This window comes from Lactuca saligna, chromosome 1 (genome assembly GCF_052625555.1).
Source record: "Lactuca saligna cultivar CGN05327 chromosome 1, ASM5262555v1, whole genome shotgun sequence".
NCBI lineage: Eukaryota > Viridiplantae > Streptophyta > Magnoliopsida > Asterales > Asteraceae > Lactuca > Lactuca saligna.
In genome coordinates, this window is record NC_136417.1 from 172,125,657 (window position 1) to 172,269,835 (window position 144,179).

Below are 144,179 nucleotides of genomic sequence, written 5' to 3' on the forward strand. Positions count from 1 at the left end.
ATGGCCATACCAAATTCTCCCTCGATTTATAATTGAAAACGTGATTATAAAGCCTTCTAATGGTCATGAGAATGATCTTGAATGGATAAAAATTACTATGCTCTCCCGTGACAAAATGATATAAACGATGAAGTATTAAATCCGAAAAGTTGTGAAAATTTGACGTTATCACGAAAAACAACTTTTCGAACCGCCAAGACTTGATGGAACGTTTATTTTTATGTTCACGAAAAAATATGTGCGTGAAAGAATTCAAAACTGTTCACCGTCCCCCAAAGTTGAAAACTTTTCTGAATAATGAGCCGAAACTGTCACTTGCTGAAAGATAGGGCTGGAATGGTAATTCAGCATCAATATACCCCTTTATTTGAAGCAAAAAATGGAAATGATCAAAAGATACCCATCTGTGAAAACAACAGGGACCAAAAATACCAATTTTCTGAAGTTGCATGGACCTTGATGTAACATTAGTCATCTTCATCATTTAGATGCGATTGAACAAACACTGCATCATACTCCAGTTGATCTTTCAGCGATGACTCAAACTAGACACGAAACCTTGAAATTGGCACATATAAACATCGACTCCAATAGGTTCGCTCTGAATACAAGCAACCGAAACCAAGTTCGGTACAGGTTCATTGAACTGAAACCATGTTCGGTCCAAGCACAGGTTCGCTTTCGGTTCATCCTCCGTTCACTCCAACCATTAACAAGCGAACCCAAGTTCGTTGTTCTAGGTTCGGTCCAAGTGCATCGGCTTTATCCCATGGCGAATCTCCATTCTTTCGTTCCAAGAGCTACCAACCAAACTCAAGTTCATTCCAGGTACATTCCAAATCCATTGATATAAAAGCGAACTCAAGTTTCAATAGCTTAATTTTGACTTTCGTTTTACTTAAGTTCTTCCCGATTGAGTCCCGATTTCATTCACAGGTTGTTGAGATGAATCCGAACACAAGTTTGCTGCGAATCACTGTCAATGAATGACCATGGAAAAAGGAAAGCGAGCCCAGATAAGACTTTCGTTCACAGTACACCCCAAATCTCAATCAATTTTGATTTTTTTTGTTTGACAAATGTTCATCCCAATTAAGTTCCAACTCCAATTTCGTTGTTTGCAGGTAATGTTTTTCACACCGAATTTGAGTTTGAGGTATGACCTGCAACTGGCGAGCACCCCTTAATAATTCCAATTAAGTGGAAAATCCAATTGCGAAACTGATCATCACACATCATTCTTTCATCGAGTAGGTGGACAATAGATAGAGTATGTGTACCAAAGAAGGATAGATAATGAATATTAGTGAATGGGGACTGTAGGGTTTCAAAGCACTCCATGGATGATTGCCATGGGCCTCTTGAAAAACCCGATGTTTTCCGATCAGACGATATAATTGTTTCAAAATTGTTAAACCGTCACAACGAATGATTATGATTTTTCCCTGATTACTCGGATAGTATTAGATTTGTTTATGTGAGTCGTTATAACCATGCATGATAATGACTAGTTCTTCTGTCTTGGCATTCTAACAAACACCAGAATTGATCTTAAGAATTTCTCACCCTAGACTGGCCGAGTCTAACTGTAGCGAACAGATGAGGTGTGGGGGAGTCACTCCCGTATAGATCTATACACAAACTCTCGCTCTCCCTCCAGAAGACTTTGATTATAACTACAGACTACAGATGACCTATAGAGGTACCGCCCGCTATTACTCACTATATCTAACATGAATTTGATTACCATTGATTAACGACCTGTATATGTTTACTCAATTGAAGGTATGCCTAATAAATGCGGAGAAGAGGATTACAAAGTCCTACTAATCCCACATATTATTTATGGCTATTGGGTATACGAAGGGCACGTTGGCTCATTTCACATTTGATTTACTTGGACCTTACTAGCAATGCTAATGGGCCAGTAAGGCCCAATAACACTTAAAAGCCATTGGGGGTCCCTTAAATATAAAATTAGGTCATAGAAGACCCAATAACATTTTTTATTATCCTTTGGGCCCAAAAGTCATGTTAATTGGTCACAAAGGCCCAACAAGCATGATTGGAAATTTCAAGCCCAAAGATTTGAATATTTAATTGTTTTAGGTATGGCATGATTGTCGGAAAGACTGATTTTTAGATTCGTAACGACACAAGACCGGTCAGTTACTTATAACGATATTTAGAATTTCATGTATATTCGTGTTTCTATTTTTTGTATGTTGTAGTTTGGCGTTTTTGACTCAATATCTTAAAAATAAAATCATTGACTAAAAAATATTGGTTTGAACCCTTTCAGCCCTTCTTAAGTAAAAAAAATGACAATTTTAGTCCTTTATAAAAAAATGACATTTTAAGCCCTTAAACCATTTTCTTGACACTTTTGACCCATAGACTTGTTCAATTGATATTTTTAGCTCAAAACTTATTCTTTGGCAATTTCAGCCCTTCCAGAAAAGTGTTTTTTCGGTTAAAGCCTAAACTTGTGCAACTTTTACAATTTTGGCCCAAAATCCAAAAACTATACATTTTGATCCTTCTTTGGAAAAAAATATCATTTAATCCGCTGAATTAATTTTATTTACTCTTTTTCTAATGTTTTGAGAATTTTACCATTTCAACCCCTTGAAAAACACCTTTTTCGAAAATTTGGTCCTAAAGGCCGAAAAGCCCAAGGTTTAGCCCATTAGGCTAAAATTTACACTTTTAGTCATTGTTATAATAACTCATATTTTAACTGATTTGACCTTTTTGACCCTTATAAAACCGTAAATGAAATTTATTTCCCATCTTTTACTTATTTATCAAAAATGGTTCATAATTAGGATTTGTGTTTTGTTTTGCTTATTTTGAACTTGTATAATACTTTGATCTTGAAAATAACATGTTTTAAGATGTTATTCAAACATATACTTCCTAGTCATGGTTAAGGATCTCGTCTAGATCATGATTTTTCACACATATTTATCAAATAAATTCATGAAATCACACATATCATACAAAAACACATAGATCTACACATCTTACTTGTATTCTCCCCCATAAATCTTGTAAAAACTGAAAATAGAGGGGTATGAATTCACCTTTGCATGTCGATTTCGATTTGAAGAAGAGATGGAAGAGTTTGATACTATTTTCGGCCCTAGCAAGCTTTCTTTGGTTGATTTCGATCTTAGAGGTTTCTAGGATGATGATCATGAGTTTATATGAGTTAAGAATAGATTTTTGATAAAACAAAGAGTCTAGATTATGGATCCAGGCATCAACTTACCTATGATGATGATTTTTGTGGAATAACCCCCTTGAAAAGCTCTTAATCTCGAAATTTTTGAAGGAGAAGTGAAAGTGTTCTTGAGAGAATTTGGAAAGAGCTGGATTGAGTTATGTGTGTGTGTCTGTGTCTACTCTTGGCCGAAGGTAAGAAGAAGAAGAGGGAAGAGAGAGATATGGATGTGATGGATGCATGGAAACATGAGAATGCTGCATGGAAGTATGGAATTTATTGCATGGATGCCCATTATGTAATAAGGAGGTGGCTAACCCTCCTTATTTCACTAGTTTCTTTTTTTTGTCCTCTTGGGTTGAGAAAGGGAGAAGAAAGAATAGAATTTGGGCCTTTTGTGCTTAAGTCCATATTATTGGCCTATTTTGATGATTTTCGGCCCAATTGGTCATTGGAGATGGTTCATGGCCCAATATAAATCAAAGTATGAGTTTTATGGCCCATTAGGGCTAATTAGATTTGTTATGGCCCAATAAGGCCCAGTAAACATAAACTAGTCCATTCTAGTCTTATGAGGCCCAAAATGTTAAGTTTCTTGTAAATGGATCCAATTAGGGTCCATTTAAGAGTTCTAAGCCCAAAATAGTCAATTTGGAAGCTTATTGGCCCATTAGGCCCAATAAGGATATCCTAGTCCATGATGGTCTTAAACCGGGATTTTTAGGGTTTCCAATTCTTTGTTGACTATTTGAAGTGTTTGTATAGAGTGTTTGATGGAATTTTGTTGTCATAGAATAAGCATCATAGATGCTTTCAAGTTTTAATCACAATGTTATCATGGTACAATGTTTACAAAGCATCAAAATTCCTGGTTGTGACATCATCCTCCCGTTAGAGGGAATTTCGTCCCGAAATTTTTTTTGAAGCTAGATTTGAGAACGCGAGAATATGTGAGGGTACTTCTGGTTCATCTGGTCTTGGCATTCCCATGTGAATTCTGGTCCACGCTTCGTGTTCCACCGAACTTTCACAATCGTAATGCGACTTTGCTTAATATGCTTTACCTCCCTGTCCAGGATTTCAACTAGTTCTTCGACAAACAGGAGATTCTCGTTGATTTCAACTTCTTTAAGTGGGATGACGAGAGTTTCGTCGGATAAACACTTTTTCAAATTGGAAGCATGGAACACGGGGTGTACACTGCTGAGCTCGATGGGTAGTTGTAGTCTATAAGCCACTGGACCGATTCGGGCAAGAATCTCGAAGGGTCCAATGTATCGTGGGTTTAGTTTTCCCCGTTTCCCAAAATGAATCGCCCCTTTCTAGGGAGAGAATTTTAACAACACCCGATCCCCAACTTGAAATTCCAAGGGATTTCGTTGTTTATCAGCGTAGCTCTTCTGTCGGTCTTGTGATGCTTGTAGTCTAGCTCTGATTTGAATTATCTTCTCCGTTGTTTCGCATATGATCTCCGATCCCGTTATTGCCTTGCTGGATGTATGTCTTCCTGCTAGCTGAGTATCACCTACCTCAGCCCAACACAACGGTGATCTGCATTTACGCCCATATAGTGCTTCGAAGGGAGCAACTTTGATGCTTGAGTGAAATGGGCGGATTTCGTCAATCTGTTGACTATTACCCATATGGTATCCAATCCGCCTGTTGACTTGGGTAAGTTGGTCACAAAATCCATAGTAATCCTTTCCCACTTCAACTCGGGAGTTACTGGTTGTTGTAGTAATCTCGAGGGCTTCTGGTATTCCACTTTCACCTTAGCGCAAGTAAGGCATTTGCTAACGTAGGTGGCAATCTCTACCTTCATGTTGGGCCACCAATGATGTAGCTTGATATCCAAGTACATTTTATCTGAACCTGGATGGATGGAGTATCGTGTCTTGTGGGCTTCATTCATGACTACTTCCCTGAATCCTCCAAGCTTAGCGATCCAAATGCGGTTCATGAAGTAATAGGCTCCATCCTCCTTAACTTTGAAATTCTTTTCCATTCCATGTAACGCTTCGCTTGTTCTATTTCAATTTTCAGAGCATCACACTGGGTCGCTTTGATCTGCGTGGTCAGGTGGGATTGAATGGTTATGGAGAGAGTTTTCACACGACGATTTGAGTATTCTTTTCTACTGAAGGCATCAGCTACCACGTTAGCCTTTCCCAGGTGATACTTGATTTCTCACCTATAATCGTTTAGCAGTTCAACCCATCTTCAATGTCTTATGTTCAACTTTTTTTGATTTAAAATGTGTTGGAGACTCTTGTGGTCAGTGAAAATGGTGCACTTTATACCATAAAGGTAGTGCCTCCAAATCTTCAACGCGAAGACCACACCTCCTAGTTCGAGATCATGGGTGGTATAATTCACCTCATGTGTCTTTAGTTGTCGGGATGCATAAGCTATCACCTTCCCGCGCTGCATAAGTACATAACCTAAACCCTGATTCGACGCATCACAGTAAACTACGAAGTCCTCCGTTCCCTCTGGTAATGATAGTACCAGTGCGGTGTAGAGTGCTTGCTTCAGAGTTTGGAATGCAACTTCTTGCTTATTTTTCCATTCAGAGGGTACGCCCTTTTTTGTAAGCATGGTAAGTGGCTTGGCTGTTTTAGAGTATTTCTGGATGAACCTCCTGTAATAGCCTGCGAGCCCTAAAAATTGACGGATTTCTGTGGGTGTCGTTGGGATCGCCCATCTTTCAATGGATTTGACCTTAGAAGGATCCATATGTATCCCTTCTTGACTAACGACATGACCCAAAAAGTTCACACTACGGAGCCAGAACTCACACTTAGAGAGTTTTGCGTATAGCTTTCCAGTTCGCAGGGTTTCCAGGATTTGCCGGAGATGTTGGCCATGCTCCTCTTCACTTCGAGAATAAACTAGAATGTTGTCAATGAAAACGATGAAAAAGTTGTTGAGGAATGGTCGGCAGATTCGATTCATTAGTTCCATGAATGCGTCAGGCGCATTCGTTAGACCGAAAGGCATTACAACAAATTCATAATGTCCATAACGAGTTCTGAAAGCGGTTTTAGGGATATCCTCTTCCCGGACTTTGAGTTGGTGGTATCTGGATCGCAGATCTATCTTAGAGAAGTAGCTTGCGCCTTGGATTTCGTCAAATAGATCGTCGATTTGCGGAAGTGGATAGCGGTTTTTGATAGTGATCTTATTTAGTTCCCGGTAGTCAGTAAACATGCTAAAGGAACCGTCTTTCTTGTTAAGAAAGAGAACCAGAGCTCCCCAAGATGAGAAGTTGGGTCGGATAAATCCTTGTTCAAGAGCTCACTGAGTTGGCTGGACAACTCTTGCATCTCCGCAGGAGGCAATCCATAGGGCGATTTAGCGATGGGTGTAGCTCCTGGCATGTGGTCGATTCGGAACTCGACTTGTCTTTCTGGTAGTATCCTCGGAAGATATTTAGGAAAAACGTGTGGGAAATCGCAAGCCACTGGGATGTCTCGAACATTGACCTCTTCTTTGGACTTATCCACTATATGAGCTAGAAACGTCAAAAATTTCTGTCGTAGATACTTCTGTGCCTTAATGCATGAGATAAGACAAAGGTTCGTGCTAGGTTTTTCTCCGTATATAATTAGGGTTTCTTGATTTGGAAGGTGAAGGCGAACGGCCTTCTCGTGACACATAATTTCAGCATGGTGGGGGCTTAACCAATCCATGCCGATAATCACATCAAAACTCCTAATGGAAACAGGCATTAGGTTTATTTGAAAGACGTGTTAGCTCAAGGTTAGGGTGTATCCGATGTAGATTTCCCCAGTGGATTCTGTTTTCCCATTAGCCATTTCCACCGTAAATGTTTCATTAAGCTTCTGGTGTTGTTATTTTAACAAGTGTTTAAATCTATTACTCACAAAGCTTCGTTCTGCTCCAGTATCAAATAGAATGCATGCATAAGTGTGGTTTAGGAGGAACGTACCGGTGACAACAGCAGGATCCTGAACCGCTTCTCCCTAACCCATGGTCAGCACTCTTCATGTTCCTCCATTCCTAGGGTTGTTGTTGTTGGGGCAGTTTCGACAGCTCAGTCCTTCCACATCCATAGCAAGTGTGGCTTGGTCCCTCATTGTTGTCGTTGTTGTTGGTGTTGTTTTTGTTGTTGTTGTTGTTGTTGTTTCCTTGCTGCTGGTTTTGGGAAGGATAGGTCCTACAATATTTTTCCGTGTGACCCTTTCGATTGCAACTGGTACAATGCATCTCCCTGCATTCACCATGGTGATTTAGATTGCACTGGTTGCACTTTGGGAGATTCCCAGAATACTGCCTAGGGGCACTTGGAGCAGCTGAGACTGGAGCATGTAGTGAGGAGGGAACTTGGGTGGTTACAACATTGATTGTCACTGTTTGTTGTTTCTTTGACGACTCTGAGCCTTATCGCCCCTTTCTCTTATTATACTTTCCATTCTTGTTGTCACTCTCCTTCTTGCCTTCAGTTTCCCCTGGTTTCTCGCCCTTCTTGTTGTTGTGGTCATACAGTTTCTTGGCCAACCTCTTGGCACTATCGAAGGTTTCAGGATTTGCAGTTATCACATTTCCTTGAATTAGGGAGGTTAAATCGCTAGATGAATCGTTCAGTTTTCTTTCCCTCTGAGGTAATCATGCCATGACACAATAGTGACAGTTCACTGAACCTTGATATGTATGCATCAATGTTAGAGTTTCGGACAGTGAGGTTCCACAACTCTTGCTCAATCTTCTGAATTTTGCCTCGCAGGCAGTACTCGTCCATCAGCATTTCTTTCAATTCTGCCCATGGCATAGAGTTGGCTAAGGGGAGAGTCATGGCTTCCACATGTCCGTTCCACCAGGTGAGAGCTTGATTAACGAACGTGCATGCGGCAAACTTCACCTTCGTCTCCTCGGGACATTCACATATCTCAAACACTGATTCCACTTTCTCTATCCATTTTTTAGGGTTATCATTCCGCCCGTGCTATTAAAGGTTCGTGGCTTGGCATTGGTGAAGTCTTTGTAAGAGCATGTCTTGGTAGGTCCTTGGGTTATTCTATTGTTCGAACTTCCAGCCCCTTTTCCATTGGCTCCGCCCGTTCAACCCTGGTCTGCATCTGGTGCATCTGATCAGCGCTGCTCTGAGCCAGATCGCCAGTATCCCGCAATCATCTCACCATAACTGGAAGTGCGCGATCAGCCGGTCCTCCATCCCTCAAGTCATAAAACTCGCGTGTCATGCCAAGCGGGGGTCGTTGTCCCTGTTGCCTACTCCACCTCCAAATGTCCATACCCCAGGGGGGTGAAGGGCCAGTCGGGCCCATCCGGTGAGCGGGCACCCTAATCGGGTAAGGGGGGTTGATGACATCGGACTCTGCGTCCTAATCACTATCATCGTCATCGATGGGTTCCTTGTTGAGGTTTTCTTCGACTTCTTCTTCTTCCAGGTGTAGCACTGGCTCAACAGGTCCGCCCTCGACTTCCGCCTCAGGTTCCTCCTCAAACTCCTCCTCAGGGTCTTCTTTCTCCTCCAACCATCTGTTGTTTCCTTGATTAGGGAAATACGGATCTCCGGGGTGATGGAAACCAGCCATACTGTCTGCGAGAGTGTATAAATGTACTATTATTCCTAAGATGTCTTACTTATCATGTAAATTGAGTTGACGTTCTCTTCTTGGAAAGTAAAGGGGTATGTTTTTAGGTTTGCCGACCATCGCGGTTTCCTCGGGGCATTTGATAGTTGTACCTCGGAGGAAATGTAATTGATCAGGCTATATTCACCCCTTAATACCACTATGAACATTCCCGACTTAACTGAGATGTCAGCATCGTCTTATTTGATTTGGTATTAGGTTATTTTCCTTTATCGTGCAAATAGAGGTGTTTTATCGTTATGTTTTATTTGTTTTTTGTTTTGTTCAGAGTTGTTTTAACCCCTTTTTGGTTTATAGTTGCATATCAATGTGTGGTTAGATATGCCAGTTCACTATAAACAGAGCTCGGATACCAACCTGTCACACCCCCAAACCAGACGACGGAAACGTCCAAGGGCTCGCGTGACTAAAATTGAATATCATCACAATGAATATACATGAATCATAACATAAACATCACCATGCATCAATATATTACAACTGACATTGTTCACATCAAGTACATCGTTTAAAGATTACATATCCATAACATAAATTGTTTGATAGTTTTCAAAAGCATAACACCCTAACGTACTCGGTATTACTCATCGGCTTACCTGTTACCTGAGAATACAAGTTATTTTGAAAAACGTCAACTTATGGAATGTTGGTGACTTCATAAGCATGGTTGATATGAAAATGTTTTGTGTAGTTTATAAAACCCAGAAAATCCGATATTTTCTGAAAAAGACAATTGTTTATATCAAAGTGTGAAGATCTATAGGTTTATGCGTGAATGATTTCAAATCGTGTATAAATGAAAAGTTTTGCATCGTAGTTATTGAAAAGTACAATGAATGGTGTCGATTTCCACGAAAAACCCGACGTTTTCCGATTAGACGATATAATTGTTTCAAAATTATTAAACCGTCACAACGAATGATTATGATTTTCCCCTAATTACTCGGATAGTATTATATTTGTTTATGTGAGTCGTTATAACCATGCATGATAATGACTAGTTCGTCTGTCTTGGCATTTTAACGAACGTCGGAATTGATCTTAAGAATTTGTCACCATAGACTGCCTGAGTCTAACCGTAGCGACTAGCGGTGGTGTGGGGGAGTCACCCCCATATAGATCTATACACAAAATCTTGCTCTCCCTCCAGGAGACTTTGATTATAACTAGATATTATAGACGACCCATAGAGGTGCCGCCTGCTATTACTAACTAAATCTAACATGAATTTGATTACCATTGATTAACGACCTGTATATGTTTATTGAATTGATGGTATGCCTAATAAACGAGGAGAAGAGGATTACAAAGTCCTACTAATCCCACGTATTATTTATGGCTATTGGGTATACGAAGGGAACGTTGTCCCATTTCACATTTGATTTACTTGGACCTTACTAGCAATGCTAATGGGCCACTAAGGTACAATAGCACTTAAAAACAATTGATGGTCCCTTAAATAGGAAATTGGGTCATAGAAGGCCCAATAACATTTATTATTATCCTTTGGGCCCAAAAGTCAAGTTAATGGGTCACAAAGGCCCAACAAGCATGATTAGAACTTTCAAGCCCAAAGATTTGAATATTTAATTGTTTTAGGTATTGCATGATTGTTGGAAAGATTGATTTTTAGATTCGTAACGACACAAGGCCGGTCGGTTACTTATAACGATATTTAGAATTTCATGTATATTCGTGTTTCTATTTTTCGTAAGTTGTAGTTTGGTGTTTTTGACTCAACATCTTAAAAATAAAATCATTGACTCAAAAATATTGGTTTGAACCCTTTCAGCCCTTCTTTAGTAAAAAAAATGACAATATTAGTCCTTTATAAAAAAAAAAAGACATTTTAAGCCCTTAAACCATTTTCTTGACACTTTTGACCCATAGAATTGTTCAAGTTATATTTTTAGCTCAAAACTTATTCTTTGGGAGTTTCAGCCCTTCCAGAAAAGTGTTTTTTCGGTTAAAGCCCAAACTTGTGCAACTTTTGCAATTTTGGCCCAAAATCCAAAAACTTTACATTTTGATCCTTGTTTGGAAAAAAAATATCTTTTTAATCCCTTGAATTAATTTTGTTTACTCTTTTTCCCATTGTTTTGAGAATTTTACCATTTCAATCCCTTGAAAAACACCTTTTTTGAAAATTTGGGCCTAAAGGCCAAAAAGCCCAAGGTGTAGCCCATTAGGCTAAAATTTACACTTTTTTCCTTTTAAAAATCAAGATTGTTATAATAACTCATATTTTAACTGATTTGACCTTTTTGACCCTTATAAAACAGTAAAGGACATTTATTTCCCATCTTTTACTTATTTGTCAAAAATGGTTCATAATTTGGATTTGTGTTTTGTTTTTCTTATTTTGAACTTGTATAATACTTTGATCTTGATAATAACATGTTTTAAGATGTTATTGAACGTATACTTCCTAGTCATGGTTAAGGATCTCGGCTAGATCATGATTTTTCACACATATTTATCAAATAAATTCAAGAAATCACAAATATGATACAAAAACACATAGATCTACACATCTTACTTGTATTCTCCCCCATAAATCTTGTAAAAAATGAAAATAGAGGGGTATGAACTCACCTTTCCCTGTTGATTTATATTTGAAGAAGAGATGGAAGATTTTGATGCTATTTTCGGCCCTAGCAAGCATTCTTGGGTTGATTTCGATCTTAGAGGTTTCTAGGATGATGATCATGAGTTTATATGAGTTAAGAAGAGATTTTTGATAAAACAAAGAGTCTAGATTATCGATCCAAGCATCAACTTACCTAAGATGATGTTTTTTTTTTTGTGGAATAACCTCCTTGAAAAGCTCTTAATCTTGAATTTTTTGAAGGAGAAGTGAAAGTGTTCTTGAGAGAATTTGGAAAGTGTTGGAATGAATTATGTGTGTGTGTGTCTACTCTTGGCTGAAGGTAAGAAGAAGAAGAGGGAAGAGAGATATGGATGTGATGGATGCATGGAAACATGAGAATGGTGCATGGAAGTATGGAAGTTGTTGCATGGATGCCCATTATGTAATAAGGAAGTGGCTAACCCTCCTTATTTCACTAGTTTCCATTTTTTTTATCCTCTTGGGCTGAGAATGGGAGAAGAAAGAATAGAATTTGGGCCTTTTGTGCTTAAGTCCATATTATTGGCCTATTTTGATGATTTTCTGCCCAATTGGTCATTGGAGATGGTTCACGGCCCAATATAAATCAAAGTATGAGTTTTATGGTCCATTAGGGCAAATTAGATTTGTTATGGCCCAATAAGGCCCAGTAAACATAAACTAGTCCATTCTAGTCTTATGAGGCCCAAAATGTTAAGTTTCTTGTAAATAAATCCAATTAGGGTCCATTTAAGAGTTCTAAGCCCAAAATAGTCAATTTGGAAGCTTATTGGCCCATTAGGCCCAATAAGGAAATCCTAGTCCATGATGGTCTTAAACCAGGTTTTAGGGTTTCCAATTCTTTGTTGACAATTTGAAGCATTTGTATAGAGTGTTTGATGGAATTTTGTTGTCATAGAATAAGCATCATACATTCTTTCAAGTTTTAATCACCATGTTATCATGGTTTTGATGTTTACAAATCATCAAAATTCTTGGTTGTGACAACTAACAATTCTGGAATTCTATAAAAATTAAAACACTTTACATTCTTTGTTTAATCACAACTTAACAACGAAACATATCTTTAAATAAGCAATGAGGAAAAATTTAATTTTATAAAATTATTCTTATATACTAAGTCCTTGTATTCCAATCTTCCCACATACCACGACTGCAACCTAAACCTACAAAACATGGAAATATCTACTACATCAGACCATAGGTCTGGTGACGTATATTCTTATCCATTTTCATGTTAATATATTCTTCTTCTAAACTTTACATATTTACATACTCTATCTTGACTCTTTTCTTCTTTTTTATACTCTTCAATGTAACCTCTTTTTCTAATAGCATACATTGCTATTCTTTCTCCTTCATATATCTCTTTATTTGTTTCTCATCTAAAGATTCTACCTCTGCCCTATCTAACCACTTCTATCTTACACTCTATCTCTACTCTTATTCTCTACCCATTTCTTCTCTATATATTCTCTTTCTTAGCTTCTTGGGCTCATCTTATACTCCATACATACCATGTTTTTTTTTCTTTATCTCTCTCATGCTCTTCTTTCTACTTCTCTTTTCTTTCCCCTTACTCTTATCTCATCTCATACACTTTATGTACTTCTTATATGTTACACATGCTCTTCCAACATTCTTATTATATTTTTCACACAACTCTCACTCTTAGCAAGCATGTCCCATACTATTCCTCTTTTTTATCTCTTTATTCTCAACTATATAGCATCAACATTTCATTATCATCTAGACCTTACGGTCCCATCTCATACTATCTCCTCTATCTTCTATGGGAAATAACACCCCACCACATTATTGGGTACACTCATATGGACTAGGTCCCCTATTTTATGATCCATCATAGATACTTAATCATTCTTCTTCTCTTGAATCACTTATCGATTTGTTACTCTTAATCCTCCACGGATTACATCTAAATTTTTCCAAGAACTTGTTGGATATAGTGTCTAAGACCATAACTATATTTGGTATATACTTGACCCGACCCGGCATGGTCCATTTGGGTTGCACTTCACCCGAACAATTTATGGATAATATTTGAGAATAGTACAAGTTATGATTTATTAATATATTGTAAGTTCTAATATATTAATATAAGATCATATTATTTAATTAGTAGTGATCTATAATTAATCTAGGATTAATTTAGTGATCAAAGATATTACTAATTAAATATGGGCTTCTATATTTATATAGTGTGGGCTTATGCTTATTTGGAATGGGCTAGGCTTGGATGGAGAAGTCCATGGATACTCCATGGAGCTTTAACCCATGGATCTCATGAAATGAAGAGACATGGGTATTAGGGTTTACATGGATGTAACCCTAATCCACCACACTATATAAAGGAGGCTTTGGCTCTTGAAATCAAGTTAGTGAACACTAGTTGACACATGTTGAGGTGAGGGCCGATTTCAAGAGAAGTGTGACTATTCTCTCAAAGTTCCAAGTTTGTGGTGATTTGTGACTTTCATTTGAGGCATCCACATTATTGGTGCTAGGCTCTAAAACTCCAAGGAATCAACTACAACTACAAGGTAAGTGTTTCTACTAACTTTATTTGATTCAAGTTCCCCATGCCATGCTAGTTAGGATATAAGCCTTGGAAAAATAATTATTTGCATGTATCTTAGACATACATAGATCCAAGGTTTATTAGGGGTGCATGTACACTTAGGAAGTGTTAGAATGCTCAAAACCCTTCAGTGGTATCAGAGCCTAGGCTTGTTTGTTTGATACTTGTTGCAATATGCTTGAAAAAGTCGAAATCTTGCTGTCTGACTGATGGACTCACCGAGTCCATGGGGGGACTCGCCGAGTCCACTTGTATCTTCAACCTATTCGCCGAGTAGGTTCATGCACTCGACGAGTAGGGTCGACAGAGTGCAGTTTTTCGACTTTAGTTGCTGGAAATGGATTAGAAACATTACCCTAAACTGTTTTGGTACTTGAAAACTTGTTTTAGAAGGTGTAATGTCTTTTCTAACTCATTTACAACAACTAGTTATCAAAATTACAAAGATTAAGAGTGATTTTGATATATGAAAGTGTTCATGTTCATGATCTTGTTCTTATGATGTTTAGATGATCATAGGAATTATTTGTAACCTATGTGGTAGATTAATTCTTGTTCATAATGTTTTTTAATGGAGTCCATAACTTGTCCTCAAGTTATGGAAAACCAAAAGTCTCTTGGATTGAAAACCATTAGAAGAACACAAGAGTTAGAAAAATGAAAAGTCTTCATTTTATTACTCTATTAAACTCATAAGTTACAAGATATGAAAAGTTTTGAAAGTTTACAAAACTTGCCCTCAAGTTTTGGAACAAGTAAAGTCAAGTTAAAACTTTAGTTCCAACCCTTAGAATTTTAAAAGTTAAAATTCAACCCGTATACTTATATTATTATGATTTAATAATTATATATATATATATATATATATATATATATATATATATATATATATATATATATATATATGTATATGTATGTATAAGAACAAAGTCGTCTTACCGCTAGTACGCCTCATTCACGAAGCCGGTCTATAAGGTGGGTATAAGGTTGTTGCCTATAAAATGGTGACTTAATGGGTGTCCACTCTCACCCACCGCTTGCTTGACTGGTGGAGGGTCGTTAGCCGAACGGGTAAGACAAGGACTTATAAATTCTCATTCAAAGTATGATGAATATTATAGAGTAACTAAATGTTTTATTAAATTCCCAATCTTAGTTACTTTAGGAAAAATGTGAATAAGGTGCTAATCCATGAAATTACACTTTACACTTTGTTTAAGTCGTTGGTGGAGCGTGTGTGGTTAACCGGCACACTAACTTGGACTTAACAAGGTAGGTAAAGGGTGACTTAAAGGTTTATTATAGTATCGATGGAGCGTGTGTGGTTTACCGGCACATCGATTGAGTGATAAACTTTAATGGGTACCAAGTGATTTTCATGGTTACTTCACACCTCGTTTTGTGATCCTCGGCATCCCAGTCACAAAACTTGGAGGGCACACTCGAGATTGAAACATGCCTTTGAAAAGTTCATTGAATCTCAAAGAATCTAGGAATTTCTAAGAACCAATCAAAAACCTAATACTTAAATATTTCGGTTTTCGTGGTGGAAATTGGTGAATCGTCATTCACCTACCTTTCAAATATGGTATAGCTTAGATTACAGCATACCTCTTCTAAGTTATATTATATTGTGATTGGATCCTAGCCTTAATATTACACTTGGGTATTTTATTAAGGACTCTCTTATATCTAAACTAATCTTCTTCTCTTCTTTTTAGATGTCTTCAAACAATGCTGCTTCTGGCTCTAATCCTAATGGCTCCTTTACCCTTATGAACTTGTGTGGGAAAGTCACCTTTGATGGATCCAACTTCAATGAGTGGATCAGAAACATCAGGATGATTACCCGCTACAAGGACAAAGAATATGTCCTTGACAAGGAGCTTAAGGAGATTGATGAGACCACTGCAACTCCTCAGGAGATCGCTGAATTTCGGGCACATGAAAGGGATGCTACGAAAGTGGCTTGCATCATGATGGCCACAATGACAGCGGAACTCCAAAAGTCTTATGAGGATTTCTACCCTTATGAAATGCACCAAGATTTGATGGAAAGATACCATCAAAGTGCAAGACAAGAGAGGTATGAAATCATCTGCTCCATGATAACAACCATGATGAAGGACGGGGAATCCGTCACGAGCCACATGCAGAAAATGCAAAGGTATGTGGATCGTTTGCTGAAGCTTAATGTGAACTTCCCTGAGGATCTTGCAATAGATATCATTTTGCACTCCTTACCATCATGCTATGATCAATTCCGCATGACATATCACATGAATAAGGAAGAGGTCACACTCAGCAAACTTCAGGGACTTCTCAAGACCGCAGAATCAGGTCTTAAGGGGAAGTCGGTTGCTATCACTCCTACTCCAAACTCAACTCCGGTTTTGGCAATTGGGAAAAATTGATGGAGGAAGAGGAAGAGATCCTCGAAGGGTACCAAGGCTCGGACCCTTGATGGCTCTTCTTCAAGTGGAACCAATAAAGGTTTCGTCACTCCTTCTTTTGACCCAAAAGAGGCTGAATGCTTCTATTGTCATGAAAAATCTCATTGGAAGCGGAACTGCCCAAAGTACCAGCAGGATGTGAAGGATGGGAAAGTTAAACCCAACCATGCAGGTACTTACACTATCATTTCTAATAACTCACCCTATTCTAAGTCTTGGGTCCTTGATACCGGTTGTGGTATTCATATTTGTTGTGACTTGCAGGGACTAAGAAGAAGTGAGAATGTGGAGCAAGGAAGAATAAACTTGATCATGGGGAATAGGAAAGCTTTACCTGTTACCAAGGTTGGAGTTTATACTTTATCGCTAAGTAGTGGGTTTAATTTAGATTTGAATAAGTGTTGTTATTCGCCAGGAATGGCAAGAAATATTATTTCCTTTCATGCTTTGTACAAACAAGGGTTTACCTTTTCATTTAATAATGAAGTTGGTTCTATAGATGTTTTCTATAATAATGTTTTTTTATTTTAAAGCATTACCTTGTGATGGTGTGTATGAAGCTGTATCTGTTGTAGATAACTTGGGAAATAATGTTTTGTGTATTGATTCTACTAATAATAATAACTTGGATAAAGCATCATTATGGCATTGTCATCTTGGACATATAAGCAAGAAACGCATAGGCCAACTCCAAAAGGATGGAGTCTTGGAGTCGTTTGACCTAAAGTCAGATGATAGTTGCGAATCATGCTTACTTGGAAAAATGACAAAGTCACCCTTCACAGGCTCGTGTGAGAGGGGTGAAGGTTTGTTGGACCTTATACACACGGATGTGTGTGGACCATTCAAACATGCCACAAGGGATGCTAATCGTTATTATTTGACTTTTACTGATGATTACAGTAGATATGGATATGTCTACTTAATCAAGCATAAGTCAGAGACTTTCGAGAGGTTTAAGGAATTTAAACAGGAAGTCGAGAATCAATTGGGCAGGAACATTAAGATGCTTCGATCCGATCGAGGAGGTGAGTATCTTAGTTCAGAGTTCCTCGACTATCTTAGGGAATGTGGGATTGTCTCACAATTGACACCTCCCAGGACACCACAGTTGAATGGTGTGGCTGAGAGGCGTAATCGAACCTTGTTGGATATGGTTCGTTCCATGATGAGTCGAGCTACGCTACCAATCTCATTCTGGGGGTATGCCTTAGAGACTGCCGCCCATATTCTTAATCTTGTCCCTACAAAGAAAGTTGCCAAAAGTCCTCACGAGATGTGGACTGGCAAAGTACCTAAGCTAGACCACATCAAGATTTGGGGTTGTGAGGCTTTCGTGAGACGCGAGACTCATGATAAGCTCGAACCTCGAAGCGAGAGGTGTATTTTCATCGGCTACCCACAGCAATCCTTTGGTTACCTCTTCTACAGACCTAGTGACAATGTGGTCTTTGTAGCAAGAAGAGGAGTCTTTCGAGAGAGATAATTTATAAGCCAAGGAGACAGTGGGAGGCAAATTGATCTTGAAGAAATTCAAGAATCAAGCGTTGAAGGAACTTCAAACACTAGCCCTCAACTTGAGGAGGAAACTCCTGTTGAGCCAGTTGATGAGCCTGTACCTCTGAGGCATTCCACGAGAGTTAGGAATGCACCTGAGCATTACTATGGTTTCCATATTACTGCGGAAGGTAAGACACTTATTAGTGATGAGACACTAGTAGGTCTGGATGAACCTAACAGCTACATGGAAGCCATGGCAGGCCCTGAGGCTGCTAAATGGAAAAAGGCCATGGATAGCGAGATACAATCCATGTATGACAATCAAGTTTGGAACTTCGTTGAGAATGTACCTGGTCGTAAGACTATAGGGTGCAAGTGGGTCTTCAAGAAGAAGACCGACATGGATGGTAAAGTACACACTTATAAGGCGAGACCTTTTCTCCAGTAGCCAAGATTAAGTCTATTCGGGTTCTGTTAGCCATAGTTGCATTTCATGACTATGAAATATGGCAAATGGATGTCAACACCGCTTTCCTTAATGGAAAGTTGGCTGAAGATGTTTACATGAGTCAGCCAGAGGGTTTTGTCAGCAACGAGTACCCTAATAGAGTGTGTAAACTCGAGAAATCCATTTATGGATTGAAACAGGCACCTCGCAGGTGGAATCTTTGCTTTGATGAGAAAGTCAAGGAATTTGGCTTTTCGAGGAGTGAAGATGAATCTTGCATCTATATCAAGGCTAGTGAGAGCATAGTCAGTTTTTTGGTACTACATGTGGATGACATACTACTCATACGAAATGACATCCCAACCCTGCAGGAAGTAAAGTCCTGGCTTGGGAAGTGTTTCGCTATGAAGGACCTTGGTGAAGCTGCCTATATCCTAGGGATAAAGATTTTGAGAAACAGGAGTAAAAGACTAATTGGACTTAGTCAAAGTACCTACTTGGACAAAGTGTTGAAAAGATTCAACATGCATAACTCCAAGAAAGGTGAGTTACCCATTCAGTGTAACGCTAGATTGAGTAAGACACAAAGCCTTAGTACTGAGGTTGAGATAGCAGAAATGAGTCGATTTCCTTATGCTTCAGCTGTAGGATCGATCATGTATGCTATGACGTGTACTCGACCTGCTGTAGCCTTTGCTTTGAGCATGGTTAGCAGGTATCAGGCGAACCCTGGAAAGGAACACTGGACTGCGGTAAAGAATATCCTCAAGTACCTGCAAAGGACTAAGGACTGGGTCCTTACCTTCGGTGGGAGTGATGACTTGAGAGTTGTAGGGTATAGTGATGCTAGTTTCCAGACTGATAGGGATAATTTCCGCTCTCAGTCAGGCTGGGTCTTTACCCTAAACGGAGGAGCAATTTCTTGGAAGAGTTCCAAGCAGGAGACAGTGGCTGATTCCACTTGTGAATCAGAGTATATAGCAGCAAGCGAGGCAGCAAAGGAGGCGATATGGCTAAAGAACTTCATCGGAGACCTTGGAGTTGTTCCAGCTATAAAAGAGCCAATGGAGATTTTCTGTGACAGCAATAGTGCGGTTGCCTTAGCCAAGGAACCAAGGGATCACGGGAGATCCAGACACATCGATAGAAAATACCATTTTATCAGACATCGAATTGAAGAAGGACTCCTCATGGCGAAGAGGGTATCATCGAATGAGAACCTGACAGATCCCCTCACGAAGGGACTGAGTAGGGTTAAGCATCTCCAGCATGCTCGGAGCATAGGGCTGAAGGATGATATAAGTTTTAGTAGTTAGATAACCCAGAAATTTGTAAAGTGTAATTGACATTTGATGATGAATAAAAGGTGTTTTATTTATGAGTAAAGTGTTGCTATCTCTTGTCGATCTTTTACTATATTTCTTTTGCATGTTTTGACTTCCAGAATAATTATGTTTGGTATATCATATTATTCAAACCTCCACAGTTGGTCATATGTTGGAAGTAGGTATGAATCAAGACTGTCATGATTGGTTGCAGAGGTCTAAGGTGTTGGACATGGCTACAACAATCATGAGTGCTCATAAGTTCTGAGCATTGGACTCAACCCACGCTCACTGGAATCACTTCATGGAATTTTATCTCGAGTGATCGTGAGACGGTAATATCATATAAGTCTTCAAACCTAGAGATATGATTTGTTACTTACGAGTTGGTTATGCATTGATTGTACGTAAACGCATTGGTAACTCGATGTTATAAAACGTGCCTTTGTGTGTAATTCAATGAGTGGTAGAACAAACATATGAGTCGATGTTTATCTGTTCCTTCTTGGATTAGAAGCTGATATCTGGGCCCCTCGATGATTTTGTTTTGACCTATGTACCAGGCCCGGTCAGAACTAAATTGATGTGTTCAGTTGAGTTCTATGTCAAACAAATCGGAAATCGGGAAACAAATGCTGGACAATAAGCAAGAAAATGTTCCATGTGTTTGTCCGGCTGATATCTAGAACAGAGGATTATATGATCACTTATCTAAATGGCGCGTTCTAGTTCAACAGAGTTTAAAGAGCTACGATTGCGGATCGGTTCCTGAAGTTATACTTGCAAATATAGTTACTAGACTTATCCAAGTGGGAGACTGTTGGATATAGTGTCTAAGCCCATAACTATATTTGGTATATACTTGACCCGACCCGGCATGGTCCATTTGGGTTGCACTTCACCCGAACAATTTATGGATAATATTTTAGAATAGTACAAGTTATGATTTATTAATATATAATAAGTTCTAATATATTAATATAAGATCATATTATTTAATTAGTAGTGATCTATAAGTAATCTAGGATTAATTTAGTGATCAAAGATATTACTAATTAAATATGGGCTTCTATATTTATATAGTGTGGGCTTATGCTTATTTGGAATGGGCTAGGCTTGGATGGAGAAGTCCATGGATACTCCATGGAGCTTTAACCCATGGATCTCATGAAATGAAGAGACATGGGTATTAGGGTTTACATGGATGTAACCCTAATCCACCACACTATATAAAGGAGGCTTTGGCTCTTGAAATCAAGTTAGTGAACACTAGTTGACACATGTTGAGGTGAGGGCCGATTTCAAGAGAAGTGTGACAATTCTCTCAAAGTTCCAAGTTTGTGGTGATTTGTGACTTTCATTTGAGGCATCCACATTATTGGTGCTAGGCTCTAAAACTCCAAGGAATCAACTACAACTACAAGGTAAGTGTTTCTACTAGCTTTATTTGATTCAAGTTCCCCATGCCATGCTAGTTAGGATATAAGCCTTGGAAAAATAATTATTTGCATGTATCTTAGACAAACATAGATCCAAGGTTTATTAGGGGTGCATGTACACTTAGGAAGTGTTAGAATGCTCAAACCCTTCAGAACTTTCCTATATTGTTCCACTCATGGTACACTTCTCAATCTTATCTAACCATACATAACATTATTCCCACTGGAATCATCTATCAACATTCCCAAAGGAATAATAGTCTCATTCCTTGCGTGAAACAAAATCTCTTTCACAAAGGAACAATATTCTTATTTCCGAATGAATCATGTTTCTACTTATTTATTAATCTTCATGTAACTCATCACATGATACTACTCCCTTAGACTATATATCTCTTTATATAATTTAGAGATTATCTACAAGTCATCTAGTACGTAACTCATTAAGCACTTAATATGTATTTATGTCTATTAACATATAGGCATTTTACACAATACAAGTAATCTCTAGACATACATGCATTCAAACATACATACCTACATAGGATTATAATGTATATAATCTTGTTTTGTTCTCATCTACATCTGGAAGGTATTGTGCATAATACCATTAACATCTACACATGCTTAGATACCCTTTTATATGATTATATTACATACAATCATATTGTATTTATTTCTACACGTCTTAGCTATTTAACAATTACCTTTCTCATATAGCTATATATATGATCTAGCTATACCTACATGATCTGATATATGTTTCTAAATGTATACCTCATTTGTATTCTATATATATATGTTCATGCTCTGATACATGACTTCAAATGTATATCTAATAAGCATAAAACATAAATACATATGATTAAATCTATACAACCACATAGGGAGAGTGTGATAGTTATAATTCATCTTGCTAGTTAGTGAAAACAAACCACCCTTGGCTGCATTCTTCAATTGATGCATCTTGATCCATCTTATTTACTCCTAGGCCTTTTCATACACATATACAAGTTTCTTAATACATTTCTTAGACTCTTAAGATATTAAAGAGTCTTATGTTTAAAATGACCACTTAATGGATCATATTTCTAACTTTACAATTTTTATTTCTAATGTAACCCAAACAATTAAGTAAGCATATCACACTACCAAGTTCATCATAATCTAACTTCTAATGCATCAATAAATATTATATAGTTAGGGATTCAAAACCTAACTCTCATTGGATTGATTTTACCATGGAAATCACCTCCAAATCCTGGTTAAAGCGTCTAGACACTATCAATAGCATCATACTCAATCTATAGGTTTGTTAAACCAAGCAATCTAACCAATTCAAACATTTCGCCAAGTTGGAGAAATCATATCTGAATGTGGGGAGGATGGAATTTGTAATAATACACCATCTATAGCTTTCCTTAGCACCATTTGGGCAAGAAAATCACCCTCTCTATCCCTCCAATTGATTTCCCCTTTGAAATGCTCAAAATGAGCTCTAACAGGCCTAAAAAACGTCTTTAATCCCCGAAACTATGTCGTGGTGGGGTTTCCACCTAGTCGTGATAACCATTTGACTTTAGTCAATGGCAGATAACTTATTCCACTACACCATAACAATTTATTTACCATGTCGCGGTACCTAGGATAAACAAAGTGCATTGCTGATTCCATTCCAAGTTTTGGGACAACTTTTCCTGCAACTCCAAACTTTCATAACTATTTCATTCTATACATGTTTTCTACGATCTTTATATGTATGCAAAGATAGAAACATAATCTATGACTCTGTTAAGTCATTTGTTACTAAACTAATATTGGTTTTAATGTATTAAGTCACAAATTTGGCTTAGAAAGCATACAATTTCCCATTTTACACTTTTAGCTAAAATACATCTTCTTATGCATTTCTTCTCTTGAACTCACTTATCTAATCTCATATAAGTGACTTAAAACTATATTGGTCATTTTTATGAAGTCACAACTTCATAAACTTATAAAATTCTCATGCATGACCATTTTGCTTTTTTTGCCAATATTTGACTAAAACTCAAAATCTCTCTAAATTTTATGTTCTTACAATACATATCAGTCTTCAAGGAAAGAAAATTTTCGTTAGGTCCATTTTAAAAACAAATCATTATTTTTTTTTTTGTATATTTGGAGGTAAAATGAATTATGGATGGAGAAAATGTGAATAAGAATTTGTACTAAGGCCAGAATAAGGATAAAACCTCAAATTACAACAATAATAGGTAATTACCTCATGAAGATATGTCTCCAAAACCTCGAATGTATGTCTTGTGGGGGTCCGAGTCAACTTCTATCTGACATATATTGTGGTTTAGATAGTCATGATTACACTCTCTAAATTGAAAGACATTACTTTTTATTGAATTTTAATCATCATATTTTTGTAATATGGTGTACACAGTCACAAGAGTTGGTAATATACTATTATTAGTACGTTCCTTTTGGGTTACAAGCAAGGATAGAAATAAGAAACTAATGACATGAGAATAATTATAAATACCTGATTTGTTAATTAATTAAGTCTTTAATTAATTAAATGAAATCTAGAGTTCTAGAATATTATAAGTAAAGGAATTTGAATGTCAGATAATTACCAAAGATAAGGATAATTATCTTCTAACCAGATATTTATCACATAAGGGTTTAAATCTTTCCCTATTAATTAAGGGGTCATATGTCAAACCCTGCAAGGCTGACGGCTGAATCGCCAAGTAGTGCGACGTAGGGATGTTGGTTCTCAGTTTTTGAACATATATTGAATAGTACAAAATAGAATATGTGACAAATAAATATTTTATTTATAGATAAAATTTTACATCAGAATTCTAGGGTTCCTATTACAAAAATGGTGTCCTAACAGATAGACATGATCGATAAACTACAAGGGTTTTCTAGTTGCTTTCTCCACCAGTTGCTGTTTCTGGGGGTGTAAGCTTCCATCTCATGACCACCTAGAAATACATGAGGTTTTGAAAACATCGACGTAATGTTGGTGAGCTCAAAGGTTTTTAGAGTTTTCATTTTTGGGTAACTTTTAAGAATCCTTTTTCTTTGAGAAAAACATTTCTTAAATATTTTACTAACCTAGATTTCTATCTTTTTAGGATGTCTAACAATCCTATCTTTTATCTTATTAGGATATCATTTATTAATCCCAATTTATTATCTTTTTAGGATATCTAACGATCCAAACTTATTTTGATTAGGATATTTTTGTTAATCCTAATTTACTATGTTTTAGGATATCTAACAATCCTAACATATTTTAGTTACCATTATAGGCGTCCCTAATGGTAATCAAAGCTCTAAGGCAATTTCAAAGTACTACTATGTGCCCCTATAATTGACTATATTTTAAGGTGATCTAATGTATTATTGTGAGTCCCTATAAACGACGCTTTCAGGCTCTCGCAGGATTAACGATTATAGATATTGGGAAACTGCCGAATTTAAGCAAGGCATTTGGACAAATTATCAAATCACTAACACATTGACCTCGTGCAAGGAGTGTGTGTCGTGCAAGGCCTGGGCACATCGCACGATGACCTCGTGGCTCCATCCTCCTGTTGACACATGTTCGAATGTCGTTGTTGCATCGTACCTCCTTCTAGAAGTACGTGCGCGCAGCGCCTAACTTTTGTGTCGAGCACTCCTTGCAAAATTTCAAAAATCCATGTCTTCTTCATACGAGCTTTGTTTTCGACTTTTTTTTATACCTACACGTAGCTCTCAATGGGTACTCAAGCTTTCCTTAAGGTTGTATTGGCTAATTTTAAATTTTATTTTTAGGTCTTATTTTTATATAATTTAATGCTTTTGCAAAAATCATAACTCCCTCGTACGGACTCCAATTTTGGCATTGCTTATACCAAAACTTATATTTTAAAGAGTACTTCGATTATCGTTTTGGTGACTTTACTCAAAAGTCAATCGTTCTCTTTGTACCATTTGACGTTAATAGTTTTTAACTACATGGCTGATTTTTTTCATCTTATAAAATTCATCTCCCGTTCATGTGAACTCGGATTTTTACAAAATTTATATTTTCGAGACTGGGAAGACGTGTATTTCTAAATATATAATAAAATATATATGTTTAGGCGCATTAATTTTTACGACTTACCGACGATTCAGTTGATTTTTTCTATTTATCTTAATACGAAACTTGTATTTTTATCATGTGTTTATATATTTTACGTATTAAGTCTACCATATTTGACGTTGATCACTTTTCGTAAATAACGATTGGTGCCAAAAGTCGTAATTGTTACATTCTCCCCACCTTTAAGGAATTTCGTCCCGGAAGTTTAGCTAGCAGTGCTTGATGCAAAAGCACTTTTAGGAGAACATTGAGAGTATATTTTTATTTACTATTAATCATCATTATTATTTAGTTCTATCGAGTGTAAATTGACTCTCTACACTTTTGAACTGATGAGAATGATTAATATTTTATTTTATAAACAATCACCTACAATTTACGATAGTTGTGATGATTATTTTATCTTATCACCTATCATTAAGGTATTTCCCTACGATAATAGTGATTTTATTTTATAAACAATAGCCTATCATTTATGATAGTCGTGATTATTATTTTATCTTATAAACAATCGCTTATCATTAGGGTATTTCCCTTAGATAATAGTGATTTTATTTTATAAACAATCACCTATTATTTATGATGGACGTGATTATTAATCCATTAGTCAGATTTTTTTACTGATGTCTAGAGGGGAGAGATTACTTATTAAAACTTTAGAGTGATAGTGATATCTAAGCACTACTGATAGTAAGAGAGAGATAGAGAGAGAGAGAGAGAGATGATCCCTTAGTTAAGTACTTACTGATACCAAAAGTAAGAGTGAGAGTGATCCCTCAGTCAAGCACGTACTTGATACCAAGAGGGGGAGTGAGAGTGATCCTTCAGTTACGTACTTACTAATACCAAGAGTTAGATTGAGAGTGATCCCTCAGTCATGTACTTACTGATACCAAGAGTAATACTGAGAGTGATTCTTCAATCAAGTACTTACCGATACCAAGAGTGAGAGTGAGAGTGATCCCACAGTCAAGTACTTACTGAGACTTTAGAGTGTCTATAATAGTTGAAAGGTTTCATAATAATTCTTTTCATAATTATTAGAGGATCCAAGAATTACAAGGATTCTCTTACCTTTCATTATCATCCGTTCTAATGTTATCTAGTTATCTGGTGAATACTATCACGTGATCCTAAAATCAGACAATTTTTTGACAGTCTGATTACGGTTAGAATTAGACGAGAGCTGCGTAATAGGGTTGAACCATACTTTGTAAAACTATTTAATTCTTGAATCATATAACATATGTATCCATCCTATGATTAATAAAATGAGTTTCTTAGATTTATATTTTAGTGTGGTTTTATCAAACATTTATAAAACTGTATCATTATCTAGTTTGCTCGTAAGTTATGAAGACAGACTTACTAATTCTTAGGGGACAATTTTGGGCAGCATCGCTCATGCCAATGACAAATGCTCTTCCTTGAGGATTGACCATTTAATTTGCCAACCTTTGGGATTCTCTTTGGAAGTGGCCCACTTTTTGACATTCATAACAGTTGTGGTTCTTGCCAATACCAATTCCCTGGGTAATAGTATGTTGCAGACTCCTACAAGACATAGTTGTGTGCCCCTTCTTGTTGTAGTTATTACATATTAACTCTATACATCCAACCACATGATGGTAGTTGCACTTATTGCATAATGAAAGATCTCCTTCATATTGCCTTAAATGAGTGGGCAACGGAATGGTCACTACATAGACTTTCCCAATCTTGTTTCTTCCATGCCACTTGCATTGAATCTTCATCAGGCTTTCTCTTGTAATTACCTAATCTTGGGAGATCAATCTTTATAACCATTGCACCCTTGCGGATTACCTGATTGGTCAAGTTAAAGGCAAGTCTCTTGGCACTATCGTAAGTTGTTGGTCTAGAAGTCGTAACCAATCGTTGGATAGGCTATACTAAACCCTATATGTACCTTTCTACTTTATTACATTCTGGGCGGAAAAATTGGGACAAAATATGGCGAGATCATTGAAGTGACTGGTATAAGCTACAATGTTTGCATCTTGCATGGCAAGATTTCAGAGCTCTTGATCTAGTTTTTGCATCTTCTCTCTGGGACAGTACTCTTTAATTAGTAATTGTTTTAACTTTTCCCAGGAGATGGCATTAGCTGCACTAATTACCAAGGTTTTGGTATGACCATTGCACCATGACAATATTGTATAATCGAAGGTACAAGAAGCAAACCTAACTTTACATTCTTTCGAGCAAAACTAATTTCGAATACTGACTCCATCTTCTCTGTCCAGCGAGTCAATCCCAATAATCCTTCATTCCCTAAGAAGGGTTTGGACTTTAGCTCTTGAACTCCTTATAAGTACATGTGCTTGGGTGGCTTCCATTATCACCCCAAGTACTATCTCATCTGGTTCGTCTTCCTTGTCCAAATTCAACATTCCTATTAGCTAGGGCATCTGAGACCCTTTGGTCGATCAGTGCCTCGATGGCTTCTTGGTCAAGATTGGGTCATGATCTAGGGTTCTTCCTAGTGCCTCCCCTCCTCGCCTTTATTTTTACTTTTTATCTCACTCCTAGATCCTTCTTTAGAAATTAAATTCTATGGCTTTCCTTTGATGATTCCCAACTCATATATTGGTTCAAAACTTTTTCTTATCATAGTTGTACAACCTGTGGGACCACCTGAAGAATTTGAAATGACCGGAGTCTATTCCTCAATGATAGACTCTAGTTTTTCCTTCACTGGCTTCTTTCTAGAGGAATACTTGACGACTATCCTTCCGAGTGGAATTTCCCCCCTCCTCAGCAGGATCGTCCTCCTAAAAGAACTATAAAGGTTCCTTGGAGGTATCTTAAGACGATTCGGCTGGCTCTCTAGTTGCTCCTGAGGATCCACTCTTCTTGTGAGGTACCTCATCGGGGGTTTTGAAGGAAATAGAGGTATGCGAACCCTTATGGAGATAGGTATCATAGGATTTAATAGAGGATGACACAACTTGATATTTCTTTGGAAATGGTTTCATTACCCTACTTCCAAGATCTGCCATTCTTATGCGGTGACCATGCTATCTTCTCTAGATAGAGATGTTTGAGTACTCAGGTTTTCTAGGTTCTATGGGATCCTTGAGAGTCTAGTCTATCAGCTGTAATATCCAAATATAGTTGTATATTGGTCCAACTAGTTCTAAGTATAGGTGTTCATTTTATGCCTAGTCGTGGTTCAACTAATATATTGTGCTAATTTCAGATATCATATTTTACCTAAACTCTTGAGTTTGGGCTTCCATGGGTTTTTTCGGGTTTTCTCATTGAGAGATTTAGTTTTATTAATTTATGATTTGTACTTTTAGACCATACCATAGGGATCAATCAGGTAGGATAAAGTTGTAGGGCAGAACCATTTTGGCGTATAGCCATTCTAAAATCAAGCAACCCAAAGAAATAGTTCCAGCCTAGTCACTTTTCCTCATACATGCTCTATTAGTAGGGTAATTAATAATCATACTTTTATTACTAGGTTTGCGGACAAACTTAGTCGGAGTATAAGCGACCGGGCTATAATCATATTTCCGATGGAAGTACTAGTTCGCTATAGCCTAGGCTCTGATACCAATATGTCACACCCTGCCTAATGGTGGGCGGAAACGCCAGGCAGTGTGACGTAGGGATGTTCGTTCTCAATCTTCGAGCATATATTGAACAGTGCAAAACATAATATGTTACATAAACATCTATTTTATTTATAGATAAAATGTTACATCGGATTTCTAAAGTTCCTATTATAGAAAGGTGTCCTAATAGATAGACACTAACGATAAACTACAGGGGTTATCTAGCTGCTTCCTCCTCAGGTGTTGCTTTCAGAAGTGTAGGCTTCCATTCATGTCCTCTTAGGAGTGCACCACGTTTTGGAAACGTCAACGAAATTTTGGTGTGCTCACATGTTTTTAGAGTTTTCGATTTTCGGTAACTGTTAAGAATCTTTTTTCTTTGATAAAAAGCTTTCTTAAAAATTTTATTAACCTAGCTTTATCTAACGATCCTAACGTATTTTAAATACCATTTCATGTGTCCCTAATTGTAATCTAAACTGTAAGGCGGTTTTAATGTATTACTTTGAGTCCCTATAATCGACTATACTCTAAGGGGATTTAATTTATTACGGTGAGTCCCTATAACCAACACTTTCTGTCTCTTGCAAAATTAATGATTATAGGTATTGGGAAAATGCCGATTTTAATCAAGGCCTAGGGAGAAATCATCAACTCACGAACGCATTAACCTTAGATATTTATCTTTTATCTTTCCATAATTACCATTATATATATATATATATATATATATATATATATATATATATATTATATATATATATATATATATATATATATATATATATATATATATATATATATATATACACACACACACACGTCACACTATCTTTGTATATACTTATTCTTGGTATATATCTTCAAATTATATATATATATATATATATATATATATATATATATGTATGTATGTATTTGATAATTATATTTTATGATCTCATAATTATCTAGTATATATAAATCGTCATATGTATACCCTAATTCTGGTTATTTTAATAAGATGTTTGGGCACATTAACAACTAAGTACATTGCATATCCCTAAATTTGTTTAACATAACTCGTAGTTACTAAGGTTTCCTAGGGATTAGTCCCTAATAACACATAGATATTATCTACTCCTTGAATATTAGCCATCATAACTTTTAGGTACAATATCATAGCTTATAACTGAGCATAGTATCTATAGTTATGCTATCAAAGGCATCTAGATTTATAAAATAATTTGATATTTATAACATAAAATTTTTATAAGAACATTTGAGAAGCATGTTCCCCTCCTCCCCCCCCCCCCCCCCCCCCGCCCTCTTAAAACATTTAAAACTCTAAAATAGGGGTTGTGAACTCACTTGTAAAGTGTGAAACCACTGAAGTAGGGTAGATTCGGGACTGAGGACATGAAGATCGCCTCAGGATTGACCGGATTTGAAATTATTATAATATATAACTAAGATGTAAAAATTTCTAAGGATTTATGAAGAAGTGTAAAATGAAAAAGGAGAGAAAACGGATGAAATGTAAGGAAAAGAAGTGAGCGGGGAACAATCTTTTATACTAGGAGTGCATGCCGTGCTAGGTTTGGCGCATCGTGCAATGACTTCATAGCTCCATCCTGCTGCCGACACATGTCCAAATATTGCTGGAGCATTGTGCCTCCTTCTAAAAGTACGTGCCGCTGTACGTACCTTTTATGTCAAACGCTCATCAAAGAATTTCAAAATTCCATATCTCCTTCGTACAAGCTCTATTTTAGACGTTCTTTATACCACGCGTAGCTCTTAACGGGTACTACAACTTTCCTTTGGGTTGTATTGGCTAATTCAAAATTTTATTTTTAGACCTTATTTTTTTATAATTTAATGATTTTGCAAAAATCATAACTCACTCATACGGACTCTAATTTTGGCATTCCATTTACCAAAATTTCTATATTATAGAGTACTACAATTATTGTTTTGGTTACTTTACCCAAAAGTCAACTATTCTTTCTGTACCTTTTGACATTAATAGTTTTTCGCTGCGAGACTGAGTTTTAAAATTCATATCTCCATCATATGAATTCGGAATTTTAAAAAAAATTATATTTTGGGGACTCGGAAAATGCATGCTTTTTAAATATATTATAAAATATAAGTTTCGTCACACTAATTTTTACGTCTTACGGACGATTCACTTGATTTTTCCTATGTATCTTAATATGAAACTTAAATTTTTATCATATATTGATATATTTTACGTTTTAAGTCAATTATATTCGACGTTGATCACTTTTCATAAATAACGTTCAGTGCCAAAAGTTGCAATTGTTATATCGTACGCCAGATATGATGGATTAATTTTCTCTAGAGAAACCCTAATATCCGGCAGTCCCAACTCAATCTGGAAACACAAAAGCTCAACCTCCTATGCGGCGCGTAAAGGGTTCAACACGGCGCATAGGCCTCATAACGGTTTTTGGTGTGTGTCTATCTAATTAGCACTTAATTAATTAATTAGAGATCAAAGATTGAATACACGTTTAAAATAATTCTTGACTTGCGTACTTGCATGTCTAATTGAATTAAATAGCATATATATATATATATATATATATATATATATATATATATATATATATATATATATATATATATATATATATATATATATATATATATATATATATATATATATATATATATATATAAAGGAGGTTCAATCGAGGAAAAAATGTTGAGAAAGACAGAATGAATGTGGGCTGCACATTTCAAATTTATCCCTTAAGCGCTCCAGTGTACTGGGAGGATATAACTGATTTTATTCATATATGAATACGTATTAAAATATGAATAAGTATATACATATTTATATATGAATATATATATATATATATATATATATATATATATATATATATATATATATATATGTATGTATCTATTCACAAGAGTTTATTAATATATGAATATGGTTGTTGGTGGTGGAGGTGGTGGCAATGGAAGTGGTATCGGGGATGGTGGCAATAGTGATGATAGTTGTGATGGTCAGGATGAAGGTGAAAGAGGTGGAGCATATGGAGGTAGAGGTGGTGATGAAGGTGGTGATAAGGGTGGGAAAGTTGATGCCAATAATGGTGGTGGTGGAATGAGTAGTGGTGATGGTGACGACGGTTGTGGTGGCAGTAGTGGAAGTGGTGGTGCGGAGGTTGTGGCTAGTGGTGGCGGAGGTGACGTTGGCATGCTGGTAGCGGAAGTGGTGGTGGGGGATGTGGAAATGGTGAGGGGCTAATTTAAGGGGTAGTGGTGGATTCATATATGAATATACATAAATTTTTATTCACATATGAATATTACCTCTCCCTTGTATGACCGAGGGTATTGCAGCAAGGTATAAATGAGTGTCTAGGATTGAATCCTCCATTGTTAACATTTTTTTCTCTATTAGTTAAAGGGTTATATTTGAAAATAATTATATATTTTGAATCTGATTTAATTAAATTGATTACACATAAGGGTATTAAGGTAATTTTAGTTGCCCTGTACTCTTGTTAGTACCTACAATCTCTATAGCACCTCTATTCTCTCTATTCCTTTTTATATCTACGATGAAAAATGGAAAACAAACCATAACTCTGTAGAAATCCTTGATTCTAGCCATAACGCCCCACTATCATAATTTTGAAAAGAGTGGCCAAGGTCATTACTGATAATATTTCTAGTTAAAGCATGACCTTTGGGTTTCCCTTAAGAACGAATTGAGCAAGAATATAGTAGAAATTAATTTATTAATTTGAGATGGCTTGATAAATTATTTAAAAACTAATTTGGAATTAATTAATTCAAGGTATGAATGTTAATTGATTAAAATTTAATGTAACAACGTAAATTTTCAAAACAATTTTTCATTTCTTTAAAACATAATTTCGTTCAAGACAAACCATGGAATCCAATGTAACATGATCATAATACAAAACATATCAAACCCAAGGTCAAACATATCCAAATCCGCCTGTGTGTGTACGAGTCATGTCGGCACCTTCCCACGGTCCTCACTAGTCCCTGAAACACATTACAAATAATCACTGTAAGCAAGAAGCTTAGTGAGTTCCCCAATATACCACTTACACACATACGCCTTTCCAGGCCATACTCCACACGACCTTCCGGTCCATGTGTCTCAGGGGACTTCCGTCCCAACCCGGTAAACCTTCCAGTCTTACCCGTGTCGACCTTCCGGTCCATAACTCCCTGACCTTCCGATCCACATCATGATGCCTTCCGGCCCATATCAAGCATCGCATACATACAAAATACATAGCGCATACGAAACAGGCAACTCATAGCATACAATGCATATATCTCATAGCATACCGGACCTTCCGGTCACACATAGGTACCCTTCCAGGTACAGGATAGTGAGAAGACTCACCTCGTATGATGTCTAGTATCTCACGTGCTCGATATCTCTGAATCTCGAAACAACGACCTAGCCTCGCCTAATCACAACAAATAATCATTCCAAATCATTAACGGCTCTCAAGGCTATACTACACCCCTTTCTACAATCCCACAAAAGGGTAAAAGACCATTTTACCCCTCCCTGACTCAAAAGTCCACATGTTGACCAAAACCCTAAGAGTCAACACAAGTCAACAGCAAGCAGTACGCAGGGCGTACCAACTCCTGTATGCGGGGCGTACCCTTGCACTCAAGAATCGGAGAATGCTACCCCCTACGCGGTGCGTATTGGGATTACGCCCAACGTAAATCCTAGTTTCTTACTTTCCTCATTTTAGTGTCTTAAACAGTTAAGACATAATCTCACATTCCATATCTGGCCATTCTAATACTTCTTAATCCATAAAGTCAAAACGTTTAAGCCTTTGCATGGCTATAAAGGTTCCCACACCTCCTAACACCTTTCCTTTCTCCTCCAAAAGTCTAGATCTCATGCATGGCTCAACATTCACGTCCAAGATTGCATTTTTATGAACATACAACTCATATAGTCCTAAAATATGAATGATCTAGGCCAATGGAGACTATTTGCTCATAAAGTCTCCATCTTGGGACTAAAAACCCTAGAATTTGGTCCAAGGAGCACACAACACAAATAACAAGGCAAGTTCTGAACTTTATACCTCAGGAAGAAGCTCCAACCTTTGTAGACCTCAGACCTACTCTTGTCCCCCAACTTTTAGCTTCTACAATGGCCTCCTCTTCTCTTTCACCACCTTGAAATGGCAGTTTGAAGCTTAGAACACTAACACACAAGCTAAGGTCGAAGGGAATACCCTCTTAGGGTTTCTTTCTGCAAGATGGTGGCTGAGAGACAAGACCATCTCATTCCTTTTTTAGCCCTCAAGACATATTAGGGTTTCGCATCTGGGCTGGTTACGCCCAGCGTACCCGGATGAATCCGCGTACAAAATAAGCGCACGAGTACGCACATCGTACTCCTTAGTACGCCCAATGTACTCACAAGCTTAGCATTTACACAAAAGGGACCTAGCATGACAACTTGGAAAAGAAGAAGGGTTAAATGGTTGAACCTGAATTTCGGGATGTTACAATTCTCCCCCACTAGAACCAGACTTCTCCCTCGAAGTCTTATACTGAAAACAACTCCGAATGCTGCTCTTGCATCTCTGACTCTGACTCCCACGTCAGCTTGGACCCCTTCCGATGCTGCCACTGAACCTGCACCAACGGTACTTCCTTGTTCCTCAGAACCTTGATCTTCCGATCCCAAACCGCAATTGGTCTCTCGGCATAATTCAGGCCCGCATCCACCTGAATATCCTCCAGTGGCACTACCTCCGACTCGACGGCTATACACTTCCTCAACTGAGACACGTGGAAGGTATCAAGAATCTGGCTCAACTCCGCAGGTAGCTCCAATCGATATGCTACTCTGCCTACCCTTGCAATCACTCTAAACGGCACAATATACCGAGGCCCCAGCTTGCCCCTCCTCCTGAATCGAATCACTCCTTTCCAAGGAGACACCTTCAGGAGTACAAAATCCCCAATCTGAAACTCGAGCTCGGATCATCGCCAATCTGCATAATTTTTCTGGTGACTCTGAGCGGTCAACAACCTCTGTCTGACCTATTGTATATGCTCTGTTGTCCGAAGCACTATCTCCATACTACCCATCACACGTTGCCTTACTTCACCCCAGCAAATGGGGGTCCGACACTGTTGGATTAATGTCTATGTCCATTTGGGTTGCACTTCCCCGACACAATTTATATGGATAATCTTTTGAGAATATTATGTTTATGATTAATATTAATATATTATAAGTTCTAATATATTAATATGGAATCATATTATTTAATTAGTATTGATCAAGACTTAATTTAGAATTAAGTAAGTGATCAAAATGAACTAATTAAATATGGACTCTTGTATATATGGAATGGGCCAAGTTCATTTAGGTTGGGCTAAGCTTTACTCCATGGAGTGTTTAACCCATGGATCATATGAAATGCAAGGTCATGGGTTTAACCCTAGTTTCCATACTATATAAAGATGTCCTTGGTTGGTGAAATTGGCACTAGTGTGGGTACACTATGAAGGGCTAGCAAATTTCACTAGAGAGAACCAAGTATCTATATTCTCTAAAGTCTTCCAAGGTGTTTTGGTGATTTGTGATTCCATTTGAGGCTTCCACACTATTGGGGCTAAGCTCTTAAAGCTTGAAGACATCAAGCTACATCAAAAGGTATGTCATCTAACTAGTACTTTGTAGTATAAGTGCTTCATAATATGCTAGTCAGGATTAAAGCCTTGGAAAGTTCTTATTTGCATGTATAATAGACAAAACATAGATCCAAGGTTTATAGGGTTGCATGTACACCATAGGAGTGTTAGAATGCTCAAAACCCAATAGTGGTATCAGAGCCTAGACTTGTTTTCTTGTTATACTTGCAAAACTGCTTAATTTAAACGAATTTGTTGCTGTCTGATCATCAGACTCAACGAGTCCATCAGGAGACTCGGCGAGTCCATGCCTAAAAGTGATCAAATCGATCCAACTCGCCGAGTTGGTTCATGCACTCGACGAGTTGGACCCCCAAACAGCATAAATTCGACTTTTTTGGCTAGAAATGGACTAGGAACATTGCCCTAAGTTGTTTTTGAACTTATAAACTTGTTTTTGATGTGGTAATGTTCATGCTAACCCAATTTCAAAGATAATTGTCAATAGATTCATGTTTTGAATTAGTTTAGCGATTAGGCTAATTACATGAAAAAGTTTGATTTGAATTATCTTGTTCTTATGAGTTGCTTAGATTAATAGAAAAGTTAATTGATTATGTGTTTTCAATCCAAATTAATCTAAGATTTGATTCTAAAATGTGTTTTTGTAACCAGTCCTCAAGTTATATGAAAAGTCACATTTAAGCTTCATAAAACTCATAAAAGTTGGCAATGGTTACAAAAGATGAAGAGTCTTGTCCTTAAGTTATGGAGGTTCAAGAGTCACTTCATTAAGTAATAAAATATGTAACCTTAATTAATTCCATAAGTTATAAAATAAAGAAAAAGTTAATTCTTTTATTAGTTTAAAGTCTTCCATAACTTGTCCTCAAGTTATGGAACTTGGAGAGTTTTTGGATTAAAACTACTTTGAACACATAAGTTATGGAATTAATTAGTTTTTGAATAGTTTCAAAACTTGCCCTCAAGTTTTGGAATTTGAAAAGTTTTCACTTATGAATACTTTAATTCCAAGTTAGCTCTTAGAATTTTAAAAGTTAAAATTCAACCCTTATACTTTATAATATTATAAGTTAATAATATCTATCTATATATATATATATATATATATATATATATATATATATATATATATATATATATATATGTATAAGAGTAAAGTCTGTCTTACCGCTAGTACGCCTCATTCACGAAGCCAGTCTATAAGGTGGGTATAAGGTTGTTACCTATAAAATGGCAACTTAATGGGTGTCCACTCTCACCCACCGCTTGCTTGACCGGTGGAGGGTCGTTAGCCGAACGGGTTTGACTAGACTATAATTCTCCCTTCATTAAAAGTATTAATGATAAATACTAAGTAACTAAACTCTTAATAATTCCCAATCTTAGTTACTTAGGAAAATGTGAATAATGTGCTAATCACTTTGCACTTTGTTTAAGTCGGTTAGTGGAGCGTGTATGGTTAACCGACACATTAACTCGTATTTAACAAGGTAGGCAAAGGGTAACTTAATGTTTATCATAGTATCGATGGAGCATGTGTGGTTAACCGGCACATCGATTGAGAGGTAAACACTTAAGGGTACCAAGTAATTTGCATGGTTACTTCACACCTTGTTTTATGATCCTCGGCATCCCAGTCACAAAACCTGAAGGGCACACTCGAGATTGAAACATGCCATTGAACAGTTCAATGAATCTCAAAGATCTAGGAGTTTCAAACCAATTAAAACCTAATAAAACATTTCATTTATCTTGGTGGATATTGGTGAATCGTCATTCACCTACCTTCAAATATTTTATAGCTTGGATTACAGCATCCCTCTTCTAAGTTATAAAATAGGTTGTTGGGTCCTAGCCTTAATATTTCATATTGGGTGTATATTAAGGACTTAAGATCAACTATCTTGAATATCTCCCAAAACATGTCTGGTTTAGACATTTATGATCTTCCTAAATCTCTTGAAACAAGCTTTCCTAATGAAGATGATGTCCCTTGGAAATCATACTTCTTTCACCTCCTCCAATTATTCTCCCTAACCCACAAGTTCTTGAAAAGTTTAAGGTCACTCAAGCCCAATTGGCAAGGAAAGGTCTAGGTGTGATCACATCTTGGAGATGTAGTCACATATTGACAAGCCGGGAGAGTTGGGTGTCAAAGTCTTGAGAAAGTTGGTGGTTCAACTACTTTCTAAGTCACATAGTGAGTTCTTTTAGAACACCTATGAAACGGACTATGACAAGACCCTTAATGATCTTATCTATTTGCTAAGATCAACTTCCTAAAAATTTATGGACATTGACAATGATGACACTGGATATCTAGTAAAGCTCTCTCTTCCCAGTGGAAAGGGATCGGCCATAGTCAACTCGGTTGACCAAATGGTAAAGAGAAAAGCTAAGTCTGTGATAGTCTCGTGTACCATTATCAAAGGGTCCATGTGTTTATATTGCCAAAGGAAGGGGCATTGGTTGCGAAGCTGCCAAATTTACCTAAGGATGTTAAAGTCAATAAGTTTGACTCTACTTCAGGTAAAGTCCACTATCTAACTCTGTTAAGTTTCTATTCTGAGATTGTTGATACATGATGTGACTGGGTCACATGGTGATGTTTTAAGAATCAAAGAAAAGTGAAGAAACTTAAAGAAAGAATATGCTGAATCTGATCACATAGATGGATTTCTATCGCGTAGTTTGAAGATCAAATTCTTGAGCTACTTCTTAGGAGTTATGAGATATTGGTTAGGAATAGATAACAACAAGTTTTCATATGGATTGTAAGGATAAGTTTTTCTGCAAAGTTTTAAAATAAAAGAAAATTTTTTGATTTTATTTTAAAATATCCTTACAATGGCATTTGAGGAAAAAATTGTTGCTTATATGATTCCATTAAGAGCAAGAGTGGAAATATGAAATTGATTCTTTCATTTGTGGCAACGTCTAGATTTACCAAATAAGGAAAGATTCTCATCACCCAAGTTTCAATTTGATCGGAACTTGAAATCATACAAATTGTATAGCATGATGAATGAGAACTTTCAAGTATTGGAAAAATTAAGACCAATTACTTGTTCACATGTATGTGTGAGTAATGTGAAGGACTAAGGGATTGAGTACACATTCTTATGCACTGTTCAAGTCCACCACAAAAGATCGATAAGACTATTCGTCATAGTTTACTAAAGCTTAGTAAATATGGCTATACTTACAAGCTTAAGTGTAACTCTGAGACATTGAAAAAGGTTCCAATGTAAGGCAGAGCGAATAAGAAGAATCAATCTAGGCAGAAGGATAAAAGTTTCTCAAATATGAAAAGATGGGAGAGTACTTTAGTATCAGTTTTGTGATCATCTTAATGATTAAGAAACCATATCAAAATTAGTTCTCTAAGGAAATCTTAGTGCATTCTTATGACTAAGAAGAGAAACTTGAATTGTTGAATTGGTTAAATCAAGAAGATGAGTCATACTTCGTTCTAATACAAGTCTTAGAGTCATACTCCAAGATTGTAACTTGAGTGACATGTCTTAAAGAAGGTTTAAAACACTTATCAAATGTAAGAGTAAAAGTTTTCTACTTATGTACATTTGAAATTGGTAAGTTGTGATGTTTTGGATTTAACAAAGACCAACTTAGGCCAATTGTGTGAAGTGTTTGTCTTGATTAGAATCCATACTATCTCTTGGATGTTTGACAAGGGAGTCTCATAGGTCAAGAGGACAGTGGGAGTCTTAGAGTTCTTGAAAGTGTCAAGAACTAATCAAGAATAAAACCTGAAGTTCTTCACTAGCACACGACTTGAGGTTTATAACCTATTGTGTTGACATATTCTGTGCCCATTCCAGTTAAAGTTGGCTTTGCATATGAGTTCTTAGAGTTCTCAATTTGTTGCACTACAACTTGGAAGCAATAGCAGGCCCTTGAGCTGCCAGGTGGCAAGAAATTAAGATTGAGTTCAATCCATATGAGTTTGGATTTGTCATTATCCTTGTCTTGTGACTATGGTTTTGACAAATTCATATGGATAAGAACACATACACCATTAAATCTAAGTGTAATAAGGTTTCTCTCCGATTCATGAAAATGATGGTGAGGAAACTCTTTCACTAAGAAGATTTTAGCTAGATAGCAATTGGGATATTTGCATTCTCAAAGTTGTTAGTGGAGCGTGTGTGGTTTACCGGCACACTAACCTGGACTTGTGAGAAGTAGCAAAAAGGTCTAACCATTATGATTACAACATCCCTCTTCATAATTGTTTAGACACACAAGTGTGCTATCTAAGGGAAGGTGTATGCTTTTGATAAAGTTTTATCAAAACAATCTAGTATCAGAAATATGAACTTTGGTAAGAAAGTTAGCTGATTTTTGAGTACATGTCAAAGCTAGTGGGAGCATAAGTATTGCAAGTTAGCAATGTTAATTATAGAAAACAAAAGTTTCAATTGGGAAAGAGTTGTTTTGCTATAATTAAGGGAGAGGAAATTATACTTCATCTCAAATCTATAAGCTTAGATCATGAGGCTTTAATCATTTAGTCAAGGATATATATATATATATATATATATATATATATATATATATATATATATATATATATATATATGAATTTCATGTTGGAATGGCTCAACATAAGGAAATTCTGTATATGGGTCCATTATTTGCATTCTAAAATTTGATTATGATTACGGCATCCCTTTTCATAATCTGAATTATGAGAACTTGGCAAATAGAAGTGGAAATATTATAGCAAAAGACTGGTTTAGTCTTTATGTGAGACATCATGAATCGTGTCCCATATGCTTCGAATATAGGATCGATTACATGTGCTATATTCGTCCTTTCTAAAATTTTCCAAATGCCTGGGGCATTAAGAAGGGAAAAGGTTTAGAACTGGATATGACTAAAAGGATTAAACAATTGTCGAGGACAATCTAAGGTTTACCAAAGATTGGTTGCTCAAGGACAGTTGGAAGTATAGTGATAATTCTGGAAGGACCATATTGACATAATCTGTAAGGAGGCAACTCTTGTTCAGAAGTGATAGTCAAAATGGAGTCTGGAAATGTTTCAAAGTTAGAAATTTTTCAATCTGAGTAAGATTAAGGAAACTTAATGCAAGAAGGATGTTTCAAAAGGAGTTGATCTCCTTTGGAATGCTCTGTAATGTTTGTTGTCAAGTCTTTATGACTTTGTGCATAATCATTACAAGAGGATCAATGCATATAAGTTTAGAATCTAACAGATTTCAATAAATGGCATGAATTTGGAATTCTCGCATTTGCAGTAAGGATTTAGGAGTGTGAAAAGAGAATCATTGAAGTGATGTTCAATTGATCTAGTTCACAAAGTAAAGATCATAGACAAACATAGTATGCATACTTGGTGTGTGGTATGACTAGTGTTTAGAAAACATAGTGTACATGCTTGGAGCATGGGACAACTATTGTTTTAAATTCAAGAATAAGGTTGATAGCTGAAACAGTATACAATGAATAATGTGTAATCATATGGTGATAAATAAAAGGTGTTTTATTTATATTCATAAGTTCTGAGACCATATTGGATTCAATTATTATTGTGTTTCACTTTGCATGTTTTGACTTCCCGAAAAAACTAGGTTATTCTTCCGGAATGTCTAAGTTATTCAAACCATCCACAGTCGGTCATATGTTGGAAGTAGATATGAATTAAGACTATCATGGGTTGGCTTGTAGAGGTCTAAGGTGTTGGACAAAGGGCTACAACACTCATGAGTGCTCATAAGTTCTGAGTATTGGATTCAACCCGCGCTCATTGGAATCACTTCATGGATTTTATCACGAGTGATCATGAGACGATAATATCTTATATTCATCAAACCTAGAGATATGAGTTGTTACTATGAGTTGATAGTACAATGATTGCGCGAAAACGCATTTGGTAACTCGGTGCTATAAAACGTGCCTTTGTGTATGATTCAACAAGTAGTAGAACAAAGCCATATGAGTCGAAGTTTATCCATTCCTTTTACCTTCGTGAAAAAAGCGATATATGTGGGCCCCTCGATGATTTGATGATGAAAAATGGAAGTGCTCGGCCGGGCCAGGACTAATTTGATTTGTTCAATTAGTCAGTCGTCATAAATCGGAAATCAGGAAACAACAAATGGACAGAGAGAATGATTATAATCCATGTCTCAGTCCATATGAAATCTAGAATGGAGGAATATATGATCCCTTATCTAATGGACAAGTCGTTGACAAGATCAGAGTTCGACAGCAGCTTTAAGAGCTATGATTGCCAGTTAGGTTTGAAGTCATACGCAATAATAGTTTTAGACTTATCCAGGTGGGAGACTGTTGGATTAATGTCTAAGTCCATAACTATCTTTGGTATGTACTTGACCCGACCCGGCATGGTCCATTTGGGTTGCACTTCACCGACACAATTTATATGGATAATCTTTTGAGAATAGTATGTTTATGATTAATATTAAAAAAAATTATAAGTTCTAATATATTAATATGGAATCATATTATTTAATTAGTATTGATCAAGAATTAATTTAGAATTAACTAAGTGATCAAAATGAACTAATTAAATATGGACTCTTGTATATATGGAATGGGCCAAGTTCATTTAGGTTGGGCTAAGCTTTCATGGATAGTCAATGGAGTGTTTAACCCATGGATCATATGAAATGAAAGGTCATGGGTTTAACCCTAGTTTCCATACTATATAAAGATGTCCTTGGTTGGTGAAATTGGCACTAGTGTGGGTACACTATGATGGGCTAGCAAATTTCACTAGAGAGAACCAAGTATCTATATTCTCTAAAGTCTTCCAAGGTGTTTTGGTGATTTGTGATTCCATTTGAGGCTTCCACACTATTGGGGCTAAGCTCTTAAAGCTTGAAGACATCAAGCTACATCAAAAGGTATGTCATCTAACTAGTACTTTGTAGTATAAGTGCTTCATAATATGCTAGTTAGGATTAAAGCCTTGGAAAGTTCTTATTTGCATGTATAATAGAGAAAACATAGATCCAAGGTTTATAGGGTTGCATGTACACCATAGGAGTGTTAGAATGCTCAAAACCCAACAGACACTTCCTCCCATACAACAGCTCAAAGGGTGGCATACCAATGCTCGAGTGATGGCTGTTGTTATAGGAAAACTCGGCCAATGGAAAATACATGTCCCAACTCCCTCCGAAATCCAATACGCATGCCCGAAGCATGTCCTCGAGTGTCTGAATCGTCCGCTCACTCTGTCCGTCCGTTTGTGGGTGGTATGCGGTACTGAAATGCAACCTCGTACCCAAATCCTCGTGAAACTTCTTCCAAAATCTAGAAGTGAAACGCACATCTCGGTGTGAAACAATCGAGATCGGAACCCTATGCCACGATACCACCTCCCTCACGTACAAATCTGCTACACTCTTAGCAGAAGAGCTCTCACTGATAGCAAGAAAGTGAGCGCTCTTCGTCAACCTGTCCACAGTCACCCAAATCGCGTCGACACCTCTTGCAGTCCTTGGCAATTTGGTGATAAAATCCATGGTAACCTGTTCCCACTTCCACTCGGGAATCTCCAATGGCTGCAACTTACCATGTGGACGCTGGTGCTCGGCCTTAACCTTGTGATACGTCAAGTACCTCTCCACGAACCATGCGACATCTCTCTTCATACAGGCCACCAATATTCCCTTTTCAGGTCCAAAAACATCTTAGTGGCCCCGGGACGGATCAAGAACCTCGATCTATGGGCCTCCTCCATCAAGATGGTACGCGTTCTGCCCACAAATGGTACCCAAATCCGACCCTGAAAAGTCATAAGTCCTCGACTATCGGTAACGAACTCTGATACGTGCCCGATCACCCGCTCCCTTTTGCAGTTCTCCGGTCTCACGGCCTCCGCCTGGGCCCCTCGAATGGTGTCCAACACCGGAGTCATCACTATCAACCTCATACAAACGTCTCGTATCGGGACGCTCTCCGCCCTACGGCTCAAGGCATCGACTACAACATTAGCCTTTCCCGGGTGGTACAGGATCTCACAATCATAATCCTTTACCACATCCAACCATCTCCTCTGGCGCATATTCAGGTTGGGCTGATCCATCAAGTACTTCAAACTCTTGTGGTCCATGTATATGGTACACCGAACCCCATAGAGATAGTGACGCTAGATCTTGAGGGCGAACACCACAGCCCCTAGCTCCAGGTCGTGGGTGGGATACCTCGACTCATGAGGCTTCAGCTGGCTCAATGCATATGTTATCACATGCACCCTCTGCATAAGCACTGCTCCCAACCCGGATATCGATGCATCACAGTACACCACAAAATCCTCCATCCCTTCTGGGAGTGCGAGCACCAGGGCCTCGCACAACTTCTGGCGAAGTGTCTCAAATGAGGTTTGCGGCTTCGGACCTAGGAAAAAGCGACACCCTTCTGGGTCAACTTGGTGAGTGGCACGGCGATCTTGGAGAAATCCCTAATAAATCTCCGATAATAGCCGGCCAATCCTAGAAAACTCTTGATCTCGGTGGGCGATCTCGGCACCTCCCACCTCATGACCACCACAATCTTGGCCGGGTCGGCCAATATCCCATTCTGGTTGACGAGATGTCCCAAGAACTAGACCTCTCGTAACCAGAACTCACACTTGGAGAATTTGGCATAAAGCCTCTCTAATCCTAGAACTCCAAGGATCTCCCTCAAATGCTGCTCATGTTGTTCTCTAGACCTCGAATACACCAAAACATCATCAATGAATACGATCACCGACTGATCCAGCATCGGTCTGCACACCCTGTTCAAGAGATCCATGAACACAGCTGGTGCACTAGTGAGCCTAAAAGGCATCACCATGAACTCATAATGCCCATAACGATTTCTGAATGCTGTCTTCTGGATATCTTCATCCTGAACCCTCATCTGATGATAACCCGACCTCAAGTCTATCTTGGAGAATCAAGACGCCCCCTGCAACTAAACGAATAGATCATCGATCCTCGGCAACAGATAACGGTTCCTGACCGTCAACTTGTTCAACTCCCGGTAATCAATGCACATCCGGTGTGAACCATCCTTTTTCTTGACAAAAAGGATCGGTGCTCCCCAAGGTGAGCTACTTGGTCAAATAAACCCCTTCCCCAGCAGCTCCTGAAGCTGCGAGGATAACTCCTGCATCTCTGGCGACACGAGGAGATAAGGCGCCTTGGCAATAGGTGCTACTCCCGGAACCAAATCGATACAGAACTCCACTTGCGTCTCGGGAGGCACACCCGACAAATCCTCGGGAAAAACATCCGGGAAGTCGCACACTATTGGAACCTCATCAACCAAACCTGGCCTCCCAGTGGCCATTCGTGTGTCCATCACATAGGCTACGAATCTAATGCATCCCTGCTGCAAACTTTGTCCCGCCCTGGAAGCTGAGCAAAACGCTAACCCACATTGGGTTCCCTCGCCATACACCGTAAGTACTCCCCAACTGGGGTGTCGCATCATCACCAACTGACGCTCGTAGTCTATAACTGCTCCAAATCGGCTCAACCAATCCATGCCCACTATAACACACACGTCCCCCATTGCAATTGGGACCAAATCTATCGGGAACTCCACACCGAAGATCTCAAGGATACATCCTCGAATCACATCCGTAGCATACACTGCTCGCTCGTCAGCTATGGAAACTCACAGAGGTCATCTCAACGCCTCTCGACGGATACTAATATGCTGATTAAATGCCAAGGAAACAAATGACTGACTTGCACCCGAGTCAAATAACACCAAAGCAGGTACAGAACTCACAAGAAAAGTACCCACACATATCATCATATATGCACAATATCTCAACAAAAAAAAAAGATAAATACATAATACATACCAGCCATAACATTGGGCACTGCATGGACCACCTCCGCAGTTAACTGGAAAGCTCTCCCACGAGCCTTCGGAGCCCCAACCTTCACTGGTCGAACCTCGGTAACCCTAGCAGCAGGTGCAGATGCCTATGCCGACCCCTGATGCAACTGTGGACACTCGGCCTTCCGATGGCCAGTCTGGTTGCAATGAAAGCAAACCATAAATCCCTTGGGGCAATCCTTGGCGATATGCCCCTCCTTGCCAAATTTGTAGCAAGCACCCGATCGACAGGTCCCCTCATGACCCTTGCCGCACTTCCCGCAAGTGCGGCCCTTCTGGCCTCCAGTCCTCGAATCAGCGGACTTGGTCCGCTTGGCTGCCGACTGAGACTGAGCCGGCCGCCGATCCATCCTCTGAGACTCGGCCTCCTTCCTGGAATGAGCCTCCAACTCAATCTCCCTCTTCTGGGCATTTGCCTAGAGCTCAGCAAATGTCCGGTATGTCGAGTTTGACACGAACTCCCGAATGTCCCTCCTCAGAATGCCCAAATACTGGCTCATCCGTGCCTCCTCAGTAGACACTTGCTCAGGGCAGAACATCGCCCTCTCATGAAACTTCCGGGTGACTATAGTAACAGAATCATTACCCTGCTTGAAGGTCAAGAACTCTTGAACCAACCATTCCCTCTCCACCGGGGGAACATACTCGTCTCTGAACATGGTGGTGAACCTCTCCCTGGTCACCGCTGAAATCTCTGCAAGAGTGAAGCTTGCCGTCATGAACTTCCACCAATCCTTTGCTCCCAAGCGAAGCTGGTTCAAAGAAAACCGTACCCTCAGATGCTCCGGACATGAACACATATAGAAGCATCCCTAAATATCAGCAATCCATCTCATCGCAGCGATCGGATCCTGCGTCCCATCAAACTCAGGTGGCTTCGTGTTGCTGACCTCCCGGAACAATAACGAGTCACCTCCCTGAGGCCTGGCAGCAGCTACAGCTGCTGTAGCTGTAGCGGCTGCAGCCTTAGTCACCGCGGCGTCCGCTCATCGAAAGTCTCAATCAGTGTGGTCTTGATAGACCGAAACATCTCCGGAATCTCGGCCCTGATCACCGCAGCCACCTCATCGTGGATCATCTGACGAAGCTCCTGATCACTCACACCGCTCGCCTCAGGTCTTTGGCGTGTCCCAATCATGATGTCTCTCAAATATAACATAATAATATCAAATACTCATTCGAGCATGCTCACACTCGATAACTCAACCCTACTTCTTCCCTAATACCCAAAGGATTCTTACTTAGAGTGCGCACTTCTCCGGTATCTTCGGTAGTACGGGCCCTTATACTACCTCCTACACCGCATCAATATTCACCCTAAGTCCTCCTCATTGGATCCCAGATCACAAGTACTCTATATCACACTGGCATAGGCTACCCTTCGGTAGACCTCTTATCAGCCCCTCACTGCTAACTACTTGCTCTCAAGCATCACATAGCAGAACAACCCTTCCTAGGCTAAGGCATCACAAAATCAGGCCACTCTAGTCCTACTATGAATACCTAGCCAGCTATAGCATGCATAATATAACATATCATATCTCATAACACATAACGTAAGGGCATTTCGGGGGTTCACCGTTCCGGCGCTGGCTGACCGTACACACTGCTCCGCTCTGGTTGTCTCAAAATCTCTTGCTTTTTAGAAAAATTAGTTTTTATCGTTTGAAAATTTTCTCAAATCCTCAGTTTGAGTTCAGTTACGCCCGAAGGTGCATCCGAATCCCTCAAACCAAGGCTCTGATACCAACTTATAACAACGTAAATTTTCAAAACAATTTTCATTTCTTAAAAACATAATTTCGTTCAAGACAAACCATAGAATCCAATGTAACATGATCATAATACAAAACATATCACACCCAAGGTCAAACATATCCAAATCCGCATGTGTGTGTGTGTACGAGTCATGCCGGCACCTTCCCACGGTCTTCACTAGTACCTGAAACACATTACACATAAACACTGTAAGCAAGAAGCTTAGTGAGTTCCCCAATATACCACTTACACACATATGCCTTTCCAGGCCATACTCCACACGACCTTCCAGTCCATGTGTCTCAGGGGACTTCCGTCCCAACCCGGTAAACCTTCCGGTCTTACCCGTGTCGACCTTCCGATCCATAACTCCCTGACCTTCCGGTCCACATCATAATGCCTTCCGGCCCATATCATAATGCCTTCCGGCCCATATCAAGAATAGCATACATACCACATACATAGCACATACGAAACAGGCAACTCATAGCATAAAATGCATATATCTCATAGCATACCAGACCTTCCGGTCACACATAGGTACCCTTCCAGGTACAGTATAGTGAGAACACTCACCTCGTATGATGTGTAGTATCTCTCGTGCTCGATATCTCTGAATCTCGTAACAACGACCTAGCCTCGCCTAATCACAACAAATAATCATTCCAAATCATTAACGACTCTCAAGGCTGTACTACACCCCTTTCTACAATCCCACAGAAGGGTAAAAGACCATTTTACTCCTCCCTGACTCAAAAGCCCACATGTTGACCAAAACCCTAAAAGTCAAAAAAAGTCAACAGCAAGCAGTATGTGGGGCGTACCAACTCCTGTACGCGGGGCGTACCCTTGCACTCCAAAATCGGGGAATGCGACCCCCTACGCGGCGTGTATTGGGATTACGCCCAACGTAAATCCCAGTTTCTTACTTTCCTCATTTTAGTGTCTTAAACAGTTCAGACATAATCTTACATTCCATATCTGGCCATTCTAATACTTCTTAATCGATAAAGTCGAAACGTTTAAGCCTTTGCATGGCTATAAAGGTTCCCACACCTCCTAACACCTTTCCTTTCTCCTCCAAAAGTCTAGATCTCATGCATGGCTCAACATTCATGTCCAAGATTGCATTTTTATGAACATACAACTCACATAGTCCTGAAATATGATAGCTCTAGGCCAATGGAGACTATTTGCTCATAAAGTCTCCATCTTTGGACCAAAAACCCTAGAATTTGGTCCAAGGAGCACACAACACAAATAACAAGGCAAGTTCTGAACTTTATACCTCAGGAAGAAGCTCCAACCTTTGTAGACCTCAGATCTACTCTTGTCCCCCGACTTCTAGCTTCTACAATGGCCTCCTCTTCTCTTTCACCACCTTGAAATGGCACTTTGAAGCTTAGAACACTCACACACAAGCTAAGGACGAAGGGAATACTCTCTTAGGGTTTCTTTCTGTAAGATGGTGGCTGAGAGACAAGACCATCTCATTCCTTTTTTAGCCCTTAAGACATATTAGGGTTTCGCATCTGGGCTGGTTACGCCCAGCTTAACCTTAGGTACGCCCAGCGTACTCGGATGAATCCGCGTACAAAATAAGCGCACGAGTATGCACATCGTACTCCTTAGTACGCCCAATGTACTCACAAGCTTAGCATTTACACAAAGGGACCTAACATGACAACTTGGAAAAGAAGAAGGGTTAAATGGTTGAACCTGAATTTCAGGATGTTACATTTAATTAAAAAAAATATTCTAGAAACCCTAAAGTGATAAGAGTAGACAAAATTTAGGATTATCCCAGAAGGTTTTGGAGTTATTTTAGGACTAAGCAACTGAAGCCTATAATAGGATGCTAGGGATCAAACCCTATTTTGGTTATTATGTTATAGAGAAATTTCATTCTCCCTTCCTACCTTAAGGTGATCAAAATTATTAAGCCTTCTAGGGATTGTATATATTTTTTTATCTTACTCCTCTCTCATAGTTTTCTTTTGCTCTTGTCTTTGATGTTCTTTGGTGTGAACCAAAAGAGGGATTCATGTTTAGGTTCTTTTATCCATACAACATGGAAAGCACAAGGTCTCAATCAAGGAGATCATTTGCACCAAAATAGGTATGTACTTTCTTTATTTTTCATAGAAGTTGAAGTAATAGAATGAAACTTAGATCCTCTAGGGTACTTGAACACATAGGAATTACTGTTATGTTTCCACTATGCATAACTGTGTGTTTAGATGAAGAAAACCTATCGGTGGTATTAGAGACATAGTTCATGATTACTTGAACACCTAAAATCCAATATTATAGAGACTTAGTTCATGATTAGTTGAACTGCAAAAAATCTGGTATCAGAGATTTATTTCATGATTACTTGAATTGCTAAAATCCAAATTTATTTTAATTGGTCTTTTTTGCTGCTAGGGTTTTTTGAATTTAGGGTTTTTAGGGTGCGAAAGTTTTTCTTTCCGTTGTTGTTTATATTTTCATTTTGCTTTTGCCGTAAGCTAGGGTTTTATAACCATAACACTAGTACCAAAAATTGAAATAGAAACTGGAGATTTGACAGGGCGCAGGGCCCTCTTGCTGGATTTTGCTACATAAACCCTAAATTTCTCCATAAGTTTGTAACTTTTCTTGGAAGAAAAAAATATGAAGATTTCGAATTTTGGAATTGTTGGAGCGTGGAAATGCTCTACAAATAATGAGTGATAGTTAGGTTGTATTTTTCCATTAATTGTATTGTTGGCGTATTTTCTCTCCCTCATATATAAAGGGACAGGTGGTCATTTTTAATGAATGCACATTTTTGTAAATGTAATCCTAGAGAGAGAATTGGTCGGATCTCTCCCCACCAAGGGAGAATCTTCTCTCCCATGTTCTTAATTTTTATCTCTCTTTTCTTTCTTATCTTTCAAAAATTCTCATCATATGTTCTTGATGGTTATATTTTCATACGTGATAAATTTCGAGATATCTTCTCTTATGCATCCACCATTCGTATAAAAATGGGTTCTATCAATTGGTATCAGAGTCGTACCTTGAAGGTTTAATCGACTAGTTCAAGGGAACGACTCCCGTTCGGTGACTATCTTGAATTTTTTCGTGTTTTTGCAAGAATTTTTGGGTCCAAACCGATATTTTTTTGATGAGGTTTTCTATTTTTCCAGGTTGATTCAAGCTTAGAAGAATAATTATGTTGTTGCTAAATTCGAATTTTCTGATGGAATTTATGTTCTTGAAGTTCTTATTTTTCTGTTGAAGAAATGAAGAAAAAATGGGAGAAAAAAATTAATTTTCTGGTCTCCTAAAATGATGAAGATGTGCTCCAGAAGTTTCTTTTATTCTTGGAAGAAAAGACACAATTATGGGCTTATTTTTTTTGAAGGGGTGTATTTATTTTTACCTAGTAACTATTCTTCACTAAGGTATGAAGTTCTTATTCTTCACACTTTTCTTGCTTTGGATCATTAAATTGAAGAATTTTGGACGTAATATGCGTTTACATAAAGCACTTTGTTCTTTTTGCTCTTTAGGGTAAAATTTATACCACTCATTTTTTCCTTCCCAAGATAAAACCATGTGACATTGTACCTTCCCATCACATTTTGTCCTTTAAACCCCTACCCCCTGCACACTCTTTTTCCATTCACCAAAGCCCCTTTTCCTCATGTTTATTATTATTAAAAAATGAGTCGAGGTCTGCTAACCAGACCACAGCCTCTGTTGTGTTAATATCCTTCCCTTTTGCTAAGCTACTGAAGTCGGACCGTACCCAGCCATGTCAGACTGCACCCACCCTTTTCTGCCCTCGGTTTGGATCACTGCCTTGGTTCGGACCGCAACCTTCCTTCTCCAGTTCGGACCACAGGCTTCTTTCTCCGATTCAGACCACACCTACGCCTCAGACCGAATGTGCTCCACTTCACTTCGAACCGCATCTAGCTCTCCTAGCTTCCACCCACACCTAACCCCTATCTACACCCTTCACCCACAACAACTTCTACTCACTCTCTTCTCCTCCACCCGCAACTCCCTCTTCCCTTCAAACCATAATCTCCTTCCTCATTCTTCTTGCCCTAGTCCAGCCCTCCCTCATCCCCTGTCTTCATTCTCCCCTTCTTACTCCTTCCCCCTCCTTTCCTTCCCTCCTTCTCTTCTCACCCCCCCCTCCTTTTTTTTTTGTATAAACCCGATTATTTTTTCTTTTTCTGTTCAACCTTATTATTATTATTATTATTATTATTATTATTATTATTATTATTATTATTATTATTATTATCATTATTATTTTTAATTATTTTTTAACAACAATTATTTTTATTTAGCCAATTATTTTTTTTAACATCAATTTTTTTTTTCTTTTAGCCAATTCTTTTTAACACAAATTATTATTTTTAACACCAATTTTTCCCACAACGGAACCTTGGATTGTCACATTGGTTCATTTCATGCCGATTATTTTTGAAGATTACTCCTTACCGCAGTCGGACTTTACATTATTCTTTGTGATGTTTGCACTGCAACGGCGATTGATCAACAAAGTTGTTTCGCATTCTTCACTTTATGGGATTTTATGACTTGACACTCTTGATCTTTGGTTGACGACTCATGTATCTTGAGCATGTGGACTTTACGTTCTTTTGAAGATGGCTATGAGAGTTCCTACACCGCAGTTTGGGTATTTTGGTATACTTTCGGCACAACAGATTATTTTTTCATGTAGAGTGATTATTCTTTTTATGGTATTTGTTTGTGTAGCTTTAGCAACTGAATCACCCATCTTCTCATTTTACTCTATTTGTCGTGTCTTATCAAGACCCTTTATACATCTAGGGAGAGCTCTCTTAGCTCTTGGTATCCGACACTCTCCATCCGTTGATTTGTTTATTTTTGATATCCGGTCATTGGTTATAAAAAATAGGAAGAGAATATCGTCCGGATTTGGTTCTTATGATTGTTTGTATTTGGATTTTTGAAGACTTCTGAAGACAATGATTTATTTAGTGATGTGATGTGACACTTATTTTTGGTCTTCATGGATCAAATTTTTGACATTACTAGATGTTTCCCAATTCCAGATTATTTATTATTCAGACTCTATCACAGGATGTTTTTGTGTTCGCATCTGGTTCACGTCTTATGATTTTTCGCGTTTGGTTTGTGATATTTTGAAGACGAAGATTGTTTTGGCGATGTGACGTGACACTTATTTTTGATCTTTTGATCAAATTTTTGGCATTGCTAGACCATGTCTTTGGATTCACATTATTTATTATCCGGAATTCTTTTTTTGGATGCTTCATATTTTTAGCAGGTTATTCGTTGAGGAATTTTGGTGCATTATGATTCGAGAACTTGAGATGTTTTTCAGACTTTTTGAAGTCGAAGTGTTTCTTTTATTGGATCTTCTACTTGCTCATGGTGATCTTCTTCTTGCTCATGGTGCTTATGACTAGTTTGAAGATTTGCATCTTACTTTTTTGCTTCATTGGTGGTGCTTTGAAGCCGAAGACCTTCATTGTTTAGAGATTCATGGCCAGTTTCAGACGTCACAGACACTTCAGAGTTTTAGAGACATTTCAGCATTTGGTTCTCATTACGTTTCATTTTATTACCACACTTTCTAGTTGGATTAATGTATTATAGCCTTATATCAGTTATTGTATCTCTCATCATTTGTAAGCATTTAGGGAGAGAATGTTGGAGCATGGAAATGCTCAACAAATAATGAGTAATAGTTATGTTGTATTTTTCCCTTTATTGTATTGTTAGTGTAGTGTCTCTCCCTCATATATAAAGGGATAGGTTGTCATTTTTCATGAATACACCTTTTTCTAAAATGTAATCCTAGAGAGAGAATTAATGGGATCTTTCCCCACCAAGGGAGAATCTTCTGTCACATGTTCTTGCCATGTTCTTAATTTTTATCTCTCTTTTCTTTCTTATCTTTAAAAAATTCTCATCATATGTTCTTCATGGTTATATTTTCATACATGATAAATTTCGAGATATCTTCTCTTCCGCATCCACTGTTCGTATAAAAATAGATTCTATCAGGAATATTACCTCTTTTGTAAGATATGTATTCTTTAAATGGTTATTTTAAATTTGAGTACTTGAATTAAATTTAGATATTATTTAAACGGTGATTTTAAATTTAAATATTTGATTAAAATTTAATATTGTTTATAATAATGATATATAAATTTGAGTACTAATTTATACTAATTATTAACATTGCATTCTCGCATGTTAATCTGAATTAATAAGGAACACCTAAATTTAAAAGCTTTAACTTTATAGATATTATATAAGACATTTACAACCTGTGCCATCACATGTTTAAATAAAACATTGTGAGTCTTACCATGAGTAGGTTCACCTACTCTAATGATATTAGAGAGGTTTAACGGGGCTTCCATGATTCCTAATGATGTCGATTCTTAAAAGCTCATTGCTTAACACCATCAGCACCATTTTGCATTTTGGGAGTGGAGTTATGGAAAGGATTTGATAAGATGTTGTTCAACTTAAAAATATAACTTAAAGTACTAAAACAAAATCTCATTTTATATGATTAAAAACACGGGTCAATATAGTGCACATGAAAACACACATTTTCTTTATAATATATTCATGGAGCATGTGCGGTTTGTCGGCACATCAATTTAGAATTATATTTAGAAATGAGGTGGTAATCGTAAATCTCAAGTGTAACTTGATAGTTGTAGAGAGAATAACTTAATGAAAAAGAGATCGTGGAGCAGAATTTAAGTTAATATCATGGATCTTAATAAAACTCAACAATAATGAGTTAGCAGAATTATAAAGGAAGCATATCTAGGAAATACATCAGTAAGTATAAGCAAGTTAAAGACATACTTATTGAATCATAACTTGGTCTTTAGTCAAAAACGGGTTATTAAATGATAAACAACTAAGTATGAATGATAAGGATACTTGTATTGCAATATGATAAGGTTACAAGGAAGATGGAGTTAGGAACATGTTATATCAATTATAAGGACTGTCTATTTATAGAAGGAAATAGTTCAAGTTTACAATAAAAAATATAAAGTAATCCTGACTTAGATGGCCATGTTTCCCACGTTTGGAACTAGTTAAACCAACCTAACACACAATGTCAGTAATGGTGATCATTACTTCTAACACTGTCGTATCACAAAAGATAAACTCATATAAACACATTGAAAAGTCACCTTTCTCTTCTCTGTTATTTACATAGCTCTTCGCCATATCAAAACATACAACTCTTCTAAAGGTCTTCCCAAAACATCTTCTCGCTACTTTATCCAATCAAATCTTCTCAGAGATTCACTTCATGTATCGACAATTTTCCCTAAGTGACCTTGCATATATTCCTCATCACTTTTCAAGTTTGAAAAAATCAATCAAGACCGACCAGAGCTTCCACACATAAAACACCCATTTTATTCTTCTCCTAATTTTCAAACTTCAATTTGTCGGTAGTGAATTTTGAATTTTTAGTGATTTTGAGGATGTCTTCTAGCTGCTTCTTGATGCATTTGTAGAATGCTTTTGTGGGATGGAAGTTCTTTTTGGTGTCCTTATGGATTCTGAAGATGATGCCAAAGTCAGGGTTGTTGGTCGCACTAGAATTCATCTGTTGGATGCCTTCAGTGATCATCATAGGATACTCAATTGGTGGGAGATCAACTTGATTTGCATTGATGGGATAAATATCGGCATTAATTATGGCAAAGTCATATAAGAGAAACTTAAGAAAATTGCATGCTCTCTCATATACTAGCTTCATTTTGTGGTGCTTTTCAAATTTGAAGATAAAACCCTATCGATTAAGAATATTTCTAATGAATTCTTTGAAATAAATATGCCTATGTTCGGTAATACTCTTTTCCAAAACATAAGAGGGTGTACTGGTAGAAAGTTGTGTTTTTGAATGACCAATGCTTGTATGTTTTGACTGCTTCAAGAGCATCATTTGACCAAATGTCATCTATCTTCTTCCCATCTTTGTTATGTAATTGCCATAATCTTTCAAATTACATGGGCAATCATTAGGCAACTGGAACTCTTTGGTCGAATTCATCAAAGACTTGAAAAAATCAAGCATTGGGGGACATCCTAGAACCCATCAGTTGGAGGTGCTACATAGGTTAAATATGTGACATAATCTTCTTTCATAAACTTCCAGAAGACTGAATCATAGATTCATTAAATGTAGTGTCGAACCCTTAAATTTTCCATATATCTTCGGCTATATTGGCTGGTCTCCAGTCAACTTTTATTTGTCTGGTGAATGGAGTGTCAGTAGAGTTCTTACTTAACATGACTTTGGCTTGATTTTCTTTATGAGGCGAGGTTCTTTTGGGTGAATGTGGTTGGTTAAGAGTTTTTTTGGAAGGGGTGTTAGTGATTTGCGAGGAGGAGTTAGATTTCATAGAGCCTTTCCCCCATTTGAGGAAGAAGGCTTAGACTTCTCCTCAAACATGGCTTTTAACTCTTCAAGTTTCATGAAGGTCCTGGGGAAGTTTATTAGGATTTGGCTATTGACATCATTCATCGTCATCAGGCTTGGGTTTTTGATGTAGTTGTAGATATCCTTAGTGGCTACAAGGATATCATCTATGTTCTCCCTTGTCATGAAAAGTCTCATTAGGCCTCGAGTGGTTGTTTGAAGTTCAGCAAACCCTACTTCATAAGCCTTGTGAGTTTTATCGATCAAGTACCTTATCTTATGTTCTTATTCTTTAGTCACCTTCACACTTTTTTTCTTCAAACTCTTTTAAGAATTCATCTTCTTTCTTCATGAACGACTGATAATCTTGTTGACGTTGGACATCTAAATTTATAATGCTCATTTCTATGAAAATAAGGATACGATCAACAGTTGAATTTTCTCTCCTTTCTATCTCATGAACTTGTTGTTCCAAGGACATTATAGTGGGAGTATCGAGGGTCTGCGGTCCTTGGAACTTGTTGTTCCAAGGACATTATAGTGGTAAAAATCTGATCTATATTCCCTTTTAATTCAAGGAACACCATCCTTGACATAGTTGGCTGCCTTTTCTTCTTTGGCTTAGGCTTTGAAGTGGAGTGTTGAGATCTATTTGATTCGTCTTAGTCAAAGAACAATTAGAAATCGTCATTGAAGCCCTGTTGTTAGATTTTGTCATCTTATGTGTTAAAATCATAACCAACATAGGTTCATAACTGTGTTAAACTTTAGTGCAATCATCATCATTTGAATCACCATCCTCAATTGGTTTGCTTGCAGCTTTTGTTCCTTTGGCTTGGTTTCCGATTCCTTCACTAGCTCTTCGCATCATTTCTTCCATCATTTTCACCCACTTTCATTCGTTTTCCTAGTCATGCATAGTGTTTGCATTATTGATGAAGTTAGCATAGCAAACAACAACTTGACAATTTTCTTCTTCTTTTCGCTATTATTGTTGAGACTGTCCTGATTTTCTAGTACGCATAGCTCTTTGGAATGCTTCAAAATTCCTTTGATTTGATTTTGTGCTTCGTTGATTCTTTTCCAACTATCATCTGAAAAGTATCCATCAAAACCAGTAACCACCGAGGTGTCCCCCAGGTTCATAGATCCTCGCACAATGGTGCACCCTTCGCCAAATATGTTGTATGTAATATTGGCGGTATAGGATTTCTAAAACATCCTTGGTCTCCTTGTTGTTAAACTAAGTTTGCCCTTAGTACCATTCTAGATAGGGTCTCTGAAAAAGGAGCATGTTTTGCATTAACTTTTTGTAGTGCATGTGGGATTAAAAGAAAGATGTAGTGTAGCTCCTTGCGAGTGAAAACATACAGTTGATTAATCCTGGGAACCTAAGGATTTTTATGACTTCAGGATTCTCTTGGAATCCTGAATGGGCTATTTTCCCACGAGCTTGATCTGAAACTGTTACACTTTCAATATCAGAGTGGACGAATGGGGTCTCTTAAGTGATTCAATATTGAATCGAACTGCACTTGGAGTCTTTTAAGAGAATCCATTGTATTTGGCTCGATTTTGGGTAACTGGGGTAAGTAGTTTCAACTTTCTTGTGAGCGATCTTCATAGTTGGACTGATCAGGCTCTTCGGTATCTTCAGGAATTGTCCCTTCAGTAAGGATAGGCTCGTGTTCTTGATTGAGGTTTGCAGTTTACTTGAGGTCTATAGTGTGAGTTTCCTCTCTGGTGTTCCTTGGGTCTTCAGTGTTCATGGGCACTACAATACTATTCATGGATCAGGTACCTTTCTCACCGGTTTTTGATTGGGTAGACTTTCTATTGGAAATGAATTTAGTCCTAGGAGATTTAAGGTTTGGTGTAGGTTTAGTGGTCTACGGTGGGGGCTAGGCAGGGTAGAGCGATATGGTGGAATATCGTCTGTAGCATGAATGTGGTCAACAACGACACAGTCGAATAGACCTACCTTTGCCAAAATGTGTATACGCAGTTCTATAATGGAACTAAAAATATATTGTTCACTAAGAAGAGAATACCTTTTAAAATCTTTTGAAGAGAAGAGATTGATGTTGTTTCCTATGCTCACTTCGGCATCCTTACACATATATTTAATGCAAAGTGACCAGAAACCTCACTGAGGTGAATCCAGTCAGGCCTTCCTTTGGAGCATGCTTGCTAATGTAAGTGAGAAAATTATCACAAAGGATGGTGCCATATTCAAGTTCTTATCAAGTAAAGATGCTCCGCAATATGTCCAAGACTTGTTTACCCATAGCGCCAGTTCCTCCAGTTCATCCAGATATACATCTGATGAGGTAATAGAATAGAAATTGCCATATATCAATGACTTCCCATTTTTAAAATCGGCAATCCCTTTGAATTTATCTTGGTAGCCAATTTCGTACAAATCTTTTAAGAATTCATCATTTCTAGGGCTCTTGAATTTTGTTGAAGCTATAACCCTAAGATTGATTGCATCAATAAATTTTGCCTTTGTAAGAACAACTGTTGAATCATTCATTAACTTGAAATGAATCTGCTCCAGTTCTTCTTGAGGTTTGTAGGCTGAGAACACACACTTGAAGAGCACAGACTAAGGGGCCATATCACATACAAAATCGAATGGACGATTCAGTGGATGCTTTGGAAGATAATGAATCATCATCTTGATAGAATCATCGTAATGGTCATGATCTTGGAAGATTGCTCTATAATTGGTCGATATTATGGTCGGACCAGTTTTTCTGATGGTCGATGTTGAGCCAGTGGGTTTTGATTGTTTCTCGGATATGCCCTATTTCGTCATTTGTTACACAAAAAGTGTTTGACGAGCTTGCAGAAAGATTTTTGGCAAGGGGGGAGACGATAAAGATCGTCGTTTAGGTTCAAAAAGTGTAACGCTTTCTTGGAAGGAAATGGGAGTCTTTATACCTTAGGATTTCAAAATGGTATTAAAATTGGGAAACTATTTGAACAACTGTGAAAAGACAAACGTTTTTACCGTTTGAATATATTTGACTAAAAATATATGAGGGAAATGACGTTCATTAAATGCAGGAATGGGGGCATTAAATGAACATGATGGTGATGATGTCAAACATGGGGTTAATTATGTTTAATCGTTCAAGAAAATGGGATAATGGGAGGAAAACGTCTGACAGTTCCTTGATACATTCTAAGTCATATCAAACCGGGTTGGTAAGAAAAAACATTTTATTGAAAATACAAAAACCTCCTTATTTTTATTTAAAAGGTATAGTTTTTGAAAATTAACTCAGAGATATAATGCTTTTTAATGAATCAAAATAAAAACATTCTCTTGAAACAATAGTTGATTTGATAGATTTCATAAATAGCACACCCTTGAAACTTTATTCATTACCAATAGAGGAAAAGAAAATTTGTGTTCTTGAATGAATAATTGTGGTATGAATGATGACTAAGATTGTGATATTCCTTTTCACTTTAAGGATATGATCCATGATGAAGTGATACCGCAGTTCAATGTGTTTCATCTTGGATTGTTGAATAGGATTTTGTGAAATAGCAATGAAACTACATGAATCACAGTAAATTGGGATGTGAAGCATTCCATAGCCGTAATCCATGAGTTGCATTTTCATCCATAAGACTTGTGAGCAACTGCTGGCTGCCACAATGTATTATGCCTCTGTAGTGTATAGTCAGATGCATTTTTGTTTTCTAGTTGACCAGCTCACCAGTCTTCCACCGAGGAAGCGACATCCTCTAGAAATGATTTTATGTTATAATTAGCATCCCACATGATCTGATTCTTTAAAAGCTTGAAAATTATTGTCATTCCCTGATGGGTATCAAAGATTCAAAGCTTTGCTCCCTTTAAGTTATCTAAAAATTTGTTTGACTACTGCCAGATGAGACACCTTGGGATCAGCTTGGTATCGGGTACACAAACTCGTTGCTAAGACAACTTTAGGCCTACTTGTGATCTGGTACATTAGAGAAATCATCCTCGGTATACCTTTTGGTTAATTGACTCTTCAGTGGGATTTGTGGTGATTTTGTAACTAAAGGCCATTAGGACCTTTGCCGAAGAGCAGTTACCGATTGAATATTTCTTTAATATTTCAGTGGTATACATCTCTTGATGAATGAAGATTCCTTGTAGGAATTTCTTAACTTGAAGACTATGAACGAAGTTGATCTCTATATTTATGCTCATTTGAAACTTGATTGTCATGAGCAAAGGAAAATCATCTACCATAACTTGATTAGTTGAGCCAAAGATGATGCCATCCACATAGATTTAAACAAGCATTAAATGCTTTTCACTCGAACTTTGAAAGAGGGTAGGATTAATGACCCCAAGATTGTATCTAGATTCAATAAGAAACGTAGGAAGAGATTCATACCAGGCAATGGGTTCGTTCTTCAAGATATACATAGCTTTCTCCAACTTATAATAGTAATGAGGAAGATCAAGATTCTCAAAACCTAGGGGTTAATTTAAGTGTACCTCTTCTTTCAGTTCTCCATTGAGGAATGCACTTTTTACATCCATTTGATGTACTTTGACATTTTTATGCGCTGCATTCTCTAGGAAAATTCGTATGGCCTCTAGCCTTGCAACTGGAGCATATGTTTCGTCATAGTCATTTCCTTCCAGTTGACTATAACCTTTTACTACGAATTGGACTTTGTTCCTTATTACCATAAATGTATGATCTAATTTCTTACGAAAGACCGAAAATGAGATTGGTAACCTTTTTTGGCTACATTTTTAGTTGGGACTAGATTAAGGATATGGGCGACAGTCTCTAAGGCATAACCCCAAAATGAGATTAATAATGAAGCTCGACTTATCATGAAAGGAACCATGTCCAAGAAGGTTTGATTGTGCATCTCGGCCACACCATTAAGTTGTGGTGTCCTAGGAGGTGTCAATTGTGAAACAATTCCACATTCCTTAAGATAGTCAAGGAACTCCATGCTATATTACTCACCACCTCGATCGGATCGAAGCATCTTAATGTTCTTGCCCAGCTGATTCTCCACTTCTTTTTTAAACTCTTTGAACTTTTCAAAGGTTTCCAATTTATGCTTGATTAGGTAGATATAACCATATCTACTATAATCATCAGTAAAAGGCACATAGAAGCGGTTAGCATCCCTAGTGGCGGTTTTGAAGGGTCCACAAACATTTGTGTGTATGAGATCCAACAAACCCTCACCCCTTGAACAAGTACTAGTGATGGGTGACTTTGTCATTTTTCCAAGAATACAAGACTCACAACTATCATCCAAATTTAAGTCAAATGATTCCAAACTCCAGACTTTTGGAGTTGGCCTATGCGCTTCTTTTTTGACATGTCCAAGGCAACAATGCCACAAGGATGCCTTATGCGAACTATTGGAAAAATCAATATGTAATACATTATTTCCTAAGTTATCTACAACATTCATAACTTCATATACACTATTGTAAGGTAATGCTTTAAAATATAATACATCATTATAAAAAACATTTAATAGCACCGCATTCATTATCAAATGAAAAACTATAACCTTGTTTGTACAAGCCATGAAAAGAAATAATATTTCTCGCCATTTCATACGAGTAACTACATTTATTCAAATGTAATGTTAACCCACTACTTAGCAATAAAGAGTTGTAACATCCCAATTTTCAAGGCCAAAAATTTCATTTTTATATCAGTTATTACATAAAACCATCAGTGTAAAAACATTCATAATAATATCTCGTGTCAAACAAAAGTGTTAGTAATGAAAACATATTATCATAGAACCATATCAGAGTGTAATCCCAAAGATCTCATGTGCGGAAAACATACTGTGATGCGCTGCGATCAAGCCGACTCCTTTAATTTAGACACGAAGTACCTGAAACAAAAAGTGAAAACCGTAAGCACGAAGCTTAGTGAGTTCCCCCATCATACCACATACCATACAATCACAAAGCGTACATACTGTCGGGCAATTCTGGGGTGCCTGACCTACCCGGTACGACCATTCTGGGGTGCCGACCTCCCCGTGTCAAGCCATTTGCAACCATAGATACACAAATTTTACACAAAACAAAGCTTGTATCCCCCCACACACACTTAAAGATAGAAAATCACGAAAAAAAGGGGTATGAAGCTCACCTTAGGGGCTCTTTCAGTTTGAAGAGGGATAAGGAGTAAACTTTTAGCCTAGATAGTGTTGGAATAGTGTCTAAGGCTGTAACTATATTAGGCAAGTATTTGACCCGGTTGTGCATGGTCCTTTTGGGTTGCCTTCACCATAGCAACTTGATAGGATGATTTATTAAGAGAGAGTAAATATTATAAGGAATAATATATGGTTATTTGATTAATATAAGTCATAGAATTAATTGGAATTAATTTGGAGACTTAAAGAGATTAAATAAATAAGAGGGTATAAACTGTCAATTGTTTGATAGTTAAACTTTAGACTGTAAATCCATTGGGATATGCTTTGGACGAATTCTAAGAGATATAGGATAGCTAAAATCGTCCATATGAGTTATCTAGGAATGGATTTGGATAGCCTTAAGAGAAGATTATCCAATAGGGTTTAAACTGTAACCCTTAAGGAGTCTACAAGTATAAATAGACCCTATGGCTGAGGGAATTCGATATCTCACCTAAAGTAGAGAACCTCTGGTCAAATTCCATCCCCTCTCCTCTCTCCCAAATCATCCTCCTTGTTTTGGTGTTTGTAATCCATTAGAGGAGTGACATTTGTGACTCTAGAAGCTCCAAGACAACAAGGTCAACAAGAAACTCAAAGGTATGGTTCTAGATCTGTTTCAATGTTGTTATTTAACCTAAATAGTTATTAGAAGTCTTGGATTAATAGCATGTTTAATTAGAAAGCCTAGATCCGAGCATTAGGTTTTTGCATGCGCACATAGGAAAGTTCTTATGGCTAAAACCCATCAGTGGTATCAGAGCCTAGCTTGGTTTTCTTCAAATTGTTGCTTGATTAACTGAAACAAACCTGCAAAATTCGATTTTTGGTTTCTGAGTCATGGACTCGGCGAGTTCCAAAGTGGACTCGGCAAGTAGGCCAGACTCGGCGAGTCCCTTTGTGCACTCGGCGAGTCCAGGCGTCAGGAATGGCCAAATTCGGGATTTTTTCATAATTATCTTATGGAAACTTTCCTTAAAATAATTAGATCAACCCTAATCCGTTTTTTTTTTGATATATATGACTATAATCTTAATCTAATTAAAGATATTTATCATCCAATAAAATATTTAATTTCCTTATATGATAATTAATTATTTATTTTGATTATTTTGGTAATTATCTTAAAAGAAATATTGAATAAATCAAATATAGATAATTAGGATATTAATTGTTAATTGGAATTATTTGTTATTTCATCCTCCATGTTTTAAATGTTTAAAACTTGCCCTCAAGTTTTGAAATTTATATTTGTGATTAAAAGTTTTAATTTAGACAACTTAAATTTCAAACCCTAGATTTTAAAAGTTTAAAATACTACCCTATACTAATATGATATTACTAGAATAATATATATATATATATATATATATATATATATATATATATATATATATATATATATATATATATAACTAAATGCTAGTCTTACCGTTAGTAGGCCTCATTCACGAAGCCGATCTATAAGGTTGGTATAAGGTTGCGGCCTATAAAATGGCGCTTAATGGGTGTACACTCACACCCACCGCTTGCTTGATTGGTGGAGGGTCGTTAGCCGAACGGGTAGGATAGGGCAACCTCATCCTCTCATTAAAAGTATAAGAAGAAATATAAAGTAACTACACATATTTTAAAATTTCCCAATCTTAGTTACTTTAGGAAAAGTGAATTGATGCAATCCCATGAAATTACACTTTGCACCTTGCTAAGAAGTTACTGGAGCGTGTGTGGTTTACCGGCACACTAATTGGTTCTAAGAGAAGGTGGCAAAGGGTGATTCATTGTTTATCATAGTTCGATGGAGCGTGTGTGGTTTACCGGCACATTGAATAGGTGATCGTTACAATGAAGGCACCATGTGAATTTGCATGGTAATTCACACCCGCTTTGTGATCCTCGGTATCCCAGTCACAAACAAGAGGGGCATTTCAAGATTTAAACATGCCATTGAATAGTTTCAATGAATCTCATCCGAACCTAGGAATTCTCAATACACTTAGGACTAATAGTTTAAGTTTTGTGATGGAGAATTAGTGAATCGTCATTCACTTACCTTCAATTTATTTACATGTTAGATTACGGCATCCCTTTTCTAGTATGTAAATGTTATTTTTGGATCCTAGCCCTAATTTTTCTTATTGGGTGATAATTAGGGATTCTTATTCTAATCTATCTTTGTCCTTTCTAATTGTAGATGTCGAACACAAACAACGCTGCTGCAAGTTCTTTCACGTTGATGAGCCTTTGCCAAAAGGTCACCTTCGATGGAACGAACTTTAGCGAATGGATAAGATACATTCGCACCATTGCTCGCTATGAGGATAAAGAGTATGTCCTCGATGAGAAGCTCGAGAAAATCAACCCCGAAATCGCTACTCCCGCCGAAATCACCGCTTTCGAAACTCACGAGCGTGATGCAACGAAAGTGCATTGCATCATGATCGCGACAATGAACTCCGAATTCCAAAAGTCCTATGAGGACATGTACCCGTACGAGATGCACCAAGACTTATTGGAGAGATACCACCAAAACGCGAGACAAGAGCATTATGAGATTTTCACTAACATGATTTCCGCTAAGATGGGTCATGGAGAATCTCTTACCGTGCACCTGCAAAAGATGCAAAGGTATGTCGACCGCCTTCGCAAGTAAAATGTTGACTTTGGGGAAGACTTGGTGATCGACATGGTGCTTCACTCTTTGCCTCCGATGTACAACCAATTTAGGATGACCTACCACATGAACAAAGAGGAGGTCACCCTAAGCAAACTCCAAGGTCTTTTGAGGGTCGCCGAGAGCAACTTCAAAGACAAGTCTGTTGCACCAACTCCCAATCCGACTACTGCTCCTGTCTTGTCTATTGGTCAAGGAAAGGGAAAGAAGAGGAAGGCCTCGTCCAATAACCATCGCAAGGTTAAAGCCCGAGATGGTGCCTCTTCTAATGGGACCAAAGTTGATCCCGCTAACCCCTGCCCTAACCCGAAGGAGGCAGAGTGCCACCACTGCCACAAGATAGGACATTGGAAGAGAAGCTGCCCAGATTACCTGCAAGCAATCAAAGATGGAAAGATCAAGCCATCTTTCGCAGGTATATACACAATCAAATCTAACGATTCTAATCATGCTATTTCTTGGGTTCTTGATACCGGTTGTGGTTATCACATTTGTTCTAATGTGCAGGGACTAAGAAGAAGTAGGGATGTGGAGCAAGGAAGGATCAATCTAATCATGGGGAACAGAAGATCATCACTTGTGACCAAGATTGGAGTGTATTCTTTAGTGCTTAGGAATAATTTAGTTTTAGATTTGAACAATTGTTGCTATTCGCCAGAAATGGCTAGAAACATCATTTCATTTCATGGTTTATATAGACAAGGATTTAGATTTTCTTTTAATAATAATGGTTCTATTTTGGCTTATCTATATGATGTCTTTTACTTTGAAGCTATACCATGTAATGGAATATATGAAACTGTTATGATTGTTGATAACTATGTTTTTGAATATAGATTCTTCCACTAGTATGGATAAAGCATCCTTGTGGCATTGTCGTCTTGTACATGTCAACAAGAAACGCATAGCCCAACTCCAAAAGGATGGAGTGTTGGAGTCATTTGACCATAGGGAAGATGACACATGCGAGTCTTGTTTACTTGGAAAGATGACTAAATCACCCTTCACGAGTACTTGTGAAGGGGGTGAGGGTCTATTGGACCTAATACATACCGATGTATGTGGACCATTTAGATCAACCACGAAGGATGGGAACCGCTTCTACGTGACTTTTACCGATGATTATAGTAGATATGGGTATATCTACTTAATCAAGCAAAAGTCAGAAACCTTTGAAAGGTTCAAAGAGTTCAAGAATGAAGTGGAGAATCAATTGGGCAGGAAAATCAAGATGCTTCGATCCGATCGAGGAGGAGAGTACCTAAGTCTTGAATTCCACGATTATCTCAAGGAGTGTGGAATGGTTTCGCAATTGACGCCTCCTAGGACACCGCAGTTGAATGGTGTGGCAGAAAGGCGTAATCGAACCTTATTGGATATGGTTCTCTCTATGATGAGTCGTGCTTCACTACCTATCTCTTTTTGGGGGTATGCCTGAGAGACTGCCACCCATATCCTTAACCGAGTCCCTACTAAGAAGGTTGCCAAAACACCTCACGAGATGTGGACAGGTAAAGCTCCTTCATTAGCACATATCAAGGTTTGGGGTTGTGAGGCTTTCGTAAGACGAGATACTCACAACAAGCTTGAACCTCGAAGTGAGCGATGTATTTTCATCGGCTACCCGCAGACATCCTTTGGATATCTCTTCTATAGACCGAAGGACAACATTGTCTTCGTTGCAAGGAGAGGTGTTTTCCAAGAGCGAGAACTCATAAGCCAAGGAGACACTGGGAGGCAAATCGAACTTGAAGAGATTCAAGAGTCGATAGATGAAGGAACCTCTACCGCTGGCACTCAACCCGAGGAGGAAACTCTGGTTGAACCGATTGACGAGTCCTTACCTCTTAGACGTTCCGATAGAGTTAGAGTTCATCCCCAGTTTTATGGTTTTCATTTTACTACCGAAGGGGACACGTATATTAGTGATAGTACACTAGTAAATCTTGATGAACCTAATAGCTATAAGGAAGCCATGGCAGGCCCGGAGTTTGGAAAATGGAAAGAGGCAATGGATAGCGAGATACAATCCATGTATGATAACCAAGTTTGGAATTTGGTTGATCATGTGCCCGGACGTAAGACCGTTGGGTGCAAATGGATCTTCAAGAAGAAGACCAACGTGGGTGGAAACGTACACACATATAAAGCGCGATTGGTTGCGAAGGGCTTACTCAAACTCCCGGAGTTGACTATGATGAGACCTTCTCACCAGTTGCGAAGATTAAATCTATTAGAGTGATGCTAGAAATTGCCGCATTTCATGATTATGAGATTTGGCAAATGGATGTCAAGACCGCTTTCCTTAACGGAAAATTGGCTGAGGATGGCTCAGCCAGAAGGGTTTGTGGATCCAAAGCATTCGAATAGAGTGTGTAAGCTTGAGAAGTCCATTTATTGACTTAAGCAAGCGTCTCGCAGATGGAATCTTTGCTTCGATGAGAAAGTCAAAGAGTTTGGATTTGTACGAAGCGAAGATGAATCTTGTATATATGTCAAAGCTAGTGGGAGTATAGTAAGCTTTCTCGTTCTATATGTCGGTGACATATTACTCATAGGAAACGACATCCCGACTCTGCAGGAGGTTAAGCCCCGGCTCGGGAAGTGCTTCGCTATGAAGGACCTCGGAGAGGCTTCTTACATTTTGGGAATAAGGATAGTAAGAGAAAGAAGTAAGAGACTAATTGGATTTAGTCAGAATACTTACTTAGAGAAGGTACTAAAACGTTTTAGTATGGAAAACTCGAAGAAGGGAGAATTACCGATACAAAGTAATGCCAAGTTGAGTAAGACTCAAAGTCCGAGTACCGAAGCTGAAATAGCAGAAATGAGCTGAGTACCATACGCTTCCACAGTTGGCTCAATCATGTACGCTATGACTTGTACTCGCCCTGATGTAGCCTTCACTTTGAGCATGGTTAGTAGATATCAAGGGAATCCTGGCAGAGCACATTGGATTGCGGTGAAGAACATCCTCAAGTACCTTCGGAGGACGAAGGAATGGTTCTTAGTCCTCGGAGGGAGTGATGACTTGAAGGTGCGAGGGTATAGTGACGCCAGTTTTCAGACTGACAGGGACAACTACCATTCGCAGTCGGGCTGGGTCTTTACCCTAAATGGAGGAGCAGTGACATGGAAGAGTTCCAAGCAGGAGACTGTAGCTGATTCAACGTGCGAATCAGAGTACATTGCAGCGAGCGAAGTGTCGAAAGAGGCAATATGGCTAAAGAACTTCATCGGTGATCTTGGAGTTGTACCTGCCATAAAGGAGCCCATGGAGATTTTCTGTGATAACGAAGGAGCGGTTTCCTTGACCAAGGAACCGAGGGATCATGGTAGATCAAGACATATCGATAGAAAATATCATTTCATTAGACATCGTGTAGAAGAAGGACAACTCATAGTTAAGAGGATATCATCAGAAGATAACCCAGCAGATCCGCTTACGAAGGGACTGAGTAGGGTTAAGCACTTGCAACATGCTAGGAGTATTGGGCTGAAGGATGATATTAGCATAGATTAGATAATATTAGAAACGCGTAATAGATAAATGTAATTAACATTTGATGATTAAATAAAGGAGTTTTATTTATGAGTAATGTTACTATCTTATGTTAATTGTTTAACTATTGATTCACTTTACATGTTTTGACTTCCAGATTAATTGAGTTTATTAGGAATAATCGAATTGTTCAAATTGTCCACAATCGTTTATATGTTGGAAGTGGATATGAATGAAGATTGTCATGAATTGGTGTGTAGAATGTCTAATTGGTGTTAGACATAGCAAAGGGTTGCTACAACGTTCATGAGTGCTTATGAACTGGTTTTGAGCATTGGAACAAACCCGCGCTTGCTGGAATCACCTTATGGAATATGATATAAAAGGGTGATAGCAAGATGATAATATCATTTAGTCTTAAAACCTAGATATATGGTTTGTTATTTATTAATTGATTGTACATTGATAATGCGAAAACGCATCAGTAAATCGGTGTTATAAAACGCATTGTTGTGTATAGTTGGTTAATGAATAAGTAAATGCATATAAGTCGAAGTTTTTCTGTAACTTTTATCGAAGAAGGTAAAAGCGATATCTCGGCCGCTCGATGATTTGATTTGACTTATGTGTCGGGCCCGGTCACAACTGAATTGATGTGTTCGATTAAGTTCTATGTCAAATAAATCAGAGATCGAGAAACCTAAATGCTTGACTAACCATTCCATAGGATTGTCAGCATGATATGTAACAAAGGACTGTACGATCCCTTATCTAAAGGACAAGATTGATTAGATCAGAGTTTGACAGTTGAGAGCTACGATTGCAAACCGAATTGTACTTGTATAGTTACTAGACTTATCCAAGTGGGAGACTGTTGGAATAGTGTCAAAGGCTGTAACTATATTAGGCAAGTATTTGACCCGGTTGTGCATGGTCCTTTTGGGTTGCCTTCACCATAGCAACTTGATAGGATGACTTATTAAGAGAGAGTAAATATTATAAGGAATAATATATGGTTATTTGATTAATATAAGTCATAGAATTAATTGGAATTAATTTGGAGACTTAAAGAGATTAATTAAATAAGAGGGTATAAACTGTCAATTGTTTGATAGTTAAACTTTAGACTGTAAATCCATTGGGATATGCTTTGGACGAATTCTAAGAGATATAGGATAGCTAAAATCGTCCATATGAGTTATCTAGGAATGGATTTGGATAGCCTTAAGAGAAGATTATCCAATAGGGTTTAAGCTGTAACCCTTAAGGAGTCTACAAGTATAAATAGACCCCATGGCTGAGGGAATTCGACATCTCACCTAAAGTAGAGAACCTCTGATCGAATTCCATCCCCTCTCCTCTCTCCCAAATCATCCTCCTTGTTTTGGTGTTTGTAAGCCATTAGAGGAGTGACATTTGTGACTCTAGAAGATCCAAGACAACAAGGACAACAAGGAACTCAACGGTATGGTTCTAGCTCTATTTCAATGTTGTTATTTAGCCTAAATAGTTATTAGAAGTCTTGGATTAATAGCATGTTTAATTAGAATGCCTAGATCCGAGCATTGGGGTTTTGCATGCACACATAGGAAAGTTCTTATGGCTAAAACCCATCAGATAGCTTCCTTGAGGAGAGTTTCAATGTTGAGATGGTTCTAAGAAGCATGAACACGAAATAGAAGTATATGACGAAGAATTCTTAGTGTAATTTGGAATAAAACAATTTAATCTATTCAAAAGTTACCCAGTTTATGAAAGCTTGAAATAACCTCTTTGATGGACACACAACCCACAAAGATTGAAGGGAATAATGAGAGAATTTCTTTGAGTTTGAGAGGGAGAGATGACAGAATTTTTTAATTGAAATGAAAAGTGGTTGGGGATAATGAGCATGGTTCGGCTGAGATACAATGAGGGGGAAGGAAGAGAAAAGATTTTGAATGAAGGTTAATACTTCTTTGCATGGAAGTATGGGGTGTAATTGCACAGATATATGCCATGAAAATTTGAGGTGTCACTCTTATAAATAATGCCATCTTTTCTCTTTTTTCTTATTAGAGGACCGATCAGTCATGCAGGGGGGGGGGGAAAGAAAAGAATGGGTTTAGGCTTCTAAGTGTAACCTAGAATCATAAGCCCAATAAAGGTTTTGGCCCATGAAGGCCCATATACAGGTTTACGACCCAATGAGGCTAAATGGCAAAGGTTTTCGACTTAAGAAGCTCGAAATAACTCGTCATGGCCAAATAAGGCCCAATAAGGGTCCTATGGCCCAACAAAGTATTAAATAGGGATTTTTGGCCCAATTAAAGCCCAACAATAGGTTTTGGCCCAAAAGAACCAAGTTGAGTAGTTATCGGCCCATTAGGGCCCAATAAGAAAGTTTTGGTCAATTTAGAGGTTTGGATTGAAAGGCTTGGGTTAACGCCCCGAGTTGAGTGATCATTGCTCATTGAGTTATATTTTGGGTTTATATGAATAGGGTTTCGACTTTAAACAAATTCTAGATGTATAAACTTGTATAATATTGAAATTCACTTATAGTACACATAGCGTCACACAGTTACACCAAGGATGCTAGTTGTATATGGATAGAAATTTCTAGCCCTAAAATGATAGTTGTGACATCATCCCCCCGTTAGAGGGAATTTTGTCCCGAAATTCTTTCATGAGTTATCCTTAAGAGCTAGAAAAGAGGTGAGGGTAGTTTTGCATCATTTGATCCTCGTGTTCCCATGTGAAATCTTGTCGGTGCTTTGCACTCCATCGAACCTTTACAATAGGAATGTGGCTTTGCTTCTTACGCTTCACTTCCTTATCCATGATTTCGACTGGTTCTTCAACGAACATGAGATTTTTGTTCACCTCAATCTCATCGAGTGGAATACTGAGGGTTTCATCCGATAAGCACTTCCTAAGGTTTGACATGTGATAGACAAGGTGTATGTTGCTGAGCTCCGATGGTAGCTGCAACTTGTAAGTCACCAGACCGATCATCCCTTTCCACGGAGAAACTTTTAGTAGCACGTAATCACCTACTTGGAACTCCAGCGGCTTTCGTCTTTTGTCTGCATAACTCTTTTGTCGGTCTCGTGATATTTGGAGTCGTGTGCTGATCTAAACTATTTTCTCAGTTGTTTCCTGAATAATTTTAGGTCTTGTAAGAGTGGTGTTTGGTATTTGTCCTCTTGTCAGCTGGGTGTCTCCCACCTCAGTCCAACAGAGAGGTGATCTACATTTTTGGCCGTACAAGGTGTGACAACTATCAAAATTCGAGTCAGTTCTAGATTTGATAAACTTAGTTGCACGTGTAGGCACGACACATACTAGACTTCATAACTAGAAGCAAATTTATAACCTAATAGAAACTTGGAAACAATTAGAAACAATGGATAATGTACTTGGATTTCACATTGGTATGTGAATTCTACAACTACTTAACTATAGTGAATATCCATATTCGGGTAACTCTTTGACGCGAACACCTTTTCATGAATTTTATACACCCATATGTACTTGACTTAAAAGTAGAAATTTGGTCAAAGTCTCATAGAAACTTATGTCAAAGTTGAAGATTAGGACTAGTATACTCGATTCCTCAATTTCGCTTGAATCTCGAAACCACTACATAGAATGCCAATAAATCGATAAAAATAAATTACAAACATTATTTTTAACTAGAAAAGAGTTATGAAACTCTAACATAAATTGAAATCTCAAATAATTCAATTTATTTTGATATCCAAATATTTATTAAATCTCAAGACCCTAAAAACCATAAAAACTAAAATTTATAAACTTAACACCTAAAAATCCATAAAATTTGGTATGGACTTTATTATCTCAATTAAAAATAACTTAAATTAGCAAAATATAACCAAGGAGAAATAAAATTTAAGACATTAGTATTTAACCTTATTTTCTAAGCCAAAAATCAAGGTTTTGTGCATGAAAATTAGGATAAGGTGCATATTTTATAAAAACTTGATATTTTTATAAAATAAAGTTATATTTTATAAAATTTAAAAGACGAAGACCCTCTCTCCATTCAAAATCAGATTCCTCTTTCTCTCTCCTCTTCCCAACACACTCAATCAATTCCCCTCCACACTCCATTTCTCCATACTTCACTTTCTCTCTCACACTCCCTCACTTCATTTTCTCTCTATTCTCTCTTCTTTTCTCCATCAACCATGAAATTCTCCAGAAAATGGGTCATAGAACACACCTTGAACTCTAAAACATAATCATCTTGAGGTGTTCTAGAAGGTAAAATCGATTTCTACTTCACCATTCCTTCAAGTTGTATTTGTTTTCATGGATTTTCTCCATCTTATACTCCATTCTATTGTAAAATCATGAAAACTTGCACTTACTCACATTTTGATGATGATGGTGGTAGGATTTCATCTAAAAACAACATGCGTGTTGTAGATGATGAAGTCCCATGACTTAAACCTAAGTCAAAATCAAGGAAATGCACTTTTCTACATGTTTTGGTGGAAAAACACCACATGCATCCAAAGTTTTCTTTAAAAAATGAATTGTTAAGATTTCAAACACATGAATGGTCTTCAAACCAACATGCATGTGATGATCTTCATAAAGGATTTATTCTCAAATAAATACCTAAAACTCTTTTCTGATCAAATCCGATTTTTTCAAGAATCCCACTACTAAAATAAGATGATCTATAAATTTTCAGAAAATAATTCATTTTTCTCGGATAATATTATCGCAATAAAATATGGGAATAAATCATATAAAATACTTTCTGAGATCTATAAATCCTAGATAAATTCATGGATGACCCCTATGGTAAATAATGACCTCTCATTAAGTTTCATCGATTTTTCTTACTATTTATTTTGGTTTTGAATTTTCTCTTTATTTTGCCCCAATAAATTATAAAGCCACTTTAGAAAATGTGAAAACGGTATATAATAATTTTTGCAGCTCCTACCCTATTTGTACGACTCAGAAAATATTTTCAGAATTTTTCATAATGTATTCCTATTTTTCCTCGATTTTTGTATTTATAATGGACTAAAAACACGAAAAATAGTTCTGCTCATCTAAAATTTATGAAAATTTATTAGAAGATCTTATAATATATTTGAACTCTAAATAAAAATTTGAATGATTTTTCTATTCAGTATGCTATTTTTCTTCTACTTTCTAAAATTAAATACACTTAAATCCACAAAATCGAATTCCAATAGATAAAAACCACCTTTGGTATTTCTCCCAGATTATTTACACTGCAAATGAATTTCAAAATAATTTTGGTAATTTACTTTAACTTTTTAATAATTATGTCCAATTATTGATTATTTAAGAGGACAAAATAAATAAAAATAGCAAGACTAATTGAAAATATCTTTTATGTTTTTCACAGCTTATATATGTATAATAACAGTATTAGGAAAATTTTGGGCAATTTTGGGAAACATTTTTCTATTTATTTTAATTTTTAGTAGAATAAATGCACAAAAATCATAAAATTGGGTTAAACATTTTAGAAATCCATTTTTATATTTTCCCCAGCTTAAGTATGTCTAATGGCAGTATTATAAAAAGTTTGGGAATTTTTATCATCTATATTCTATTTTTCACGAATTTATATTGTTATGAAGGCATAAAAATTTGGAAAAATAGTTAAGCACATCAAAACTCAAGGGAAAACTTTTGGAAGACCTCTACTATGAATGAAAATGCAAAGTTTGGGAATTTTTGGAAACTATTTGATAATATTTTGGATTTTTAGGAACTTAAAATACCCTTAAATGTATTGAAATACCCTCAATTAATATTACAAAAATCTGGAAAATAGTATCCAAAATTATCTTAATCACATGAGTTATAAAATTCACCATTTTAGAAAATGTTTGTAATTTATCGATATTTAATTTTGACACAATATTGACATAATTCTATTATAGTAGCAAGTATACTAGTGTTAGATTTCAATTAGAGACTCACTAGTGTGTACCATTATTGGAGGAATCAGTAGTGATACAAGTAGAATGTAGTTCAAGGCACCATTTGCATCATCTCAATGCATTGTGAGTATTCATGACTCCCCTTATTTTTGGGTTTTAAATGTTTTGGGGTGGAAAAGCATGTCAATAAACTATTTATGTTCGTTGTATTTATTTGACTCGTATAAACTTGGTTGCTATATTTTGCATATAGTGAGTATTCACGACTCCCCCTATTTTTGGTTTTTAAATGTTTTTGGGTGGAAAAGCATGTCCTAAACTATTTATGTTCGTTGTATTTATTTTGACTCGTATGAAACCTGGTTGCTATATTTCGTATGTAAGTGTATGTTACTTTAATTCATGAGGACTGTATCGCAGTTAAGTCCCTGGAATCTCTCGACACAACTCATTAACTCTTTTGAGCCTATTGTTATTATGGATAGCGTTATCAGGAGGTAGACAACTCCTCACTCGCACGATTTTCTTGAGTGCATTTTACCATTTTATTCTTTATGTTTGCGATACACATAGTAGTCAATAGGGCACAATTCGGTCATTAGGTTTGGGTTGCGAACTCATGAATGGAATCTTTATGCTCATACGAAACTTGTATTCTTATGTTAGCAATGACACTTGTATACTTATTTTAGCAATGAAACTTGTATACTTATTTTAGCAACTAAGCTTTTATGCTTATTATAGCAACGAACTTTGTTTCTCATTATAGCAATGGACTTTTATTACTGAAAACTTATATACTTGTTTTAGCAATGAAATTGTTTGCTCCTTGTAACAATGAGTATCATTTCGATTCTTGAAAACTCATTTTAGCAATATACTTTTATTTATGTAAACTCTTATCAAAACTTTTATTTCTATTCTTGAACCCAATATTAGTTTTAATCTGTGAGTACTCACCAACTATTTTTATAGTTGAGGCTCATTTTACATGCTTTTTTAGGAATCATCTAGTAAGAGACACGTAGAGACACAACACTTGTATGAGCATTTGCATGTGTTGACTTTTGAATACATTGTAATTTCTTTTAAAAAGTTGTTCAAACTCGTTGTAAATTTGTAATGATTTTTAATACTATGGTTGGTGTTGTCTTTAAACTTTTGCTATGAGACCCTTTGTAATGCCACGCCCAGTGTTTCCGCTTTAATAGGGTGTGACACAAGGCCTCAAAAGAAGCGACTTTAATGTTTGTGTGGTAGCTATAGTTGTAGGAGAATTCAATTAGGGGCAAGTGGGTATCCCATTCCTTGCCAAAATCTATCACACAAGCTCGAAGCATATCTTCTAGTGTTTGAATGATTTGCTCGATTTGGCCATCCGTATGGGGTTGGTAGGAAGTACTCATATTAAGTTTGGTCCCCATTGCTTTCTGGAGTGACTGCCAAAATCGTGAGGTGAATCCACTTTCTCGGTTAGAAATGATAGATATTAGCACTCCATGAATTCTCATGACCTCCTTTATGTAGATCTGTGTTAATCTATCTATTTTGTATGTTTCTTTTATTAGTAGGAAATGGGTGGATTTAGTCAACCGATCAACAATCACCCAAATAGCATCCAGTCCGGCAGGCGATTTAGGCAATTTGGTTATAAAATCCTTCGTTATTCATTCCTATTTCCACTTGGGTATCACTGGTTGTTGTAATAATCCTGAGGGCTTCTAATATTCTACCTTAACCTTTGCGCAAGTTAGGCACTTGCTCACGTAGGTAGTAATCTACGCTTTCATGTTTGGCCACAAATATTGTTGTTTGATATCTAGATACATCTTATCCAAACCCGTATAGACGGAGTATCATGTCTTGTGTACTTCATTGATGACTACGTCTCTGAACCCTGCAAATTTTGGGATCCAGATTCGGTTCATGAGATGGTGTGCTCCATCCTCCGTGACTACAAGATTCTTGTCTATCCCATGTAAGGCTTCGTTAGCAGCGTTCTCCGGCTTTAAGGCTTCCAGTTGAGCCTATTTAAATTTTGAAAACAAGTGGGAATGGACGGTCATTGTCAGTGTTCCTTTCTGCTTAAGGCATCGGCCACCACATTAGCCTTGCCGAGATGATACTTGATCTCACATTCATAGTTGTTTAGCAGCTCGACCCATCGTCATTGCCTCATGTTTAGCTCTTTCTAATTCAAGATATGTTGGAGGCTTTTGTGATCTGTAAAGATGGTGCACTTTGTACCATAAAGGTAGTGCCTCCAAATTTTTAGGGCAAAGTCTACAACTCCCAACTCTAGGTCATGAATGGTATCGTTTGCGTCATGGGTCTTTAGTTTCCTGGATGCATAGGCTATTACTTTCCCGCATTGCATAAGTACATAGCCCAGCCCCTGATTGGAAGTGTCGCAATACACTACAAAATCTTCTGTTCCCTTTGGCAGAGACAATGCTGGAGCACTGCAGAGGGATTGTTTCAAGGTTTGAAAAGGAGCTTCTTGTTTTGCATCCCATTTGAAAGGTACGTGATGTGTGCAAACTCACTTAGTTTTAAACCTACTTTCAGTTGTAAAATAACACACAAAGGCAGTGAACCTATCAATTATGGTATAGTTGGATAAGTAGGGTATCGAACACAGGGAACGGCAAATTAAAATAAAAACTAATTCTATCTAAATTGTTTACTAAGAAGGGGGTTTCTCTAGTTTTACAAGACTAGAAACCTTCTAACCATTAGTAATTTAAAAACTAGAAAACAAAGAATTAACTAGATTCAATAATTGGGAAGGAACTTCTGTTTAGTTCAACTCAATTGATCCTAAAGTTGATTTCAAGGTAATGGTGCAATGGATTAATTCTCTTGTTGGTTACCGATTCAAGTGATTAGATCCGCATTCATTACACTAATCCTTAGAAAATAAACTAACTTAAACAGTGGCCAGTTGTCTAATTTAATTAGATTTACTAGATCAATTATTTGAGTTAATTTAGACTTGCAATAGTTAACTAATTTAATCTTTTAATTAACTTCTTGTTGATGGTCATCACACAAGCTTGCACATGAATTTACTCAATTCTCTTATTAACTCTAGTTTCATATTCATTAATCCTAGACATATGGCATAGTGATCACATAGCATATGAGGTTAATAATCAATAGATGTTCATGCTAATCAATTATCTTCCTATTAACAGAAAATTAATTATTATTCACACACAAGGTTCTTTAGCAAGCTAAAATAACAAAAATTCACCCACTTAGAGTTAATCCTACAAATTAATCAAACCATAGTATCAATTTTGTATCCCCAAAAAAAAGTCTAAAGGTTTTTGCTCATGATTGAAGTAAATAACAGCAAACAAACAGAGTCTAATTGTTTAACCATAATGATAAAACAAAAGATTAAGTGGTATGATGAAATTTGCCTCAATTATCCTTCGGATTGAATTCTAGCCTCTCTCGTCGTCTTCTAGGGTTTTTCTGCCTTCTTAATCGCAGCTAAACTCTTCTGAATCGTTCCAGAATTCCCTTCCATCGTTCTGAGGAGTTATCTTTATATAAGTGAACCGACTCGTCGAGTCAAGTGGCGACTCGTCGAGTTCATCTCTCAGTCCCCGTATTGTGATAAGTCTCTAGGAACCCGAGTTGTTATCTTCTCGAATCTTCATGTGGACTCGCCGAGTAGGTGTTATTTTTAGTGTTTTTCTTCTTTGTTCGATTCTCTAGCTCTCAACCGCTTCTCCTGCTTCCTTCTGCTTCCGAGCTTCATTTTTGGACTGAAAATATAATACAAACACTTTTAAGTACCTTTTGTCCATAAAATGCAATAATTTAGCTAATAAACGAATACAAATCTATACTTAATATGAACTATTTATGCACATATCAGTACGCCTTTTTGAGTAAGAGCAGTGAGGGGCTTGGCGATCTTGGAGAAGTTCTGAATATAGCTTTTGTAATAACCAACAAGGCCAAAGAATTGTCTGATCTCCGTTGGTGTCTATGGGGTTTCCCAACCCTCAATAGCTTTAAACATAGATAGGTCTACATGTATCCCCTCTTCATTGACTACATGTCCCATAAAGTCCACCCTACGAATCCAGAATTCGCATTTGGAGAATTTTGCATACAAATTCTCCACCCTTAGAGTTTCCAAGACCTACCTTAGATTTTGACTGTGTTCTTCTTTAATTCATGAACAAACGAGTATGTCATCGATGGAGATGATCACAAAGTTGTTGAGGAATGGTCGGCAGACTTGGTTCATGAGGGCCACAAATGTTGCAAGTGCATTTCTTAGACCGAATGGCAATACCACGAACTTGAAATGTCCATAGCGGGTTTGGAAGGCAGTTTTGGGGATATCTTCTTCTCGGACGTGTAGTTGGTGATATCCAGACCATATATCTATTTTGGAAAAGTAATTGGCTCCTTGGAGCTGGTCGAATAGATCATCAATCCGAGGGAGGGGGTATCGGCTCTTGATAGTAAGCTTGTTTAAATCCCGATAATCAATGCACATTCTGAAAGACCCATCCTTGTTCTTGACAAACAAGACTGGAGCTCCCTAGGGTGAGAAGCTCAGCTTGATGAACCCTTTGTCTAGAAGTTCGCTCAATTGGGCTTGATAGATCCTACATTTTCGTAAGGGCTAACCTATCGGGTGACTTAGCAATTAATGAGTCTCCATGTATCAGGTCAATCCGAAATTCGACCTGTCTCTTAGGAGGTATCCCCGGGAGATCTTCCGGAAATACGTCTGGAAAGTCGCACACCTCCGGAATATCATTGATGTTGTTTTCCCCTTTCTGTTTGTCGACCACATGGGCTAGAAAGGCATCATTCTTCTTGTGCAGACACTTCTATGCCTTGATGCATGATATAAGACAAAGGTTTGCGTCAGGTTTATCGCCATAAATAATTAATGTTTCGTTGGTGGGTAGGTGTAACGCCCCGTTTATGTAAATAAATTAATAAATGTAACTCTCGGATTAGTTTGTGAAGAATTTTGATAGTGGAGGGCTGTTTAGTAAATTATGGAGTTGACTTGAGAAGAATTTTAGAAGTGGGGTTATGTTCAGTAATTATTAGGACTTATGATGAAGGAAAATTATGGAATAAGGGGCAAAAGGATAAATATTGGGTTTAAATTGAAAAGATGGAAGGTGTGGCGGGCTGATTTGGAAATTTAAGGACCATATATGAAAGAACTTTTGAAATCAGGGTTCAAAAGGTAAAATTTAGATTTAAATAGAGAACATTGGGAAAGTGTAACACTCGTGTTTCTAGCCTAGGGATTTATATTGAGGTGATAGTCTAGGTTTACCTTTGTAACTCATTTTGAAGAAATGAAAAGGAATTATGTGAATATTATGTGAATTACGTGTTTTATGCTAAATTATTAGGGCTTAATTAATTAAGAATAAAATTAAGCGTCATAATTAATGTGTGAGATAAGCCCGATATCTTTACATAAAGTTGTAGTGGTAAAAACAAGGATTTCGGGGTTATAAAGAATACCAATATCCGAGTTATAACGATGAAGTTATGACATGTCGAAGTTTCGCGACAAAACTGGCACGGCGCTGAATGTCGTAAAAAGAGAGTTTTTGATAAACTACTTTTTAGCCTTAGTAATCTAAAAGAAAGTCGTAGTATTCGTTAAACCGAGAAGTTTGATAAAAAGAACGCCCAAATCTGACTTCGTATGAGGAAGTTATGATTTTTCGAAGTTTCAGCTTAGCAGTAGACAACTAAAAACACGAATTTTAGATCGAGCTATTTTTCGCCGACACAACCTAAACGAGAATCGAAGGTCTCGTCATTAGTAGCACAACGGTAAAAAGTCTGACGAAAACGGACGTCAGATGAAGAAGTTATGAATTTTTAACGGATTTCCTGTCACAGTCTATTAAAAATAATAATATAAACATTAAATTAAAAATTAGCCAACAAAGTCTAAACGGAAGTTGTAGAGCGTAATTTTAGCTACGCGTGCATATAAAGAACGTCAAAAATAGAGCTCGTATGCGAAAGTTATGGATTTTAGAAGTTTTGTCGCGAAAATCGAGAAAATTCGCATAGTCACGAGTTGCCACGTCACCCTCGCCTCGCATGTGCCATGTTTCCAAAAATGTTGTTGAGTCATCTGAGCTGCTGATTCATCTGAGCACGTGGCCTTATCCGAAGTGGTCCAGTGAAGATCCGACGCGTGTCTTCTCGCTCGTGTCCGAACCCTCGCAGAAGCCACGAGCTTCCTTCATCGGATCCGGACTACGGTCTAATCACATACAGCCAACAGCTCCTTCGCATGCACAACCATGTGCAAGCCCTCCCCTGCGAGCCTTCAGATCTTCGCCACCTGGAGGCTTCTCAGCCGTCCGATCAGAAGCTTCCCCCTATAAATAGAAGGGTGCGAACCCTCCCGGCTAGAATTTTGAAATTGCCACTTTTAACCCCTTTTTCATTATTTTGGCTATTTCCACATCCCCCGAAGCCCCGATAGTTATTCCAAAGCCCAGAATACTCCACGAAGTGCCCGAGAAGCCCGAAAAATTTATCTTTTTGGTTTCGAAGCCCGACCTTTGCAGAGCCCGGTTTCTCAATAAAACTCCCGGTTTTATTAGAAACGATCGTTTTAGGAAATGAATTGCTGCCCGATTATCATCAAATCATGTGAGTGTATAGTCACCTTCATCTTACACCTAGATATGAAGTATTTTATATGAAATACGTGCTATGTGTTATTATATTAATTGTTTAACTGAGGTGACTATTGAATTGATGTTTTATACAAGTTTTAAATTATATATGTATTTTTATCTACAAATATGTTGGGTAAAACATGGGTAGATAGTGATGTGTGATAAAATAAAAGTGATGAGAGGCCTCGATGTGTTTTGAGATCCAATAATCTAGTGGAGTTTGGATGACGACCACGGGCTTTTTAGACAGTCTAGTGGGAAACATTAGCAGGTCCGCAACCTGTAGGTGTTAATGAACTAAGAGTGTTCATTCGTTGTACTCGATCCCCCTCATGGTTGCCTTTAGGACATGTATGGCTAAGGAAACCCTTTAGCAGTAGTGTCCGTCCCCATGATATTCTTTAGGCTAGGTCCCTTGTGATAAGTGTTTAGGGACGTAAAGTGAGGATAACGGGAACGGGTAATCAGGGTTATTGTAGATTGATGAACTTAGTAAGTTTATTATTATTGTGGGTTGAAAACCCTATATGCTCACCAGGCTCCCAAGCCTGACCCACTCAGTTTTTATGTTACAGGTAGTGGACCCTGACGATAGTCGGAGGACGATGAGGGATTCTTGGATTATAGGCCAGTAGTTGTAAATAACTGTTGAAAGGCTTATAGTGTCTTGTTTATGCTTTTGATCTGTATCGGAACATGACATCCCGAGGTTTTGATATGAAATGAAACTATACATTTCTTAAAGAAGGTTTTGATAAACTTTTATCATCTTTTGTTTTGGGAACAAATTCCGCAACAACTTTTAAAAAGATTTCTCTGATTTTATTTTAAAATTCATAAATTAAATCGGTCTTTTTCATAAATTAAATCGGTCTTTTATGGCCGAGAAATTAGGGGATGTCACAGAAAGGGAGGGACTGGAGTTGCCAAAACTATTAATAAGTTTGAACGAAGTCACGGGACTTTATCCCGTGCCATCCAATCCTGATGGTAACTGTTTCATCGAGCAACCCTAATGAGATTCAGTCGCCGCTATCAGACTTGGAGCCCTCAGCCGCTGCTTGCTTCACTGGTACAATGCCACTGCTGCAAGGCCGCCGATCGCCACCATTGCAACGCCGCTGTCGGGGTTGCGTTGTGCAGCCGAAGAACCGCTAGAGACATCTAGGACTGCTAGAAAGTCGCTGAGGACGGAGGAGGGAGTTATGTCGTCTTTGTGGGAGGGTCATGAATCTCCGGAACAACAAGGTGAGTCCATCGCAACCTATCTTTTCCTCCTCTCTCGTGGTTTGATGTTGTGAGCACATTTGCCGCCGCCAGCGGCTATTTGGCTACTGTGGTTTTCACTTCCAGTGATGCCAGCCATATAAGAAGTGGCCGTATGTATGTGTTCGAGTAATTACACGCTGCCATCGTGTTCTTGGGGTTGTTTGGGTATTATCTAGCCAGAAACCAAGGGAAAGTCGCTGCCACCACCTCAAGTTGGTGGTTGCCACCGTTTTTTGCCTCCATTTCGCTACCACCAGCTGCCGCTTGGTGGTGGTTGTGCGAGTAGGATGTGGGGTGGGCATGTTTTTAGTAGGAAATGGAACTAGTCTATGATTTTGGAGGAAAGATTGAACAAAAACCGCCACCATCGCTGTGAGCCGCCACGGACCACCGCTTCCTGAGGTGGTAGTGGGTAGTGCTTGACAGAGTAGATCCCTAACTAGCCAAATTATTTGATATTAGGCTGGATTGGTTCGTTATTAGGCTAAAAACCCTAATTAGGGTTTAGAAAACCCTAATTGTGAATTTTTTAGAGTTGGGCCTCCTGTTGGGCCTAGATATATTGGAGTTTTGACGGACCATTCAGAATCAAGTATAAGGACTAGAGTATTGGACTGGGCTACAGGATAAGGCCCATTGGACAGGATTGGGCCCAATTTGGAAAATTGGGCCATAGATGGCCCATAACTGAGCCTTGAGGATTATGAGGTATTGAACTATAGGATTGCCAAGTGATTAGGCCAAGAATAATTGGTTGGGACTTTTATGTAAGACCATGTGAACGATTTGGGCCGAATCAGAAAATTGGGCCATAGTTGGGCTTTAGTTAATTATCAAACTATTGGGCATTGGGCTTGAATAAAGCTATGTTTGGGGTAAAGTAGTCTTTTACCCAAGCAAGGACTTATGGATATGTATTTGGGATCCAATTATTAATTGGGTTTATTTGGATGTTGACAGCTTGATGATTTATCAGCCAGCAACGCGGGATTCATTCGCAAGACTTTAGCAATGCAAGGTGAGTCCTCTTCCAGTAGGAACGGGTCTAAGGCCATAATGTCGGCCCGTTTAGATGTTAGTAGTATCAGACTTCGGTCTGATGTCGGGCGGGGCCCGATGCAGTGGTTTGGCTTACATGTTATATGTAATGTTTTTCGGATTTCAGTCCGATGCCGGGGAAATCCCGAGAAGTAGTTATGTATGCTTGATGTCTTTGTAACTCACGTGTGTTTGTGTTATGTGTTATATTTTCCAGGCTTCGGTCTGATGTCGGGCAAGCCCGATGCACTATATGTGTTTATGTTATATGTTTATGTTTTGTTATGTTCAGTATCTTCCGGACTTCAGTCCGATGTCGGGCGAGGCCCGATGTAGTGGGCGAGGCCCACGTATATTCCGAACTTTGGTCCGATGCCGGACGGGGCCCGATGCAGTGGCCGGGGCCCTAGTATATTACGGACTTTGGTCCAATGTCGGGCCGGGCCCGATGCAGTGGGCGGGGCCCAAGTATATTCTTGACTTTGGTCCGATGCCTAGTGGGGCCCGATGTAGTGGGCGGGGCCCAAGTATATTTCGGACTTTGGTCTGATGCCGGGCGGGGCCCAAGTATATTCCGGACTTTGGTCCGATGTCGGGTGGGGCCCGATGCAGTGGGTGGGGCCCAAGTTATTCTGGACTCCGATTTGATGCTGGCCGGGGCCTGATGTAGTGTGCGGGACCCAAGTTATGCCGGACTTCAGTCCGATGTCGGGTGGGGCCCGATGCAGTGGGAAAGGCCTAGTTTGTGTATATATGTTATTGTATGGTAGGTGGTAGTTTGGGGAGACTCACTAAGCTTCGTGCTTACAATTTTCAGTTTTGGTTTCAGGTACTCAATTTTCAAAAGAGGAGCTCGAGAAGATTGCAGTTCACACACCATCTCTTCAGCCTGGGATGGTTATGTTATGATATTTTGAGATATACTATTTATGATTTTTTTATGATGTTCGATGACTATGGTTTTACTATTAAATTAAAACGAAATTTTTAGACTGTATTTTTGTTACGTTACAAGTTGGTATCAAAGCCTTGGTTTGAGGGATTCGGGCATGCTTTCAGGTGTGTCTAAACTCATACTAAGGAATTGGTATAGAAATTTTCAAAAGGAAAATCAATTTTTTCAAAAGAAAAGAGTTTTAGAAAAAGCGAAAACAATTTTTAGAAAGAAAATAACTTTGAAAAGAGAAAGAGGTGTGGTGCATGCAATCAGCCGAGCTCAAGTAAGTACTCCCAAATTACCCATACAAGTTTATGCTATGTTATAATTATTAGCTTTATGAGAGCAGCATGCTAGATTGGGACTAAGGATCTTGGAAGGATGCCTTATGTTCCTGCTATATGTGTTTCAGCTTTATGAGAACTGCATGCTAGTACATAATTGTTAGTATGATAGCCAGAGTAGTAGAGGCTTGATTATGTGTACTCGATGCTCGAATGTTGCTTGCTTTATACTTTTAGGAGTCTTTGTTATCTTTTACTAACTAGTAAATGAATATGTTACGTTACATATTGCAAGGATTAAATAATTTCAGAAGGTTAGGTCTAGCTCTATTATGCAGCTCTTGTTTGAGTCCAACCGTTATAGGGTAGGATCTCTCATTCAAAAAATTATCTACTCTGAGTAATATGTAATAGCATTCGCGAGCTAGTTAGGGGAAGAAAGCATGGACTTCTTATGCAGCTGATGGAGGAGAGTGGGTTGGTGATTACCCTAGGGCAAGCCTAGTATGAGAGTAACAGAGAGCAGTAGCAGTAGAAGGGACTTGGTGGAATCAAGGCAATTATTGAGGAAAGTACGGATAGATGTGGAAGGTAGTATGGGCCTGTACTACTGAAAGCAGAGGATCCATGCTCGAATCAAGGAAGGCTGAGATAAGACCAGGGAACTTGTAGTGTGTGAGATCCCTCGAGTTATGATGAGTATTATGATGACTGTTATGGTATATTACCAAGTGTAGTGACGCTACGTGGTAGACCAGATGGCAGTTCTTGTGTCGGCAAGGGATCAGGCTCGGAATCTAGATTCGGGCAGAATGATGGCCATATGAGGGAGCTTATTCCATCCGAGACTACGTGCAATATCATTGACTAGACTCCTGTGATCCTTAGTATAATCAAGGATGGCATTATAGAGATTTGTGATGAGAGGCTGAGTGCATTCTACGTTGAGATTGCAGTCATGATAGGGACTCGTACGTTGATGCTTCAGGAAGTCAGAGCTTGTGAAGCTTCAGATTGTCATGGAGGTAAGGGACCCCATTGTTAGCAGCAGATAGTTGGCAGATGTCGCCAACACTTTTTGTACCAGACATTGTCTCAAAAGGAGACAAGATCTGACCTACTTCCTATCTCCTGAGGGATAGAGCACGAGATTTATAGGAAGAGGTTGGTAGTGAGTCGAGTGATGAAGCAGTTAATGTGATATCATTGGATGAATTTTAGACTAGATTATGGGCAAAGTGTGCCCAGGTGATTGAGGCGCAAGAGTTGTTAGATCTCCACCAGACGATTGAGACTGTGACAGAGCTCACTGCCAAGTCTCGGGAAAGAGCTTATATGGTGCCACAGTATGCAGCAGATGGGGAAATGAAGAAGGTAAGTTATCAAAACATATTGTAGAATCATAGCAGGGAGATCGTGAGTATCTTGGGGTGCAAGACCCTGAATGATATGGCTTCTAGAGCTTGAGAACGGGATATGGAATTGGAGCACATTGGTAAGAGGGAACCAGATCAGTTGCTTATATTGAGGGGTCTCGGGAAGAGACCCTAGATTTACGATTAGCTTTCGAGAGACAAGCAGGACCAGATTCGGTGCAACACATGTGGGAAACTGCATAAAGGAGCCTTTCGTTCCAAAGGATTAAGTAAGTGTAACTCCGGGTTACCCTCTGTTGTGTTTAAATTATATTTTCAAGAGCTTTCATATGCCAATTGCATACCGAGAATCATTAGCGGGTAGCGAAGGATCATTTCCCTAATTATGGATTCGAGAAGTATACAACGGATTCATAGAAGTTGTGTGATCTTTTGGATTGGCTGGTGTTGAAACACTAGCAATGGTAAGCATGGTTTCTAGTAGATTGGTCATGGGTGGTTAAAAGGATTTAGATTCCTTCCAAAATAGTGTGTTGTGGGATGTTAGTTGAAGCTAAGTGGGGAAGAATCGATCAGGTGTCTAGGAGCAAAAATAGGTGTGAAACTAAGATGAGTTTCGCATCCCCGATCGAGGGGAAAGGAGGTCGAGTGGCCGTCTAGGTGGAGGATTGGGTGAGTTGGAAGTTTAGAAAACGTTCCAACGTTTGGTTCATGCTTTTCTTGGCGTCAGATAGCAGGGTTTGGGAACCAGGTTAGACCTCCAGTTAGGACTGAAGTTCAGTTGAGTGTTAGATCGAGTGTGGGTTCGACCGGAATGAGAGTGTTGTAAGTCTACGGGTGTAGCCGTAGCATTCACTAGCAGTCAGATGTATTAGAGTGTTGTAAGTCTGTGGGTGTAGCCGTAGCAATTTGCTAGGTTGGTAGATAGCATGAGTGTGTTGTTAGGACGCAGAAGGAACAATATTAGTCACCAGTTCGGGTGTAGTAGTGAGGATATGGAAATCCACGGATTGGATTTCGGATTTACCCAAATGGATTAGATCTGGTTGGTCCAGTGACAAGACTATAGGAGCATCACTACATATATGAGATCAGGGAAGCAATAAACTGCTTAAGGACGTGTGAGTTAAGGCTACCATTGGTAAGGTAGCAATCACTTTTAGTCTTGGATTTGATAATGTCAGGATTCGATGCATGGACCCGATTGGTTAGATCAGAAGGTTGTTAGAGCCATAGGGGAATGATAACTAGTGGCAACTAGGCCAGAGAAGGATTTCATTGAGAAGTCGTGTGAGGTGACTAAGTAGGAGCCCTTAGGCTCCACAGCTGGGCTGGAACCCGGTATTTTAGATGATTGGCGAGCAAATTAAGACCAGACAGGTCTCAGTAGATTTTTGAGAGTAGCCAGGTGGTAACATACTACTTTAGGCAGATCAGTGTTCGGGCAGTTTCAGCGTTTGGGCAATCTTAGTATTTGGGTTTTGGGTTGCAAATACGGACGTAATAGCTGGTTGATTGGGAATTGACAAGTCACTCACAGCGGGATTAGCTGAGCCTTGGCCAAGTATAAAGGATTTTCAAGGATAATTAGGATTTGTGAGTATGTTCTCTAGTGGGAGCCTCGAGTTATTGAAAGTTGAGTAAGCAGCTGAGAGACAAGTGGACTAGTTTTGGCGATAATGAATCTGTTGGGTTTTGAGCATTCTAACACTCCTAAGTGTACATGCAACCCTAAATACCTTGGATCTATGTTTTCTCAATTATACATGTAAATATTAACTTTCCAAGGTATTCATCCTTACTAGCATAATAACATTGATTCAAATGAATATATCAAGCTAGAATTACATACCTCTTTGATGTAGATTGTCTTCATGAAGCTTGAGTGCCTAGTGCCCCAAGTGTGACACCTAAAATGGTTCACACAACACCAAATGCACATGTAATGACTTGAGAGAAAAAATGGAACACTTCATAAAATCGGCTAGCCCTTTCTATTATCCATAGTCTCGATTTTCTCCAAGAATAAGATCATTATATAGTTAGGGTTACACCATGTAAACCCTAATTGTCATGGCCTTTCATTTCCATGATCGATGGGTACAAATACACCATGGATCATATTATGGGTTTTAGCCCAACTTGACAATCCATGAAGCATTAGCCCACTATACAAGTATGGATGATTTACACAATCAACCCATATATTTAATTAGTCTTCTTTTGATCACTTAATTAATCCTAGATTAATTCTTCATCAATACTAATTAAATAATCTTATTAATATATTAGAACTTATAATATATTAACAAACCTTAAGTGTTATTTCTCTCATTGTACTCTATCCAAATTGTCACAACTATAAATTTTGAGCCATGTAATCTATGCATTCAAGTACATGTGAATCAAAAACTTCAATCAAATACAAGATACAAGTACTATAAGTAGTCATCAAACAATTGGAGACCCTAGAAGTTCTTGTTAAGTCCATTTAGGACTAGGACTTCCTTATTGGATCCAAATGGACCAATGAATTTCCAAATTGGACTATCATGGGTTTAGGACCCTAATTGGGTTCTAATTGGACCCACATTCGTTTATTGCAATATTTTGGGCTAGGTAGAACCTAGAATGAAATAAAACACAAGTTTTGATCCATAATTTAACCTAACCTAGCTTAATAAAGCATAAAAATCACAATTTTATTTTATAAGGCCAATAAATACCCTAAACTACCTCTAATGTTGGGCTTAGGGGCAAAGAGCCCAATTTTTCCTTCTTCTCTCCCCATTCTCGGCCCAATGCATGAGCCCAAGAGGAAAGGAAGCATGTTGACTTGTGAGTGACACCTCACTATTATCTAATGGATTTCTAGGCACATATCACATACCTCCATGCATGTATCACTTCAAATATCACTTCCTCTCTTCTCTCTTCCCACTCTCGGCCGAATCCCCTCTCACACACACCAAAAATATCTCAAATTCTCTCTAGAACACTCAAGAACTCTCCTTCCTCCCCTCTCCAAAAATCTCGAAAATTAGGGACTTTCCAAGAGGATTTTGCAAGTAAATCATCATCTAAGGTAAGATTATGCATAGATCTATGGTTTAAATTCTTTTGTTATCAAAATCCTTTCCTAATCTATGCAAAAATCGTGATCTTGCACCCTAGAACCATCTCAAAACTCGAGATCTTCATCAAAGGGAGCCAAGGCCAAAAACACTTCATTTTTTTCCTTCCATTTTCCTTGCAAAACCGAATCAACACCCCAAGGTGAGCTTCATACCCCCTATTTTCTGTTTTTATGAGTTTTGTGGGGGGGGGGGGAATACAAGTGAAAGTGTAGATCTATATGTGTTTGTATGCCTTGTATGATTTCCATGCTTATATGTATGCTTTTATGTGTTTTTATGTTGGATCTAGCCTCAAAACTCATCAAAACCGAGATATAACTTGTGCTACATGATTTTAACTTCAAATATATTTCTAAACACAAAGTGCTTCAAGAAAAATTGGCTAAGTAGTTTAGCAATAATTTCTTTGGGTTAAAAACACAAATTTTGGGCCTAAAATGTGAAAAATGCAAAAATAAGGGCCCAAATCGACATGTCACAGATTCTGATGGATGAAGTGTGCCAAAACAGTTTTCATAAATAAATTTCTGGAAATATACTCATTTAGGGGACTAAAAACATAAATTTTAAGCTTAATGGGTTAAAAATGTAACTTTCGGCCCAATAAGGCCCATTATGCGAATTTTTCTGTTTTGGAGGGCCAAAACTGTAACTTTCTGTAAAACAGTGGACTATAAGTGTTCCAACTCCTTTTCAAAGGTTTAAAATGCTTTTTAAATTTAAAAAGGACCAAAGTTGCAAAAATTTTCCAAATTGGGCCAAAATTGTAAAAATTGCGAAAAGAAGGGGTTAAAACCGTGAAAACTGCATTTTCAAGGACTTAAACTGTTTTTATGAAAAATATGTTGAAAAATATTAATTTCAATAATTTTTGGTGTTAAAATGTCAAGAAAAATAGTGTAAGGACTAAACCGGGAAGTATTTAATATAAAGGGTTGAAAATGTAAATTTTACAAATGATGAGGGGCTGAAAATAGGAATATTTCAAGGCTAGTTCAATATACCCAATTTGATCAAATGATGGCACCACGACTATCAACGGAATACAATACATTACAATACCAAAAGTCGTTGTTAAACGAATTGGCTCGGTCTCGAGCCAATAGAAATCTACAACTACTAACACTACGACACTACAATTCATACAAGTAACGTTTGGTTATACATACACATGCGAGTGTGCACAGACGTCTATGCACCATCTTTGGGCCCCACAAGTGTAAAATCTTGTTCGTTGAGCCTAGCTAGCCCAATGACCTGATCTTAAGGCCCGAAGACATTTTTTTACGGAGTGTTGGGTTTTACCGATCCGACACAACGTAAATGGACTTTCAATGGCTTGTATACCACCGGTCCCCAAGGGTCCTTTGGTCTTGCTAGTAAGGTCTACATTTCATGCGAGGCGGGTCTGGGACCCCTCGTACATTTTATCCCCAACCGGCTAATGGAGTTACCGGGGTCTTCGTGACCTCTTTCTCTTCGGATGTGGGACTTCACCTAGTCAGGGCGATTGGATAACGCGATTAGTATTGACGACGCCTTCGGAGTCGTTAGTATAACTATAAACTGGGCGTTTGTGTAACGCGGGTTTGTAGTAAATAATCCTGCTCGAAAACCTTCCAACGTCGCCCGGGACTGACACTATACGCTATGCCATGGTTTCAATGTAACATCACGTAATTCAAGGAACTAGGAGAACATCGGGTTTTCCTAGGGTTTTCAATACTTACAAATTTGAAATGCATACATTCTAAACGAACATTTTTTTTTACAAGTATAGAAACAAACAAGCATACCTATGGATCTTCACAAACGTTTTCGGAAACTTATCTTTTCAGAAAATATCGGATTTTCTGGTGGTTCTTCAAACAATACAAACATTCGATTTCAAACACTACTTATGAACTCACCAACATTTCATATGTTGACGTTTTTCAAAATACTTGTATTCTTAGGGAGCCAGTGAATCAAGGGAAATCATATCCAGTGACGGTTGCGGTTTATTTTTGTATGAATTAAACAACTTAATTTTTGGGGAATGTAATGTTTAAACAATGTATGTTATGTAAACACTACTGGTTGTACTATGTTGATGAATGGTGACGAATGTTGTTATGTTTCATATATATTCAATGTTATGGTATTCAATTGAGTCACGACAGCCCCCGGACGTTTCCGCCGTCTGGTTCGGGGGTGTGACAGGTTGGTATCAGAGCTTTGTTTATAGTGAACTAGCATGTCGAGCCATACATTGATATGCAACTATAAACCAAAAAGAGGGACTAACATAACTCTGAACAGAACGAGTAAATAAAACACACTTGCTTGCATTAGGGATAAGAACCTAACGCTGAATCAAACACAATAATACTGGTATCTTGGTTAATTCGGGACTGTTCTTAGGGATACCAAGGAGTGAATGTAGCCTGATCAACTACGTTCTCTCCAAGGTAAAACTAACACACGTCTTGATGAGATCGGAATAGCCAGGGAACCTAAAACTATACCCTTTAGCACCCAAAAAGAGAATGTTTGCTTAGTCTGTACAATAGTCATAGCCTCCTAGGATAATGTTAGCATATGTACATACTCGCGCAGACAGCATGGCTGGCTTTCATCACCCGGGAGACCCCTACTTCCCTAATCAGGGAAACAACGGGTGGCTAGAGGAGGAGGGGGAACAGCAGGGTATCCAGTATTATCAGGCCTTAGTAGCTCACGGGATGCTTGTGGATGAGCCAGGAGAGAATCCAGGTGAAGCACACGATGTCGGACCCGATGAATATGTAGACACTGACTACGAGTTTGGAGGAATCGACAGTGACGACGAGGAAGGTCAGGCTGGGGACCAGGACCCCATCCCGCCATATGAGGACGTAGCACAACACGATCACCCCGCTCCACCAGTGAACCCCCCAAGAGAGAACCGTTCCCTCGAAGCTGAGGTCGTCGCACTGCGACAACAGCTGTATGCTATGGAAGCTCGGGCGGTGCAAACAGAGCATGAGAGGGATGAGGTTATTGGAGACATGACAGAGATGGCGCAGTTACTGGCGCAACATTTCGGCATGTGACTTCGGCACCACCTCCGGACACAGCTCATCGCGGTTAGGGGTAGACTTATCATAGTAGATCATTAGGAACTATGTTACGTACTCCGGCTCTATGTTTAAGTGACTACACTACTCATGGAGCCGTTATGCTGTCGGATTAGCATTACTTATGTATGCTCCTACGAGCAAATTTTCTTGTACTAAATGCGGATAATATTGATAAACTTTTGTGTGTTTTGCTATGATATTCTCAGTTGTTATGTGTTGAGACGTTATGATTGTATGCTTGATGATAGTAACGTTTAGGTTCGTACCATACACCTAGTTAGTAGAGTCGCCACCTCACGGAAACCACGTACACTCAACATCTTTCCGTTTCGTGACAGAAAGATGCCTCGCCCAGCTACTCGCGGAAATCCCGAACCAACCCCGCCGGAAGTTGACTCCACTGCTTTCCAGGCAGCCGTGTCTGCTGCAGTCACAGCAGCGATGGCACAACTTCACCGAGGAAACAACGGAGGAGGTAACGGGCAAGGATCTGGAAGTTCGAACAACGGGGCGAACCAAGGACTCACTAAAACGTGCACCTACAAGGATTTTGCGAACGCTAAACCCCGAACTTTCAACGGTACCGGAGGAGTGATCGCCCTAAAGCGATGGATCGAGAAGGTAGAGTCGGTATTCGAGATATGCGAGTGCCCCGAGCAGATGAAAGTGAAGTTCGCGGCCTGCACTTTGGTGGACCAAGCACTCACTTGGTGGAATGGTCATGTGGAAGCCATGACACTCCCGGTCGCCAACTCTATTCCCTGGGCAGAGATGAAAGAGATGTTGACGGCTGAGTACTGCCCCCGAGGCGAAATACAGAAGATGGAGCAGGAACTATGGAATCTCACGGTGCAGAATGGGAACATCGATGCTTACATATCGAGATTCAGCGAACTATCTCTGTTGTGCCCGGGTATGATCACTTCAGAGGAGAAGAAGATTGAACGATTCATTTGGGGACTGGCATCCCCCATTCAAGGAAATGTGATAGCTGCGAACCCTGAAACTTTTGACAGTGCGAAGAGATTGGCAAAGAGGTTATATGATCATAACCACAAAAAGGGCGAGAAACCGGTAGAGGCTGAGAAGAAAAAGGAGGGTGATGGTAAGAAAGGATGGAACAACAAGAGAAAGGGGCGTCAGGGCCCCGAGGCCTCTAAAAAGCAGCAAACAGTGGCAGTTAACGCTGTCACTGCACCGGTTCCAGCCACACCACATGCTCCAGCCTCAGCTGCTTCAAACACTTCAAGACCCTATTCCGGTACTCATCCCAAATGCAACAAGTGCGGTTTCCATCACCAAGGAGAATGTAGGGAGTTCCATTGCACCAGTTGCAACCGAAGGGGACACACTGCAAAGTTCTGCAGGACTTATCCTTCTCAGAACCAGAATCAGGGAAACAACCAGAACAACAACAACCCTCGCAATAACAACAACACCAATGCCGGTGGCAACAATGCAGGGCTTAGTCACACCTGTTTCGGGTGTGGAAGGACGGGACACTTCCGTCGAGATTGCCCTAACAACAACAACTCAGGAAACAGAGGAGCAGGAAGAATGCTGACTATGGGTCAGAGTGATGCAGTTCAGGACCCCGCAGTTGTGACCGGTACGTTCCTCCTAAACCACACTTATGCATGCATCTTATTTGATACCGGAGCGGAGCGAAGTTTCGTAAGCGAGAAGTTTAAACACTTATTAAAACAACAACCCCAAAAGCTGAATGAAACCTATACGGTGGAAATGGCCAATGGGAAGACCGAATCCACTAGAGAAATCTACACTGGATGTACCCTAACCCTTAACCAACACGTCTTACGAATAGATCTGATGCCAGTGTCAATTAGGAGTTTCGATGTGATTATCGGCATGGATTGGTTAAGCCCCCACCATGCTGAGGTTTTGTGCCACGAGAAGGCCGTTCGCCTTCGTCTCCCGAATCACGAAACCCTAGTAATTTACGGAGACAAGCCTAGCACGAATCTTCGTCTTATCTCGTGCATCAAGGCACAAAAACATCTGCGAAAGAACAACTTAGCGTTCTTGGCCCACATAGTGGACAAGACCAAGGAAGAAATTAACATCCAAGACATTCCGGTAGCGTGTGAATTCCCGGACGTGTTTCCTGAAGATCTTCCAGGAGTACCCCCAGAGAGACAGGTTGAGTTCCGAATCGACCTCGTCCCAGGAGCAACTCCCCTCGCTAAATCACCATATCGATTGGCACCTGCTGAAATGCAGGAATTGTCCAGCCAACTCAGTGAGCTTCTGGACAAGGGATTTATCCGACCTAGCTACTCGCCATGGGGAGCTCCGGTGCTCTTTGTCAAGAAGAAGGACGGATCTTTCAGAATGTGCATCGATTACAGAGAGTTGAATAAACTCACTGTTAAAAACCGCTACCCACTCCCTCGGATCGATGATCTATTCGACCAGCTCCAAGGAGCTAGCTATTTTTCTAAAATTGATCTACGATCCGGATACCATCAACTCAAGGTCCGAGAAGAAGATATCCCTAAAACCGCTTTCCGAACCCGCTATGGACATTATGAATTCGTCGTAATGCCCTTCGGTCTAACAAATGCACCCGCCGCATTTATGGACCTAATGAACCGAATCTGTCGACCGTTCTTGGACAACTTCGTCATTGTGTTTATCGATGACATCCTCGTCTATTCTCGAAGCAAAGAGGAGCATGGCCAACATCTCCGACAAGTCCTAGAGACGCTGCGATCGGAAAGGCTTTACGCCAAACTCTCTAAGTGTGAGTTTTGGCTACGGAGCGTGAATTTTCTCGGTCACGTAGTTAGCCAAGATGGAATTCATGTGGATCCCTCTAAGGTCAAAGCTGTGGAAGGATGGGCAACTCCGACTACGCCCACAGAAATTCGTCAGTTCTTAGGCCTAGCAGGCTACTATAGGAGATTCATCCAAAACTTCTCTAAAATCGCCAAGCCACTTACCTTGCTTACGCAAAAGAGTGTGCCATTCAAGTGGACAGACCGACAAGAGATTGCGTTTCGAGCCTTGAAGCAAGCTCTTTGTAGCGCTCCTGTACTATCTCTACCCGAAGGGACGGAAGATTTTGTAGTTTACTGTGACGCGTCAAATCAAGGTTTAGGTTGCGTCCTCATGCAACGTGGAAGAGTGATAGCATATGCGTCCCGTCAACTAAAGACGCACGAAGTAAATTACACAACCCATGACCTAGAACTGGGAGCCGTGGTCTTCGCCCTAAAAATTTGGAGGCACTACCTGTACGGTACAAAGTGCACCATCTTCACAGACCACAAGAGCCTCCAGCACATCTTGAATCAGAAGGAGCTGAACATGAGACAACGAAGATGGGTGGAGTTGTTAAATGACTACGAATGCGAGATCAAGTACCATCCAGGCAAGGCCAACGTGGTAGCTGACGCATTAAGTCGGAAGGAGTACACAAATCACCGTGCGAAAACGCACTCGATAACCATTCAGTCTCATCTGACCGCTCAAATTGCATCAGTCCAGGCAGAGGCTATGAAAACGGAAAATAGAACTAGCGAGGCATTACGCGGAATAGAGAAGAACCTGGAAGTCAAAGAGAATGGGGTATACTACTTCATGAACCGTATTTGGGTTCCAAAGATCGGAGGATTCAGGGAGATCGTTATGAAGGAAGCCCACAAGACACGATACTCCATTCATCCTGGTTCGGACAAGATGTATTTGGACATTAAGCAGCACTATTGGTGGCCTAACATGAAGGCGGAAATCGCAACTTATGTTAGTAAGTGCCTTACGTGTGCCAAGGTAAAAGTGGAATACCAGAAACCTTCCGGATTGTTACAGCAACCGGCAATCCCTGAGTGGAAATGGGAGGGGATTTCTATGGACTTCGTGACCAAGCTGCCCAAGACGCCGGACGGTTTGGACACCATATGGGTAATCATCGATCGACTGACGAAATCTGCCCATTTCCTGCCCATCAAAGAGTCCTACAAGATGGAGAGGCTGACGCGTTTGTACCTACGAGAAATTGTAAGACTTCATGGAGTACCAAAATCTATCATCTCGGATAGGGACAGTAGGTTCACGTCACGCTTTTGGCAGTCGCTCCACAAGGCCATGGGAACTCATCTTGATATGAGCACAGCGTATCACCCACAAACGGACGGTCAAAGCGAACGAACCATTCAGACGCTTGAAGACATGCTTCGTGCATGTGTGATAGACTTCGGAAAGTCTTGGGATACCCACCTAACGTTGATCGAGTTTTCATATAACAATAGTTATCATTCGAGCATTAAGGTGGCCCCTTTCGAAGCACTGTACGGGCGTAAATGTAGATCACCGTTATGTTGGGCTGAAGTAGGTGACACCCAGCTAGCAAGAACACATGTGTCAAACAGGGCATTAACGGGACCGGAAATCATTCGCGAGACCACAGAAAAGATTGTCCAGATCAAAGCTCGATTACAGGCATCGCGTGACCGGCAAAAGAGCTACGCTGATAAACGGCGAAAGCCCTTAGAATTCCAGGTCGGTGATCGAGTAATGTTGAAGGTCTCACCCTGGAAAGGGGTTATACGTTTCGGAAAACGGGGAAAGCTGAACCCGCGATACGTTGGACCTTTCGAAATCGTCGCCCGAATAGGTCCAGTAGCATACAGACTACAACTACCCGCAGAGCTAAACGGTGTACACCCCGTGTTTCATGTTTCTAATCTGAAAAAGTGCCTATCAGATGAAACCCTTGTCATTCATCTTGACGAAATCGAAATCAATGAGAATCTCCTGTTCGTCGAAGAACCAATCGAGATTATGGACAGGGAGGTGAAGTGTACTAAGCAGAGTCGCATCCCGATCGTGAAGGTACGGTGGAACGCAAAGCGTGGGCCAGAATTCACGTGGGAACGCGAAGATCAAATGAAGCAAAAGTACCCTCACCTATTCTAGTTTTCTCAAATCTAGCTTTCAAACAGAATTTCGGGACGAAATTCCCTCTAACGGGGGGATGATGTCACAACTATAAATTTTGAGCCATGTAATCTATGCATTCAAGTACATGTGAATCAAAAACTTCAATCAAATACAAGATACAAGTACTATAAGTAGTCATCAAACAATTGGAGACCCTAGAAGTTCTTGTTAAGTCCATTTAGGACTAGGACTTCCTTATTGGATCCAAATGGACCAATGAATTTCCAAATTGGACTATCATGGGTTTAGGACCCTAATTGGGTTCTAATTGGACCCACATTCGTTTATTGCAATATTTTGGGCTAGGTAGAACCTAGAATGAAATAAAACACAAGTTTTGATCCATAATTTAACCTAACCTAGCTTAATAAAGCATAAAAATCACAATTTTATTTTATAAGGCCAATAAATACCCTAAACTACCTCTAATGTTGGGCTTAGGGGCAAAGAGCCCAATTTTTCCTTCTTCTCTCCCCATTCTCGGCCCAATGCATGAGCCCAAGAGGAAAGGAAGCATGTTGACTTGTGAGTGACACCTCACTATTATCTAATGGATTTCTAGGCACATATCACATACCTCCATGCATGTATCACTTCAAATATCACTTCCTCTCTTCTCTCTTCCCACTCTCGGCCGAATCCCCTCTCACACACACCAAAAATATCTCAAATTCTCTCTAGAACACTCAAGAACTCTCCTTCCTCCCCTCTCCAAAAATCTCGAAAATTAGGGACTTTCCAAGAGGATTTTGCAAGTAAATCATCATCTAAGGTAAGATTATGCATAGATCTATGGTTTAAATTCTTTTGTTATCAAAATCCTTTCCTAATCTATGCAAAAATCGTGATCTTGCACCCTAGAACCATCTCAAAACTCGAGATCTTCATCAAAGGGAGCCAAGGCCAAAAACACTTCATTTTTTTCCTTCCATTTTCCTTGCAAAACCGAATCAACACCCCAAGGTGAGCTTCATACCCCCTATTTTCTGTTTTTATGAGTTTTGTGGGGGGGGGGGGGAATACAAGTGAAAGTGTAGATCTATATGTGTTTGTATGCCTTGTATGATTTCCATGCTTATATGTATGCTTTTATGTGTTTTTATGTTGGATCTAGCCTCAAAACTCATCAAAACCGAGATATAACTTGTGCTACATGATTTTAACTTCAAATATATTTCTAAACACAAAGTGCTTCAAGAAAAATTGGCTAAGTAGTTTAGCAATAATTTCTTTGGGTTAAAAACACAAATTTTGGGCCTAAAATGTGAAAAATGCAAAAATAAGGGCCCAAATCGACATGTCACAGATTCTGATGGATGAAGTGTGCCAAAACAGTTTTCATAAATAAATTTCTGGAAATATACTCATTTAGGGGACTAAAAACATAAATTTTAAGCTTAATGGGTTAAAAATGTAACTTTCGGCCCAATAAGGCCCATTATGCGAATTTTTCTGTTTTGGAGGGCCAAAACTGTAACTTTCTGTAAAACAGTGGACTATAAGTGTTCCAACTCCTTTTCAAAGGTTTAAAATGCTTTTTAAATTTAAAAAGGACCAAAGTTGCAAAAATTTTCCAAATTGGGCCAAAATTGTAAAAATTGCGAAAAGAAGGGGTTAAAACCGTGAAAACTGCATTTTCAAGGACTTAAACTGTTTTTATGAAAAATATGTTGAAAAATATTAATTTCAATAATTTTTGGTGTTAAAATGTCAAGAAAAATAGTGTAAGGACTAAACCGGGAAGTATTTAATATAAAGGGTTGAAAATGTAAATTTTACAAATGATGAGGGGCTGAAAATAGGAATATTTCAAGGCTAGTTCAATATACCCAATTTGATCAAATGATGGCACCACGACTATCAACGGAATACAATACATTACAATACCAAAAGTCGTTGTTAAACGAATTGGCTCGGTCTCGAGCCAATAGAAATCTACAACTACTAACACTACGACACTACAATTCATACAAGTAACGTTTGGTTATACATACACATGCGAGTGTGCACAGACGTCTATGCACCATCTTTGGGCCCCACAAGTGTAAAATCTTGTTCGTTGAGCCTAGCTAGCCCAATGACCTGATCTTAAGGCCCGAAGACATTTTTTTACGGAGTGTTGGGTTTTACCGATCCGACACAACGTAAATGGACTTTCAATGGCTTGTATACCACCGGTCCCCAAGGGTCCTTTGGTCTTGCTAGTAAGGTCTACATTTCATGCGAGGCGGGTCTGGGACCCCTCGTACATTTTATCCCCAACCGGCTAATGGAGTTACCGGGGTCTTCGTGACCTCTTTCTCTTCGGATGTGGGACTTCACCTAGTCAGGGCGATTGGATAACGCGATTAGTATTGACGACGCCTTTGGAGTTGTTAGTATAACTATAAACTGGGCGTTTGTGTAACGCGGGTTTGTAGTAAATAATCCTGCTCGAAAACCTTCCAACGTCGCCCGGGACTGACACTATACGCTATGCCATGGTTTCAATGTAACATCACGTAATTCAAGGAACTAGGAGAACATCGGGTTTTCCTAGGGTTTTCAATACTTACAAATTTGAAATGCATACATTCTAAACGAACATTTTTTTTTACAAGTATAGAAACAAACAAGCATACCTATGGATCTTCACAAACGTTTTCGGAAACTTATCTTTTCAGAAAATATCGGATTTTCTGGTGGTTCTTCAAACAATACAAACATTCGATTTCAAACACTACTTATGAACTCACCAACATTTCATATGTTGACGTTTTTCAAAATACTTGTATTCTCAGGGAGCCAGTGAATCAAGGGAAATCATATCCAGTGACGGTTGCGGTTTATTTTTGTATGAATTAAACAACTTGATTTTTGGGGAATGTAATGTTTAAACAATGTATGTTATGTAAACACTACTGGTTGTACTATGTTGATGAATGGTGACGAATGTTGTTATGTTTCATATATATTCAATGTTATGGTATTCAATTGAGTCACGACAGCCCCCGGACGTTTCCGCCGTCTGGTTCGGGGGTGTGACACAAATGCATGATTCCATGCAACCCAAATGGACCATGCCGGGTTGGGTCAAGTCTTACCAATTATGGTTATGGACATAGACATTAATCCAACAGTCTCCCACTTAGATAAGTTTAAAACTATTATTGTGTATGCCTTCAAGAATCGACTGGCAATCGTAGCTCTCAAAAGCTTCTGTCGAACTCTGACCTTGTAGATGAACTCTAACCTTTGTCAATGACTTGTCCATTAGATAAGGGATCTTATACTGCTCCATTCTAGATATCATATGGACTGAGACATGGATTATAATCATTCTCTCTGTCCATTTGTTGTTTCCCGATTTCCGATTTATGACGACTGACTAATTGAACAAATCAAATCAGTCTTGGCCTGGCCGAGCACTTATATTTGTCATCACCAAATCATCGAGGGGCCCACAGATATCGCTTTTATCCCGATGGTAAAAGTAATGGATAAACTTCGACTCATATGGCTTGTTCTACTACTTGTTGAATCATACACAAAGGCACGTTTTATAACATCTTGTTACCAATGAGTTTTCGTGCAATCAATGTATAACCAACTCATAGTAACAACTCATATATCTAGGTTTGAAGAATATAAGATATTATCATCTCATGATCACTCGTGATAAAATCCATGAAGTGATTCCAATGAGCGCGGGTTGAATCCAATACTCAGAACTTATGAGCACTCATGAGTGTTGTAGCGCTTTTTCCAAATCTTTGACATCTACAAGCCAACCCATGACAGTCTTGATTCATATCTACTTCCAACATATGACCGACTGTGGATGGTTTGAATAACTTAGTCATTCCGGAAGAATAACCTAGTTTATTCTGGAAGTCAAAACATGCAAAATGAAACACAAGAATAATTGAATCTAATATGGTATCAAAACCTATTAACGAAAAGAAAACACCTTTTATTTGTCACCATATGATTACACATTATTCATTATATACTGTTTCAGCTATCAAATTTATTCTTGATTTTAAAACAATAGTTGTCCCATGCTCCAAGCATGTACACTATGTTTTCTAAACACTAATCATGCCATACACCAAGTATGCATACTATGTTTGTCTATGATCTTTACTTTGTGAAATAGATCAATTAAACATAACTCAAATGATTCTCATTTCACAGTCCTAAATCCGTACTGCAAATGCAAGAATTCCAAATTCATGCCATTTACTGAAATTTGTTAGATTCTAAACTTATATGCATTGATCCTCTTGTAATGATTATGCACAAAGTCAGAAAGACTTGACAACAACCATTACAAAGCATTCCAAAGGAGATCAGCTCCTTGGAAACATCCTTCTTGCATTAAATTTCCTAATCTTACATAGACTGAATAATTTCTAACTTTGAAACATTTCCATATTCCATTTTGACTATCATTTCTGAACAAGAGTTGCCTCCTTATAGATTATTGATGGGTTTTAGCCATAAGAACTTTCCTATGTGCGCATGCAAAACCCTAATGCTTGGATTTAGGCTTTCTAATTAAACATGCTTTGAATCCAAGACTTCTAATAGCTAATTAGGTTAAATAACAACATTGAAACAGATTTAGAACCATACCTTTGAATTCCTTGTTGATCTTGTAGTCTTGGAGCTTCTAGAGTCACCAATGTGACTCCTCTAATGGCTTACAAACACCAATAGCAAGGAAGATGATTTAGGAGAGAGGAGAGGGGAGGAAATCGGCCAGAGTCTTCTTACTTTAGGTGAGATGCCGATTTCCTTTACCCATGAGGTCTATTTATACTTGTAGACTCCTTAAGGGGTACAGTCTAAACCCTAGTTGGATAATCTTCTCTTAAGGCTATCCAAATCCTTTCCTTAGATAATCCCTTGGATGATTTTGAAGCTATCATAGCTTCTAGAATCCGTCCCTTGTATATCTATAAGGATTTATAGTCTAAAGCTTAACTTTCAAACAATTGACAGTTTATAACCCTTTATTTAATTAATCTCTTTAAGTCACCAAATTAATACCAATTAATTCTATGACTTATATTAATCAAATAACTATATATTATTCTTTATAATATTTACTCTCTCTTAATAAATCATCCCATCAAGTTGCTATGGTGAAGGCAACCCAAAAGGACCATGCACAACCGGGTCAAATACTTGCCTAATATAGTTTCAGCCTTAGACACTATTCCAAGAGTCTCCCACTTGGATAAGTCTAGTAACTATACAAGTACAATTCGGTTTGCAATCGTAGCTCTCAAAGGCGCTGTCAAACTCTGATCTAATTAATCTTGTCCTTTAGATAAGGGATCGTATAGTCCTCTGTTAGATATCATGCTGACAATCCTATGGAATGGTTAGTCAAACATTTAGGTTTCTCGATCTCTGATTTATTTGACATAGAACTTAATCGAACACATCAATTCAGTTCTTACCGGGCCCGACACATAAGTCAAATCAAATCATCGAGCGGCCGGGATATCGCTTTTACCTTCTTTGATAAAAGTTACAGATAAACTTCGACTTATATGCATTTACTTATTCATTAACCAACTATACACAACAATGCGTTTTATAACACTGAGTTACTGATGCGTTTTTGCATTATCAATGTACAATCAATTAACAAATAACAAACCATATATCTAGGTTTTAAGACTATATGATATTATCGTCTTGCGATCACCTTTTATATCGTATTCCATAAAGTGATTCCAGCAAGCGCGGGTTTGTTCCAATGCTCAAAACTAGTTCATAAGCACTCATGAACGTTGCAGCAACCCTTTGCTATGTCTAACACCATTTAGACAATCTACACACCAATTCATGACAATCTTCATTCATATCTACTTCCAACATATGAACGATTGTGGACAATTTGAACAATTCAATTATTCCTAAGAAACTCAATTATTCTGGAAGTCAAAACATGCAAAGTGAAACAATAGTTAAACGATTAACATAAGATACTAACATTACTCATAAATAAAACTCTTTTATGTAATCATCAAATGTTAATTACATTTATCTATTACACGTTTCTAATACTATCTAATCTATGCTAATATCATCCTTCAGCCCAATACTCCTAGCATGCTGCAAGTGCTTAACCCTACTCAGTCCCTTCATAAGCGGATCTGCTGGGTTATCTTCTGATGATATCCTCTTAACTATGAGTTGTCCTTCTTCTACACGATGTCTAATGAAATGATATTTTCTGTCGATATGTCTTGATCTACCATGATCCCTCAGTTCCTTGGTGAAGGCAACCGCACCTTCGTTATCACATAAAATCTCCATGGACTCCTTTATGGTAGGTACAACTCCAAGATCACCGATGAAGTTCTTCAGCCATATTGCCTCCTTCGACGCTTCGCTCGCTGCAATGTACTCTGATTCGCACGTTGAATCAGCTACAGTCTCCTGCTTGGAACTCTTCCATGTGACTGCTCCTCCATTTAGGGTAAAGACCTAGCCCGACTGCGAACGGTAGTTGTCCCTGTCGGTCTGAAAACTGGCGTCACTATACCCTCGCACCTTCAAGTCATCACTCCCTCCGATGACTAAGAACCATTCACGTCCTCCGAAGGTACTTAAGGATGTTCTTCACCACAATCTAATGTGCTTTGCCAGGGTTCCCTTGATATCTGCTAACCATGCTCAAAGCGAAGGCTACATCAGGGCGAGTACAAGTCATAGCGTACATGATTGAGCCAACTGCGGAAGCGTATGGTACTCGGCTCATTTATGCTATTTCAGCTTCGGTACTCGGACTTTGAGTCTTCCTCAACTTGGCATTACTTTGTATCGGTAGTTCTCCCTTCTTTGAATTTTTCATACTAAAACGTTTTAGTACCTTCTCTAAGTAAGTATTCTGACTAAGTCCAATTAGTTTCATACTTCTTTCTCTTACTATCCTTATTCCCAAAATGTAAGAAGCCTCTCCGAGGTCCTTCATAGCGAAGCACTTCCCGAGCCAGGACTTAACCTCCTGCAGAGTCGGGATGTTGTTTCCTATGAGTAATATGTCATTGACATATAGAACGAGAAAGCTTACTATACTCCTACTGGCTTTGACATATACACAAGATTCGTCTTCGCTTCGTACAAATCCAAACTCTTTGACTTTCTCATCGAAGCAAAGATTCCATCTGTGAGACGCTTGTTTAAGTCCATAAATGGACTTCTCAAGCTTACACACTCTATTTGGATTCTTCGGATCCACAAACCCCTCTGGCTGAGCCATGTAAACATCCTCAGCCAACTTTCCGTTAAGGAAAGCGGTCTTGACATCCATTTGCCAAATCTCATAATCATAAAATGCGGCAATAGCTAGCATCACTCTAATAGATTTAATCTTCGCAACTGGTGAGAAGGTCTCATCATAGTCAACTCCGGGAGTTTGAGTAAAGCCCTTTGCAACCAATTGCGCTTTATATGTGTGTACTTTACCATCCACGTCGGTCGTCTTCTTGAAGATCCATTTGCACCCAACGGTCTGACGTCCGAGCACATAATCAACCAAATTCCAAACTTGGTTATCATACATGGATTGTATCTCGCTATCCATTGCCTCTTTCCATTTCGCAGGGCCTGCCATGGCTTCCTTATAGCTATTAGGTTCATCAAGATTTACTAGTGTACCATCACTAATGTACGTGTCCCCTTCGGTAGTAATATGAAAACCATAAAACTGGGGATGAACTCTAACTCTATCGGAACGTCTAAGAGGTAAGGACTCGTCAATCGATTCAACCGGAGTTTCCTCCTCGGGTTGAGTGCCAGCGGTAGAGGTTCCTTCATCTATCGACTCTTGAATCTCTTCAAGTTCGATTTGCCTCCCACTATCTCTTGGCCTATGAGTTCTTGCTCTCGGAAAACTCCTTTCCTCGCAACGAAGACAACGTTGTCCTTCGGGGTTCAAGCTTGTTGTGAGTATCTCGTCTTACGAAAATACATCGCTCACTTCGAGGTTCAAGCTTGTTGTGAGTATCTCGTCTTACGAAAGCCTCGCAACCCTAAACCTTGATGTGTGCCAACGAGGGAGCTTTCCCTGTCCACATCTCGTGAGGTGTTTTGGCAACCTTCTTAGTAGGGACTCGATTAAGGATATGGGCGGCAGTCTCTAAGGCATACCCCCAAAAAGAGATAGGTAGTGAAGCACGACTCATCATAGAGCGAACCATATCCAATAAGGTTCGATTACGCCTTTCTGCCACACCATTCAACTGCGGTGTCCTAGGAGGCGTCAATTGCGAAACTATTCCACACTCCTTGAGATAATCGTGGAATTCAAGACTTAGGTACTCTCCTCCTCGATCGGATCGAAGCATCTTGATTTTCCTGCCCAATTGATTCTCCACTTCATTCTTGAACTCTTTGAACTTTTCAAAGGTTTCTGACTTTTGCTTGATTAAGTAGATATACCCATATCTACTATAATCATCGGTAAAAGTCACGTAGAAGCGGTTCCCATCCTTCGTGGTAGATCTAAATGGTCCACATACATCGGTATGTATTAGGTCCAATAGACCCTCACCCCTTTCACAAGTACCCGTGAAGGGTGATTTAGTCATCTTACCAACTAAACAAGACTCGCATGTGTCATCTTCCCTAAGGTCGAATGACTCCAACACTCCATCCTTTTGGAGTTGGGCTATACGTTTCTTGTTGACATGTCCAAGACGACAATGCCACAAGGATGCTTTATCCATACTAGTGGAAGAATCAATATTCAAAACATCATTTCCTAAGTTATCAACAATCATAACAGTTTCATATATTCCATTACATGGTATAGTTTCAAAGTAAAAGACACCATTTAGATAAGCCAAAATAGAACCATTCTCATTATTAAAAGAAAATCAAAATCCTTGTCTATATAAACCATGAAATGAAATGATGTTTCTAGCCATTTCTGGCGAATAGCAACAATTGTTCAAATCTAAAACTAAATTATTCCTAAGCACTAAAGAATACACTCCAATCTTGGTCACAGGCGACGATCTTCTGTTCCCCATGATTAGATTGATCCTTCCTTGCTCCACATCCCTACTTCTTCTTAGTCCCTGCACATTAGAACAAATGTGATAGCCACAACCGGTATCAAGAACCCAAGAAATAGCATGATTAGAATCGTTAGATTTGATTGTGTATATGATGGGTTTTAAGCATTCTAACACTTCCTAAGTGTACATGCAACCCTAATAACCTTGGATCTATGTTTGTCTAATTATCATGCAAAGTTGAATTCCAAGGTTATATTCCTATCTAGCATACATGGGGAACAATTTTAACTTGAATGAAAGATAGAATAACTTACCTTGAACTTGCTTATGTTCCTTGAAACCTTGTGAGCCTAGCACCCCAAGTGTGATGCCTCAAATGCTTCACACAACACCAAATGCTCTTGGAAAGACTTTTGAGAGAATACACACTACTTGAAATCGGCCAAGCCCTCTAGTTTCTTATGTGTAGCCGATTTCATGGAGAATGGGACTCTTATATAGTGTTGACACATCTAGGGTTACACCATGTAAACCCTAATGTGTCATGACTCTTCATTTCCATGACCCATGGGTTTGTAACTCCCATGGAGCATCCTATGGGTAGAACCCAACTTGATAATCCATGGAGCCTCTTAGCCCACTATACAAGATATGAATGATTTACATAATCAACCCATATATTTAATTAGTTATCATTTGATCACTTAATTAATTCCAAATTAATTCTTTGATCAACCTAATCAAATAATATTATTAATATATTAGAACTTATAATATATTAATAATCTCCAAGTATTATTTCTCTCATTTAGTCTATCCAATTGCATGGTGCCATGCAACCCAAATGGACCATGCCGGGTCGGGTCAAGTACACCTAGAAATAGTTATGGACTTAGACACCTTATCCAACGGTCTCCCACTTGGATAAGTCTAATAACTATAACTCTAGTACTTCAGGAACCGATCGACAATCGTAACTCTTTCAAGGTTTCTCGGAACTGAGAAGATGATGGTACGCCATTTAAGATAAGGGATCATATAATCCTCCATTCTAGATATCAGCTGGACAAATACATGGAACAATGTCTTACTTATTGTCCAGCAGTTTGTTTCTCGATTTCCGATTTGTTTGACAGAGAACTTAATTGAACACATCAACTTAGTTCTGACCGGGCCCGGTACATAGGTCAAAAGAAAATCATCGAGGGGCCCAGATATCAGCTTCTAATCCATGAAGGAACAGATAAACTTCGACTCATATGTTTGTTCTACCACTCATTGAATTATACACAAAGGCGCGTTTTATAACATCGAGTTACCAATGCGTTTTCGTACAATCAATGCATAACCAACTTGTAAGTAACAAATCATATCTCTAGGTTTGAAGACTTATATGATATTACCGTCTCATGATCACTCGAGATAGAATTCCATGAAGTGATTCCAGTGAGCGTGGGTTGAGTCCAATGCTCAGAACTTATGAGCACTCCTGATTGTTGTAGCCTTGTCCAACACCTTAGACCTCTGCAACCAATCATGACAGTCTTGATTCATACCTACTTCCGACATATGACTGACTGTGGAGGTTTGAATAATATGTTATACCAAACAAGATTATTCTGGAAGTCAAAACATGCAAAAGAAATATAGTAAAAGATCGACAAGAGATAGCAACACTTTACTCATAAATAAAACACATTTTATTCATCATCTAGTGTCAATTACACTTTACAAATTTCGAGGCTATATAACTACTAAATCTAATATCATCCTTCAGCCCTATGCTCCGAGCATGCTGGAGATGATTAACCCGAGTCAGTCCCTTCGTGAGGGGATCTGCCGGATTCTCATCCGATGATACCCTCTTTGCCACGAGGAGTCCTTCTTCTATTCGATGTCTGATGAAATGGTATTTTCTGTCGATGTGTCTGGACCTTCCGTGATCCCTTGGTTCTTTGGCTAAGGCAACAGCGCTTTCACTATCACAGAAAATTTCCATTGGCTCTTTAACAGTTGGTACAACTCCAAGGTCTCCAATGAAGTTCTTCAGCCATATCGCCTCCTTTGCTGCCTCGCTAGCTGCAATATACTCTGACTCACAAGTTGAATCAGCCACTGTCTCTTGCTTGGAACTCTTCCAAGAAATTGCTCCTTCGTTTAGGGTAAAGACCCAGCCCGACTGAGAGCGGAAATTATCCCTATCAATCTGGAAGCTAGCATCACTGTACCCTACAACTCTCAAGTCATCACTCCCACCGAGGGTATGGACCCAGTCCTTAGTCCTCCGTAGGTACTTGAGAATATTCTTTACCGTAGTCCAGTGTGCCTTGCCAGGGTTTTCCTGATACCTGCTAACCATGCTCAGGGCAAAGGCTACATCAGGTCGAGTACACGTCATAGCATACATGATCGATCCTACAGCCGAAGCATAAGGTATTCGACTCATTTCTGCTATCTCAGCCTCAGTACTAGGGCTTTGTGTCTTACTAAATCTGGTGTTACTCTGGATGGGTAACTCTCCTTTCTTGGAGTCCTGCATGCTGAATCTCTTCAGCACCTTATCCAAATAGGTACTCTGACTAAGTCCAATTAGCCTTTTACTCCGATCTCTCAAGATCCTTATCCCTAGAATATAGGTAGCTTCTCTTAGGTCCTTCATAGAAAAACACTTCCCAAGCCAGGACTTAACTTCCTGCAGAGTTGGGATGTCATTTCCTATGAGTAGTATGTCATCCACATACAACACCAAAAAGCTAACTATACTCCCACTAGCCTTGACATACACGCAAGACTCATCTTCACTCCTAGAAAAGCCAAATTCCTTGACCTTTTCATCAATGCAAAGATTCCATCTGCGAGGTGCTTGCTTCAAAGCCAAATTCCTTGACCTTTTCATCAAAGCCAAATTCCTTGACCTTTCCATTAATGAAAGCGGTTTTGACATCCATTTGCCATATTTCATAGTCATGAAATGCAGCTATGGCTAAGAGAACCCGAATAGACTTAATCTTGGCTACCGGAGAAAAGGTCTCATCATAGTCCACACCAGGAATTTGAGAGAAGCCCTTTGCAACCAGTCTAGCCTTATAAGTGTGTACTTTACCATCCATGTCAGTCTTCTTTTTGAAGACCCATTTCCACCCTACTGTCTTACGACCTGGTACATTCTCAACCAAGTTCCAAACTTGATTGTCATACATGGATTGTACTTCGCTGTCCATAGCCTCTTTCCACTTGGCTGACTCAGGGCCTGCCATGGCTTCTGCATAACTGTTAGGTTCATCCAGACCTATCAGTGTCTCATCACTGATAAGTGTATCTCCTTCTGCATTAATATGGAATCCATAGTAATGCTCAGGAGCATTCCTAACCCTTATGGAATGCCTCAGAGGAACAGACTTGTCAATTGGCTCAACAGGAGTTTCCTCCTCAAGTTGAGTGCTAGGCTTTGAAGTTCCTTCACCGGTTGACTCTTGAATTTCTTCTAGATCAACTTGCCTCCCACTGTTTCCTTGGCTTATGAACTCTCTCTCTCGAAAGAAAGCCCTCCTAGCTACAAAGACCACATTTTCGCTAGGTCTATAGAAGAGGTAACCAAAGGATTGATGTGGGTAGCCGATGAAAATACACCTCTCGCTTCGGGGTTCGAGCTTATCATGAGTCTCGCGTCTCACGAAAGCCTCGCAACCCCAAATCTTGATGTGGTCTAGTTTGGGTACTTTACCAGTGCACATCTCGTGAGGAGTTTTGGCAACTTTCTTTGTAGGGACTAGATTAAGGATATGGGCAGCAGTCTCTAAGGCATACCCCCAGAATGAGATTGGTAGCGAAGCTCGACTCATCATGGAACGAACCATATCTAACAAGGTTCGATTACGCCTCTCAGCCACACCATTCAACTGTGGTGTCCTGGGAGGTGTCAATTGTGAGACTATCCTACATTCCCTTAGATAGTCAAGGAACTCTGAACTAAGATACTCACCACCACGATCGGATCGAAGCATCTTAATGTTCCTGCCCAATTGATTCTCGACTTCCTGTTTAAATTCCTTAAACTTCTCGAAAGTCTCTGACTTATGCTTAATTAAGTAGACATATCCATATCTGCTGTAATCATCGGTAAAAGTCAAATAATAACGATTAGCATCCCTTGTGGCATGTTTGAATGGTCCACACACATCCGTGTGTACAAGGTCCAACAAACCTTCACCTCTCTCACAAGATCCTGTGAAGGGTGACTTTGACATTTTCCAAGTAAGCATGATTCGCAACTATCATCTGAATTTAGGTCAAATGACTCCAAGACTCCATTCTTTTGGAGTTGGCCTATGCGTTTCTTGCTTATATGTCCAAGACGACAATGCCATAATGATGCTTTATCTAAGTTATTATTATTAATAGAATCAATACACAAAACATTATCTCCTAAGTTATCTACAACAGATACAGCTTCATACACACCATCACAAGGTAATGCTTTAAAATAAAGAACATTATTAAAGAAAGCATCAATAGAACCAACTTCATTATGAAATGAAAAGGTAAACCCTTGTTTGTACAAAGCATGAAAGGAAATAATATTTGTTGCCATTCCTGGCGAATAACAACATTTATTCAAATCTAAATTAAACCCACTACTTAGCGATAAAGTATAGACTCCAATCTTAGTAACAGGTAAGGCTTTCCTATTCCCCATGATTAAGTTTATTCTTCCTTGCTCCACATTCTCACTTCTTCTTAGTCCCTGCAAGTCACAACAAATATGAGTACCACAACCGGTATCAAGGACCCAAGATTTAGAATGGGGTGAGTTATTAGAAATGATAGTGTAAATACCTGCATGGTTGGGTTTAACTTTCCCATCCTTCACATCTTGCTGGTATTTTGGGCAGTTCCGCTTCCAATGTGATTTTTCATGGCAATAGAAGCATTCAACCTCTTTTGGGTCAGAAGGAGTGATGGAACCTTTCTTGGTTCCAATTGAAGAAGAGCCATCAAGGGTTCGAGCCTTGGTACCCTTCGAAGAGCTCTTTCTTTTCTTCCCTCGACTTTTCCCGATTGCCAAAACCGGAGTAGAGTTTGGAGTAGGAGTGTTAACAACCGACTTCCCCTTAAGACATGTTTCTGCGATCTTGAGAAGTCCCTGAAGTTTGCTGAGTGTGACCTCTTCCTTATTCATGTGATATGTCATGCGGAATTGATCATAGCACGATGGTAAGGAGTGCAAAATTATATCTATAGTAAGCTCCTCTGGGAAGTTCACATTAAGCTTCAGCAATCGATCCACATACCTTTGCATTTTCTGCATGTGGCTCGTGACGGATTCCCTATCCTTCATCATGGCTGTTATCATGGAGCAGATGATCTCATACCTCTCTTGTCGTGCACTTTGATGGTATCTTTCCATCAAATCTTGGTGCATTTCATAAGGGTAGAAATCCTCATAAGACTTTTGGAGTTCCACTGTCATTGTGGCCATCATGATGCAAGCCACTTTTGTAGCATCCCTTTCATGTGCCTGAAAGTCAGCGATCTCCTGGGAGTTGCAGTGGTCTCATCAATCTCCTTAAGCTCCTTCTCAAGGACATATTCTTTGTCCTCGTAGCGGGTAATCCTCCTGATGTTTCTGATCCACTCATTGAAGTTGGATCCGTCAAAGGTAACTTTCCCACACAAGTTCATAAGGGTAAAGGAGCTATTAGGGTTAGAGCCAGAAGCAGTATTTGTCACACCCCCAAACCAAGGATGGCGGAAACGTCCGGGGGTGGAGGACTTCATGTATAGCATCATAACCACAATTTCAATAGTAATTCAAGCAAACACAACCAACATATATATAATTGAAAAGTTACATCACTTGCATGAATTACATGTTTCAAAATCAATTACAATATGTTGTCAAAATATGAAAAGTTTGACGCCTCAACGTCCCATCCTCAAAAGCACTTGGTAACACGATTAATGCTTTCCTGTGAATACAAGTTGTTTGAAAAGTGTCAACACAAGGGTTGGTGAGTTCATAAGCTTTTATTAATAATCTTATTAGAAGTCTTTCACATGTAAATGTCGCGTTGTTTCAGAAAAATCCGATATTTTCCTTGAAATCCGAAAAATGTAGCCTTACAACCAAAGACTAGAATGTATGAAAAGTCATCGTTTCTTAGTAGGAATGTTGTGAGTTTAAAATGAATTGGAAAGTAAATTTATTTTATCAACCTAAAACCTACTTTGGTTTTTATGCAACCCCGTAAACTTTATGAATTGTTGTCTCCCTAAGTGAGTCGCTATAATCATACTGTGACTATGTGAACCTGCCACAACGTTTCTCAGGCGTCGCGAAAATGAAATGACATTTGTCACCCGTAGACCTGCAGGTCCCACTGTAGCTAGCAGCAAGGTGTGGGGTGTCAAACCCAATATAGATCTATATACAAGTATCACGTTCTCCCTCAAGGAGATTCTGATTATAACTACCAGGAATTATATCCCGCACTCGGATGTACGGGGAGAGAGAGAGAGAGTCTCACAACATAGGTTAACAAGTTTACTTGAAATGTGTGTGAATATAAATCTTTCTTGTATGAATGTACCCTTTTTGTACAAGTGCGTTGAGTGATGTATCATAAACTATACCTATTATAGTTTATCTAAAATGTATGTAATATGTATGAATTCTTTTATGGAAATGTATTAGTATTGTGAATTTATCAAACTATACATTTTATAGTCTAATAATACGTGTTCCAAAATGAATGAATAATATTTAATATTTAATATGAATGTCTTAATTCCAGTTCATAATGATAAACTAACACGGAAACACATTCAAATATTAGAACTTATGATTATACACTTTGCTCAACATAATACAAAGTGTTATGATATTTACATGCTGTTGGCTAACTTTAGCCATTCTGCCCTGTATTTGGAAAAATCATAGAAAAATCATACGAAGTCGAAAACTAGATCCGTAAATTCTGAGAGTTCACAAAATGTGTCTAGTTTGCTCATAAATTTTATCTCAATTTCTAATGACCTCTAACTTGGGTGAAAAAGTCCAAAATCACAGACTGGTCCGGATTGTTGTTTGAAATGATAGGCAGTTTTGTAAAAATCGCCATAAATTGTAGAAAAATCGTATGGAGATGTGCAAGTAGCCATTTTAAAGCTAAAAACTTGAACTATTTGCACCTTGTACAGTTTTGAAAACAAAAATGTGTAAGATGCCCAAAACAGTCCGTGAATGGAGTTGAACTTTTCTGATGAAGGCTGTTAGAAAACTTTTGATAGGTTCTTAGTGTTTTAACTTGTATTCACCCCCTGAAAACTTGAGAAATCATGAAAATGTAGGGGTATGAACTCACCTTGAGTGATTTCAGTAGATGATTGTTGAAGAATGGAAGTGTTTAATTCAAGAACACTTGGAGATGCCTTGAAGGTTTTCGAGAATCTAACATCATAGTTAGGGAGTTTGTGTAAGCAACCAAAGATTTGAGTAGAATGAAGTGAAATAATAATAGGGAGGATGAATTTTTACTTACTAAGTGTGGAAGAACACTTGAATCCAGCCTTGGATCTCGAAAATTTGTGTAGAAGAGTTTGAGAGAAAAAGTGATGTTTGTTACTTAGTGGAATGAGAGAAATGAGAGAAAATGAGGAGTGTGGTTGATTGTTCCAGCTCAAAAACGTGGGAGTGAGTGAAATTTGAGTGTAAGGGAACATTGAAGTGACATAGGTAAGGTGGGGAGGTATGGCTGGTCATAGAGTGGGTGTGGGGTGGTTGCTTGTGACTTTGATTTTTTTTTTTTTTTTTTTTTTTTTTTTTAACTTGCAAGGCACAATGGAATATATTACTCCTATAAAGGAAATTGACTCAATCAAGGACGATTTCACAATTAAAGTTCGGATCATACGTCTTTGGACTCAAAAGTCAAGAACAATGTCTTATAATTGTCTATATCCCATTTTTAGTAATTTATTCTCAAAGAACAATGCTATAATCTGTAATTTATCATCTTTTAGTTTAATTTTCTAAATATATGTGTGGTTGTCTATGTGTGTGTATCTCTTTAAAAATTCTGCAATTTCATCATTTTATGACCCCCATTTGCGAAGTTGAGTATTTATTTCCAAAAATGCGAAACTCCAGGGACAATATTTGAAATCTTCTGTTTTCTTCCCCAATTCGCATTCTACTGTGAAATACTTCGCATCTTCATTCTTACACCCTTCGCATCCCTTCGCATTAATCACCTTCGCATTTTAACCTAATTAATCAAATGCGATTCACAAAATTTTTCATTCCAGATGCGAACACAGTTTAGTTCTTGAACTCTAAACTTGCGAAATCAAAAATTCATATGTTGAACCCATATGCGAATATTAACCCAATTGACTTCAAATTGATTCATAGATGCGAACACTCGATTGTTTTACTTTCGCAAAATGAGCATCAACAACTCCACAATCGAGTTTTTAAATTCTTGCAAACAACAATTTCATAGTCCTTGACTTCGCGTTTTTCTTCACGAATCATCCCTCAATCATCAATCCAATTGCGAATCAAAAACTCATATGTTCTTGCTTTATCGATTCATCGACTACACTCATACAAATGCGAACAATACTCAATTTCAAAATCGATTGAAACTTATAGCAAAGCTAAATCCAACTTCGCATTAATCACCTTCGCATTTTAACCTAATTAATCAAATGCGATTCACAAAATTTTTCATTCCAGATGCGAACACAGTTTAGTTCTTGAACTCTAAACTTGCGAAATCAAAAATTCATATGTTGAACCCATATGCGAATATTAACCCAATTGACTTCAAATTGATTCATAGATGCGAACACTCGATTGTTTTACTTTCGCAAAATGAGCATCAACAACTCCGCAATCGAGTTTTTAAATTCTTGCAAACAACAATTTCATAGTCCTTGACTTCGCGTTTTTCTTCACGAATCATCCCTCAATCATCAATCCAATTGCGAATCAAAAACTCATATGTTCTTGCTTTATCGATTCATCGACTACACTCATACAAATGCGAACAATACTCAATTTCAAAATCGATTGAAACTTATAGCAAAGCTAAATCCAACTTCGCATTAATCACCTTCGCATTTTAACCTAATTAATCAAATGCGATTCACAAAATTTTTCATTCCAGATGCGAACACAGTTTAGTTCTTGATTAGTACGAAGGCTTAGGAAATTTTTAACACAAACTTTTCTCCTGTGATGTTTTCCCATTAACATAGCAAGTTATACAATTCGAACATAACACTAACCCTAATACACAAGGTTTAATAGAGTTGACCGGCTTGACTTGATGACTTGACTTGACTCAAGATTGACGATTGTCACATCTTCCCCCCGTTAGAGGGAATTTCGTCCCGAAATTTAAATTCGGCTGGGACTTCAAGGGTTTGGGAAAAGATGTGGATACTTTTGCTTCATTTGATCTTCACGTTCCCAGGTAAATTCAGGCCCTCGTTTCGCGTTCCAACGAACCTTCACTATGGGAATGCGACTTTGTTTTGTTCTCTTGATCTCTCGATCCATGATCTCGACGGGTTCCTCCACAAAGTGGAGATTCTCATTAACTTCAATTTCTTCGAGTGGTATTACGAGTGTCTCGTCAGACAGACACTTCTTTAAGTTGGACACGTGGAAGATAGGGTGCACATTACTAAGTTCTTGTGGTAGTCGGAGTTTGTACGCCACCGGACCAATCCTAGCAAGGATCTCGAACGGACCGATGTACCTTGGGTTTAGTTTCCCCCGTTTACCGAAACGTATCACCCCTTTCCAGGGGGAAACTTTTAGTAGTACCCGGTCTCCGACCTGGAATTCTAAAGGTTTGCGTCGCTTATCCGCGTAACTCTTTTGTCGATCACGAGACGCTTTTAGTCTTTCCCGAATTTGAATGATCTTTTCTGTGGTTTCCCTTATGATTTCCGGCCCCGTAAGGGTGCTATCAGGGACTTGCCCTCTGGCTAGCTGAGTATCTCCAACTTCGGCCCAACACAGTGGCGACCTACACTTGCGGCCGTAGAGAGCTTCGAATGGGGCGACTCCAATGCTAGTGTGATAACTGTTATTATAAGAGAATTCGATAAGCGGTAGATGGGTATCCCATGCCTTACCAAAATCTATCACACAGGCTCTCAGCATGTCTTCCAACGTCTGGATGGTTCTCTCGCTTTGTCCGTCCGTTTGTGGATGGTAGGCCGTACTCATGTCTAACCTGGTTCCCAGAGACTTTTGTAGGGACTGCCAGAAACGCGAGGTGAATCTACTATCTCGATCCGAGATAATGGATGTTGGTACACCATGTAGTCGTACGATCTCCTTAATGTACGTCCTGGTCAACTTTTCCATCTTGTCTGTTTCCTTTATTGGCAGGAAGTGCGCGGACTTGGTCAATCTGTCCACAACCACCCATATGGTATCCATCCCACCTGATGTCTTAGGCAGTTTGGTTACGAAGTCCATGGTTATTCGCTCCCACTTCCACTCGGGTATATCTGGTTGCTGAAGTAGTCCTGATGGCTTCTGATATTCCACCTTGACCTTGGCGCAAGTGAGGCACTTGCTCACATAAGTAGCAACTTCAGCCTTCATGTTTGGCCACCAGTATAACCTTTTGAGGTCTAGATACATCTTATCTGACCCCGGATGAATGGAGTATCGAGTCTTGTGGGCCTCATCCATTACAACGTCTCGGTATCCACCGAACTTCGGTGTCCAGATTCGATTCATGAGATAACGAGCTCCATCCCCTCTGACTTCCAAGTTCTTATCCATCCCCCTTAGTGCTTCGCTTGCCACGTTTTCTGGTTTCAGGGCTTCAAATTGGGCGTCCTTGATCTGAGTGGCCAGTTGGGAGTGGATGGTCATGGCTAGGGATTATACTCGGCGACCCGAGTATTCTTTCCTGCTTAAGGCATCGGCTACTACATTAGCCTTGCCTGGGTGGTAGCGAATTTCACATTCGTAGTCATTCAGTAATTCCACCCATCTTCTTTGGCGCATGTTTAGTTCTTTCTGATTGAGAATGTGTTGAAGACTTTTGTGATCAGTGAAGATGGTGCACTTGGTGCCGTAGAGGTAGTGCCTCCAAATCTTCAGGGCGAACACCACAGCTCCCAATTCAAGGTCGTGGGTTGTGTAATTAACTTCATGTGTCTTCAGTTGTCTTGATGCATAAGCGATGACTTTTCCCCTTTGCATGAGCACACAGCCGAGGCCTTGATTTGAAGCATCGCAATACACCACAAAATCGTCAGTTCCTTCTGGAAGAGACAAGACTGGTGCGCTGCATAGGGCTTGCTTTAGTGTCTGGAAGGCGGCTTCTTGTTTATCTTCCCATTCGAACACCACCCCTTTCTGAGTCAAGGTGGTGAGAGGCTTAGCGATTTTGGAGAAGTTTTGTATGAATCTTCGATAGTAGCCTGCGAGTCCTAAAAACTGTCGGATTTCTGTCGGCGTTGTAGGTGTTGACCAATCTTCGATTGCTTTGATCTTCGAGGGGTCCACATGTGTTCCTTCTTTGCTTATTACGTGGCCAAGGAATCCTACTTCTCGGAGCCAAAATTCACACTTTGAGAATTTAGCGTAAAGCTTTTCGGTCCTTAAAACCTCCAGAACTAGTCGTAGGTGATGTCTGTGCTCTTCTTCGCTCCTCGAATAGACCAGGATATCGTCGATGAATACGATGACGAATTTATCCAAGAAGGGTCGACACACTCGATTCATCAAATCCATGAACACCGCGGGCGCGTTAGTTAACCTGAATGGCATCACTACAAACTCATAGTGCCCATAGCGAGTTCTGAATGCCGTCTTGGGGATATCCTCTTCTTGAACTCGCAGTTGATGATAGCCCGACCTCAGGTCGATTTTTGAAAAGTAGCTGGCTCCTTGGAGCTGGTCGAAGAGGTCATCGATTCGGGGTAGGGGATAACGGTTCTTGATAGTGAGTTTGTTTAGTTCTCGATAGTCTATGCACATACGAAAAGAACCATCCTTCTTCTTTACAAATAAGACTGGTGCTCCCCAAGGTGAGAAGCTTGGCCTGATGAACCCTTTGCTCAATAGTTCATTCAATTGGCTGGATAGTTCTTGCATTTCTGCCGGTGCTAAGCGATAGGGAGCCCTGGCGACGGGGGTAGCTCCTGGGATTAAGTCGATCCGAAATTCGACTTGTCTTGCGAGTGGTACACCAGGCAGATCGTCTGGGAAAACATCAGGGAAGTTGCATACTTCTGGAATTTCTTTGATGTCCTTCACCTCCTGTTTCTTATCTACGATGTGGGCTAAGAAAACATGGTATTGCTTTCGGAGGTACTTTTGGGTTTTAACACAAGAGATGATTTGTAGGTTCGCACTAGGTTTATTGCCATAAACGGTGAGAACGTTGCCATTCGGCAGATTGAGGCGGACGGCCCTTTCGTAACATAGAATGTCGGCACGATGAAGGCTTAGCCAATCCATACCAATGATTATATCGAAGCTTTTTATGGTGACCGGCATAAGGTCGATTTTGAACAAATGGTTGTCTAGAGTGAGAGTACACCCTATGTAAATATCATTAGCGCGCTCAACTTTTCCATTTGCCATTTCTACGATGTAAGAATCTTCTAGTGGTTGAGAATTTTGCTTAAGTATATGTTTGAATTGGTGACTTATGAAACTTCTTTCTGCCCCACTATCGAAAAGTACGCATGCATAAGAGTTATTGAGGAGGAACGTACCAGTAACCACAGAGGGATCCTTGACTGCTTCTCCCTGCCCTAAAGTTAGGACCCTCCCTACACCCCCAGCATTAGGGGCTCGTGCCTTGGGGCAGTTCCTCCTGAAGTGTCCCATTTCACCACACCCATAGCAGGCTTGGCTTGCTCCAGTGTTGGCGGTCGTAGCGACTTGTGTGGCGGGTTGGGTAGTCGTTCTACAGAATCGTGCAGTGTGCCCCTTTTTGTTACAGTTATTGCAGTGTAACTCACGACAAGCACCGTTATGGTGGTAGTTACACTTGTTGCACTTGGGAAGAGTTCCTGTATACTGTTTCGGTGGCGCTGGAGCGGCAGCAGTAGTGGCGGCGCGAACAGCAACAATCGGTTGCTTTTTGGCGGGGTCCTGAATTGGTTGTTTCCTTTTATTTCCCCAGAACTTCCTCTTGTTGTTCCCTCCTTTTGTTCGGTCGGTGGTGGTTATCACGGTACCACGGCTAGCCCTGTGATCTATGAGTTGTTGTGCCAATTCCTTGGCACTCTCAAAGGTAGTGGGTTTCGAGGCCAAGACACTATCTTGAATCTGGGATGATAGGCCCCAGAGATATCGTTCCACCTTTTTCTCTTCTGGAGTGACCATTGTTGGACAGAGGAGTGCTAGGTCGTTGAAACGGGCAGTATAAGTTTCAAGATCAGTGCCTGTCATCCTGAGGTTCCAAAGTTCTTCTTCAAGTTTTTGTATTTCGCCCCTCGGGCAGTATTCCTTCAACATTAGAGCTTTCAAATCCTCCCAGCTGATCGCGTTAGCTACTGCAGGAGTAAGTGACTTAACTCGGCCATTCCACCAAGTGAGTGCTTTTCCAGTGAAAGTGAATGCCGCATACTTGACCTTGCTCGCTTCGGGACAAGCGCAGATTTCAAAAACTGCCTCGGTCCTTTCGAACCATTGCACCAGTGTGATGACGCCCCCGCTTCCATTGAAAGGATCGGGTTTGCCATTCGTGAAGTCTTTGTAAGTGCACTCCCTCGTACGCCCCGTGCTGTCCCCATGAATGGAATTGGTAGCTCCGGATCCAGAACCGCCGGAACCATGGGTTCCCATTTGCGACATTGCTGCCGCCACGGCTGCCGTCACTGCAGCCTGGAACATTGCAGGATCAAACTGCGGAGGTGGTGGTGGAGGCGGCACTGGGTTGTTGGAAGGCCTTGGTCTTTTCCTTGGTGGCATGGTTCTGTCATAAAAAAAAAATGACTAGTCGGTAAGACTTCAATAGTGATAACGAGTCGAGTGTTACTGGTTTCATCCCTCTTGTATTTTATCATAACTTTATTATTCGTAATTGTTTGTGTGATCAGGTTATGATGTATAGTGTCCAACATTCAATAAATAAAATACATGCCAAATTTCATTGATAACTTTTAGTACATAACGCTTAGAGAGAAAAGTTTGACCTCATAGGGGTCTACATTACATCGTTACAAAAGGTAGTTTTTTTTTTTTTTTTTTTTTTTTTTGGCATTACAATACCCCTTTGAATAGTGTAATCACATAATCGCAGGGTCGACCTACATACGAGGAGTAGCACCAACGCGTACTCATAAAATTCTACTACCTAGACGGGAGAATAGCAACGAGCTCTAATCACTGCGACCCTTCTTTGACGGAGGCTGCGATGATGTCGATGCGCCCTGTAGTTCCGCCAATTTGCGTTCGGCTGCAACCATTCTCTCTTCGAGTGCCATGTATCTTTCCCGATACTCTCTTGTTTCTGCTTGAGCCGCGAGAAGGTCTCTAATGAGTTGGTCTCGGTGGTGGGAGTCTCGTTCCAGGTTTCTGGTGCGATCCGTAGCAGACTGTACAATGGCACTTAACTCCCGGACCTGATCTGTCGTTGTCCTACCACGATCATCCATTCTTGCCATTCGTTGTATCGTGACGGGGAGAGCCCTATCAGCCGGTCCACCATGAGTGAGATCATAGTAACCTCGTTGGTAGCCATATGGTGACCGTTGGCGTTGTTGTCGGCTCCATCTTTCGATCGTTGTTACCCAAGGGGGTTCAGGTCCATTGTAACCAAAACGGTGCGCGGGTACCCTCGCGATGTAGGGAGGGTTGAATACTTCTGGTGGTTCCTCCGCTTCGTTCCCAACCATGACTACCTCATCACCTTCCTCTTCTTCCTCTTCTTCCTCTTCTTCTTGGTTGTCTTCCTCTTCTTCCTCTTCTTCCTCTTGTTCGTCTTCCTCCTCGGGCTCCTCCTCGGGATCCTCCTCGGGATCCTCTTCGGGATCTTCCTCGGGATCCTCTTCGGGATCTTCCTCGGGCTCGTCTTTAATCCATCCCGCGTTTCCCTGATTGGGAAAGTAGGGGTCCCCGGGTATGTGAAATCCTGCCATGTCGTCTGCACGAGAAACGGGGTTAAGAAGTATGTATCGGAAAATAATAATTTGGCGCTATAGAAACGTACAAATACTCCTATAGTATTTTTAAATGTTTATATTTGGTTCTTAGCGTGTTCTTTATGGAGTGTTATTAGGTTTTCAGATTTGTCGCTCATTACGACTATTCCTTAGTGTGCGTAAGTTACTTCTTGGACGGATATAGTTGATCAGGCTATATCCTTCCCAGAACTGATTACACATGCTAAGGCGTATTAATAATGTTCGACTCCTCCTCTTTCAATTTACGTTCTCCTAAGTTATGACACCATGCTAGTATAGAATGCATGCAAGTATACTTTAAAACAAGAAATTATTTGTTTTCTAAAAGTACAACTCTTTAAATCACTTTAAGAATCAGAGACTTTTAGTCCCAAATGTGTTTATAGTTTGTATATCTTATGTGGTTGATATACTGAATTCACTATAAACCGTGCTCTGATACCAATCTGTCACACCCCCATACCAAGGATGGCGGAAACGTCCGGGGGTGGAGGACTTCATGTATAGCATCATAACCACAATTTCAATAGTAATTCAAGCAAACACAACCAACATATATATAATTGAAAAGTTACATCACTTGCATGAATTACATGTTTCAAAATCAATTACAATATGTTGTCAAAATATGAAAAGTTTGACGCCTCAACGTCCCATCCTCAAAAGCACTTGGTAACACGATTAATGCTTTCCTGTGAATACAAGTTGTTTGAAAAGTGTCAACACAAGGGTTGGTGAGTTCATAAGCTTTTATTAATAATCTTATTAGAAGTCTTTCACATGTAAATGTCGCGTTGTTTCAGAAAAATCCGATATTTTCCTTGAAATCCGAAAAATGTAGCCTTACAACCAAAGACTAGAATGTATGAAAAGTCATCGTTTCTTAGTAGGAATGTTGTGAGTTTAAAATGAATTGGAAAGTAAATTTATTTTATCAACCTAAAACCTACTTTGGTTTTTATGCAACCCCGTAAACTTTATGAATTGTTGTCTCCCTAAGTGAGTCGCTATAATCATACTGTGACTATGTGAACCTGCCACAACGTTTCTCAGGCGTCGCGAAAATGAAATGACATTTGTCACCCGTAGACCTGCAGGTCCCACTGTAGCTAGCAGCAAGGTGTGGGGTGTCAAACCCAATATAGATCTATATACAAGTATCACGTTCTCCCTCAAGGAGATTCTGATTATAACTACCAGGAATTATATCCCGCACTCGGACGTACGGGGAGAGAGAGAGAGAGTCTCACAACATAGGTTAACAAGTTTACTTGAAATGTGTGTGAATATAAATCTTTCTTGTATGAATGTACCCTTTTTGTACGAGTGCGTTGAGTGATGTATCATAAACTATACCTATTATAGTTTATCTAAAATGTATGTAATATGTATGAATTCTTTTATGGAAATGTATTAGTATTGTGAATTTATCAAACTATACATTTTATAGTCTAATAATACGTGTTCCAAAATGAATGAATAATATTTAATATTTAATATGAATGTCTTAATTCCAGTTCATAATGATAAACTAACACGGAAACACATTCAAATATTAGAACTTATGATTATACACTTTGCTCAACATAATACAAAGTGTTATGATATTTACATGCTGTTGGCTAACTTTAGCCATTCTGCCCTGTATTTGGAAAAATCATAGAAAAATCATACGAAGTCGAAAACTAGATCCGTAAATTCTTAGAGTTCACAAAATGTGTCTAGTTTGCTCATAAATTTTATCTCAATTTATAATGACCTCTAACTTGGGTGAAAAAGTCCAAAATCACAGACTGGTCCGGATTGTTGTTTGAAATGATAGGCAGTTTTGTAAAAATCGCCATAAATTGTAGAAAAATCGTATGGAGATGTGCAAGTAGCCATTTTAAAGCTAAAAACTTGAACTATTTGCACCTTGTACAGTTTTGAAAACAAAAATGTGTAAGATGCCCAAAACAGTCCGTGAATGGAGTTGAACTTTTCTGATGAAGGCTGTTAGAAAACTTTTGATAGGTTCTTAGTGTTTTAACTTGTATTCACCCCCTGAAAACTTGAGAAATCATGAAAATGTAGGGGTATGAACTCACCTTGAGTGATTTCAGTAGATGATTGTTGAAGAATGGAAGTGTTTAATTCAAGAACACTTGGAGATGCCTTGAAGGTTTTCGAGAATCTAACATCATAGTTAGGGAGTTTGTGTAAGCAACCAAAGATTTGAGTAGAATGAAGTGAAATAATAATAGGGAGGATGAATTTTTACTTACTAAGTGTGGAAGAACACTTGAATCCAGCCTTGGATCTCGAAAATTTGTGTAGAAGAGTTTGAGAGAAAAAGTGATGTTTGTTACTTAGTGGAATGAGAGAAATGAGAGAAAATGAGGAGTGTGGTTGATTGTTCCAGCTCAAAAACGTGGGAGTGAGTGAAATTTGAGTGTAAGGGAACATTGAAGTGACATAGGTAAGGTGGGGAGGTATGGCTGGTCATAGAGTGGGTGTGGGGTGGTTGCTTGTGACTTTGATTTTTTTTTTTTTTTTTTTTTTTTTTTTTTTTTTTTAACTTGCAAGGCACAATGGAATATATTACTCCTATAAAGGAAATTGACTCAATCAAGGACGATTTCACAATTAAAGTTCGGATCATACGTCTTTGGACTCAAAAGTCAAGAACAATGTCTTATAATTGTCTATATCCCATTTTTAGTAATTTATTCTCAAAGAACAATGCTATAATCTGTAATTTATCATCTTTTAGTTTAATTTTCTAAATATATGTGTGGTTGTCTATGTGTGTGTATCTCTTTAAAAATTCTGCAATTTCATCATTTTATGACCCCCATTTGCGAAGTTGAGTATTTATTTCCAAAAATGCGAAACTCCAGGGACAATATTTGAAATCTTCTGTTTTCTTCCCCAATTCGCATTCTACTGTGAAATACTTCGCATCTTCATTCTTACACCCTTCGCATCCCTTCGCATTAATCACCTTCGCATTTTAACCTAATTAATCAAATGCGATTCACAAAATTTTTCATTCCAGATGCGAACACAGTTTAGTTCTTGAACTCTAAACTTGCGAAATCAAAAATTCATATGTTGAACCCATATGCGAATATTAACCCAATTGACTTCAAATTGATTCATAGATGCGAACACTCGATTGTTTTACTTTCGCAAAATGAGCATCAACAACTCCACAATCGAGTTTTTAAATTCTTGCAAACAACAATTTCATAGTCCTTGACTTCGCGTTTTTCTTCACGAATCATCCCTCAATCATCAATCCAATTGCGAATCAAAAACTCATATGTTCTTGCTTTATCGATTCATCGACTACACTCATACAAATGCGAACAATACTCAATTTCAAAATCGATTGAAACTTATAGCAAAGCTAAATCCAACTTCGCATTAATCACCTTCGCATTTTAACCTAATTAATCAAATGCGATTCACAAAATTTTTCATTCCAGATGCGAACACAGTTTAGTTCTTGAACTCTAAACTTGCGAAATCAAAAATTCATATGTTGAACCCATATGCGAATATTAACCCAATTGACTTCAAATTGATTCATAGATGCGAACACTCGATTGTTTTACTTTCGCAAAATGAGCATCAACAACTCCACAATCGAGTTTTTAAATTCTTGCAAACAACAATTTCATAGTCCTTGACTTCGCGTTTTTCTTCACGAATCATCCCTCAATCATCAATCCAATTGCGAATCAAAAACTCATATGTTCTTGCTTTATCGATTCATCGACTACACTCATACAAATGCGAACAATACTCAATTTCAAAATCGATTGAAACTTATAGCAAAGCTAAATCCAACTTCGCATTAATCACCTTCGCATTTTAACCTAATTAATCAAATGCGATTCACAAAATTTTTCATTCCAGATGCGAACACAGTTTAGTTCTTGATTAGTACGAAGGCTTAGGAAATTTTTAACACAAACTTTTCTCCTGTGATGTTTTCCCATTAACATAGCAAGTTATACAATACGAACATAACACTAACCTTAATACACAAGGTTTAATAGAGTTGACCGGCTTGACTTGATGACTTGACTTGACTCAAGATTGACGATTGTCACAGTATTGTTTGAAGACATCTGAAAGAAAAGGACAAGATTAGTTTAGATATAAGAGAGTCCTTAATAAAACACCCAAATGTAATATTAAGGCTAGGATCCAATCACAATATAATATAACTTAGAAGAGGTATGCCATAATCTAAGCTATACCATATTTGAAAGGTAGGTGAATGACGATTCACCAATTTCCACCACGAATACCGAAATATTAGATACTAGGTTTTTGATTGGTTCTTAGAAATTCCTAGATTCTTTGAGATTCAATGAACTTTTCAAAGGCATGTTTCAATCTCGAGTGTGCCCTCCAAGTTTTGTGACTGGGATACCGAGGATCACAAAACGAGGTGTGAAGTAACCATGCAAAATCACTTGGTACCCTTAAAGTTTATTACTCAATCGATGTGCCGGTAAACCACACACGCTCCATCGATACTATAATAGACCTTAAGTCACCCTTTACCTACCTTGTTAAGTCCAAGTTAGTGTGCCGGTTAACCACACACGCTCCACCAACGACTTAAACATAGTGTAAAGTGTAATTTCATGGATTAGCACCTTATTCAAATTTTTCCTAAAGTAAATAAGATTGGGAATTTCATAAAACATTTAGTTACTTTATAATATTCATCATACTTTTATTGAGAATTTATAAGTCCTTGTCTTACCCGTTCAGCTAACGACCCTCCACTGGTCAAGCAAGCGGTGGGTGAGATTGGACACCCATTAAGTTGCAATTTTATAGGCAACAACCTTATACCCACCTTATAGACCGGCTTCTTGAATGATTATTAAATCATAATAATATAAGTATAAGGGTTGAATTTTAACTTTTTAAAATTCTAAGGGTTGGAACTAAAGTTTTAACTTGACTTTACTTGTTCCAATACTTGAGGGCAAGTTTTGTAAACTTTCAAAACTTTTCATTTCTTGTAACTTATGAGTTAAATAGAGTAATAAAATGAAGACCCTCCATTTTTCTAACTCTTGTGTTCTTTTAATGGTTTTTATTCCAAGTGACTTTTGGTTTTCCATAACTTGAGGACAAGTTATGGATTCCATTAAAACACATTATTATCAAGAATTAAACTACCACATAGGTTACAAATAATTCCTATGATCATCTAAACATCATAAGATCAAGAACATGAACATAAGCACTTCCATGAATCAAAACTACACTTAAAACTTTGTAATTTTGATAACTAGTTGTTGTAAATGAATTAGCAAGACATTACACCAACTAAAACAAGTTTTCAAGTACCAAAACAGTTTAGGGTAATGTTTTTAATCCATTTCCAGCAACCAAAGTCGAAATTCTGCACTCTGTCGACCCTACTCGCCGAGTGCATGAACCTACTCGGCGAGTAGGTTGAAGATACAAGTGAACTCGGCGAGTACCCCCATGGACTCGGCGAGTCCAGCAGTCAGACAACAAGTTTTTCGACTTTCTTCAACTTTTAAGCACAAATAACAAACAAACAAGCCTAGGCTCTGATACCAATGATGGGTTTTGAGCATTCTAACACTTCCTAAGTGTACATGCAACCCTAATAACCTTGGATCTATGTTTGTCTAATTATCATGCAAAGTTGAATTCCAAAGTTATATTCCTATCTAGCATACATGGGGAACAATTTTAACTTGAATGAAAGATAGAATAACTTACCTTGAACTTGCTTATGTTCCTTGAAACCTTGTGAGCCTAGCACCCCAAGTGTGATGCCTCAAATGCTTCACACAACACCAAATGCTCTTGGTAAGACTTCTGAGAGAATACACACTACTTGAAATCGGCCAAGCCCTCTAGTTTCTTATGTGTAGCCGATTTCATGGAGAATGGGACTCTTATATAATGTTGACACATCTAGGGTTACACCATGTAAACCCTAATGTGTCATGACTCTTCATTTCCATGACCCATGGGTTTGTAACTCCCATGGAGCATCCATGGAGCATCCTATGGGTAGAACCCAACTTGATAATCCATGGAGCCTCTTAGCCCACTATACAAGATATGAATGATTTACATAATCAACCCATATATTTAATTAGTTATCCTTTGATCACTTAATTAATTCCAAATTAATTCTTTGATCAACCTAATCAAATAATATTATTAATATATTAGAACTTATAATATATTAATAATCTCCAAGTATTATTTCTCTCATTTAGTCTATCCAATTGCATGTTGCCATGCAACCCAAATGGACCATGCCGGGTCGGGTCAAGTACACCTAGAAATAGTTATGGACTTAGACACCTTATCCAATAGTATATACCTGCGAAATATGGTTTGATCTTTCCTTCTTTGATTGCTTGCAGGTAATCTGGGCAGCTTCTCTTCCAATGTCCTATCTTGTGGCAGTGGTGGCACTCTGCCTCCTTCGGGTTAGGGCAGGGCTTAGCAGGATCAACTTTGGTCCCACTAGAAGAGGCACCATCTCGGGCTTTAACCTTGCGATGGTTCTTGGACGAGGCCTTCCTCTTCTTTCCCTTTCCTTGACCAATAGCCAAGACAGGAGCAGCAGGCGGATTGGGAGTTGGTGCAACAGACTTGTCTTTGAAGTTGCTCTCAGCGACCCTCAAGAGGCCTTGGAGTTTGCTTAGGGTGACCTCCTCTTTGTTCATGTGGTAGGTCATCCTAAATTGGTTGTACATCGGAGGCAATGAGTGAAGCACCATGTCGATCGCCAAGTCTTCTCCGAAGTCAACATTTAACTTGCGAAGGCGGTCGACATACCTTTGCATCTTTTGCAGGTGCACGGTAAGAGATTCTCCATGACCCATCTTAGCGGAAATCATGTTAGTAAAAATCTCATAACGCTCTTGTCTCGCGTTTTGGTGGTATCTCTCCAATAAGTCTTGGTGCATCTCGTACGGGTACATATCCTCGTAGGACTTTTGGAATTCAGAGTTCATTGTCGCAATCATGATGCAATGCACTTTCGTTGCATCACGCTCGTGAGTTTCGAAAGCGGTGATTTCGGCTGGAGTAGCAATTTCGGGGTTGATTTTCTCGAGCTTCTCATCGAGGACATACTCCTAATCCTCATAGCGAGCAATGGTGCGAATGTATCTTATCCATTCGCTAAAGTTCGTTCCATCGAAGGTGACCTTTTGGCAAAGGCTCATCAACGTGAAAGAACTAGCAGCAGCATTGTTAGCGTTTGACATCTACAAATAGAAAGGACAAAGATAGATTAGAATAAGAATCCCTAATTATCACCCAATAAGAAAAATTAGGGTTAGGATCCAACAATAACATTTACATACTAGAAAAGGGATGCCGTAATCTAACATGCAAATAAATTGAAGGTAAGTGAATGATGATTCACTAATTCTCCATCACAAAACTTAAACTATTAGTCGTAAGTGTATTGAGAATTCCTAGGTTCGGATGAGATTCATTGAAACTATTCAATGGCATGCTTAAATCTCGATATGCCCCTCTTGTTTGTGACTGGGATACCGAGGATCACAAAGGGGGTGTGAATTACCATGCAAATTCACATGGTGCCTTCATTGTAACGATCACCTATTCGATGTGCCAGTAACCCACACACGCTCCATCGAACTATGATAAACAATGAATCACCCTTTGCCACTTATGCTTAGAACCAATTAGTGTGCCGGTAAACCACACACGCTCCACTAACTTCTTAGTAAGGGTGCAAAGTGTAATTTCATGGGATTGCATCAATTCACTTTTCCTAAAGTAACTACGATTGGGAAATTTTAAAAATGTGTAGTTACTTTGTATTACTTATTATACTTTTAATGAGAGGATGAGGTTGCCCTATCCTACCCGTTCGGCTAACGACCCTCCACCAATCAAGTAAACGGTGGGTGTGCGTGTACACCCATTAAGCGCCATTTTATAGGCCGCAACCTTATACCCACCTTATAGATTGGCTTCGTGAATGAGGCCTACTAACGGTAAGACTAGCATTTAGTTATATATATATATATATATATATATATATATATATATATATATATATATATATATATATATATATATATATATATATATATATATATATATTATTCTAGTAATATCATATTAGTATAGGGTTGTATTTTAAACTTTTAAAATCTAGGGTTTGAAATTTAAGTTGTCTAAATTAAAACTTTTAATCACAAATATAAATTTCAAAACTTGAGGACAAGTTTTAAACATTTAAAACATGGAGGATCAAATAACAAATAATTCCAATTAACAATTAATATCCTAATTATCTATATTTGATTTATTCAAGATTTCTTTTAAGATAATTACCAAAATAATCAAAATAATTATTTAATTATCATATAAGGAAATTAAATATTTTATTAGATGATAAATATCTTTAATTAGATCAAGATTATAGTCATATATATCAAAAAAACGGATGAGGGTTGATCTAATTAGTTTAAGGAAAGTTTCCATAAGATAATTATGAAAAAATCCCGAATCTGGCCATTCCTGACGCCTGGACTCACCGAGTGCACAAAGGGACTCGACGAGTCAGGCCTACTCGCCGAGTCCACTTTGGAACTCGCCGAGTCCATAACTCAGAAACCAAAAAATCGAATTTTGCAAGTTTGTTTCAGTTAATCAAGCAACAATTTAAAGAAAACCAAGCTAGGCTCTGATACCACTGATGGGTTTTAGCCATAAGAACTTTCCTATGTGTACATGCAAAACCCTAATGCTTGGATCTAGGCTTTCTAATTAAACATGCTTTGAATCCAAGACTTCTAATAGCTAATTAGGTTAAATAACAACATTGAAACAGATCTAGAACCATACCTTTGAATTCCTTGTTGATCTTGTAGTTTTGGAGCTTCTAGAGTCACAAATGTCACTCCTCTAATGGCTTACAAACACCAATAGCAAGGAAGATGATTTAGGAGAGATGAGAGGGGAGGAAATCGGCCAGAGTCTTCTTACTTTAGGTGAGATGCCGATTTCCTTTACCCATGGGGTCTATTTATACTTGTAGACTTCTTAAGGGTTGCAGTCTAAACCCTAATTGGATAATCTTCTCTTAAGGCTATCCAAATCCTTTCCTTAGATAATCCCTTGGACGATTTTGAAGCTATCCTAGCTTCTAGAATCCGTCCCTTATATGTCTATAAGGATTTATAGTCTAAAGCTTAAATTTCAAACAATTGACAGTTTATACCCCTTTATTTAGTTAATCTCTTTAAGTCACCAAATTAATTCCAATTAATTCTATGACTTATATTAATCAAATAACTATATATATTATTCTTTATAATATTTACTCTCTCTTAATAAATCATCCCATCAAGTTGCTATGGTGAAGGCAACCCAAAAGGACCATGCACAACCGGGTCAAATACTTGCCTAATATAGTTGTAGCCTTAGACACTATTCCAACAATTATGTCAATCTGGTCCTTCCAGAGTTAGCATTATACTTCCAACTGTCCTTGAGCAACCAATCTTTGGTAAACCTTACATTATTCTCAACAATTGCTTAATCCTTTTAGTCATATCCAATTCTATACCTTTTCCCTTCTTAATGCCCTAGGCATTTGGAAAATTTTAGAAAGGATGAATATAACACATGTAATTGTGACAATCAGAAATTTTTATCTTATATACTTATTCAAATCAATGAAGGTCAAACTCGTTTTTGCTATTTTCTAGCACTGTTTGGAGTCAAATAGAGTGTTTAAAGTCTAGTATAAGTAGGTTATGAGTCGTGGGATGAGTATTGTGGGTGTATCGCCTTGAATTTGAGCTAAACACACCAACACAAGGTGTGTGCAGCCGCACACAAGAGTGTGCGGCCACACACCCATCCGAACTACACACTCTCCCCTATATATAGAACACTTAGTCACTTTTGAACACTTTTCCACTTATTCAAAGCTAGAACTCAAAATCCTCTCAAGTATCATCCAAATCTTCATCTCAATCTTCATAAAAGGTAATAATCCTTCCTTTTATTTATTGATATATGACCTTAACTAGCAAAACCCTTTGTCTTGATCCATGAAAACATCCTTTTTAGTCAAGAACACGAAGAACACCAAGAACACACACTAGTTTTGGACCTTAATCACCCTTTCAAGCCTCTATAACGTGTTTTCGCTTATCATAACTTGTTATATGCTAAGAACACTTGTTGGTATGCTAGAAAAACATGATTTTATCATGTTCATAAAGGGTGTGCGGCTGCACACATCATGCTGGCCGTACACACCCTTTTTAGGTCCAAAAATGGTAATAAACTTCGTATAAGGCTAAAGCATGAAGTAAGAAACCTTCCTAGATGAGTCCTATGGCCATATACCGCTTATATAGAATCATATGTGGTTGTAACACTTCAAAATAAGTGTTTCCTAGACCCTAAGGTGGTTTCAATTCAATAATTAGATGTTATGAACGCTAATTATATTCATATATGTATCATTACATGTTAAATAGGATCCGCGTGTGTGCTCAAGTCTTCACTTGAAACCTAGCATTCTATACAATCCGTTCATCCAAACCACTCACTACAGGTGAGTTCATACCCCCTTTAATTAACCTTTTAAATGTTTTGAAATGCTTTTATGGGGGGATACATGTTGAACAATTATAGTTATTATATCAATCACATGTGATTAATAACTACCAAACAAGTGGTTTTCTTACTTTTCAAACTATGTTATCAAACTATTTTACTTCAAACTATTCTACAAACTCTTTTACATGTCAAATACTGTTTCTTAAACTCTTTTAAACTTATATTCTGTTAAAACTATATCTATATAGATATAGTTATATAAGTAGGATTGAAAGGACTTAGGACTGATAGCTCACTTTAGTTCATGTTCCTTGTTTGGTTGTGGACTTAGGGTATCAGGGTTATCTGTCTGAGGGTCGTTTGAATCCTAGTTATATATTATCTATATGTATATAGATATAAAAGGTTACTTCATTCAGTACAACACCTTTGGGTAGCAAGGGTATACAAACAAGCTCATATACACAAACACCATTACTAGTAAACTATAATAGGTATAGTTTAGGGAGATACTAATACTATTACTAGAACAATGAAACATACAAAAAGTTAGTTCATGCATGAGTCAAAAACAAATAATATATACTATGATGAGGAGCTAACAATAGATACTATGTCGAGAAACTAAAAATAAATACTATGATGAGAAACAGAACATACAGGCTAGACAGAGAAAGAACACACAATACAGTTAGCACATACATTACAGATACATTAATACAGTTATGTGAGCCATTAAAAGGGGCATGGCACTACCTGCCATGACCGTTTTTGTATCCAAAATCTCCTTAATTGGGGATCGTATGAGTTTGCGTATAGATCTATACTGGATTGACTATCCAACACCTTTTTTCTTGCTATAGTGGGACTTGCAAGTCTACGGGTGCCAAATGTCATTTCTTACAGCGTCTTACATCGTCGTTTTACTATTGAGTCGGTAGCAGGGTACAGGCCGATCACATGGTACTTTAAATAACAATTGGTTTTAGGTAATTAGTACAGCAGTAGTTACTTAGTACAACACTATAGTACCATAATATTTTCCCATTACATTCACTTCGTGAACATTCACACGATGCACAGTAATGTAAAAGCTATATTTTTGGTTAAGGATAGTCGGATTTGGGAAAATACACACTCTTACAAGAGGCACACATATAGATACTAGATGCCTTGGTAGAAGGCTACTTTTAGTAGGAAACATAGGGTGTTCTAGGAGTGTTCAAACAAATACAAACTTTACAAGACTTATACTTTACATCTTACAAACATCTTACAAATGCTTTCATACAAACACAGACACTAATATACTTATGATCTCACCAGCTTTAAAGCTGATAAACTCTTTCAAAATAACTTGTATTCTCAGGTCACTAGTAGACAGGTACCGGTGCCAGGTTTTTGAGAAGACGGATCGCGTTCAAGACTCATCTTTTATTTTGATGTATATTTTTGGTGTCTATATAACTTGACAGAACACACTCGTTTGAAATTATATTATTAATGCAATGGATGATGTTGTTGCTTGTTTGCTACTTTGCATTGTTGTGATACTATACATGACATCCTCCACCCCCAAACGTTTCCGCCGTTCATGGTTTTGGGGTGTGACAGTAATTGATCCTATATCTGAAGCATATGGGGCACGATTCATGATGTCTCTCATAAAGACTAAACCAAGCTTTTGCTATAATATTTCCATTTCTATTTGCCAAGTTCTCATAATTTCAGATTATGAAAAGGGATGTCGTAATCATAATCGAATTTTAGAATGCAAATAATGGACCCATATATTAGAATTTTCTTATGTTGAGCCATTCCAACATAACAGTCATATATATACTTGACTAAATAAGATTAAAACCTCAATCTAATCTTTTAGATTTGAGATGAACTATAATTTCCTCTCCCTTAATTATAGCAAAACAACTCTTTCCCAATTGAAACCTTTTATTTTCTATAATTAACATTGCTAACTTGCAACCTTTATCATAATTATCATGATCCCACTAACATGATGATTATTAGCATAACACTTATGCTCCTACTAGCTTTGACATGTATTCAGAAATCAGCTGAACTTCTAGAAAAACAAGACTTTATTGACTTTCTTACCAAAGTTCAGATTTCTGATACTAGATTGCTTTGATAAAACTTTATCAATATAATACACCTTTGCCACTTCTCACAAGTCCATGTTAGTGTGCCGGTTAACCACACACGCTCCACTAATGACTTTGAGAATGCAAATATCACAATTGCTATCTAGCTAAAATCTACTTAGTGAAAGTGTTTCCTCACCATCATTTTCATGAATCGGAGAGTAACCTTATGAAACTTCGATTTAATGGTGTATGTGTTTATATCCATGTGAATTGTCAAAACCATAGTCACAAGACAAGGATAATGACAAATCCAAACTCATATGGACTGAACTCAATCTTAATTTCTTGCCATCTGGAAGCTCAAGGGTCTGCCATTGCTTCTAAGTTGTTATGCAATCAATTGAGAACTCTAAGAACTCATATGTAAATCCAACTTTAATTGGAATGGACACAGAATATGTCAACAAGATAGGTTATAAACCTTAAGTCGTGTGCTAGTGAAGAACTTCAGGTTTTATTCTTGATTAGTTCTTGAGACTTTCAAGACCTTTAAGACTCCCACTATCCTCTTGGCATATAAGACTTTCTTGTCAGATATTCAAGAGATAGTGTGGATTCTAATCAAGACAAACACTTCACAGAATTGGCCTTAGATGGTCTTTGTTTTATCCAAAACATCACAACTTACCAATTTCAAATGTACAAGAGTATAAAACTTTTACTCTTACATTTGACAAGTGTTTTAAACCTTCTTTAAGACATGTCACTCAAGTTACAATTTAAAGTATAACTCTAAGAATTGTTTTTTTTTTTTGGAACGAAGTATGAATCATCTTCTTGATTTAACCACTTCAACAATCCATAACTCCTCTTTTTAACTATCAGAATCCACTTAGAGGATGAAATGTGATAATGTCTCAAAATCATTAAGATGGTCTTAAAACACGATACTAAAGTACTCTCCCATCTTTTCATATTTGAGAAACTTTTATCTTTCTGCCTAAGTTGATTCTTCTTATTCGCTCTGTCATACATTGGAACCTTTTCCAATGTCTCATAATTACACTTAAGCTTGTAAGTATAACCATATTTACTAAGCTATAGTAAATTATGTTGAATAGTATTATCAATCTTTTGTGGTGGACTTAACTAGTGCATAAGAATGTATACTGGATCCCTTAGTCCTTTACTTGACTCACAAATCCATGTGAACAAGTAGTTAGTCTGAAATTTTCCAATGCTTGAAAGTTCTCATCCATCATGCTATACAACTTGCATGATTCCAAGTTTTTATCCAACTGAAACTTGGGTGATGAGAATCTTTCCATATTTGGTAAATTTAGACACTACCACAAATGAAAGAAACAATTTCATATTCCAATATTGCTATCAGTGGAATCTTATAAGCAACAATTTTCCACAAACTCCAGTGTAAGGATACATAAAATAAATAAAATAAAAAATTTCCTTTTATTTTAAAACTTTACGGAAAAACTTATCCTTACAATCCATATGAAAACTTGTTGTTATCTATTCCTAAGCAATATCTCATAACTCCTAAGAAGTAGCTCAAGAATCTGATCTTCAAATTATGCGATAGAAATCCATCTACGCGATCAGATTTAGCATATTCTTTCTTTAAGTTCCTTCACTTTTCTTTGATTCTAAAAACATCACAATGTGACCCAGTCACATCATGTATCAAGAATCTTGGAATAGAAACTTAGCAGAGTTATAGTGGACTTTACCTGAAGTAGAGTCAAAGTTATTGACTTTAACGCCCTTAGGTAAATTGGCCGCTTCGCAAACAATGCCCCTTCCTTTGGCAATTTAACATATGGACGCTTTGGTAATCGAACATGGGACTATCACAGACTTAGCCTTTCTCTTTACCATTTCGTTAACCGAGTTGACTATGGACGATCCCTTTCCATTGGGAAGAGAGAGCTTTACTGGATATCCAATGTCATCACTGTCAATATTCACAAGTTTTAGGAAGTTGATCTTAGCAAATAGATAAGATCATTAAGGGTCTTGTCATAGTCTGTTTCATAGGAGTCCCAAAGGAACTCACTATGTGACTTAGAAAGTAGTTGAGTCACTAACTTTCTCAAGACTTTGACACCTAACTCTCCCGGCTTGTCAATATGTGACTACATCTCCAAGATGGGACTAAACATAGACCTTTGCTTGCCAATAGGGCTTGAGTGACCTTAAACTTTTCAAGAACTTGTGGGTTAAGGAGAATAATTGGAGGAGGTGAAAGAAGTAGGATTTCCATGAGACATCATCTTCATTTAGGATAGCTCGTTTCAAGAGATTTGGGAAGATCATAAATGTCTAAACCAAACATCTTTTTGGGAGATATTCAAGATAATTGATTTAAAGTCCTTAATATAACACCAAATATGAAATATTAAGGCAAGGACCCAACACAATACTTTTATAACTTGGAAGAGGGATGCCGTAATCCAAGCTATAAAATATTTGAAGGTAGGTGAATGATGATTCACCAATTTCCACCAAGATAAACGTAATGTATTATTAGGTTTTAATTGGTTTTTGAAACTCCTATATTCTTTTGAGATTCATTGAATTGTTAAATGGCATGTTTCAATCTCGAGTGTGCCCTTCAGGTTTTGTGACTGGGATGCTGAGGATCACAAAACAAGGTGTGAAGTAACCATGAAAATTAATTGGTACTCTTAAGTGTTTACCACTTAATCGATGTGGCGGTTAACCACACACAATCCATCGATACTATGACAAACATTAATTTACCCTTTGCCTACCTTGTTAAATACGAGTTAGTGTGTCGGTTAACCACACACGCTCCACTAACTGACTTAAACAAAGTGCAAAGTGTAATTTCATGGATTAGCACCTTATTCACTTTTTCCTAAGTAACTAAGATTGGGTATTTATAAAAGGTTTAGTTACTTAGTATTTATCATTAATACTTTTAATGAAGGGAGAATTGTAGTCCTTGTCCTACTCGTTCGGCTAACGACCCTCCACAGATCAAGGAAGTGGTGGGTGAGAGTGGACAACCATTAAACTTCCATTTTATAGGTAGTAACCTTATACCCCCTTATAGACTGGCTTCGTGAATGAGGCCTACTAACGGTAAGACCGACTTTACTCTTATACATTAATATAAATATTATTAACTTATAATATTATAAAGTATAAGGGTTGAATTTTAACTTTTAAAATTCTAAGAGATAACTTGGAATTAAACTAATCATAAGTGAAAACTTTTCAAATTCCAAAACTTGAGGGCAAGTTTTGAAACTATTCAAAACTAATTAATTCCATAACGTATGAGTTTAAAGTAGTTTTGTGACAACCCGATATTTCAACTCTTTGTAATGACCTAATAGGTCAAGTATTGTAACGACTTATGAGTAATAAAATGTATAAATAAGTTCTACTTAATTTCTTTCTAGGATTTAATGTCTTTGAACCATGATCGTACGTAAAAAGATCGCCCAAATCCGACTTCAGATAGCGAAGTTATGAATTTTCAAAGAAATTCCTTAAACACGATGGTTTGATATTAAATAATAAAAACAATAATAAAAATAATTTCGGAATTTGCCAACGGAATCTAAACGAAAGTTGTAGATCGTAGTCTCACCTTCGCGGGGATATAAAGAACGTCAAAAACGGAGTTCGTATGAAAGAGATATGAATTTTTGAAGTTTGATAAATAATTTAAATATAAATTTTATATAAATTTCGGTATTATCCGAAGGAGGAGTCAGCCAAGGGCCGAGGTACGCGCCGCGTATGCTCGAACGCCCCGCGTACCCGAATGGAGGGTCTCGGATCGACCACGTCTCCCTATGCGAGGCTACCGACCCGTCCCATCCGACCCGCGAACCCAGGAACCCGTCCCGTCCGAAGTGCGTAAGCGATGACGTACGGGTACGCGCTGCGTACGCCCGTACGCCCCGCGTTCGGAGGCGGTTCAGCAACTCTATAAATAGCATGCGAGCCTTTCCGAAAATGTTGTTCATTTCCTCTCTTTCTCTCCCGATCTTGCCTCGATTTCCGTGCCCGTTCAAACCCGAAGCTCTGGTCTTTTTGCTCAAGTCCCGAGGGTCGATTTTACCCCCGAGATTCCCGAGAATCCCGAGAAAAATCCGTTTCGCGAGACGAAACTCTGCCCGATTTTCGAGCTCGCTATCTTCGAATTTCTAGGTGAGTTCATACCCCTATAATCCACACTTTTAAATGTTTTATGAATATTTTTATATGCTTTTAAGGGGGGGAATACAAGTAAAACACACGATGATTATCGTATGTTATATAAAGTTTCGTTTTATGCTTTTTATCAACGGAATCATATGAAATTTATAATCATTATAAAGAAACTTTTGTGTGCAAAATGCATCACGATAATATCATATCTTTCGGAAACTGAAAAGTGTTGTTATCAAACACTCCTCTTATACTGTATGTGTATGTGTCCACCTTGGGTACTACAAACATACGATTATTTTAGTACTACAAACATACGATTATTTTGGCACGAAAAACATCAATATTTTGGGATACTTCATGTTAATAAATCAATCATATGTGATTTATAACTAGTATACAAATAGATTCACTACAAGTTCAACAGTTTCACTAAACATATTACTTCAAATGACTTTCTTAAACGTTTTTACATGATTAAAGCTCGTTATCAAACTGTCTTACATACTGTAAGCTTCCTTTCAAAATCGGTTACAAAGGTGTTTTCAAACAATGGTTTTACGTGTACTTAAACTGTTTTATCAAACAAAATACTTTCAACCATTTTATAAACTGACATCAAGTCACAAATCTTTATTATACTTTTCAACGGTTTTACAAAACTTCTTTATGCTTTTATATTATAAATTGCATGCCTCTATATGTATAGTTATATAAGAAATGTTTAAAAGACTTAGAAAGGCTATCCACCCTATTTCCTTTTCGCGCCTTGAGATGTGGTCTGGTGGGATATTGGGTATTCGTCCGAAAGTCGTTTAAATATTAGTTATATATCATTTATACATATATGGTCATAAATGTTCCATCAGTAATTTAGTTCCGATACAAATAGATATCAATGGTGTATAAACCTACTTGGTCACTCATCAATTTCATTCTAGTAAACTATTATAGGAATAGTTTAGAGTAAACAAAACATTTTCACTACTACAAGAAATTACACCAGAGTCAGTTCATTCATGAGTCCAAACTACATGTTATATGAAGGAATTCTCTTACTTGAATACTTATACATGAATACTTGTACATGAATAATCTTACCTGAATACTTATACATGAATACTTTTACATAGACATTATATGGCAACTTAATATTACATGTTATATGTCTAGATATGGATATACTGTTCGCCTTTCTATCTTTACCTTGTGATTCAATCACATCATCGACGAGATAGACTGGGACTTTATCTCCTAGTACCACGTCATAACTGGAGGGACTAACCATTCCGAACACCACTGCTAGCTACAGAGGTAAATGAACAATCTACGGATGTTCTTGGTTGATACCATCGTAGGTATGCATAAGGGACTAACTATTCCTACACCCGGCTGTTAGCAACAGAGGTAAACGAACAATCTACGGATGTTCTAAGTCGGTACCATCACATTTTCAAGAGAAACGTACTGTCAAAACAGTCAGGTCTAGGTAAAAGACTACTTTCAAAACATTCGAGTCTTGGTAGAAGACTACTTTTATACTAGTAGGAAATATGGGATTTTCTAGAGCTTTTCATACTTATACTAAATGTTTCATCATTCATTTACCAGTCTTTCATATCAACTAATCAAAGTAATGACATTAAATACTTATGAACTCACCAGCTTAAATGCTGATCAAACTCTTTCAAAATAACTTGTATTCTCAGGTTACAAATAAACAGGTGTTGATACAAAGTTTAGAGAAGATGGAGCACTCAAGACTCGTGTTTTATTTTGATAAGTTATTATCATATCTTGTACAATGAAAGAAAACACTTGTAATTAAAATGTTTATATTTAATGCAATGGATGATGTTGTTTGCTTATTTACAATTACTGTGTTGTGATACTACACATGACGTCCTCCGCCCCAGAATGTTTCCGCCATTCTTGGTTTTGGGGTGTGACAAGTTTTAATTAAAAGACTCTTCAAGTTCCATAACTTGAGGACAAGTTATGGAAGACTTTAAACTAATAAAACAATGTAACTTTTTCTTTATTTTGTAACTTATGGAATTAATTAATGTTACACATTTTGCTACTTAATGAAGTGACTCTTGAACCTCCATAACTTGAGGACAAGAGTCTTCACTTTTTGTAACCATTGCCAACTTTTATGAGTTTTATGAAACTCAAATGTGACTTTTCATATTACTTGAGGACAAGTTACAAAAACACATTTTAGAATGAACTCTTAGATTAAAATGGATTGAAAACACATAATCATTTATCTTATCTATTAATCTAAGCAACTCATATGAACAAAGATAATTCATATCAAACTTTTTCATGTAATTAGCATAACTTTTAAACTAATACAAAACATGAATCTATTGAAAATTATCTTTGAAATTGGATTAGCATGAACATTACCATATCAAAACAAGTTTATAAGGTCAAAAACAACTTAGGGTAATGTTCCTAGTCCAATTCCAGCCAAAACAGCAAACAGCAAGCTGTCAGCACCCAAAACTGATCGAGTTCCTTGAGAAACTCGTCGATTTCATGCCCAAAATGATGAACTCATCGAGTTTTTTGCATAAACTCGTCGAGTTTTATGGTCTGGACAGATTCAACTTTGAAAAAAACACATTTGCATCAAGTATAAGAGAAGCAAGCCTAGGCTCTGATACCACTGTTGGGTTTTGAGAATTCTAACACTCCTAAGTGTACATGCAACCCTAAATACCTTGGATCAATGTTTTCTCTATTATACATGCAAATATGAACTTTCCAAGGTATTCATCCTAACTAGCATAATAACATTGATTCAAATGAATATATCAAGCTAGAATTACATACCTTTTTGATGTAGATTTTCTTCATGAAGCTTCAGTGCCTAGTGCCCCCAAGTGTGACACCTCAAATAGTTCAAACAACACCAAATGCACATGGAATGACTTGATAGAACAAAACGGAACACTTCATAAAATCGGCTAGCCCTTTCTATTATCCATAGTCCCGATTTTCTCCAAGAATAAGACCATTATATAGTTAGGGTTACACCATGTAAACCCTAATTGTCATGGCCTTTCATTTCCATGATCGATGGGTACAAATACACCATGGAGAATCTATGGAGCATCTTATGGGTTTTAGCCCTACTTGACAATCCATGAAGCATTAGCCCACTATACAAGTAGTGATGATTTACACAATCAACTCATATATTTAATTAGTCTTCTTTTGATCACTTAATTAATCCTAGATTAATTCTTGATCAATACTAATTAAATAATCTTATTAATATATTAGAACTTATAATATATTAACAAACCTTAAGTGTTATTTCTCTCATTATAGTCTATCCAAATGCATGATGCCATGAAAACCCAAATGGACCATGTCGGGTCGGGTCAAGTCTTACCAATTATAGTTATGGACTTAGACATTAATCCAACAGAATCAGTATGGGCAGTCTATCAAGGAGTCAGACCATCTCGGGACAACAAATTTCAGAAGGAGTAGATGTGATCATATGGCGAGGAATTCGTTCACTCGTGGGTTTTAGGGCTTTGCAAAGATTGGTCACGACTACCCTGGAAAGGTTAGAGTGTGCCCATGATGGTGACCATGTTACTAGTGTGGTTGGTCAAGTAAGGAATGGTAAGAAATGATTTCGAGGACAAAATTTAATTTAAGTGGGGGAGAGTTGTAACTCCCCGTTTATGTAAATAAATTAATAATTGTAATTCTCGGATTAGTTTGTGAAGAATTTTGATAGTGGAGGGCTGTTTAGTAAATTACGGAGTTGACTTGAGAAGAATTTTAGAAGTGGGGTTATGTTCAATAATTATTAGGACTTCTGATGAAGGGAAATTTTCGAATAAGGGGCAAAAGGATAAATATTGGGTTTAAATTGAAAAGATGGAAGGCGTTGGGGGCTGATTTGGAAATTTAAGGACCTTATATGAAAGAACTTTTGAAGTCAGGGTTCAAAACGTAAAATTCGGCTTTAAATAGAGAAGATTGGGAAAGGGAGGGACTGGAGTTGCCAAAACTATTAATAAATTTGAATGAAGTCACAGGACTTTAACTCGTGCCATCCAATCCCGATGGTAACTGTTTCATCGAGCAACCCTAATGAGATTCAGCCATCGCTATCGGTCTTGGAGCCCTCAGCCATTGCTTGCTTCACTGGTACGACGCCACAGCTGCAATGTCGTCGATCGCCACCATTGCGACGCTGCTATCGGGGTTGCGTTGTGCAGCCGAAGAACCGCTAGAGACGTCTAGGACCACCGGAAAGTCGCTGAGGACGGAGGAGGGAGCTGTGTCGTCTTCGTGGGAGGGTCATGAGTAATCGGAACAGCAAGGTGAGTCCATCGCATCCTATCTTTTCCTCTTTCTCTCTCGTGGTATGATGTTGGGAGTACATTTTCCGCCATTAGCGGCTGTTTGGCTGATGTGCTTTTCACTTCCGGCGACGCCACCCGTATAGGAAGTGGCCGGATGTATGTGTTCGAGTAATTACATGCTGCCATCGTGTTCTTGGGGCTGTTTAGGTATTATCTAGCTGGAAACCAAGGGAAAGCCGCTGCCACCACCTCAAGGTGGTGGCTGCCACCATTTCGCCACCACCAGCCGCCGCTTGGTGGTTGTTATGCGAGTAGGTTGTGGAGTGGGGATGTTTTTAGTAGGAAATGGAACTAGTCTAAGATTTTGGTGGAAAGATTGAAGGAAACCCGACACCACCACTGTGAGCCGCCACCAACCACCGTTTCCCAAGGTGGCAGTGGGTGCTGCTTGTTAGAGTAGATCCCTAACTAGCAAAAGTATTTGATATTGGGCTGGACTTGTTCGTTATTGGGCTAAAAACCCTAATTAGGGTTTAGAAAACCCTAATTGTGAATTTGTTAGAGTTGGGCCTCCTATTGGGCCTAGATATTTTGGACTTTTGATGGACCATTCAGGATCAAGTATAAGGACTAGAGTATTGGACTGGGTTACAGGATAATGCCCATTGGACAAGCTTGGGCCCAATTTGGAAAATTAGGCCATAGATGGGCCAGAATTGAGCCTTGAGGATTATGAGGTATTGGACTTTGTGATTGCCAAGTGATTAGGCTAAGAATAATTGGCTGGGCCTTTTAAGTAAGACTGTGTGAAGGATATGGGCCTAATTTAGAAAATTGGGCCATAGTTGGGCTTTAGTTGATTATCAGACTATTCGACCTTTGGATTGGGCCTTGGGCTTGAATCAAGCTAAGTTAGGGGTAAAGTAGTCTTTTACCCAAGCAAGGACTTATGGATATGTATTTGGGATCCAATTATTAATTGGGTTTATTTGGATGTTGACAGCTTGATGATTTATCAGCCAGCAAACCGGGATTTATTCGCGGGACTTTAGCAATGCGAGGTGAGTCCTCTTCCAGTAGGAACGGGTCTAAGGCCACAATGTCGGCCTGTTTAGATGTTAGTAGTATCCGACTTCGGTCCGATGCCGGGTGGGGCCCGATGCAGTGGTTTGGCTTACATGTTATATGTTATGTTTTTCGGACTTTGGTTCGATGCCGGGGAAATACCGAGAAGTCGTTATGTATGCTTGATATCTTTGTGACTCACGTGTGTGTTGTGTTATGTGTTATATGTTCTGGGCTTCAGTCCGATGTCAGGAAAGCCCGATGCAGTATATGTGTTTATGGTATACGTTTATTTTGTTATGTTCAGTATATTATGGGCTTCGGTCCAATGTCGGGAGGGGACCGATACAGTGTGTGGGGCCCAAATGTTATCTGGACTTTGGTCCGATGCCGGGCGACGCCCGATGTAGTGGGCAGGGCCCAAGTATATTTCGGACTTTGGTCCGATGCCGGGCGGGGCACAAGTATATTCCGGACTTTGGTCCGATACCGGGCAGGGCCCAATGCAGTTGGCGAGGCTCAATTATATTACGAACTTTGGTCTGATGCCGAGCGGGGGCCGATGCAGTGGTCGGGGTCCAAGTATATTTTGGACTTTGGTCCGATGCTGGGTAGGGCCCGATGTAGTGGGCGGGGCCCAAGTATATTCCTGAATTTGGTCCGATGCTGGGCGA